Below are 125,560 nucleotides of genomic sequence, written 5' to 3' on the forward strand. Positions count from 1 at the left end.
CCACAATATCAAATTCCTTGACTTCAACTGGGGGCCATCGTATGATGTGGACACCCATCTTTCTTAACTCTTTTTGTCGTTAGTCGGACCACCTTTCGTTCATCAATTGTGTAGGTTTTGAAATGGTATGGTACACTGAAAGCAGGTTTGGTTTATCCTCATTCTCACTTTTTGTTTTAGCCATAACTTCCCTGGCCTCTCGTTCAGTTTTTGCCAAAGCTTTGTTTTGTTTTTAGCGCCCAGCTTAGGCGTTTCCGGTTCTTGAAGGATGACTTCCTCCCTATGTTTTCCTTCAAGTGATATCTTACTCAATTCTTCACCCCAATCCTTAGAAAACTCATCGTGTACCTTAGTGGCTTCGAGGTATCTCAGCAGCCACTGGGCATCCGTGGGTTTTCTTCATAGTAGGGAACTTTGTCGAGCAATATATCGTTTCTGCTTTCGCCATCTTCTAAGGCATTGGGTGCTGATACGGCCCTGTGATCCAATCCCCTGTATGCTCGAGACCTCCTCTTCTGATTCCTCATCAATGGTTTGCTAATTGACCATATAGACATAGGTAGTGGGAACAGTTCTAGATTTAACATATTGGGTTCCTTGGGGTTGCATCACATCTATGGTAGCTAGCACATGCATCCAGTTTTCACTGAAATCTAGAGAGGAGGAAGTGATGCATACATTTTTGTTTCCTCTTGCTCTTTGGAATTTTCCACCGTGGGCTGGCATATTTGTATGGATGTGGCTCGTTCAGTTGTGACTGAATCATTACCAAATAGTTGCCCTTCCATGGGGTGTGCTCTCCAGATCTATCTTTCAAATTTGTAAATCCCTGTGAACATACACATGGTCTAATTCCCAATCGTGCACCAATTTGGATTCCCTCATGAAAGGTCTCGCCAATATTATGTCATATGAGTCTAGTTGGCGTAGAAAGTCCATTACTATAAATGTATGATGATAGCGAAACATAAAGAGTTTGAGTTTCACATTCTCTAAGAGCCCAATAGGCTTGAAGATGTTCCGTCTGCCATTTTAACGATAAGATCTGCTCTTTTTAGCTCGGGTTTTTCCCAATTTTCCCAACATCGTTTTGTGATGATACTAGCCCCCGCCCCAACATCCAGGATAGCCAATGCCTAGTATCCGGTTATGAATTGGAATCGTAGCATTAGTGTCGTCACTTTCGTAATAACACCCCAATTGATTAACCGGTATATTGACAACTCTAGTTATTTTTTCCCTTGTGTGTTTTAAGGTTCTTTTTGCTGCTGCGCCAGAGGTGACGGAACATCCTCTGTAGTGTCGGCTGGCCTTAGTCATACCTTCTACCCATTCCTTTATGTCTACCCATAATGTTGGTGAACTGCGTAGCAGTTGTCCCAATGGCATTTGCACATAAGTGGATAGTACAGCCGCCTGTGAGGCTACCTATGTCTTGGGGTTCTCTGGAAATTGAGGGTTCCTTCCATGTGTGCGTCTCGTATCCATCCCTAGGGAAGGAATGGATGGACTCATCCTGTGCATCTTCCTCAAAAATTCTTGACATCGTGTTTCCTTGAGATCCCTCTTCCGTCTCTTCTGGAATTGGAGTAGGTACGTCCAATTCCCTTTCCCCTACTGGTTTGTTTCTTGGATACATTGTATCCCTGACCTGGTTAACCCTTAACTTATCTTTGTGAAGTCGTTGACACTCTTCTACTAGGGCCCTGGCTTCTTTAAGTTTCCTTATCGCCTCTTCGGCATTTGGGTATTCATTGACTCCTTTAGGGGTTGATGATCTTTCTCCTTGCATCTCTTGTTCAGGCTCTTTTTGTTTGACTGCTTGATCCCTTTCTTCTCTTGATTGGGTGGATCCGGTGTCGATTATATCTTCTTTAGATCCATCTTGGATTGTGACCCGTGGTGTCACCCTTACGCACTTTTTTCACCCTCCTTCTCCAACTAGTTCTAGAAGTGGTTGCATTTGTTGGGTTCTTCCCTTTGTCCCCCAATTGGGCCTGGGCTCGTGTTAGGACATTGAGTGGTGTGATGTTTCCATGCTACACACTAATGGTCCAGACAGTGGCCTAGCTAGAAGTTAAAGTTGAACCACTTGCGCGGTATAGACAATATTTGATCAAATGATCAACCCCACATTTAGTACAAGTAAGTACTGGCATGCCATTGGGTGGAGCAGTCAATTATTGGGGTTGGTGCGTATGAACCACAATCTTGTTTGGACATTCAGTGATTCGATGCAGTCCACCGCAGTAACGAAAACATTGTACCAGTCCTCTTCTCATGTTTGAGTTTATGTCCTTACCCTTCCACTGTATCGTGGTTTGAAACACAGTATTAGCATGTTATTTTACAAGACATAGAATTCTGGTGCAATCTCTACAGCTTCCTCATAGTACTCACCACCCAATGAGTTCTACTTCACGCACCATATCCATATCTTTTGATGGCTCTTCAATCAATACTTGGTTGATTTTAGCCTGTGGTGGTTGTGGTGGTAGAATAGGTGTGGTAGCAGAGGTGAAGTGTCCTTACCCGAAACATTCCCCTATAGGTAAATTGGAAGAGTTTGGCTGTCTTACAGCTGCAATGATTTGCATAGGTAGTGCAGGTAAGGCCAATGGAGCTCTAGGTGCCGCCAACTGTGTGCTACTATTTGCAACCTTGGATATCTACACATGGAGGTGTCATGATTCCCTAATTTTACACAGTGTGCATAATAGAGTAGTGGCCTTGCACTTAACTGTGGGCATTCAGTGGTAGTGGATTCAATCTTCACATAGAGCACCACACCAATTCTCTAGGGGGGTAAAGATGGGTATGCCCATGCCCAGATGTTTCTCTTCCATTCTTTACCTTTAATTTTTCCAATATTGCATTACTAAGTTCATCCACAGTCATATTCACGACTTGCTTTCTCCGAGTTCCAATCTCTTCATGACTCAAAACTCGCGAAGTCGCTACTGCCAAAGATATTTTGACATCTTCTGGTTGTGGCAATTCCAACATATTGTCTTCATATTCAATTTCTAGTTTACAACATGCATCCAAAGTAGCCGGTCAGGCTAATACAGATAATCATACATCTTGTGGTCTCTAACTCCTCTCTAGAAGCAAGGCAATAACTGATCATCAGTTATCCTTTCCCATAGTTTGCACCTTGAATTTAAGTGCTTTAGCCGAGACACATAGTCTCGCATCGACTCCATTTCCTTTTGCTTGTGATGTTGTGCAGCTGTGCCACAGGACTCCATATATCGCCACTTCTGGGGCAAAGCTAGCACAAACACATTCTTGATCCGTGTGAAATTAACCTTATCTTTGGGTTTAAGGATTCGGAACCATTGATGCACTTTTCCTTCTAGGGTCAGTGAGAAAGCATGAATCATTGTTACATCACTGACTGGCCCGCAGGTTTCGCATGTGGACTCAAATATCTCTACATGTTGAATAGGATCCCCATCCCCACAGAATTTTTGAATGAGCTTTGAAATGATGTGTGGCTTCATTGGGAGGGTCGGGATTCTAGAGTAGTGCCTAGTTTCCTGACCATTCCTCGGCCCATTTCCACAGCCATATTCAACAAATCCGTCCTTGTGGCCGCATGAAGCTCTATGGCTGGATTCATCCTCGTCCTCTTCCTATGTTGACTCTTATAGACATTTTCGGTCTATGGGACGGTTTGGCCACTTCATTCTGGAATGGCTCATCATTAGTCTCCTCTGTATGCCTTTGTAGAATTAAGAGTTCCATGTCTTGTAAGAACGTGGGATGATTGATCATCAGCTTAATGTCCTTTTTGGTGTACAAGCGGCCATCCGCTTCACTCACTTCTCTTGGTAAGGGTTACAAACCCTTCCTCTGCTCTTTGGGCTCTTCATTAATGGGTTCTATGTTTGGAATTTCTCCCTCACTCCTACCCATGACCATTTTCAGCTCTTTATCCTATGATTGAAGTAAGTTTACAATTCCCATCTCCTTTTGTTCGGCTCTAGCCCATCTCCTTTTATTCGGCTCTAGCCCTTTGAGTATCGAGCTCGTGTTTCCTTAAGCTCAATTCTCGTAGTAGCTGCCGTTCTACCTCAATCCTTTTTAGATCTAATTTTACTTCCTCTGAGGTTGGGAAGAATCCTTGACCAGTCCTGGCTACGCTTCCCATGTCCCTTCTCATTCGGGAGGTTAGACAACCTCAAATTTGAAGGTTCGATAGGTACTTCTTGCCTTGGATCAAGTCCAGTGCTGGTTGATGGACCCATGCCCGCAAATTGCACCTCTTTATCGTTATTGGTTTGGAGACCAAAAAATCCCCAGGCTATATCAATGATACTGCTGGATCTGGTAGGGGAGGGTGGTTTCTCCTCTTCCCCAAACCCAGAGTATCACAGCCCTTCTTCCATGGATTCTTCACTACTAGTTTTGACGGTGGTCAGATTCCTTAAGACACTCAATTGAGTGCTTACCTGAGTGGCCTGAACCCACACTCTTTTAATAGGAAGATCTTGGATGATTTGATGCACTATCGTCAGGAGTTGGGTCGTTCTCCGATGAGCTTTCTAGACATCAAGTGCATTTGAATATGATTTGATAAGCTATTTTGTTGCCCCAATTAAATTCTGGTCAAATACTATCGACTCATTTCTAAGCCGTGAGATTACAGAGAACAGTTCATGGCGTGAAATGTCAAAAAATTGTTCACATCGAGAACCATTTTTTGTACTTTCACGTGTTTAAATTTTTTGCTTTGGACTCAAAAATCCATGTTACCTTGTTATGATTTTCACTGGTCTCAAGAACTTCCTTAACCTCAATCCTAGAATACCAAGTTTGTGAGTGAGATTTGATTAAGGCGTGAAATTGCAGAAACAGTTCACGCCATAAAGGGAAAAGGTTTCACGTCATGAAATGAAAATGGTTTACGCCGTAGTGAAGGGCTCCGAAATAGTGCACGTCGTGAAATGAAAATGTTTCACGCCGTGAAATGCAATCAGTTCACGTCATGAATGTTTTCTGCTAACTCACGATTCTTAATTTTGTCAGACCCGTGGTATCAAAGGTGCTAGGATAAGGCTACGTATTTTTGACAAGGTAATCTCGTGAATTGTGACGCTAATCATGGCGATGATGTCGGGAGCATTTCACGCAGTGAAGTTGCAGAAAATATTTCACTCGTGAAATGGTCTCCTGCAGTTTCACATGGGAAATTCCCGCGTCGAGACTGAGATGAATTTGGGTGCAAAATCCTTATCCAAATTCTTCCAAGATGATTGTGCCATGCATAAGGAATGTAATATGAGTACAAGACACAATCAATGGCTCCTTATTTTTACAATTTTTGTAAATTTTTGAAAAGAAAGAAAAACAGAACATCACCCTCCTCGTTCACGTTAATGATTCTGGTGTGATGCAAACATCAAAATTAACTAGAAAAAATAGTGGAGCCCTCTTCCAAGACCACTCCACCACACAAATACACAACAAAAACAACCAATTTCTCACAATTTATCACTTCCATTCAAATCTTATCCATTCATTTCCTACACAATGCACTACCAAAATGCAAAGGCAATGATGAATCTTATGTATTGGGAGCTGAAACTCAAAGAGGATGGAAGAAAAAAAGGTGTTTCCACGAGGGACAGCGGCATCAAAAATGTTATGGGCTACCACACCTCCAAGAGGGAACTCAATGCATTCACCTTAGGGAAGAGCAATAGAACACAACTATTGTAGGGCACTTACCAATGCTTCAAACTTGTATCCCTTGAGGTCTCCAAGCTCAGTTGTTTGAGAAGCTCCACCTCCACGACGATGTCACCTCAGAGTCGCTCACAACACCACATAAGGCAATCACTCTCTCTCACTCCTCAACACATGCAACATACAAGTATAGAGGAGGCATAAGTCTTAGAATTCTCTCTCTTAATCTCTCTCTCAAGACAAAAGCAAGAGCTCTCAATAGCACAAATGGGGATTGTGTCCATTCATTTATAAGAAAATGCCTTATATACAATTGGTCCTTATTCACACTTGGGCACCCAAAACTTACTTAACTAAGGCCTTGGGTGGCCAATATCTCATAATGTACAACTTTTATAATAGTGCCTTTTTGGATGACACTTATTAATGTCCTCAAATGAAGGAGCATATTTGTTAATCCAAAATGGGATTAACAGTTGATCATATCACTTTTGAGTAAGTAACAATATCCTCATGTAGACCTTCTATCTTCTATGTTTCCATTCTAGTCAGCATTTATGTATGCAAACTTCATGGGAGAGTTAGCTTCATAAATCAATCCACGATCAAATATACTTGAGAATCCTCTTGGCTGCCAACCAGTGAGATTGCCTAGGTTCTTGCATGAATTGACTCACAACACTCACAAAGAATGAGAGATCTGGTCTTGTGATTGTGAGGTAAATCAAACTTCCAACTAGCTGTCTGTACATGTTTGCATCAATCATCTTTGAGCCATTGTCTTTCTCACGCTTCAAGTTTGCTTCCATAGGAGCGGTGGAAGGTTTGCATGAATCCATGCTGAATCTCTTCAAGATGTCATGAGCATACTTTTGTTATGAGAGGACAAGCTTGTATGTATCCCTAAAGATTTCAATTCCAAGGAAGGAGTGGAGTTTTCCAAGATCCTTTATCTCATACTCTTTTGCCAAAAGTTTCTTGAATACTTTCAAACTTTCTATGTTGCTACCTATCACATAATAAGATCATCAACATCTAGGATGATGAGAGTGATACATTACCTTCATGTTTGATGTAATGAGTAGGATTTGCAACACTGTTCTTGAACCCTTGAGCTTTGAGAAACCCTTTGATCTTGTTGTACCATGCCCTTGGGGCTTACTTCAACCCATACAGTGACTTTTTTATCCTGCATACTTTGTGTGGATAAGTGACATCAATATTGCTGCATGTAAACCTCTTCCTATAAATCTCCATTGAAGAATGTATTCTTGACATCCATTTGATGAAGTGGCCATCCATAGTGGGATACTAATGCCATGACCAATTTGATAGTTATCATCTTTGCAAATAGGGGAGAATGTTTCATCATAATCTTCTCTATAGCTTTGAGCAAATCCCTTAGCACATAACTTGGCTCTATACCTATCAATAGAACTATGTGAATTCACCTTTACCCCTGTAGACTCACTTGTATCCTATTGCTTTCTTGCCTTCTGGTAAGTTTGCTAGTAAGTCTACAAGCTCCGAAGTATCATTTCTCATATAAGCATTATGTTCTTCATCCACCATTGTTGAAATCCATCCTTGCTTTGTACATGAGTCTTTATATGTCTTTTCCTTGTAGATCTCCTTAGTAGTGAGGTTAAGGTTTCTTCATCTTCATGTATAGGGGTTGATTGTTCCTCCATATCTTGACATTGTTTTGGTAAAGAGGATGTGGAACTTTGAGAAGTGATTGATGACTTCATGTCAGAATCTTCTTGGTTGGAAATTTTTGAACCATTCCTTTGATCTTCACCTATGCCTTCATGTTATGTGCTTGGGGCTGCTTTAAACCATGACATGCTCATCAAACACAACATCTCTTGACATGCATAACTAATTGAAATCAAGATTATACACCCTGTAACATTTTGAATGTGAGTCGACATGGTCTTCATAGGACCCCATACATCTGAATGCACAACATCTAGTGCATTTCTGCTCACATATCTATTACGTGGAAATACATGATTTGTTTGCTTTCCAAAATTGGCATGCTTCACATATTTTCTGCATACCTTCAACTTTAAACTTTGGCAGCCCTGTCACAATTCCTTTAGTCTGCATAGACTTCATTCTCTGCACATTCACATGTCCAATTCTTTTATGCCAAATGTCTGTGTCTGCAACAATTCCTGAACCATTTGCAAACATCGCAGCACTCACTTCAGGCATGTTTACATTCAATGTAAACATTCTGCCCACTCTGTTGCCTTTTGCAACTAACCTGCACTTGTCTTTAAAGTTTTCAATATAACAACCATCAGGGTTAAACTGAACCTGTAAACCCTGCTCAATCGTCTGGCCAACCGAAACCAGATTCTTTGTTATGTTCGGAACATAAAGTACATCTGCAAGGTACTTCACTTTGCCATCCTGCATAGACAATGGCACATCTCCAACATGGGCAATTGGATGAGTAGTATCATCCCCTGTTTCCACAAAACCTGGTCTTTCAAGGTTTTTCATCTCCTTGAACCACTCCCCATGACTTGTCATGTGGTTCAAAGCACCTGAATCAACGTACCATACATCATCTTTATGTGCTGCTTCAACATTTTCAGACATGGCATTAATGACATGCTGCATTAATGACATGCTGCATAACAAACAACCTTTCATTATCCTCATTGTTTCTACTCGAGGATGTATAGTTATTTTGCTGCAATTTCCCATTTTGCATGTCAGCCTGCTTCTTATAACAATCTACCTGCACATGTCCAGGCTTACCACAATAAAAGCATCCACGTGTATCATTATATTGCCTTTGCCAATTTCCATGACCTCTTTGACTCTCCCTACCTCTGAATTGGCCTCTTCCACCTGCGTGTTGTTGTTGTTGTGAATTCTGGGACTGTTGTTGTTGTTGCTGCTGGTTGCCATAATTCTGATTACCTATTCAGCCACCTCCTTAGGGCCGCGTCCATGGCCTCCTCTACCTCGTCCTCTTCCTGAACTTGTGTAGGAGGATTGTTACTCTGAACTGTTTTTGTTTTGTGAAGGCTGTTGGTCTTCACCCAAGCTCTTCTCTTCGATAATCAACATAAACACCAAATATGTGAAATTGGGAATGTTTTCCCGAGTCTGAATAGACATCTTGAACGCTTTGTATTGTGGCCCGAGACCACGTAGACAGACTTCCACCTTATCATCATCATCTACTGAAACACCAATAGATGTAAGGGATTCCACAATACCTTGATCTTCAATGCATAGTCATTCAGAGACATACTCTTTTTCTCCACAATATGAAATTCATTCTTCAACTGTATCTTTCGTGCCTTGGTATTCATTTCATAGAGTTTTACCAAGGTGTCCCATGCCTCCTTAGGAGACTTGGCATCCTGAATGTGCCCAATCATGGTGTCTTGTATACTGATAGAGAGCCAATACATAACTTTTCTGGGTCCTTGGTTCCAATCCTTGAACTCTTTCATATATGTAGTAGCAGTCGGATTGATCTCCAGTATCTCCGGTGCCTCTTCATGCTGCTCACCTTCTATGTAGTTCCAATAACCCTTTCCCATCAGGAAATTCGTTAACCTGAACCTCCAAGCATGGAAGTTGTTCTTATCAAGCTTCTCAGCAACAATCTAGTTTATGCCATCATTTGACATCTTGACAGACACACAAATTTACCAAAAACAGCACTCTGGTTTGTCCTGCACAAACTGTTGTATTTTCTACAGTAGTATTATAGTACACTCAAATGTCACAACCAGTGACCTCAATCTGCATACATACACCCAATGGCCTTGCAGCACACACAGTGTCTGCACAACCAATATGTCTTCCTACAGTTCTTAAAACAGAGTTCTGTAGAGAATCGATGACTTACTCACAGTGCTCAAAATAGCCTGCTTTTTGAAAAACAGAGGTCGTAGCGCGCCCGAAACGTGTTTTCGGCCCAAAAAATTTAGTCCAATAGGACAGTTTAGTTGCCCTATAGCTCTACTCCCGTGAAGAAAACTCCTCAATCAGAGATCGTTTGCTGGTGCCTCCCGTAGAGCTTCCGACAAGGGTGTTGCCAACACAAATAGGGAAGAGTAGTTGAAGCTCTTACCACTTTCTGTGCTTCTCTTGCTTCTTGCAGCTCAGCCCTTAGCATGAACCAGGCTCTGATACCATGAAAAGATGCAGGGGAGAAGAGAGCTTGAGCTCTTGCAAGCACACACTCACAAAACCCTAAAAGAGAGAACACACAAGGTGAGAGGCTGAAAATCTTCTTCTTCTTCACTCCACACTCAACACACCATATACAAAGATAAGAGTACACACCATATGAAAGGTACTCAACCAAATACATACTAGGGTTCTCTATAGTGTGAACCCAACTAAATGAGCTTGCGCTATAACTATGCCAGTCTCTAGAATGGCTTTCACACAGCCTGTCATCCCACTGGCCGCATATCACCCATGATCTCACCAACCATGCCAGTGGTGTAAGTGTGGGGCCTATCCCCCAGGCGGGTCATCAGTGTCCACCGCCTCACTAGATGAGCTCGATATCTCAACAGTGCTTAAGTTCAAGGTGGTGGTTTTGGAAGCATGACTAAGAAGAGGAAAGTACCTAGTAGCAGCATCGCCTTTGTCTCTTGCTCATCACACAACGCGGTAGCAACAGACTAGTCAGTTTGGAATCACATCAAGCACATGGATTTCACACACACACACACACACATCATGAAAACTAGGTGCACTCCATGATCTGAAGCTTGCAAAACAAGATTGTTTTTTTTACGTTCTTTCAGTATTTGGCACGGCTTGGCAGACATATTTTGCTAGCTCAGTGGGCAGGCCATTCTAGCTGTTGCTGCTACTACAGAGCATTGGCGGCGTGAGGGCATTTTAGCAAAGTTCCTGACTGCATTCTGGCAGCGCATTTGGAGTAGTAGATAGCCCAAGCGTACGGTTACCTTTCAGTGGTTGGTTTCTCATAGAGCCATTGCTATGGGCACTTGGCTCAGTTTCGGTGTGGCAGGCGACCAGATTACTCTGGCTGTGGACACCCACAGGAGACACAGAGGCACTGCCTCTGGGATTGCACTCTTGCACAATAGATCTAGCAATGGATTTTGCGATTATACAGCCACCTGAGGGGGTGACCAGATCTTTACATGGGGTGCCATGGCTTGGAGCACTCTTTCAGGACCCGCGCTTGGATATGAGACGACAGCAGATAGTCTTGCTCTTCAAGCTTAGTGAGGTCACCTTCTTTGTAAGATTCCTCCCCAGTCTCTTAAAATGTCAGTATCTTCCCCTGTAATTAATCCCTCTTCAGAAATAAAAAAGACTTGTTTTTAACTGTTTTAACCTAGAGAGAGAAAATATTCTAGAGAGAGAATATTCAGATTTTTAATATTTTTGGATAGAAAATTATCTCATCTTATTAAAATAAGTTTCCCTGAAACAAAAATTCAAAAAGAACTTTCCAATGTGCAATTGGAATTAATTGGAAATGGGTATAAAGGACCTTAGCCTAAGGGTCTAGATTTTCAAAAAATTTTGGATTATGGTCCAATTAAGGTTCCTATGGGCCAATAGCATCAATCCATATGTAGGGAGGAGATAAATCCAATTTGTAAAAGAAGATACCCAAAAATGAGTAAATGCTCACATAAGATGAAGAGTTGAAAATGTACAAGGTTTATTAGTAAAAAAACTATAAGCAATATTAAAAATATGAGATATTTCGGGTATCCAAAAATGAGTAAATGCTCACATAAGATGAAGAGTTGAAAATGTACAAGGTTTATTAGTAAAAAACTATGAGCAATATTAAAAATATGAGATATTTCGGGTATCCAAAAATGAGTAAATGCTCACATAAGATGAAGAGTTGAAAATGTACAAGGTTTATTAGTAAAAAACTATGAGTAATATTAAAAATATGAGATATTTTGGATATAATGATTCCATTTTTACACATATGTAAGGAAGGGGAGTTCTTTAAAGGAGGTGCATATTTCACATAAGATGAAGAGTTGAAAATGTACAAGGTTCATTAGTAAAAAACTATGAGCAATATTAAAAATATGAGATATTTTAGGTATAATGATTCCATTTTGACACATATGTAAGGAAGGGGAGTTCTTTAAAGGAGGTGCATATTTCACATGCTTGAATGAGTTTTAAACTCATAAAAATTGAGATATTTCATCTCTCCTCTCTCCTAATTCAAGTCTAGTTCCAAAAAGTTAGCTTAACTGACCTAAAAATGGTCAAAAATTGACCAAACTGATTTGGAAAATTCTAGAATCAGTTTGTTTGGTTAGGACCTCAATTTTTCCTATAAATAGAAGCCTCTCCCTTGTTAAAAAAAAAATATAGTGTTTATGCATTGTTACTCTACTCCACCTAAGCCAAGAACTATGAATTCATTAATAATTCATTAGTTTTTGGCACTTCTCTCTTTCTTCAATCCCCATTGGTGGCTCCATCAACATACTTAACCAATTGATTGGTTGGGGGCCTCTACCGTGAACAAAGAATCAAGCAATTTGTAAGGTAATTAGTGAATTTTGATCATTTTCTATAATTTCTCAATGTTTCTCTCTTCTCAACCCCTCTCAAGCTTGAGAAGCTTAATTGGAATGGTTTTTGAATGCTATTGAAGTTAATTGATGAATGGTGGTGAAGAGTTACATAATTTGATGAATGCTATTGAAGTTAATTGATTAATGATAGTAAAGAATTACATAAATTTCCATTTATGCTTAATTCTAATGATTTTTATGTAATTTCTCTCTCTCACTCAAGAAATGGTCATTCTCATGACCCATTCTCAATCCAAATGAAGCTTTTCATAAAGCTTTTCCTTAATCCAAGATTAATCTATGCTTGAGGCCAAATTAATGGCTTTTTTCTATGCTTTTAGTTTATGTATTTCATGAATATTGATGATTCAATCCATTATGGATTAATGATCCAATTAGGTATCATTCTAATCATTCCCTTAATGATAAGCTTTATCCTTCAAAATAATTTGAGATTTATCAGTCATAGCAGCGGAGCTATGGTAAAATTTTTATAAAAATTACACATAAAATAAGTTCATTCAAAGCATGAAAAGAGGACTTCCTACCATATTCTAGGAATTATCATCCTAGATTAATTGAAAGATATTCATTGTAATCCTAGATTAATTGAAAGATATTCATTGTAATCATAGAGAAATTGATTTTTATATTATGGATAATTGATTTTCATGCATAGAGGTATGCATAAAAGATTATTATTTTAACATAAAAGTGTTACTTTATCATATTTGGATTTCATGCATAGAGGTATGCATAAAAGTTGATTATTTTATTATAAAAGTGTTACTTTTATCATATTCGGATTTCATGCATAGAGGTATGCATAAAAGTTGATTATTTTATTATAAAAGTGTGACTTTTATCATATTTGGATTTCATGCATAGAGGTATGCATAAAAGTTGATTATTTTATTATAAAAGTGTTACTTTTATCATATTTGGATTTCATGTATAGAGGTATGCATAAAAGATGATTATTTTATTGTAAAAGTGTTACTTTTATCATATTTGGATTTCATGCATAGAGGTATGCATAAAAGTTGATTATTTTATTATAAAAGTGTTACTTTTATCATATTTGGATTTTCATGCATAGAAGTATGCATAAAAGTTGATTACTTTATTATAAAAGTGTTACTTTTATCATATTGGATTTCATGCATAGAGGTATGCATAAAAGATATTCTTTTTATACTAAAAGTGTGATTTTCATCATAAATGGATTTTATGCATAACTTAGATGCATAAGAGAAATTCTTTTATTCTAAAAGTGTAATTCCTACCAAATTGAATTTATGCATAGGAAGATGCATAAAAGAATGGATTTTTAATTCAAAAGTGTTATTCTCATCCAAATTAAATTTATGCATAGGAAGATGCATAAAAGTTGGATTTTTAATTCAAAAGTGTCAATTCTTATCTAAATTGAGTTTATGCATAGGAAGATGCATAAAAGATTGAATTTTAATTCAAAAGTGTCATTTTCTTTTAAAATGAATTTATGCATAGGAAGGTGCATAAAAGATTGATTTTTATTTCGAAAGTGTTAGTCTCCTTTAAGTGGAATTTATGCATAAATAAATGTATAGAGAAATCTTATATCAAATATAAGAAATCTCTTGTATTTTATAAATAGATATGAGATGTGATAGGATGTGATAAGAGGTGTATGAGATGTGATAAGATGTGATAAGAATGCGTATGGAAAGTCATAAGATGTGATAAGAGGTGTATGAGATGTGATAAGATGTGTATGGGAAGTGATAGGATGTGATGAGGTGTATGAGATGTGATAGGATGTGATAAGATGTGTATGAGAAGTGATAGGGTATGATAAGAGTGTATGAGAGGAGTTAGGATGTGATAGATGAGTTAAGATGATGTGATAAGATGTGTATGGGATGAGGTAAGAAGTATATGTGATGGGATAAGATGTATATGGGTTGTGATAGGGATAAGAAGTATATGTGATGGGATAAGATGTATATGGGTTGTGATAGGGCGAGAATAGATGTGATATAAAAGAATAGATGTGAAGGCGTATGTGGTTATATGAATGGAAATGTAAAATGGATGTATGAATTTGAATGTGGATGTGGATGTATGAATGAATGTGGATATGGATGTAGATACGGATGTGGATGTATGTATGTGGATGTGGATGTATGAATGAGGATGTGAAAATGGATGTATGCATGTAGATGTGTATGTATGAATGTGAATGTGGATGTGGATGTGGATGTATGGATGTAGATACGGATGTGGATGTATGCATGTAGATGTGTATGTATGAATGTGAATGTGGATGTGGATGTGGATGTATGGATGTAGATACAGATGTGGATGTATGTATGTGGATGTGGATGTATGAATGAGGATGTGAAAATGGATGTATGCATGTAGATGTGGATGTATGGATGTGGATGTGGATGTATGGATGTGGTGAGAGACAATATACATATAAGAAGAATTCAAAGAAGCAGTTATAGTCTTCATTGAATACGGACCAAAAGAATTTCTTTATTCTCTAGGGGAGTATAAGTAGTTATCTCCCAGATATTGTGGACCAAAGAAAGTAAGTGACTTAGCCTACGAACTTCTTTTATCTCCTCATCTCAAAGTTCTTAATGCCTTCTATAGAAATATGTGCCAAACCCAAATCATGGAAAGACGGTAAAACTTCAGTAACAAGATACCGTTGGCTTCTAGGTTATGCTAACTCCTTCCTTTATATAAGTCGTAACTTTTACTTATCACTCACAGTAATCTTACTTCCATCGATCTCCCTTCTTCTTAATCTCCTTCATGGCTTGGCAACAGGAATTAGTTTTATCCATGATGATTTCTCACCTTCAAGATGTAAGCGAGTCTGTGAAGAAGGATTTTATAGAACAGTATAAACGCTCACTTTTTCCTCACTTGGGAACGTCTGTAGCTTAGACCAAATGGCGGACCTATCAAGACATAACTAGGGTAACACCCTGGGGTCAGCAGCACTTTCGTAACAATGTCCGCTTGGCCATGGTTATCGAAGCCTTGGGTTTGGGTCCCCGATACTACTGCGTCATGAGATCAAGACATCTTGGGTTTTCTGAGCGGGTCTTCTTACTGGCGTGTTTTCTTCCTCATCAGAAGATATGCCTTTACCCCGTTTTTGGCTTGCCTCTCAGAGGTCCTTTTGTTAGATCACCTCATACCACTGAGATAGGTGCGGCAATAACCAACAAAATTATTCCCATAGATGAGTTACCTTATACGTGTGCAGCTTGTGAGTGCTGCTTTTGTGATCATATGATGGACCGGCTTATGGAAGTGTAAAGAGTTCTTCTATCTTTACTGTATATGTTCCAAGAATGAATAAAGTTTAAATCTTATTCTTACCCTTACTCTCTTTGAGACTTTTTTAATTGGTGGTTAATCTTAATTTAAAATTTTCTCTCAGTCTCATACTTGTGCATACTTGTGCATCTTAATTAAAAAATTTCTCTCAGTCTCATACTTGTGCATCTTGCGAAATTACCCCCAGTTTGCGAGATGAGGGCATCTCGCGTTTTTCAAGTGGGAGAGAATGTAAGATTCTTCCCCAGCCTCTCAAAATGTCAGTATCTTTCCCTGTAATCAATCCCTCTTCAGAAATAAAAAAGACTTGTTTTTAACTGTTTTAACCTAGAGAGAGAAAATATTCTAGAGAGAGAATATTCAGATTTTTAATATTTTTGGATAGAAAATTATCTCATCTTATTAAAATAAGTTTCCCTGAAACAAAAATTCAAAAAGAACTTTCCGATGTGCAATTGGAATTAATTGGAAATGGGTATAAAGGACCTTAGCCTAAGGGTCTAGATTTTCAGAAATTTTGAGATTATGGTCCAATTAAGGTTCCTATGGGCCAATAGCGTCAATCCATGTGTAGGGAGGAGATAAATCCAATTTGTAAAAGAAGATACCCAAAAATGAGTAAATGCTCACATAAGATGAAGAGTTGAAAATGTACAAGGTTTATTAGTAAGTAAAAAACTATGAGCAATATTAAAAATATGAGATATTTTGGGTATCCAAAAATGAGTAAATGCTCACATAAGATGAAGAGTTGAAAATGTACAAGGTTTATTAGTAAAAAATCATGAGCAATATTAAAAATATGAGATATTTTGGGTATCCAAAAATGAGTAAATGCTGCTCACATAAGATGAAGAGTTGAAAATGTATAAGGTTTATTAGTAAAAAACTATGAGCAATATTAAAAATATGAGATATTTTGGGTATAATGATTCCATTTTGACACATATGTAAGGAAGGGGAGTTCTTTAAAGGAGGTGGATATTTCACATAAGATGAAGAGTTGAAAATGTACAAGGTTCATTAGTAAAAAACTATGAGCAATATTAAAAATATGAGATATTTTAGGTATAATGATTCCATTTTGACACATATATAAGGAAGGGGAGTTCTTTAAAGGAGGTGCATATTTCACATGCTTGAATGAGTTTTAAACTCATAAAAATTGAGATATTTTATCTCTCCTCTCTCCTAATTCAAGTCTAGTTCCAAAAAGTTAGCTTAACTGACCTAAAAATGGTCAAAAATTGACCAAACTGATTTGGAAAATTCTAGAATCAGTTTGTTTGGTTAGGACCTCAATTTTTCCTATAAATAGAAGCCTCCCCCTTGTTAAAAAAAAATATAGTGTTTATGCATTGTTACTCTACTCCACCTAAGCCAAGAACTATGAATTCATTAATAATTCATTAGTTTTTGGCACTTCTCTCTTTCTTCAATCCCCATTGGTGGCTCCATCAACATACTTAACCAATTGATTGGTTGGGGGCCTCTACCGTGAACAAAGAATCAAGCAATTTGTAAGGTAATTAGTGAATTTTGATCATTTTCTATAATTTCTCAATGTTTCTCTCTTCTCAACCCCTCTCAAGCTTGAGAAGCTTAATTGGAATGGTTTTTGAATGCTATTGAAGTTAATTGATGAATGGTGGTGAAGAGTTACATAATTTGATGAATGCTATTGAAGTTAATTGATTAATGATAGTAAAGAATTACATAAATTTCCATTTATGCTTAATTCTAATGATTTTTATGTAATTTCTCTCTCTCACTCAAGAAATGGTCATACTCATGACCCATTCTCAATCCAAATGAAGCTTTTCATAAAGCTTTTCCTTAATCCAAGATTAATCTGTGCTTGAGGCCAAATTAATGGCTTTTTTTTATGCTTTTAGTTTATGTATTTCATGAATATTGATGATTCAATGCATTATGGATTAATGATCCAATTAGGTATCATTCTAATCATTCTCTTAATGATAAGCTTTATCCTTCAAAATAATTTGAGATTTATCAGTCATAGCAGCGCAACTATGGCAAAATTTTTATAAAAATTACACATAAAATAATTTCATTCAAAGCATGAAAAGAGGACTTCCTACCATATTCTAGGAATTATCATCCTAGATTAATTGAAAGATATTCATTGTAATCCTAGATTAATTGAAAGATATTCATTGTAATCATAGAGAAATTGATTTTTATATTATGGATAATTGATTTTCATGCATAGAGGTATGCATAAAAGATTATTATTTTAACATAAAAGTGTTACTTTTATCATATTTGGATTTCATGCATAGAGGTATGCATAAAAGTTGATTATTTTATTATAAAAGTGTTACTTTTATCATATTTGGATTGTATGCATAGAGGTATGCATAAAAGTTGATTATTTTATTATAAAAGTGTGACTTTTATCATATTTGGATTTCATGCATAGAGGTATGCATAAAAGTTGATTATTTTATTATAAAAGTGTTACTTTTATCATATTTGGATTTCATGCATAGAGGTATGCATAAAAGATGATTATTTTATTGTAAAAGTGTTACTTTTATCATATTTGGATTTCATGCATAGAGGTATGCATAAAAGTTGATTATTTTATTATAAAAGTGTTACTTTTATCATATTTGGATTTTCATGCATAGAAGTATGCATAAAAGTTGATTACTTTATTGTAAAAGTGTTACTTTTATCATATTGGATTTCATGCATAGAGGTATGCATAAAAGATATTCTTTTTATACTAAAAGTGTGATTTTCATCATAAATGGATTTTATGCATAACTTAGATGCATAACGTCGTGGAAGATATTGGAACAAGGAGTAAGAGTTGTTTTCTGAAACCGGGCATGGATCTGGTTGACTGACCTTGCTGGTCCTCAAACGGATGAGTCCATGGCTCTCTTATATGGATCTGTTGATTGATCTTGCTGATCTTCAACAAGGATTCCATCTGGATTTTTATATGTGAAAATATGGTCGGGTACTATGAGCTAGGAACTATTGAAAAGGCCCCTGATGAGTGAACAGGTGGTGAGCGTTCTGGTTGCCAATGATGCCATAAGTACACCGATGAATGAATGACTGGAAATATGGATTCAACCAGAGATTTTGAGGATTGATATCAGTGACATAATGGTTTCATTAAAGGATTGTTTTAAAGTTAGTTGATGCTAAGAAAAAGGTAATTTCATATTGGGTGTGTAAGTGGTGTGACTAGTTTTATGTTTGCATGAAATTCCGGCTAGGGGGCCTGGGAACTCTTTTCCCTGGTACTACCCAGGACAAAAACCTAACCAAATTCCTAATTGGATCCCATCACTACAGTGGTTGGGAGGTTGGCTAACCCATGGGACTATATGGGGTTAGGCTGGACTGACACATGAAGTGCTACTTCCGCTGCTAGTACCCCGAATCCATTGTGCGGTGGAGACAGGGATCTCACATTCTTCCACTTTAGGTTCGAGACTTCAGCACTGCTTTATGGTTGGGAGAGGCCGATCCTCGTTGGGAGCTCATTATTAGCATTCTAGCACTTTGGTTTGTATGGCGGGCACGCTGATGCATCTTTGAGTAGAGGGTCATTCCACCAGCTGAGACTGTTTGGGACTTTTGGCTGGAGCTTATCCACACACTTCGAGATTGGTTTGACAGACTTCAGGGGACTTCAGACTCCATGATCCTTTGCAGGCTTGCCTTCCTTCGATTATGGAAGAGCGGCCCATTCTTTAGTGAGCAGCAGGGCATTGTGCATTGGAGCTATAGGCCACCTGTGTGGCTATTCCCCCCACCACCTCATACTTGAGATAGCTTCAGAGAGTTTGGGTGTGTGAGTGGGAGAGCCTCCCTTCATCTATACTATGATCCCGCCTGATCGGGAGTTTGTAGCCCACTGGGCAGTTCTGTTGATAACTAATGGAAGGATCTTTTTGTGGAAAAAAAGAGATTATTTTTTTAATAAAATTCTTTTACCGTGTTTGTGTGAGTGCTTGGGTAGCATACTTCATGTAGTGTATTTAAAATGCTTGAATGAATATGAATTTGAAAGCATACTTGGAAGCAATGCTAGACTGACATCCGCAATTGATGAGCTTGAAGCCTATTCTTATGTTGGATGGGGATTCAACAAAAGTACCTCGCAAATTAGAAAATTATAAATTCATTACCACATTCCAAAATGAGTTTTGTATCATGAATAAATACGTAGGACATGGCCACCTTCAACACTGAAGGTGTTTTGGTCCACTTTCCATATCAAAAGTGCTATTTGGGAAATGGGGGAAGGGCACGTTCTCCTATGTTTATAAAATTTTGGGGAGGCCGTTCATATAAACTTGAGAAAGATATGCATATGAAGCGGACGTGCTGCAGAATTGGTATGGATTGTAGTGTCCATATTCATTCAAGCGCTTTAAGATGTTTATACGTAAATAGAAGGACACACGTTCTTTCAAGGGTACCCAAGCATTCTAGTTGAACTTTTGTCCATCATCTCATCCATTTTGGGGAGTTGTAAGACCTTTTTCCATCTCACCAAATCCCTTCACCAATAACATTTGGTGAGCTAAATCCAAATCTAGGTAGTTTTCACCTTTGTCCATCATTAAATCATGCAGGATAGATTCTTTGGCCCTATTACTACCCTACTTATGCAGGAAAGCAAAACTCCTCAGGAGTTGAACACTACCCTACTTATGCAGGAAAGCAAAACTCCTCAGGAGTTGAACAGAGTTCAAAGGTACAGCCTGGATGAAGGAATTATGTATTATAATAGTAGGCTATGCATTCCCAATGATGAGGGAACTAAGGGTCAAATCCTAAATGAAGCCCATGATAGCCTTATAGCAGGACATTCAGGTTTCATCAAGACCTACATGATAGCCTTATAGCAGGACATTCAGGTTTCATCAAGACCTACATGTCTGTAAAGAAAAGCTTTTTTTGGCCTGGAATAAAAAAGGACGTACTTAATCATGTACGTCAATGCTTGATATGTCAAAAAGTCAAAGCAGAGAGAGTAAAAATGCCTGGAAAGTTACATCCATTAGACATCCCCCAGATGAAGTGGGAATGTATCAGTATGGATTTTATTACTGGACTATCTTCAATGCAATCAGGTTATAACTCCATCTTCGTGGTAGTTGACAGACTAACCAAAGTTGCTTATCTGATTCCAGTAAAAAAAACCTACACTCTAGTGGATGTGGCTAGAGTGTTCCTCAAGGAAATCTTCAGATTGCATGGCCTACCCACAGGAGAATAGTAAGTGATCAAGATCCTAAATTCACGTCAAGATTATGGACTGCATCCTTCGAAGCAGTAGGAACTTTCTTGGATCTCAGCATAGCTTACCACCCCGAGACCGATGGTCAAACAAAAAGGGTGAACCAAGTAATTGAAGATATACTTCGGTCATGCTATGGACAGGGAACCCAAGAAGTGGCTAAGCTATCTGCACCTAGTTGAATTTGCCTACAGTGCTTCTCATCACACCAAAGTTTTGGGATGAGCCCTTTCAAAGCTCTGTATGGACAAGACTGCCTAACACCATCAACTTGGTCTGACCCATTGATTAGGGTTGAGATGTCCAGACAGATGCTTGACGACATGGAACAGCAGATGCAGTCAATTCGCAAGGATATAAAAGCTGCCCAAGATAGACAGAAGCAGTATGCAGATAAGAAGAGGTTAGAGAGAAAATTCGAAGAAGCAGATATGTTCTTCAGATAAGAAGAGGTTAGAGAGAAAATTCGAGTAGTCCTCTATCTCTTGGGAAGTACAAGAAGTTATTTCCCAGATATTGTGGGCCATATCTAATTACAAAGAAAGTAGGTGACTTAGCCTATGAACTTCTTCTGCCTCCTCATCTCAAAGTACATAATGTATTTCATGTCAGCCTACTAAAGAAGTATGTACCAAGCTCGAATCATGTGCTTAATGAGATGAACTCTTAACTTCCTCAACCCAAGGGCAGATGGAATTCCAACCTAAAGAAATCCTTGATGTTCGAGAGAAGGCTCTCAAGAACAGAATTCTGAGAGAATTATTAGTCAAATAGAAGTTCTATCCTTTTGAAGACGCCACCTGGGAGAAAGAAGCCAAACTGATGCGGGATTACCCCCAGTTTGCAAGAAAGATGAGGACATCTCACGTTTTTCAAGTGGGAGAGGATGTAAGATTCCTTCCTAGCCCCTCAAGATGTCCAGTTTCTTTCCCTGTAATCAATCCCCTTTTCAAAATTTAAAAAAAAAGATCTTGTTTCTACTTGTTTTGGCCTAGAGAGAGAAAATATTCTAGAGAGAGATAATTTAATTTTTAGATATCTTTGGATGGAAAAATATCCCTTCTTATTAAAATAAATTTCCCTGAAACAAAAGTTTAAAAAGAAATTCCTAAGGTGCATTAGAAATAAATTATAATGTGCACAAAAGACCTTAGCTTGAGGGTCCAGATTTTTTGAAAATTTTAGATTAAGGTTCCTATGAACCAATAAGATTAATCCAAATGTAGGAAGGAGATAGATTGAAGAATAAAAGAAAAACCCCTCAAAAATAAGTAAATGCTCACATAAGATGAAGAGTGGACTAAGGACCAAAGAAAATAATGAAAAAACTGAATTTTTGACACCTCAGAGTGGGGATCTCCCCTCATGAAGGAGGCGCCTTTTTTCTCATCATTACCCCCAATTTTTAATCAATAAAATGAGATATTTTTATCTCTCCTGTCTCCTGTTTCAAAAATAGATCCACCAAAAAGTAAGCTGAACTGACCCAAAAATGGTCAAAAATTGACCAAACTGATTTGGAAAATTCTAGAATCAGTTTGCTTGGTTAGAGGCTCACTTTTTCCTATAAATAGAAGCCTCCCTCTTTGTAAAAGCTTAATGGTGTTTATGCACTGTGAATTTCTTAATAATTCAATTATTTTTTGCCTAATCCTCTCCAAAGTGAATTTGGAGAGGGTTAGAGGCTCACTTTTTCCTATAAATAGAAGCCTCCCTCTTTGTAAAAGCTTAATGGTGTTTATGCACTGTTACTCTACTCCTAACCTGAGCATTGAATTTCTTAATAATTCAATTATTTTTTGCCTAATCCTGGCCACTCTTGCTTCAAACAAGAGTAGAACCCTCAATCCCTAAAGCCAAAGGAGAGCTTACAAGCTTCATGTAAGCTAATTTTCTTACTTATTTATAAATTTTAAATCTATGATTTTCTTGATTTTTTTTTTGTTTTACAGTTGATTGAATTAAATTCAAATGCTATGCCTTTGAGGAAAAGGCCACCCCCTTCTCTTCTTTACATTCCAGCCTTTCTTAATCCTAGAAAGATTAACTAAGGGATTAATTGAACTCTTCTTATTGTTTACTCTCTTGATTTTAGAAAATTTTGTAGATTAAAGTTCTATAAGTCTAATTTGGGTTAATTTAAATTAAAAAAAGAATGAAAAAAATGAGAAATGGTTAGCCATACAAAGGAGGTTATGGCAAAATTTTTCAGAATTTTGTGGAAAAGGAAGTTTGTTTTTATGTTATTCCAAAGAGTAATTTCCACCATTTTTGCATCTAAAAGAAATATTCTAATTACTCCATGTATATATTCACCTATGAATATGCATGGATATCACTGATATTAATTATGAAATTGATTTCTATGCATATTGAAATTTTTTTATTATAAAAGTGTTATTCTCATTAAATTTAATTTCTATGCATAGAAAGATGCATAATGGAATTTTTTTATTATAAAAATGTTATTTTCATTAAATTTAATTTCTATGCATAGAAAGATATATAATGGAAATTTTTTTAATTATAAAAGTGTTATTCTCATTAAATTTAATTTCTATGCATAGAAAGATGCATAATGGAATTTTTTATTATTATAAAAGTGTTATTCTCATTAAATTTAATTTCTATGAATAGAAAGATGCATAATGGAAATTTTTTTAATTATAAAAGTGTTATTCTCATTCAATTTAATTTCTATGCATAGAAAGATGCATAAAGAAAATTTTTTATTATAAAAGTGTTATTCTTATTAAATTTGATTTTTATGCATAGAAAGATGCATAAAGGAATTATTATTATTATAAAAGTGTTATTGTTACTAAATTTGGTTTTTATGCATAAATAGATGCATAAAAGGATTTTTTTAATAAAAGTGTTCTTCCCATTGAAGTTGATTTTTATGCATAAATAGATGCATAAATAATTTTTATATCAAAGCTAGAAATCTCTTAAATTCTATGTTTAAATCCTATGAGTATTTGATAAATGAATAATTAAATACTCTAAGAGAGAAATTCTATCATTTTATATTCACATGGATTGTAAAAAGAAAATTTAAGAAATCTATCGAGATGGAAATATTCAAATAAATGATTATTTTATTCCTCATTAGAATTCGTAACTAATTTAGAAATCAGTTAAGTGAATATTCAAAGAAAGAAATTCAGTAAAATAGTAACTGAATTATCAAACCTTTTCGAGAAAGATAGTTCAAGAAAAATCTTATCAAACTCGAACTCTGAATCAGATTATGACCAAGGCTAAACTCTTTCGCTAGTTTTGAGTAAAGAAGGTGTGACCAATTTAGAAAAATACACTCAAAACTCCCACCAAATCTGAAACTAAGTTTGAGACCCTTCGAATTGATCTGTGAATCAAAGTTACAGAATTCAAGGAATTATGGTATGAAAATTCAGAATTCCGTTCAAGAAGTTTTGGGGATACTAATTCAAGAAATACTCATTGTATTCAAAGAAAATCAAATTGAAAACTTGCATAGAAACCCTATTTTCTTAAAGGACTGTCTTAAGCCAGAATGCTGGAGGGAGCATTTGGTATATGTTTTTTTAAGGAAAGTTCGGTTGCAACAGCTGGCAGGGAGTGTTCAAAGGACGGCTCACGCGGCAAAGCCTACCCCAGTCTTGACCAATCTCGATATGGTTGAAAAATGGTGTGCTTTCTGTACAATGGGTGAGGGTCGACGAAGCGGTCCCTGAGTGAAGTGCCAGGACACCTAAGGAGGATCCTGGAGGGTTCTAACTAGGCGATGCACAGGCTCGTGGTGCCTAGGACACCCATGCGTATGTCGTGGAAGATATGTAAGATATGTATGATGGATGAAATGATTATTGTAATCTATTACTGGATCTCGTTGCTAACCAGTGGGTCCCAACGAAGAGTCCAGAGTGATACTATTTTTTGAGAAACAAGGGACTGGATGGAAATTTTGAGTTATGATATCTATAACCAATAACTGTTTGTCAATGGATTGTTTTATAAGTTAAAGTTTTAAAGAGAGAAGTGTGTACGTATCTGTATTCGAAAGCAAAAGTTAAGAAAGGCATTCAATTATGGGTGGGTGAGTAATTGTCTGGTTCCACCAATTCCAGTGGTTGGATGGTGGCTAACCCATGGGCCTAGGCTGGAATCAGTGGAGTTTAATAATTAAATTGAAATAATAGGAATACTCTTAGAATTCGAGTAGTTAAATAAAACCCTGAAGAATTTCTCAAATGAGTAGATCAACGGCTGTGCTTGATTTCGATTAAGAAAAAAGCGTTGATTTCCTCATATGATTAGATCAACGACTGTGCCTGATTTTGGTTAGGAAAAAGCGTTGATTTCTTCAAATTAAGTCAGTGATAATTTTCCTTCTATCTAGTTTAATCAGGTGAAGGATAGTTTAATCTCATTGAACCCGTTAAAAAATTCGTTAAGAAAAATCAAAAGGTGGAATCGTCCTCGTTTTCCAGGCATGGGAAATTTTCCTAGTTTCGGTTTCGGAATGACCACGAGATTAGTCTCGTGTCATCCGGACATTCGAGGACGAGGCCCCAAGTGGGAAACCCTGCCCTGCGCAAGAGGAAGCTACTTCTGTAAGATTCCTCCCCAGTCTCTCAGGATGTCCAGTATCTTCCCCTGTAATCAATCCCCTCTTAAGAAATATAAAAGATCTTGTTTCTACCTGTTTTGGCCTAGAGAGAGAAAATATTCTAGAGAGAGATTATTCAGATTTTGAATATTTTTGGATGGAAAAATATCTCTTCTTATTAAAATAAGTTCCCCCGAAACAGAAGTTCAAATAGATTTTCAGAAGGTGCATTAGAAATCAAGTATAATCTGTTCAAGAGGCTTATCCTAGGGATCCAGATTTAAAAAAAAATTAAGGTTTTGAGTGGCCAATCAGATTCATCCAAATGTGTGGAGAAGATAAATAGAAGAAATAAAGAAAATCCCCCAAAAAATGAGTGAATACTCACATAAGATGAAGAGTGGACTAAGGACCAAAGGAATTACTAAAAAATAGTTTTTTGACACCTGGGAATTCCCCTCTCACATGAAGGAGGCGCCTACTTCACATGTGTGGTGGAGTTTAAAATTATCAAAAATTGAGATATTTCATCTCTCCTCTCTCCTAATTCAAGTCTAGTTCCAAAAAGTAAGCTAAACTGACCTAAAAATGGTCAAAAATTGACCAAACTGATCTGGAAAATTCTAGAATCAGTTTGCTTGGTTAGAAGCTCACTTTCTTCTTTAAATAGAAGCCTCCCCCTTTGTTGAAGCTTAATAGTGTTTTACGCAATGTTACTCTACTCCTCCCAAGAGCCAAGAACTGTGAATTTCTTAATAATTCACTAGTTTTTGACCATTCCCTCTTCTAAAGAATTACAAACAAGAGTAGTTCCCTAGTGAATTTCTTAATAATTCACTAGTTTTTGACCATTCCCTCTTCTAAAGAATTGGTGGGCCACTCTTGTTGCAAACAAGAGTAGATCCCTCAAACCATCAAGCCAAAGGAAAGCTCTCAAAAATTTCATGTAAGTAAGAAATCTTACTTTTTCTTATTCTTTTAATTTTCTAAATTGTTTGTTATCTTAAAATGATAAACAGATGCTATGCCTTCTTGGAAAGGCTTTCCCTCTCTCTCATTCTTAAAATCAGCCCTTCTTTATCCTAGTTAAGTGATCGAATTGTTGGAATTAAACTTTTCATATTGTTTGTCTCTTAAAAGTGAAAATTGATTAGTTTAGAATGCTTTAAACCAATTGGGGATAATTCCTAAGTAGATTAAGATTAGAAAAATTAAAAAAATGGTCAGCCATACAAAGGAGGTTATGGTAAAATTTTCTAAAAATTTGTGAAATAAATTTCATCTTTTATTAATCAAAAAGAGTAATCCCCATCGTTTGTGTATTCTAAAAGTGTCATTTTCATTCATGCATAGAAAGATGCATATTGATTATTTTTTTAATTACAAAAGAGTGATTTTTAATAGAATTAAATTCTATGCATAGAAAGATGCATATTGATTATTTTTATTATTAAAAAAGTGTTACTTTTATCAAAATGGATTTTTATGCATAGATAGATGCATAAAAGAATATTTTTATTATAAAAGTGTTACTTTAATTAAAAGTGTTACTTTCACTAAAATGGATTGTTATGCATAAAATGATGCATAAAAGAAATTTTTTATTGTAAAAGTCTTACTTTCACTAATATTGATTTTTATGCATAAAATGAGGCATAAAAGAATTTTTTTGGTTACAGAAGTGTTGCTTTCACCAATTTTGATTTTATGCATAAATAGATGCATAAAGAATTTATTTTTATTCCAAAAGAGTTATTCTCATCAATTTTGATTTTATGCATGAATAGATGCATAAGAATTTACTTTTATTTCAAAAGAGTTATTCTCATCAATTTTCATTTTATGCATAGAAAGCTACATAAAGAAATTTATTTTTATTTCAAAAGAGTTATTCTCATCAATTTTCATTTTATGCATAGAAAGATATGCATAAAGAAATTTATTTTTATTTCAAAAGAGTTATTCTCATCAAGTTTCATTTATGCATAAAAGATTTATTTTTATTTCAAAAGTGTTATTCTCATTAAAATTGAATTTATGCATAGGAAGATGCATAAAAGATTTATTTTTATTTCAAAAGTGTTATTCTCATTAAATTTGAATTTATGCATAGGAAGGATGCATAAAAGATTTATTTTTATTTCAAAAGGGTTATTCTCATTAGAATTGAATTGATGCATAGGAAGGATGCATAAAAGATTTATTTTTATTTCAAAAGTGTTATTCTCATTAGAATTGAATTTATGCATAGGAAGGATGCATAAAAGATTTATTTTTATTTCAAAAGTGTTATTCTCATTAAAATTGAATTTATGCATAGAAAGATGCATAAAGGATTTAATTTTATTTCAAAAGTGTTATTTTCCTTAAAATTGAACTATGCATAAATAGATGCGTAGAGAATCTTTATATCAAAAATTAGATTTCTCTTAAATTCTATGTTTAAATTCTATGAATAGATGTGATGACATGTGAGGTGAATAAATGTGAGATGTGATGTGAATCAGATAGATGGGAATGAATGGATGGATGGATGTGATGTGAATAGAGATGATGAGAATGTGAGGTGGATAGATGTGATGAGATAAGATGTGAATTAGATAGATGATGATTAAATGGATAGATGTGATGTGAATTAGATAGATGCGAATAGATGGATGTGATGTGAAATGAGGTGAATAGATGTGATGAGATAAGATGTGAATCAGATAGATGATGATTGGATAGACGGATGTGATGTGAATCAAATAGATGATGATTGGATGGACAGATGTGATGTGAATTAGATAGATGCGAATGGATGGATGGATGTGATGTGAATAGGATGATGAGAATGTGAGGTGGATAGATGTGATGAGATAAGATGTGAATTAGATAGATGATGATTAGATGGATAGATGTGATGTGAATTAGATAGATGCGAATGGATGGATGGATGTGATGTGAATAGAGGTGAATAGATGTGATGAGATAAGATGTGAATCAGATAGATGATGAATGAATAGATGAGATGTGATGTCATGTGAATCAGAATGTAATGAATGATATGGGATGTGAGTGAATGTAGGTGATGATAATGAATGTGAATGTGTATGTGAGGAATGGATGTGAATGAATATGTGAAAGAATGGATAAGGATGTGTATGAGAAGAATGGATGTGAATGTGTATGTGAGGAATGGATGTGAATGTGTATGTGAGGAATGGATATGAATGAGTATGTGAAAGAATGGATAAGGATGTGTATGAGAAGAATGGATGTGAATGTGTATGTAAAGAATGGATATAGATGTGTATGTGAAAGAATGTGATGTAAAGAGATGAGATGTGACATGAATATATGTGGATGTAAAGTGATAGATATGAATGTAGGGATAGATGCGAGTAGTCGTACATGAGAACGATTGGATGGATGTGGATGAATGAGATCAGATGTGTATGAATGAGATATGATGTGGATAGAAGTGATGTGATATAGGATGTGAATGAATGTGTTAGCATGTGAATCGAGATGTGAATGAATGATATAGGATGTGAATGAATGAGTTAGTATGAGAATCGGGATGTGAATGAATGATAAGGGATGTGAATGGATGTGATGTGATGTGAATCGGGATGTGAATGAACGATAAGGGGTGGAGTGATGAGATATATGGGTAGATGCAAGTAGATAGATCTGATGAGGATAAATGAGGAAATAAGTGATGAGTTAGAAAAAGATGTGATTAGATGAGAATGAGAATGCTTATGAAATGAATGTGGATTGATGTGCGGATAATATGGATTGATGTGGATGGATGTATGGATGATGTGGATTGGTGAGTGTATGATGAGTGAATGATGTGGATGATGTGGATTGATGTGGATTAGTGTATGCATGATGTGTGGATAATGTGGATTGATGTGGATGGATGTTTAGATGAAGTGGATTGATGTGGATGGATGTATGGATGATGTGTGGATGAAGTCGATTGATGTGGATGGATGTATGGATGATGTGGATTGATGTGAATGGATGTATGGATGATGTGGATCGATGTGGATAATGTGGATGGATGTATGGATGATGTGGATTGATGTGTGAATGATACGATTGGATGTGATTTGAAGTGGAAATGATGTGATGTGATAGGAATCGATGAAGAAAATAAAATTATGGTAAGATGAGGAAAGATGGGGACTAATGTGAAAGGATGCAAAGTTATGAGAAAAGATGGAAATATTGTTGGAACTGTATTTGTATGTGAAATCTATTTTTAAATGACTGTTTTATGTCAAGAATGCTGGGGAAGCATTTTGACCGTCTTGTGAATGAGGTCATAGAGACCTATCTGTTAAAGTTGCAACTGCTGAGACGGAGAGTCAACGGAGGACGTCTTGTGTAGCAAGGTCGGGTCTTGACCAGCCTCAGTTTGATTTATGGGACAAGAGGCCCACAAGGGCCAAGGTGGTTGGAGAGTGATCATTCAACCGCACGACATAGAGGGGACCTAGGCATCATTGACCTTGCTTATTTAGAGCCACGCCCCGCTGGGCAAGGTGATGGTTAGAGGATTCCTTCCTAGTGGTGAACCTTGGAAGGACTTCCTCTTGGCCCGGATTTTAGCCCACACCCCGAGTCTAGGGGGCCCTTGCCCCTTGCCCCATAGAGTACCAAATGGATCTTCACAGAGATGCAGGCCCATGGTTTTAGCCCTGCTTTTGAGGATAAATTTGCAGCCAGCTCATTCCAAGATTGGGATTAAGCCAACCCTTAGGTAGTTAGCTCTTGTTGCTTCTGAGGAGAGTCTTCAACAACCATTAATCTGGAACCCCTTGATCCATTTACCCAGTGGCCATGTGTTGGGGGCCTAACTTCATGTATCATGGGGTGCATTAAGCTTAGGACATGCCTGGTCCCTTGGAGATTGGCTTGCACACATGCAGTTACCCCCGAAGGTTTAGGAGAGAGGTCTCGCAGGGATCCGGGGTAGAGATAGGCTCAACATCGATATTGACTCTGCTATTCCTCAGAACTGGCTTGCACACATGCAGTTACCCCCGAAGGTTCAGGAGAGAGGTCTCGTAGGGATCCGAGGTAGAGATAGGCTCAACATCGATATTGACTCTGCTATTCCTCAGAAGTGGCTGGCACCTATCCCAGACCCATCCTCCCTCCACTGTGGTTAGGAGTGTTTACTCGGCATGATATTCGTCTGTAGAGCAGTCAATGGGGCGGATGAGGACAGTGGTCCGCTCAAATTTTCTATTAGTCCCCATGGCAGATTAGAAAGATCCGAGCCCCCCATTGGAGGATCTAAGTGGATGCACCTTATAGAGGGTGAGAGTGATTGAATTTCTGTCGTGTGAGTGGCACATAGGCCCCAGATACAGGAGATCCGACCTCTCACGTGCCTATAGTGTGGGACCCTGGAGATCCGACCTCTCATGTGCCTAAGGTGGGACCTGGGAGAGTGGAGTTGGCATGATCCCGCTCATCAGGAGGAGGAGACTCTAGATGCCCCCCTTTTTGCATATACAATGTAGCTAGCTTGCAAGATTCAGATGCCAGAGATCGACAACACCCCGGCATCACATTGGCAGTCACAAGGACTCTCCCCACAGTTCCTCTTAGATTTTTTGAAGAGGCTCAGGGACACTTTTTGGCCTCGAAAGATCACCTTCTTTCTTTGGTTGATGGCACACATGAGCTTGGTGGTTGGCACATGGTTGGCAGTTGGAGGTTAACCAACAACCTGCCCGAGGTGTGCCACCCTCAAGAGTCTCAGTGACATTGCCTTTGGGATTTCCCAAAGGCTCGACAGGTTTGGCTACAGATTCTCCACATCTCACGATGGATAGGGCCTCGACCTACATCATTACATGGGGCACCACCATTTGGGCCACAAAGGCTGAGGTGGTCAGGGCTTATGAGGAGGATGGTGGGGGGCTCTAGCCCTTCAAGTCTCTCACCTTTGCATTTCGATAGTACCAGTCATATGGCCCCATCTACGGACCACTGGTGTCCAGGCTCACGCCACAGATGGGAGATTTCAGTAGCATCGCAGCTTTGGCACATATGGCAAGCTAGATGTAGTGAAGCCATCGAGGGTATCCACACTCTGCCTGCGGAGTCCAACAGGAGAATTTGGCTTGACATCATTCATACCCTCCATGATTAGTGGGGGAAGTTGCAAGGAGGCTCTGACCACATGCAGAAGAAGTGGGGATGCTTTTTTGAGACTCTGGAAACCTAGCCCTTTTCTCACCAATAGAGGTGGTGATCCCACTTGGCATGGCTCCCCCCTCCCCCCCTTGTATGAGATAGCCTTCCCCTCATAAAGCAGCTAGTTGCGGAGGGGAAGTGCATATTTCTCCTTTTGATTATTTGATCCCCCCTGTACATGTGGCGAGTTTGTATCTAGCCCTTCATGGTTGTGTTTAGCCCTTCATGCTTGTATTAAGCCCCTTGTGGCTATTTTTCATTAACTAATAGAAGGATATTTTTCCTGGAAGAAAAAAACCCAATAGTGGTTTGAAAGATTTGCTTCATTTAACATGGCTGTGGTATGCTTAGTAATCACCTTGTTCTTCCTCTCTGCTACTCCATTTTGTTGAGGGCTATAGGAGCATGTGTGCTACCTCCTTATGCCTTTCTATGCCTGCAAAAGTCTTCAAATTCGTTGGACATGTATTCCCCTCCTTTATCTAACCTGAGCATTTTAATGTAGCTTCCACATTCTTTCTATACCATAGCTTTGCAATTACTGAAAATAGAGAAAAGCATCAAACTTTTGCTTTCGAAAATAGACCTATACCTTCCAAGACATATCATCCATAAATGTCATGAAGTAGTGTGCTTCTCCAATAGATGTTTGGCTTGGACCTCATAGATCTGTATTTACAATCTCGAATGTTTGCCTTGCTCTGTAAGTGCTTTTGTTGAAACTGGTTCTTTGTTGCTTTCCAAACATGCAAGATGGACATGTGATTTCTTACTCATTGAAGTGTAGCATGGGTAGCCCTTTCACAAGACCTTATCTTTTCAAACGCATGATAATTTTATGGTTTTCATGACCTAATATTTTATGCCAAAGAGTAAGTGAGCTAAATGGGGTTTCGGATGAGAAGTGAGCATGGTGATAATCATCTAATGTGAGCTTACAAAGCTCATCCATTTGTGATTTGGGGTCTTCCATTTGTTGCTAGCTTCTTCTTGCATTCTCTTTTCCAGTGGCCTATAATGCCATAGTAGTTGTATACACTTGGTCTTCTTTGTCCATAGCTTCTTCCTCTTGATCCTCTATAGTTACCTCTTCCTCTTTGATATTGTGGTTGCCACCATGAGTTTGTAGTTCAGTTTTAGTGAATTTGAGTCTTTATGTGGACCACTTGGGTTGTGGTGGTATTGTCCTCTTCCCCTTCCACTTCTATCTCTAAAGTTGGATCTTCCTCTTTGTTTATAGACTGTAAGTGCTTCTTGTTTGCTTAAGTTGGATGTGTCTTCCAATTACCTTTCTTCTTCTTGAAGTAGAAGGGATGTAAGATTTTCAAGTGAAGGAAACTTTTACCTTACATCAATAGAGGTAACAAAGTTCTTTTACTCCTCCTTAACTCCCTTGAGGATTATCATCTCTTCATCTTTGAGTGTTTTACCCATTGCTACAAGCTCATGTTGGATGTTCCTAAGCTTTAGCAGACAATTTTTATTTGAATTCTTTGGAGTGTTAGTAAGCTTAGCCCTTACATGCATAGCTTTGATGGTACTTTCACCTTTAAACATATTTGTTAGGATTCCCCATGCTTCCTTTACACTTGCAGCACTTCTAATGTATCCAACCATATTTTCATTCACATTAATGTTAATGAAGCCTTGAGCTTAAGTTTCTCTTCTATCCCAATAATTAAATCATTCCTTTGTTCTCCACCATGGATTGGTCTTGCTTCTTCACCTATCACAATCTTCCACATGTTCTTCATAATTAGTAGGGTTTGCATTTTAAACTTCCATTCAATGTAGTTGTTTTTATCAAGGTTTCTTGCATCACCAAGGAGAGAGATATCACTTGGAGCCATTATGAGATGAGAGAAGTAATACACTGAGATGAAATACTTCCTAGATTCACATAAGGATAGAGGGACATAAGGATAGAGGGTTTACCATAGGTTGTGCTCTGATACCAAGTTCAAGAAGTTGGCAAGGTGATGAAGTTGTGGATGCAGCGCACTGCACTATTCTCCACAGCAAAAGTGATCAAGAGGGAACACAATGGCAAAGGTGAACTGCAATGCCAACGGGAAAAGCAAGCACTATATGATGGGGAAGATGAGAAACCCCAATGTCATTGTGCTAAAGCTAGAGTACAGTAGTATATAAACGCATCACCTAAAATGCATGTTAAAGATTGTGTGGACATCAGCTGAATCAAATCAAGAGGCATCACATAAGCTGCAATAGGAGAAGGTGTGTTATAAAATCCTCTAGTGAGGAAAGTAAATATAATACCCCCCTCAAGGTAAGCATCAAAATGCCAAACTGAACTGCATGTAATCCACACATCAATGACAACAAGAGAGAAAAGCATAGCTCTGTAATGGCACCAGTGATAAGCATAAGAAGATGTAGCAGATATACGCATGTGTAAAGGCAACAGGATCCAAAAGTCATGCCTATGAGACATGCAATGTAAACTGCTAGAGATAAACTCATGAATGGAGGGTCCGATGAGGAAAAATCGACACTGGTAGGGCTGATAGAAATAAAAATTCAGCAATGGGGGAAAGCTGAAAATGGGAAGAAAAAGTGGGGGCTCGGGGCAAGCAGCATCAACCAATGGTATGAGAGGATGGGTAAACTCTCAGCGATGCCATGATCAGTGGCATGTATGGCAAGTGTAAAGATGCATAATCCCACTCCCACAATAAGTAATATACATGTGACATGTCAAAACCATGAGGGCAAGCCAACACTGGCCAAGTGTGTAGAAGGCACTCCCAGTAAACATCACATGTGAGAAAGTGACAATGTCAATACTGTAGAAACAATCCCGCTGCAAGGAAAAGCATCATAAAAGGCATCTCCAGTAGACATCACATATGAGAAAGTGTCTAGCATAGACAAGCATAAGGGTCAACAAGCATAAGTGACCATGAGACATCACCAATTACATGTGGGCAAGTAAAATCCCCCCGAAATGCATCTACCAGACAAAGCATACCAAGAAGTACTGACTATAGAGCATAGTCATCAAAAGAAACTGCATCAAAAGACATCTCTATAGGTGATGAAGATGAAATGGTCAAGGCTGATACATTTATAGCCAAATTGGCCTGATCTGCACCTGTTGAAGTTGATGCCAGCTTCTTCTTTTTTTCACTCTCAATATGCTTCTTGCATTCCTCTATGGTGTGCCCTATTTTCCTGCACTAATTATAGTGCTTTTTCTTTTCAGGTGCTTGTCCTCTTTCTTGGGAGGATCCGATGGGCTAGGTTTAGGCCTAGATCGATTCCCACAAAAGGGAGCAGTCGTTGTTGACTTAGTAGACATCATGTTGTTTCTATTAGAACAAGATTGCTCTTCATTGAGAAATAGAGTCACAAGGTTGTCAAAAGTGACCACATTAGGTGCATTGCCAGCCAACAACCCCCCAAAGTGGTGCCAAATGTCTGATAAGAGTCGAGAAAATTACGTAAGACTATCTGAACAAGGTAGCCATCTGTCACGACCTCATCAATGTTAATGAGCTACTCTCGAAGGCCTTTCACATGCGTAAGGTACTGATCAATAGAGTCACCTTCAAGCATATGGTCAGTTAAGCTTGCCTTGAAGGTAATCTACACGAGCCTCATTTGCGACCTGAATACAACTCCGCCAAGGTATCCAAAGCACCCTTAGCTATGGTGCAGGAATGAATATGTGGAATGATGTGCCTGCGATACAAGAGAGCAACTAATGCATGGGCTTGAGTATCCCTAGCATCCCAAGTACGCTGTTGTTGGGTATGAGGAGGACGAGAAGATTGACCTTCAGGAGGGTGAGCGGGAATCACTTCACCTTCCACTGGAGCAGGTGCGAGAGGATGCTCCTCAGTGCCATCTACATATAGCCATACATTCATGTCAACCAATACATGACACATCGTATAAGCCCACATAGGGTAGTTGTCCCCATTGAGCTTGTCCTCTTGAGATAGCATGCCAAAGAGATCATTTCTATTGTTGGCCATGATAGCACAGTAAAAATAACACTAAAGTAACTCTGCAAGGCAATAGAGTTAACTTTCCACAATGTCAATACATGCATTACAAATAGACCAGCAATGCATCAATGATCACCACAAAAATAAGAATAACCTAGCAAAAGTGTCACTAATCAAATATCAAGCATGTTCAATATGACCCACAGAGCAATACATACGCATGTGTATCAATTCTACAACCCACGGATATGCTAGTAAACCTGAAGGGATACGGGAGGGTAACCACAAGAAAAATACAGTGGACTGGAAGGGAACTCCTCCACAAATAGAATGCAAAACCTCGTCTCAAAACTGCAAAAGTACTGCACAAATCTGTCAAAGTGTGTTGCCTACAGTAAAAGACCTCCAAGAGGGAGCTGGTGCTCATGACAAACATGCAAATCGATAATATACATGAGAAGGAGTTGCGGGGGAGCATAGTTACTACCAAGTAGCTAGAAGAGAGAGCAAATGAAGAACAAGCACCCTGAACACGTATAGAAGACTTGGATAGATTAATCAAGGAGTTCAATGAGTAGCACGAAAAAGATAAAGAGGCCATCATAGAGTCAAGAAAGAAGTTGAAGGACAATTCACCTAGGCCATCCAAACTAGTGCTAAGGAAACGAAAGCTACAAAGAAGCAAATTTCTAAAGTCATGCATGTTCAAGATGAGCTGTGTTGGATAGAGAGCTATGGTGGGTGTGTGCACAAGAGAGCCATGTCTAGAGAGAGATAGTACAAGATAAGATATAGTAGCTTGGGCACAAAGTACACTAGTTGATAACTTGATTGATTAAATTTGTGAGTACATTGGTGCCCCTTTTATGGGCTGAAAGTACAACCTCTTCTTTGACCTTATTAAATAAGATGTGACATCACTGCTTACCTCAAGGAAAGCTTCCTAGGCTAAGGGACTATTCCCACACTTATGCTCTAAGAGGGTAGCACTAGAGATGGGATTTAGCATTATAGCATTGATGAGAGCACTCTAGACATTTGGTCAACCATGCTATACATTTAATATAGACTATATTGCAATTGATAACACTATGATTTGACCAAACTCTGATTTCCCTACTGGCCAAAAAAGAAGCTAAGATCCAATAGCTTAAGGATAAGCACAAGACAGAGTTACAAGTGAAAGAAGACCTAGAAAAATCAATTTCAGGAATGGTTCACCAAAGAGAAGGAAATGCGAAAGGGGCTCATGGAGGACAAAAAATAGACTACTCTCGTAGACTTGATCAAAACAAAAGACAAAGTAGAAGAAAAAAATTGGAAAGCATGCAAGCACATCAGAAATCTGGCACAACATGAAATGAGAGTTGGAAAACGACAACCCTAGACGATTGGGAAGAGATTAGAGAGTTCCTCGAGGAGAATGAAAAAGCTCAGACTACAAGAACAAGAACTGTGGGCCATCTAGAGGATCCATGAGAAGGAGGGATCAGGCCATCAACTCTAGCATAGTCTAGGGAATTGGCCCCAAGTGAGGTGGTAGAGTCTCATGCAGAGAGTAGCACAGTCAGGGCTCCTCACCAACTGACATTCCTGAATAACCCTCAAAGAGTGCCTGGGCCAGAATCTCACCATCTCCTAGAGATGCTAAGGGAGGAATATAATCATTGATAATTGATTAGGCTCCTAAAAGTCCCACCGTTGATAATCCAAGAATCGTGCACTAGTACATTAGCTATTTGTTTTGTGCACATACTCAATGGTGACTAATAGCTTTATATTTGTAGCATGACTAGGTAACTCTTCTTTAGTTTTGAAATTTGCATTCTTGGCATCTTCTTACTTGTTTTAGACTCTTAAGATTTATACTCTTTCATGCTCCAATATAATTACTTAACATTTTTCTTATTACCTAATGAGATATAATCCTTATCCTTGTTCTTATTAGTGCTAGAAAAAAAAGGCCTAATCACCAATACTATGGCCTTACAACCACATATTCTCATGTATATAGTTGAACTTGCAAAAGGTTTAGAGGAGTCAACTTGATATGAATGCTAAGAGGTATGACAAAAATATTAAGCTTAACTAGAAATATCTTGCAGCTATAGTGAGTCACCACATCCAGGGAGGCCACACTCTTGGCATCTTCTTACTTGTTATAGACTCTTAAGCTATATACTCTTTCATGTTCCAGTATAAGTGCTTAACATTTTTCTTATTATCTAATGAGATATAATCCTTATCCTTGTTCTTATTTTAGTGCTAGAAAGAAAAGGCATAATCACCACTACTATGGCCTTACAACCACATATTCTCATGTAGATAGTTGAACTTGGAAAAGGGCAACTTGACACCAATGCTAAGAGGTATGACAAAAATATTAGGCTTAACTAGAAATATCTTGAAGCTATAACGAATCACCATATTGAGAGAGGCCACACTTATGCAAATTGTAGCTAATTGGTCTTGAAGATCCTTAATTTTTGTTATAAATACCTTTCGTGGTGTTTTCTTTTATTCAACTTCCTATATTGAAGCCAATTCTCAAGATTGCTTAACAAAGTTATGACCTTACATTGACTCAGCAACATGGTCTACAACTATGGAGACATATTAAACCATGATTAGTACACTATCTTCCATGCTAGTATGGTGGTGTAAAGCATCTCCATACCTTTGTTTCCATAGTGTGGTGGTGTAAAGCATCTCCATACCTTTGTTTCCATGCCAAAACAAGGTTAGTAGAGCAATAGGTGGTTATAAGTGCATACAACCATTTTCCAAGTAAAAACATCTTAGCATTCAAGCGAAGGTATAGTAAAGGAATGGAAAGACGTAGTATAATATCCCTAAAACTATGATAGGGTTATTTTTATACTTTTTTGAAAATATAATTTCTCAAAGAAATACCAAAATTTAATCAAATATTTTTTAAATATTTTACATCTCATCATTTTAGAAACTTTTAGTGGGGTAGTTCTTGAAACATGTTTAATCAACCATCTTTATCCTTAAATTATTCTTATGGGCTCTTCCACTCTCCTTGAAACTATTTTTACAGGTAATGATAGGTGTGTAAAGACTCTTAAAAGTAGGAAAAAATCAAGTTTCATGCCAAGGTAGACTCTTAAAAGTAGGAAGAAAATAAGTTTTATGTCACAGCATAAAGGCTCTTATAGGAGGGAAAAAATAAGTTCTAGAGGGAAAAAATAAGTTCTATGTCAAGGTATAAAGAAAAATAAAAAATAGGTATAAAGCCTCTTAAAATTAGGAAATATTAAGTTTTATGTTAAGGTTTTAAGAACAAAACTTTACAATATCTTACTCTCAAGATATTATTTTAATAGTATAAATGTGTTGCGATTTAACTTCTATATAAAATGTAAAACCTTTAACCTCTCCCGCTTCTTTGTGTCAACAAAAATAGGTGAGACAACTATGCTACCCAAATAAAAGATAAAAGGCCATCCAAAATTATTAGTCATCTTGCTTGAAACTTTACAGTAAAAGTTGGTTTTGAAAATACTCATTTTATCATTTTTTATAAGTACCCATACCTTGACTTACTCCTCTTTTTTTTATCATTTTATCATTTTTTATAAGTACCCATACTCATTTTATCATTTTTATAGGCCCATACCTTGCCTTACTCCACCTTTTTATTAAATCTATGATATTTTTAGAATCTTCTAAGAACAAGTAATAGTCTCTTTCTTTTATAAAAAATTCAGCCATATCTTTTAAAAGAAGCAAATTATACATATATATATCTTCTTTATTTGAATAAGACGTGATTTTAGATTAAGTATTTATCTTCTCTTCTATAATTTGATGTTTCTTATTGTAATGTTCATGAAGTTGGAGAGCTTAATCACTTTTTGTTCACATTACTAGTACCACAACAAGCCAACTATGTGATAGTTAGAAATGGATTCTCTTGGTCTCAAGTTAGATTGTAGCTTGAATCATTTTAGAAAAGTAGGAAATAGTCTAGGTTCCAATGTGAATTAAGTTTTATCTTCTCCTAAATAAAAGGTTCCTTCACATTAATCTATCATTGATATTACATGGCAAATTGGATTATTGGATAGGTTTAGAGTACTTAATTTATCATAATACATTATGGTTAGTTTACAAATATTATGCATGGTAAATTGGATTATTGGATAGGCTTAGAGTAAATTTATCATAATAGATTATGGCGAGTTTACAAATATTAGACCAATTTCTTCAAAAAAAAAATCTTTAAAGCCATATTAGTGGTTTGCTTATTAATGCTTTATCCATACCCACTTATTGACCTCTTATCACTTATGCTTCTTGCAGGAAAAATCATACATAACTTAGAAATCACATTGGAAGGAATTAGAGTATGTAGAAATGGATAAGAGACATGGTTTAGGCATAAGTAAAGCTTAATAGCACTTAAGAAAATTATTAACAATAATGATAAGGTCATGATATGGCTCAACACACATAACTCTTGTATTAAAAATTGCTTAATCAAGCTACAATCCCATGCTTATATCGATCGGTCCATTTTCCCCTTGGACTCTTAAAAAACCATGACTCTTTACTAGCATGAAGGGGTATACCCCTTGCTTTTGCCAAGGGTCACCTTTGTCTTTTTCCCATACCTTTTTTACAAATTACCAACTCCCCAAATAGCATTTGGCTAATATAACCATACAATTTCCCTCTTATTTGCTAGTGCAAACACCCCCTCTCAAACAAGTACTTTTGTTGCTCATAACCTATTTTCCAACACCCCCTCTTAGGTGATGAATCCTCTACCCAACCATCAACATGTCTAGAGCCTATGCCCTTAGTCATTTGCTAGGATAGTCTACTCTAGTTGCTTTTCTCCCTTCTTTGGAAACTTCCTTATGGTTGCTCTTCTTTATCGTTGTTCTTCTTCTCTTCATCCTCAACCATGTAAGTTGACTCAACTCTATTTCGGTGTCAACACTATTTTCTTTATCGTTGCTCTTCTTCTCTTCATCCTCAACCATGTATTTCGACTTGACTCTATTTCAGTGTCAATAATATTTAGGTAAATGTCCCATTTTGCCATAATGGTGGTTACATTTGAGTGTTGGTGTACAAGGAAGTCTCTCCTCTGTGGTTAAAGTCAATACATCTTTTTCTTTAATTCTTTATTCCTCCCCCATAAGGGATGCCTCAATCTACAAGCGTCGGATCTAGGAGGTCCTTCAAAGTAGGCACAAGTGCCCCATAGTCTTCACTTGGCATACTTTTAAGGAATTGTATGCTCTTCATCTTGATGTGAGTTACAAGGGAATCATTAGGCTTCATTATTAACCCAAAGAATTGGATAATTAGGCTAATCTTGGAATTTTTACCCTTTGCCATAAACAATGTATCCAAGTCGTCCCATGCATCCTTAGATTTTGCCTTTGAAGCTACATGATGGATGAATGCATCTAATGTAATGATTACTAATGCCTTCTCATTACAAGTTTTCCATAGATTTAAATCATTCCCTGATGTGGGCTCAGCCTCTCTCGCACTCAAAATGCTCCACAAGGATTCTCGAATCAGCAAGTATTTAACTTTTAACTTGCCATGTATGGAATCCATCTCCCATAAACTTCTCAACCACCATTTTGAATGCCATGATGCAATATAAGGGGGTATTAACACTTGAGTACTACTTGAGGTTAGTGTCTACTCTATTTTACAAATAATGATTTATGCAATGACCAATGATTAAACACAATGAATCTAAAAAATCCAAAATCCCCAAATTTAACAAAAAGCTAAAAAACAACCTTGATTTGGATTAAAGATTTCAATCACCAAATGCATATTTGAATGGGGGCTACTGCCTCCTCAAAAATATCTATCCCTTCCATCGGAAGGCATCGGAAGAAACTATATCCACAGGCAATCCTAAGAACCTGGGGGGGGGCACTTGGGAACATTGGTGGGAGAGCCCTCATTGGGGACTCTCACGAGATATCCCTCACTGGGGAAGTGGCAATGGTCATTTCTACTGCTCAGAAAAATAATGAATCAAGCAGCGAACGGAACTCATCGATTGTCTCCACTCTGGGGGGTTAGGGGTTGCTGGAGGTCGATGGGAGTGTTCTAGGAGAGGTGGAGGGAGGGGGGAGAGCGGGCTTTGATGAGGAAGATGGGGCAGAGGGAACTATGGTGGGAAGAGTCGGGGGGATGAGGATGGACGAGGAGGGAGGAGGAGGGGGGTAGGTGAATGGAGAGGCAGGAGGAGGGCACGAAAGGGAGTGATCCATTAGGGAGGTAGGCTGTTAGGAGAGGCTCATCGGGGGCTCACTGGGGACTACTGGCCTCACTAGACACAAAGAGACGGAGGCAAAATCTCGATGGCGAAGCGACTGCCAAATCGGAGGGGCCGGAGGGACCCTCTCCATAACTAGAGGGGTCCCATCGCTAATGGGTGGGCTGTGATAAATTCTCGAAATGGTTCTCTAACAGAATCTAATGTTCTTGTACTCTGCCAGCTTGGCACATGTGGCTGGCGCTCAGCTCTGGTAGTCGGCTGACGGCCCGCGTGTGCGGGCCAACGGTCTGCCACTCTCCTATAGTTGGGTCATCCGTGATGCTTTGTTGCCTGAGAGCCTACCTCTCTCTCTACCCCTTGGTGAGGATCTGAATGGGAATCGGCGGGGACCACAGGAGGCGGTCTCCTAGATTCTCGCCTCGAGGGCAAGCTCTGGCGAGGTGGCCCATCTACCTGTAAATGAAGCATTGGCCCAAAAGCCTTGATGAGTACTCCACCTGCTGAATGATGGGGTTGCCTCAAAGGCATGGAATAGATATAGCATGAGGCATTGACTTGCAAGGTAACACAAATGCAAAGGGATGGAATTCTGGCTTCCCGTGCAAGGGATGAGGCACAGTAGGGATGGATTCCATCACTCTCCCGATGGCTCCACCAATCACCAAGAGAAGAGGAAGGTATTCCTTCCTTAGGCTTGGGAAGCAAACAGTCATTAGGAAGCCCAACATGCCAGCTAAAGGGTTGGATGCAAGGTCGAAGCCGTGCTACCACCATGCAAAGAAGGCCTGGGCCGTACACAATGCAAGGGGGCTCAGCTGCATGACTTAATTTGACAATGTTGGCAAGTCAAAATCAACGTGGTAGTAGCGACGCCCTAGAGGATGAATGTATATGATCTTTGCACACCCATAGATGAGGCTCGCTTGCAAAAGATCTCTGAGTTGTCCACACGTAGGGAATTGCAATCATCATCTATGCTTCATCCTACTAACACTTTGCCATATTCATCTCTCAGGTAGGAGCTCTAAGCTTTACTATGTGATTGCTCAGTCGTTGATGCTCATGCAATTATGCTTGCACAATCACTGAGTTGTCACGACCATCAAATTACATCTATTGCCGTTCGTGTCCCTTTTATTCTTTTGTCTTTCCTTGCATTGTTCAAACAATACTTCCTCTCACATTCCAAAAAGAATGTGGGATTTGAAACCATGAAACAGCAGCCTGTTGTTTCACGACATCAAATCCCCATTTACACTTTCACAAAAATACAAAGTTGTCATACACCCACCTCCTAATGATCGCTCATGATGCAATCAATACACTCACACTAACACACCACGGGGAAACAAATTGACTTATATGGGCCCTTATGCCAAGGATCTCAATGGGACCATGCTCCAAGAAGCCATCCAAATAGAATAGGGCAAGATTCTATTTTAGTACCACAACCGAGAGTGCTTGAAGATATTGGAAGATATAGACGTCTAGTATAAGCTAGAAAAGGTGGAGCTAGGCAAGATGGAAGAAGTACTACCCTACACATTCAACCAATCCCTATGTGCAAAATTTCTAAAATCTTACGACAAAAATACCAAAAGGGGAACGATCACAAATTCAGATGGCTCCACAACATAGGTACACACCTCCGAAGAAATGATACAAGAGGCATTTCAACTACCACCATCCATTCCCTTACATCTTCATCACATCGATCAGATGCCGATGAAAGATACGTTAAAGAAGATTGCCTACAATTGAAATGGTGCTGAATATGAGAACATCAAGGAAGAGGTAGTTGAAAGAGCCTACAATTCAAATGGTGTTGAATATGAGAACATCAAGGAAGAGGTAGTTGAATGAGCCTACAAGGTCATGTCCATGATCATGCAGGTAACGTTGGTGGACAGGTATAACAAGATACCTCTTCATAGAATAACAAAGGTGCACGAAGAGAAGGAAGAGGATTGGGCCTAGTTTATACATAAAGAAATGGAGCACTACCTCAAGTCCCAGGTCCACTCCAAGGTGTGCAACCCTTACCTCCTCACCAAGATACTTAGCCATGAAGGCATCATCCCAATACCCCAAGGAACTCAGGAACAAGAAGTATCACATGCCCAGACACACAACAAGAGATCATGGACCTCACCACACAGATTTGCAGCAACAAGGACAAGCTGTCCTTAAAGATACCAAAGAGATCCAAAAGGAAATAACCAAAGGAGTCAAGGAGGGCAAGAAGCCACACAAACCCAAAAAGATGAGGGGTAGTATGCAGCAAGTGGAAGTGGAAACCAAGCACTTAAAAGAGGAGGTTGCCAAGGACATTGCATCATATCAGGCAATGCTGGCAAAACAGCGAGCACCATTGAAGGTAACCACCACCCTTGACTCCAAATTGGGAATTGAAAGCATAAGCTTCACACAAAAATTGTCCTTGGAATCCATGGTTCCAGAGTCAGTACTCCCAACACCACCTCACAGCCCCGCCACCTAGTTTTTCAAAAACCTGTCACCTCTACATGATCCAGTACTCTCAAATCTGCCCACCTCAGCTAAAACAAGTGCACCCCAAGAACATGAAGAACAACAATTGTCAGAAGGGATTGTAACACAGGAGGACAAAGAAGCCTTTACACAACATCTAAAAACTTCTCGAAAAGAACAAGAACCAAACGACGCTAACAAGCACAAAAGGAATAAAGAAGGTCCCATCCCGCACAGTAAGAAAAGGAGTGGGTCTCTGTATGAGCTTCCCAACTATGAAGATGCGCTTAGCTCTACCTATCACCACTCTGAGGTGGTGGGATGAAACCTGTATCTGGCCAATCTCAATCCGCATGGCATGGGACATGTGAACACTCAAGTAGCCCCGCTGCTAGATGAATCCATCCTCATTTAGTGTGAGGGAGTGATCTTTGTAGAAGTGCATCTTCGTGGGGAGCTCCGAAGGTGTGATCCATGTGCAATGGGTGTAGAGGCTGAGAAGATCTATCCGGATAACCCGGTTGGTATCCTCGCATGAGAGCCGGAGAAAAGGGGAGTCCAAACTGTATGAAGGGGGAGTAGGCGACCGGTCCATGCGGAGCCCATATACTAAGAACCAAGTGGAGACTAGTGCATACCATACTCCAGAGTGGCCCTCAAGTGCTAGCTGTCTTGAGGACTCCAGGGAAAGCCTCAAGTACCTGTGGGGATCCATGTGACTGATGCGATGGAGGTACGTAACTGTCTAGAAGAGTATATCAACTACCATCGGGGCTGCAGCAAACTCTGCGTGGATAATCTGGTGTGGAACTGATGGTTTGCTATATGGATCATATAGGAGAACATCATGACTTGGGGCCTCTCAACTCGCTGCCAATCCTCATCGGATAAATCTTGCCCCCAGAAGGTTGCTCCATACATCAAGGCTAGTGTGACGAGGGTGTCAAAAAGCCAGCCCTTTGTCTTGAGCTCTTGGAAATGTGCCTAGAAGCACTGCCATTCAAGTAAGCTCAAGGCTGCATATCCCCATGTCACTCTGGCATGTGCTGTGAGAAGCATGCTGAAGCGTGGGCCGCTGATGAAAGTGACACCAAGGTAGACATAGGATGAGACAATCTCCACAGGATCCCCTCTATATGTGAAGCTCGATCCGGATGTGAAGGGGTGAGACGTATTGAAGACCATTACCTTGGTTTTACCAAGGTTAACAGAGAGGTCCCGCTAAGGGCAGAAGTCCTGTAAGGCATCCAACTGTCTCTGAAGCCCCTCAGCTGAGTCTAAGAAGAGGACGATGGCATCTGCATAAAGTAGTATGGGGATCAATATGGCTACCAGTGTGGGGCCATCCTCACCTAATCCGTTAATGAAGCTCGAGATCTCATCAATGTAGAGGCCGAAAAGAGTGGGTGATAGAGGACAACCATGTTTCACCGCAATAGTGCTAGAAATCTCCTGTGATGTACCTCCTAGGGCTCTCACTCATCCGGTGAAGGACTCATAGAGGGTGATGATGCTCCAAACCATGTCAAACGGGCCTCCTATCTCCTATAGATGGTATAGGAGGTGGGCTCGGGGTACAGTATCAAAAGCTTTGCAAAAATCCACAAAGCAGCAATAAATCCTCTAATGTCATGCTCTACCCTGCTCAATGATGGCACGGAGGGTGCAGATGTGGTCAAGGGTAGAGTAGCTCCTCCAAAAGCCAGCCTGTCCTGAGGCTCCGCATCCCCGTCTCTCTGCAAATGAACTGAGCTCTGCCTCTCTAGCACTGATACATAGAGTTTGGCCAATGTGTGGCCAATCATGATCATCTTGTAATTATTAGGATCAAGTGGATCTCCGGCTTTGAGGATGGCGGTGATGGTGTTGGTGGACCAAGAGGGTTGGGTTGAAATCCTTTACAAAGGGCTCTATTGAACATGTAGGCTAATAGGGGCGCTAGAGTATCATCGGCATGCGAGATGTACTCGGCAGTGAGTCCCTCCATTAGGAATTTTTTGGATCCAAAAAGGGCCTCCTAAGGATTCCTAATTTTAAGAAATTAGAGCTTAAAAAGCTAGACTTAAGAGAGACAAAGGCTATGATTATCCCTATTTTATGCCTTGCCACATCAGCCATACCCCCCTAGTTTCACTTTTTAAAGGAAATATTCTCATACTCTCTCTCTTACTTTTTGACTTTTCTCATACTTTCTCTCTTACTTTTTGAATTTTTTATCTTCACTCTCTACAAATTGAATCTACACTCTCTACAAATTGAATCTTTCCATCTTTCTTGTCAGTTTGAAATATCCTTTCTCATTAACTCCCACCATATCTCCCTTCCACATCAGCAAAACATTCTCATATTTAGGTGGGCCCCAAAAAGTGAATTTTTTTATTTTTTATTTTTTTATATTTTGAGGTGGAAAAAACACCACCCAACCAATATGTATAATGAAAATAATTTTTTCCCTCCAAAAAGCTTGTAATTCAAGGATCACGTCAGAAGCCTGTCAGGAGCCAGTACATCCATAACTAACTGTCAAGTCCCCACAACCCCATAAACATAACTAGCTGTCAACACCACTACATCCATGAGATCCCGAAATTGTGGGGACCCCAAAAATTATTATTTTTTAATTTTTCTCATAAATGTAATTTATTGATGAAAAACTCCATGTTAGTATATTTGTATATCAAAAATATCATTTTCTACTTAGAGAAACGGATTTGTGTTAAACCTGCAAAACAACAAAGTTTTAACAGTCTCTCTCACGCACTCCCCTCTCTCTCAAGATTCAAAGACTAGAGGAACTTATCAAACAACTCAAAGCAACGCCAAATGGTGCTCGTGAACACAAAAAGACATTGGCTGGTATAGAATCTCTTGTGTTTAAAGGTGGAGCACGGAAGAAAAGGATTCGTACAACAAAGTAAGTAACATAAACTTTCATTATGCACTCAGTGATTTAAACAAAATAGTCATGATTTGTGTTTTGCCAGGAATTTTCTGCAAGAGGTGTGGTTCTAATGAAGAGGGATGGAAGGATTTGGTCAAAGCCATTCTGAATACCAAGGATGTTCTCTCAATTATTACTGACCCTCATCATCCTAAAATATGCCAAGTTGTTGTCAGCAATGTGGTGAGCGAGATTACCACCTCCATCGATTCTTCATTAATTCAACATGCTTGTGATGCGACTGGAATCAGCATGAAAGGGTACCAAACAATCCATCAAGTTGTAGAAGATGCATTTCTAAGACAAGGAATCACTGGCACTTTATTTCCTACACTCAAGGTGATTCACAATATCAAGCGTATCAATAATGATGATGTGCAGCGAGCTATAGGAAGGTTTTATCATGTTGAGAGCACACCAACATTAGACACAGGGTTGAGCAGAAAGAAAATCAAGACAAGTATAGAATTTCACTATAATGTTTACAATAACATCTTTGTTCATATTAAGAGACTATAACAAGCTATGGTGAAGTTCTATGGTCTTTCACCAGAAGGTGAGAACTTGCAATTGCTACTATTCATGTCAATTGCTACTATTCATGTTTTTCAGTAAAAAATGAAGACGATTATTTTGTTTTGAATATTATAAATTACCGTTTATTTACAGTTTTGGGAAGCACACTTTCATTTGTGCTCAAGCTAGATGAGTGCCAAATTTTGAAAGGTCGAAAGCTGGAACGTATGAGCATTACCCTCATGAATGAGACCATGATCTATGCATGGGAAAAGACTACCAAACTAAGTTTTAGTGTGCAATCTGAGAAAGAGGTATGGTGGCTTGGTACATTCAAGGTACAGAAGGAGACACATGAGGTATTGACATGGATGTTTGAAAGAACTCCCTGGATAACAAATGTAATCAAAAAGCTGCAAAAAGTCATGCTTGGCTTGAATGGTTGTAGATGAATTCCCCCCATAGGCATGGTGCTGCGTGCAACAAATTGAGGAGACAAGGGAGGCGTTGGGTTGTGCACGCACTAGCATAAATCTAGATGTAATAAGGCTAAGAAAATAAGTTTAGTTAGGTTTTTTTTTCCTTTAAAAAAAACTATTAATAGTTCCTTCTCTCACTTCATTTTCATTTCACTTTTTTAGAGAGCTTGAGCTCAAGATCTACATAGACACCCACGTAAGGACACCAGCACATCACCACGTTAGCATAGTCGTACATGGATATGGCACGCACCAAGAACACCACACGTGTTACCATGCCTTCACAAAACACAGTGCAAGGCACTCAACGAACACATACTGGCGACACCACGGAAGAGAGTGACCCCTTGGATTCTAGGACACGCCCAATGGGATCACCAGAGTCCACCAACCCTCCTCCCACAGCAACACCAACGCACACACATGCAGGCCCTTCTAGTGGGAGCAAGCGTGTGAAGAAGACCCCACAATGCAACCATCCCAGAGATCAAGACAGAGAGGCCGATGATGAGCAGCTCGACTGGGTGGGTGAAAACATTCCTACATTGCGCAGCACCATAGGTGGCAAGACTCTACTACCAGGACAAGGTCCCCTACCTACACGAGAGGAACTTAATACACGGGTACCGCAGCAACACGAGGAGGAGGATTCAGACTATGAGAGAGACCAAGAGGAGGTTCCTGCTGCTGCAAGTGCGTGCAAGCGTAGAAAGGTCAAGCTCTTCAAGCCAAGGGTCCATGGACCTTGGCATGGTCTCTGCTGCCCGCCGCCGCCTCTCCCAGCAAATGCGTCAATTTCAACCACCCTCTGCAATCAAAGGAAAAATCAAAATATTTTCCTATACATAATTACAAATGTTTCTAGGTTGTAAAAGGTCGATTATTACCTCTTGCTCAATGTCTTCTTTTGCCAAAGTGCTGGTGGGGGCGAAGAGGTCAATCGAGGACTTAGTCTCATCCTTTTTTGGTGCTTTGGTCTCCTCCATCACTCCAGCAACAAGGGTATCCTTTTCAGCCTCTAGCTTGTCTTGTAAGGTTGTGAATTCCTCCTCTGGAACTAGGACTTGCTCCGCAGTCTCAACCACAGTTTCCTTGACCAAAGCAACTGTCTCTGCGCAATAATTCTCCAAGGGTTAATATAGCACTATCTAGGTGAGGACCGAGGTTGGACGTATCAAGGTCCACCTCACATCGCGTGCATATAATGCCCAAACATTCATCCATTCTGAAGCCAGCTGTCTTTTCAAGGTCATGAAGAAATAAGTATTCTTCACCTTCCACCACAATGTTGCTCAAGAGATTGATCTCAAGCTCTGGCAGCACCTTGCTCTCCTCGTGTGGGGAAGATGGCCTCGCATCTTCTACTACAGTGGGTTGTTCAGCTGCTGCAGATCGTGCACCCTCTAGAAAGTGCTCTAATACAAGCTAATCTTCCACACCAGCACTCGTTCCTACTGCCTTCACTTCCTTGTCATCCCTCAAATACCCTACCAACTGCAATGCAGGCATCTCTACCTTCTCATCTGAATCCTCATCACACTGATGAGGAGTGCAAAAGTGGCGAGCCACGATGAGGAACCTAGTTCCTAAATTGCCCTTTCCCAACCTCTTCACATCTCGTGCTTATTGAAGGCACAGTAAGCTCCTGCGGGGATGCAGATGTCGATGAAGCGTTCAAGGCGCTGGATGTAGGGGCGGACATATTGTTCAATGTACTTAAGCAGCTCAATAAGCACCCATCGATCATTGGGGCAATGGAAAAAGGAGATGGAGTGGGGATCCAAGTATTGCTCCATGTATGCAATCTGCGTCTCATAATGTTGGAACGCAAGGGCAAGCGACTTTTCAAAGTTGACTTCACGAGAGAACATGACAAAGAGCTCGCTCTTGCTCGCCCACGGGGTGGTGGAGAAGAACTCATAGAAGTCGTCAAAGTGGGTAGCCATGTGAATGCAAAAAAGAGATAGTGTGAGTTCGTGCTTGGTTTCTATCGGAGAAAGCACCTTTGGCTATTTATAGTTAAAATTTAAAGTTTGGCCTTTTCACACTAGGCCGCTAGATTTAAAAAATACAGTTTGCAAAATATTAAGATTTCAATTAAATAAAGATTGGTTAAAAGAGAGCCTGCTACAGAATTACAAGCATGTCATCTAATCTAAAATTCTTATAATGTTATTTGCCCCTCTTATGACATTTACTTCATGTTGATCTCCATCTCCTTGTTGACTTGAAAGCTTGTCATTGCCTTCACCTCGATCCTGAAACTCTTGCCCCTCACACGTGCATCAAAACAGAGGATATTTTTCCATATACCCAGTTCATCTTCAAGCTCTTCCACATGCTTACTATGTGTTGGTAAGGCTATGCACCTTACTGCTGAAAATCCAAGGTCCCCCTTTTGCCATAATTCTGAGACCATGCTTGTCCCCTCCTTACGCTTCCCAATCTGTAAAAATATAGAAAGTGGCACAATAACCATAAAGTTTAAGGGTTAATTCTAGACATGTAGTGGAATCAGATATACCTTTCTTCTCATCAACTTGAAACTTGACTCTTCCACATTGTCAAAGCCCATGATGCTAAAGTGTTGACGCAGGTCTGCTAGGCTCCAATGCTTGCTTGCTGCCACTCGCTCAATCCATCCATTTTGCATCATCACAGCTACCTCAATAGACATAATTTCTTCTTCTGAGGCTTGAAGTGGGATCCATGTCCCGTGCTGTTGCATCCATCTTTGGTAGTGCAGACGCATGTACAAAATAGAGCGTGCCTTCAAGAACCTGAAAGACACTGTAGAATCTACTACATTGCACTTGTACACATCACCTTGATGTGTACACATCACCTTAATGAGGGGTCACCTTGATGTGACCCCTCATTAACCTCCCAACCCTCTCCTAGTAATCCTTGAATGACGTCAGGCCATACCTCCTTACAAATATACATTGTTTTTGTTTGGTGCATTGGCATGGAATTGAACATGTGCACAAAAACATGTAAAGGACAAAACCAATTTAGCCCTATTGACCTAGATGCCTTTGAAAACTTGAGTGATGTCTTGATATCACTTACCATCTTAAACTTTAAGCGTAAGATGGTCCAAGCATCAGGTTTGGGCCATTCGAGATTGTTAAGAGGGAGGTTGGAGATCTCTTCTAGCTTGCCAAATAAACCTGGTCTACAAAATATGAGTGAGAAAAGAAAAAGATATTGTTCTGTACAAGATCACTTAGGCTTTGAGATACAAACATTGTCTCTCCAATGGATGCATGCATAGCATAGAAAACTCCAGTAAGGCTATGGAGTGGTTGTTCCTCAACATAATTAGAGGAAAAAATATCTGCAGAGAGACATAAGAAAATTTGAAACCAAAATTCCAATATTAGCATGTTGTTAAAGTTGTGTTTATGTTACACTGACAATTTGAAGGAAACCTTGGTCGTTGGCCTTGAATGTACAGGTCTCCAAGGGTATACATATGTTGCACTATGGCAACCAGTCCTTCCTTCTTAGTATGCTTGAAGCCTTGTAGCTGCCCCTCCAATGATGTAGCATATTCCCCAGTTGACGCACTCGATGTGGTCCCTTAGAGCTTGGCTGTATGTAGACCCAAGCCCCAACCCTGAATCTTGTTGGAGCCCAAACTCCATTCTCATCTCTTGTGTTATGCAGCACAAGCTCTTCCACCTTCTCCCTAGGTCTTCTCACATTACTGGAAGAGGCCATGGTGGTAAGAAAAGAGAAGAAGGGAAAAGAAAAGCTTGTTTTACAACAGAGGAGTGGAGAGGAGAGAAAGTTCAGGGTTTTCAGTGCAGGAATGGAAAGCGTAAAAGAGGGTTAGAGTTTGAGAATAGGCTTCCTAAACCTAGAGTAGACTAAAGAGGGATAGAGTTTCTGCAGCAATGGAGAGAGAGGAAGCTTGAGAGAGAGAGAGAGAGAGGGAGATTGAGAGGGAGGGAGCTTGAGAAGGAGGGAGAGCTTGAGAGGGATGGAGTTTCTACAGCAATGGAGAGCATAGAAAAGGAAGAAAGAGGGAGAGGGAGCTTGAGACTGAGGGAGCTTGACAAGGAGGGAGAGCTTGAGAGCTATGGAGTTTCTGCACAGCAATGGAGAGCTTAGAAGAGGAAGAAAGAGGTTCAAAATGAGCTTTCCAAACCTAGAGTATGTTGGGGGGAAGTTTGAGAGGGAAAACACACTTTTGGAAAAAAAAATTAAAAATTTTTAATTTTTAGGGTTTTTAATTTGCGCGATTCTAGGTGGGGGGACCTCTAAGTTTGGGCCCAAGAGGTAGGGGGACAAGAGTAGTAATTAGGCCCCATTAGCAAACCAAAGCCTAGGCCCCCTAGGGTCAAAGAAGTCAAAAATGTGCACCCAGCCCTCTTCCTATTGGTCCATTCCTAATCAAAAGTTAATCCAAGAGACCCTATTTGGGTCCTAAAAATTCCTAATGCATGATCCTAGACTCGCCCATTGCATAGTCTACAAATGGCCTTGAGGACCATGCCCTTTGTGAAGAAGGTGGAGGTGGTGGGACGGGGATCTGATGGTGGGGGTAGGGGGCAGCTTATGGGGGATATGATAGAGGAAGCGTGCATAGGAGTGCCATGTGTCCAAGTAGGTGATAAGTGTCGGAGGGCGATGTTCTCAAAGTTTTCTCCAGGCCTCTTTGCAATTCGACCCTTAAAAAAGTCAGTATAAACCATCCTCTTTTTGAGCGTAGAACTCCCGTTTCTTGCGTTAGGTGAGCAGTTGAGAAATCCGTTACATTTGGCGCTTCGTGATTTGCCCAATCCGTACCTCATGCTTAAGAGACGGGAGTGTGTGGCCCTACATTCGTCATCATACCAACAGTTCTGGGGCATGGAACCGCAAGGTGGCTCCGCCATGTGTAGATGAAAGAAGTGGTGCAGGATATGTGGAGTATGGTGGTGAGCTATGATGTGAGGATGGATAGAGGGGTTAGTAGGTTCCACATCTTGGAGTTGGTAGTAGATGTGGTTGGAGTAAACAAGGTCAAGCTTGTGATCAAAAAGGAGCTGAGTGTAATGTGAGATGGGGGGTGGTGGCGGAGGGGCACGTGGTGTGTAGGTAAGAGTGAAAGAGAGGTAGGCATGGTCAGCCTCAAAGGGGGCTTGTGGGATGGAGAATTCGGGGAGAAGGTGTGCCAAAGCCGGAGATCACATAAGGTAGTCCATTGTGCTAGTACCTCCTAAGTGAGGAAAGGAGGTGAGGGCGTCGGAGGAGGGCCATCGAGACATCCCGTTATAGATAACGAGACCATATGTGCAGCTCCCAACTTTAAGAAATATCTCCCATACACAATCCTGTGATGATCTCTGTAGCTCTGTGTCAGTGATGTCTAGCTCTTGTAGTTTGATAGGGTCATCCAGATGGAGTAGTGGGACCTGCTGACTTCTCGTCCTAGCGTTGAAATTCCTGAGCAGCTAGACTTCCCCCAGATGTGAGAGCTTCCTATGAGACCAAAGTGATACAATATTGTCCATGGCATATCTCATCATGGAATGGAAAATGAAATAGAAAGAAAACATGAACATAGCTATCTCACTAGGGTGACACAAAACTGTCCATGGAAACTCATCATGGAATACTAAGAACATAGAAATATGAGAGCAACATCAGCTCCAAGTAGATGGTATACCACTCTCCAAAATATCAAGCATGGGGCTAATGAGTATGGCCGAGAGGTCTCCCTCAGCTATGTCACATGGAAGGGTAGCTCGATGGCGGTGGAGCATGTCCTGGATCTGGAGTTGATGAGGTGATCGTGGCCAACGAGGGGGGGGGTCGGGGACACTGGAGTGCAGAGGCTCAGTCCAAGGTAACTCCTCTCGAGAACTGGTAATGGTTGGCTGGCGAGGGAGGCGGCAGGGTGGCTAGGATCGAAGCTCTCTCAAGAAGGTGTCCATATCGCTGGTCCTGGAAGTCAATGATCCTAGAGAGAGAGAGAGAGAGAGAGAGAGAGAGAGAGAGAGAGAGAGAGTTATATTAAATGTCTTCCAAATACCCATTGGGTCTATGTATGAGACCAAAAGTGATACAATAGTGTACATGTTATACCATCATGGTACAAAAGAAAACAAAGACTAAAGCTATGAGCTGAGAATAACAAATCCGAGCCGCATGATACAAAGTGGGACCATCATCATACAACCTATGGAGCTAACCCCCTGCCGGTAGGGGGAGGGGGCCACCAAGGATATGAAGCATGGGCTTAGCCTGTAGAGAAGGCTCTGCAGATCCGCCGGGCGTGGGAAGGTGGCTTTGTGCCTCTTCAAGATCTCCTCAAGCTGGGGCTGATGTTTGTGTTGCTGGCAAGGTCCAGGGAGTCTGGGGCGTCAAGCTCACTGTAGTGTCGTGGCCCGATCTAGAGTCATGCTAGAGTGGGGTCTGAAGGGGGGTCGGGCACTCAAGAATGTGTGGCTCGATGAGGTTGTGGGTATGTCATCCATAGCTGGTGGAGCATCGTCTCGTGGTCGAAAGAACTGAGTGATGGTCTCCGGGGGCCAGGGTGGGCGTCTTCCATGGAGTCTCGACTCCCTAATCAGTGAGTCTCTATGGCGGTGAAGCTCTAGTAGGAAGAGGCCTAGGCACCACTGATCTGGGTAATCCATGATCCTAGATAAGGGTCCAAAGCCCTCTTTGAAGACATAGTGGAACCTCCCTCGAATCTCATAATATACAGTGCATCTGCATATGAAGTGCTCCTCTAATTCGACCTCCTGTTTGCATATCCTCTCCTCACGAGGTATCTGCATAGCTCTCCTGTCTCTGCATATCCTCTCCTCACGAAGTATCTGCATAGCTCTCCTGTCTCTATCCTTAGGCGGTGCGATGACACCCGCAACAACTGGCCCACTGAAATCCACATGGCATGTGACATGTATGTGTCAAGATATCTGGCCCTTAGTATGAAACTATCCTCTATAAGCCTCATGAAAGTATCCATGTAGTACTGTCGTTTGTGTGAGAGTGGCTCATGTGTTGTGAGCCAAGTATCATGTATGTATAGTCCCAATAAATCATATCTGATCACCCAGTTCCTGTCATCCGGAGAGAGCCTCATAAATGGGGAGTTCGGGTCATACTGGAGTGGCGGGAGGCGATCCATCTAGAGTCCCTGCCTCGTGAACCAGCTGCATACTCGGATATACCATGACTCGTGCCCATCTACTGCTGCTAGCTGCTTGGAGGACTATAGGGCGAGCCTCGGGAGTCTCCAAGGAGGCATGGCACTAATCCTGTGAATGTATGTAACTGTCTGGAAGAGTGCCTCGTCTACCATGGGTGCTACAACAAACTCTACCCAGGATAATATCATGTGGGACTGATGGTTTGCTACGTATCATACATGAGAGCATCATGACCTGAGGCCTCTCTATCCTTGGCAATTTGGCCGTTGTAAGATCAAGTGCCCAGAAGGGTGCTCCGTACATCAATGCCAGAGTGACCAAGGTGTAAAATAGTCACATCTTAGTCCTCGGCTCCCGGAAGTGGGCCTAGAAGCATTGTCTCTCCATGAGAGCAAGAGAAGCATACCCTCATATCAGTCTAGCTTCGTCAGCATGGCTCGTCGAGAAGACCAGTCCTCTAAAAGTGACTCCCAAGTACACATATGAGTATGCAATCTCCATTGGGCTGCCCATGTAGGTGAAACTCAGTCGAGATGTGAAAAGAGGGGTTGTGTTGAAGACCATAACCTTGGTTTTCCCAAGGTTTACTGTGAGATCCCGTTGTACACAAAAGTCCTGTAACGTATCAAGATGCCTCTAGAGAGCCTCTAGAGAATCTGCAATAAGCACAATGTCATCAGCATAAAATAGTATGGAAACAAGGATGCTTGCAAGTGATATGCCTCCTCCACCTCCTCTATCAATGAAGGCCAAAATCTTGTCGATGTAGAGGCCAAAGAGAATGGGAGACAGTGGGTAGCCTTGCTTCACTCCAATGGTATTGGAGATCTCCTCTGATAATCATCCTAGGTTTCTCACCCACCCTATGACCAACTCATATAATGCCCTGATCCCCCAATTCATGTCTGATGCTACTCCTAAATCATGGAGTCTCTGCAGTTAGTGGAGGCACTATATCAAATGCTTTGTGAAAATCCACAAAGCAACAATAAACCCATTGGTGTTGTGCTCTGGCCTCCTCTATGATGGCTCGGCGGGTGAAGATGTGATCCAAAGTAGAGAATGACCTACAGAATCCTCCTTGCCCTGATGCTCTGTGCCCATGTCTCTCTGCTAGGGTGTTGAGCTCAAGCTCAAGTACTGACCCATAAAGTTTGCCCAATGTGTGGCTAATAATAATAGTCATGTAGTTGGTGGGGTCCATGGGATCTTCGGCTTTATGGATGGGTGTGATGATATGGGCTGTCCAGGTGGGTGGGAAGCCTTTCGAAAGAGCCCAATTGAACATATGGGCTAGGAGGGGTGCCAGAGTCTCCCCCGCATGGGAGATGTGCTCTGTCAAGAGGATCTCGTGGTTCTGCGATCCACCGTTTTTTAGTCTTCGGATGGCTCCGACTACCATGTCGGATGTGAAGAAGGTGGATGTGATGGGATGTGGATGTGATGGTGGTGGGATGGGGGGCTGATCTGGTACTTGGTATAGGAATCCTGCATATGTGTGTGCCATATGGATGGAGATGTGATGGGTGTGTGGGCGTTTCTCGTGGATTTTCTTTCATCCCTCAGTACAATTCACACCTTTGAGAGATTGGTATAAGTCCTTGTATTGGCCCTTAACATGTGATCGTTTCTTACATTTGGTTGTGTATTGGTTAATCCTTTGAGCATCTCACTCTCGGATTTGGCCAATTGCAACCTCGCGTATGAGACGCTCATGTGTTGTGCCGCATTCCTCATCATGCCTAACATTCTGGGCATGGTGCCAATGGAGGGTTTGGCAGTAGATCGGTTGGTGTATGGGAAAGCGACTATGGCAGAGGTGTGTAAGATCGTGGTTAGTTGAGAGGTGAGGTCGGCTAGCGGGAGATTGGGGTCTACATATGTTAGATGTCGGTAGAGATGGTCGGAGTAAGTGGAGTCCCATCATGGTGGAAGTGAATCTGGGTGGAGTGGGAGATGGGCAATGGTGGTGAGGATGGTTGGGAAAAGCTAAGGTTGAAGGAGAGAGAGGCATGGTCAGCTCCAAGTGGGCACGTGGGAATGGTGAAGGTATGTATGAATGCGACTAAAGCCCGAGATCCCATTAGGTGATCCACTGTACTCGAGCCTCCTCCATGTCGGAATCATGTGAGACCTCCGGAAGAAGGCCAACGGGTCATCCTGTTGAAGATGGCTGAGCCATGTGTGGTCCCCAGCATGAGGAACTCTCTCTCGGATGTTATAATGTCCCCTCTGTCTTGTGATGCTCGTTAAGTGCAAATATCCTCCAAGTCTCTCTTGCATGGCCGACGACTCCTTGTCATATACAGATGCCTACTCTCTCCGAGTCCTAGCGTTGAAATCCCCTAAAAGGAGAACTTCACCCAAGCATGAAAACTCAATGATGTCTACATGGAGGGGATAAAACTGCTCTCCCTCCTCCAGAATAGCATATGAGGACTTCCTAGGTGGGAAGTAACATATTTGCAATGTGTATACATCTCTCCAGTGTGACCTGTAACCTCACCCACATGAAGCGTGACTCTACGTCCTTGCGGACTATGGTGATCATGGATTGTAGATGTGTCCTGAATAGTACCGCCACTCCGCCAAACCCGCGTACCCCACCACATGGGCGTGTCTCCTCTTGGTAGGCAAATGCCCACTCAGCTTAAAATGCGTGGCAACTCTCTCTCCGGACTGTGGTGGGTCTCCATGAATAAATGTCTGACCATAGTGTCCCATTGCTGTTGAAGAGCACCTCTTCTCCTCTCCCAGCATATCATGTATGATGGGCATGGGCATGAGGTGTTGTCTCACCACTTCTATCCATTTTTTCTCTATTTCGTGCTTAACCACTGCGACCCACCCTTTCTCCATCTCCTCCTTTGTGGCTACTAAACCTTCCTGCAATTTGTTTTTTAGGCTTTCAACCTCCGAGGCAAGGGACGGATTCATTTCCCCTTCTTTCATATGTGCTTTGCACACATGTAGCTCCTCCTTGAGGTCTTCAACCTATGCCTTCCACTTCAGTCGCATGGGCTTTCAACCTCCGAGGCAAGGGAGGGATTAATTTCCCCTTCTTTCATCTGTGTTTTGCACACATGTAGCTCCTCCTTGAGGTCTTCAACCTATGCATTCCACTTCGGTCGCATGGGCTTCCTTGAGCTCTTTAATTTCCATATCATATGTATCTTCCTGGCATATCAGGATGTCCCTAATAACTTTCAGCCCATCTTTTGCCCATCCGCCTAAGGAGTGCTTCTCTGGCTTCTCCGAGCTTGCAAGCACTTGTTTCTCCATCCAGTCAATGATTGCATTTAGTTCTGAATGCAGGGCATCCCATTTCAGAGATCTCTTCATCTTGGTGCAAGCGAGAGAGGGGAAGAGAGAGAGAAGATTATGTTGCTGCCTCCTTGGGAGCCTAAGAAGAAAATTATGTTGCTGCCTTGGGGACTTGAGCAAGGGTGGGTGCGTGGGTGGGATAAGGGAGGCGAGGGAGCCTGAGGAAGCGCAGCACAGCGTACAAGCAGCAAAGGTGGAAGGACCCTGAGGAAGCGCAGCACAACGTACAGGCAGCAAAGCTGGGCTGGGGTTGCGGGCAGCGAGACAACGCACAGGTCGAGCAGAGGTGGCGTGGGTAGCAAAGCGGTGCCAGGCACAGCGGGGCTGCCAGAGAGAGAGAGAGAGATATATATATATATATATATATTAACGTCTACGAGAGGCCAAAGTCAGCCTATGAGACAAAAATTAATACAACTGTGTTCTTCCGGTCATCGGAAGAAAAGAAACAAAAGAAAAAGTGTGCATGTGTCTGGATACAACTGTGAATTTGAGAGAGAGACTTGCTCCACCATCATAAAGCATTCACATGAGTTGTGCAATTGAATTTGAGTTTAGAAACTAGCTTGAAGTTTTGGAAGGCAAGCTTAGCAATCAAGCTGCTATTAACCTTACAACCATATCATGTCTAGCAAGAAACTCTAAAATTTGAATCTGGACATCAATGGTAACTGCAAAATTTGGAAATATAGAAAGAGGATCCAATGTTTTTCAAACAGCCATTTCTGAGTTCAGCCGACAAGACTTCGGCATATACCTCTCTGTTTGCACTCAACACACAACATTGCTGAGAGAGAGAGAAATGAAATGAAATGAAATGAAATGAAATATTAACGTCTTCAAAAGACCAAAATGACCTATGAGACCAAAAAGGTTACAACAATTGGTGGATCTGATACAATGTCTGTGTAAGGAAAGCTAAAAACAACTAAACAACTAACTGAAACTGAAACAACTACGAGGAAAAGTACGGTACTAGGAGGTCCTAATGGATAACATCTGGGAGGAACACTCCAGCAACAAAGGTAAGCATCATACACATCACTATCCAAAGATGTCTCTCATCGGTCGATGGCGGATATCCGCGAGAGAGAGAGAGAGAGAGAGAGAGAGAGAGAGAGAGAGAGAGAGACCCCAACACTTGCTCCACCATCATAAAGCATTCACATGAGTAGTGCAGTTGAAATTGATTTTAGAAACTATCTTGAAGTTTTGGAAGTCAAGCTTAGCAATCAAGCTGTTATTAAATTTACAACCATATCATGTCTAGCAAGAAATTCTAAAATTTGAATCTGGACATCAATGTTAACCGCAAATTTTGGAAATATAGAAAGAGGATCCAATGTTTTTCAAACAGCCATTTCTGAGTTCAGCCGACAAGACTTCGGCATATACTTCTCTGTTTGCACTGGCCACACCCACATTGCTCAGAGGAGGATAAACAACCCACGATGGGCATCCATCTCTTAAAAATTCCCTAAAGAACATCCTTCTAACAGTCCTAGATCCAAAAACAAAAAGCAGCACCAAGTAGGCTCCAATTTTGAGAATGAGAAAGTACAAGAGGGCATATCAGCATAACTAAACTATCATGATGACATGATTGAAGGGAACGATGCACTAGTGCTGTTTTGAGCTTATGACATCCATGGAATTCCATACTTGAGGCATTCTTTGTATGAGGGTGTATTAGGAATGTCAACAATGGGCCCAATGAGGAGACGCCAAATATCAAGAATAATAGTTACCAACATTGCAGCTGCTAATGAATCAATCGCTGTGCGCGATAAGCTCCATGGATCTTTTGGGTTCTCATCCAACCTACCACACAAACAGAGCATGATTGAGACCATAATTATTATGGACACCATAGCTGAAATGCATAATGATAAGCCACACAAGAAAATGAGAGAGGTTATTAAGTGCACACAGATATGACTGCATCTCCCTTTCAGCTGGTCAGAGCCACTACTTTACTCCAAGAACTCAATATGGATCCTCCCAGCTCCCTCTCCACCTTCATGAGAGTCTACTTAATGCTTCATATCATTAACACATCATACATAGCATGGCCTAATATGGTGACCCAACTTATAAGAAGCCTTCAACTTTGCCCCTTTTCCGCTATTGTGTATATATGCCTTCCATCTTATCCCTTCTGCATCTACCATGTGGCGTAAAATTAGAAGCACTTCCGTTTATTTCCCTTCGGTATTAAAGATGAGAAACTCTAAAAGCGCCTTCTATTACTAGAGACCATCAATCCAACGACCAAGTCCCAAGTCCTCTACTCTTCCTAGACATTTTAGTGCAAGATAAAGAAGTCACCTGGGAATACGTAGGGTTTCAGGGACAGCTTTCAACTAGTTAACTAGTCTGGGGTACAATTTTTTCCACAAAACGTGCATCCATGACGACTGCATTTATTGGAATTTTGTCATTCTACAAATGCTTTCTGACCCTAAGAGAAGCAAGGGCTGTTTGAAGATATACACCTCTTGCCCTACCATCATTCCTTCCTTTATGCAGCTATACTGTTAATTCTATGATACAGGAGTCTGCACAGAGATTACAGTTGTCCTGATCCAATTAACAAGGAATATTAATAGGATCTATGCAAGGTAGAACTGATGTTACATTGAGAGTGGGTATTAGGTAGACCGGGCACTATTTGTACAATTTGCTAACCACCAATGCAGATTCTCTTAAAGTAGTCTCTGCTACTCTTCCTTTTAAACAACAAGGGCCTGCTTGCACCAGCTTGACACCTTGCTTGAAGATTTAATGGAGTACAAGCTACGAAGATGGGAGATTGTCCATTTTTCGGCATTGTTTTTCCGGTCTCTGGCTTCACCCCTTCAGAGGACTCCATGGCGGCCGCTCCACCTTCCCGTACTGAGACCATCCTTCATTGCCAGTTATCTGAAGCGGTGTCCAACTCTTGTCAACCAATGTTGCCTCTTTGCAAACCTCTTCAATGGTCTGCAAGCTCATAGCCAACCTGCTACGGGCCTGATTTGATGTCTCTTGCAAGCCACTTTGATCAGCGAGCAGGGATGGATCTCCAATATCCAGTTCCTGGGAACGGCTACATCCAAGTGGAGTTTGACTCTTCCGCCTTGGTGGACCTGCTGCAGAGCCCCATCGTGTTATGCAATGCTCATGCGTACTTCACTAAATGGCACCACGCCTTCTTGCCCGACTTTAATTTCATGGCATCTGCACCAAGCTTCCCGTTCCTTGTCAAAGAGTAGTGCAACCTCCACGCGCTCGGCAGCATCCTTGGACAGGTCATTGAGACCCCCCAGACGACAGCTTCAACAGTCACCACAGCAGCGGGTCTCCCATGATCCATCCATCAGGGTGCTCATAGCCTCGACAGAGAACCTTCCCCAGTTCCCCTCAATTCCTCGCCTCAACGCCTCTCGTTTTTGCTACACTCCCTGGACAGTGTTTCATTTGTCGTCAGATGGGGCATCTCGCGAGCGGCCCACCCCAGGCAGCTCCATCTTGGACTGCCCCTAGAGCCAGGGCAACCAGCGAGGAGACCACCCTCACCCTCATGACACTGGGCATGACATTGCCCCCCACCCCAGCAGGTGTTTGAGGACACACCTCACCCCCCTCCGACAGCGGATGAGAGACCTCCCCCCAGTAAGCTTTCGCTTCTAGCAGCCCTCCTCCAGGCCACAGTGACAGCCCGCTGGCCGGCCTCAATGACAGCGCCGCCATACAGAACATGGCCAGCAATCACCTAGCACAAGTCCCAACGTGGACCCTGAGACCGGTCCCCACTAAGAACCTTACTCGCATCTACTTCAGGATCCAGATGCAGAATTGTTAGGAGATTCGGCAGGCCAGTCAGCTTCTAATTCTGTCTTAATGGGGCCCTCCTCTTCAGATCCTTCTCCCTGTCACAAAGAAGACCCGCAATCTCAGGTGCCTCTCCCTGTTGGCCCTGGTTCTGCCCACCTCATCTCTCCCCATCTTTCCCTCATCATCAGCTTCTCACTCACAGACCCCTGCCCCGCCCTGCCTTCCCGCCTCCCTCACCCCTCCATCCTCTCCACCTTCAACAAACACCACACAGCAACACTCCCCTGTGCCCCCCCCTCCTTTTCAGCCGCCGCTTCTACCCCCCACCTCGCCTCTTCGTCCCCGCCGGCTGATCTATCACGCTTTGCTCAGGACTCAGGTCCGACAAATAGTTCAACGTTCTTTGACCCAGTAGCCATGATCATCACTGCATCTCAGACAGCAGCCCTCCCACCAGAGTCTGTTGGAGTCCCCCCTCAGATCATGGGGCATTCCGTGGATCTCTCTTTTTCCTGGTGCCTGCCGATGGAGTCCAGCTACTTCTCCGAGATGGTGATCCCTATCCGCATTTGTGTGATCCTTCACCAATCTCACTCCACGCCCTCGGATGCGAGAGCCGCAGTCCTCTCCTTCCATTGATCATCGCCCTTGACCACGACTAGGACTGTGACTCGGTTGCCTCACGAGTCACCACCCAGGATCAATGTCGACTTCTGTAACGGGAGGCGGACGCGTGTATTGGAATCGTATAAATGTGAACAAGATTTTGAGCACTTAACACTTGAGCATTACAACCACAAAGCTGAAAATGACAGTACACCACATAAAGGGGCCGATGATAGGCTGACCCCCCCCCTTTAGGTTATATTACCAAAAGAGTCTGGAAAGTACAAGATTACGCGTGCCCTGGGATTCACCACCAGCCTGCACCTGATTCTTCCAAATACATTATGAATGAATAAATTTCAAACAAGAGAAATCTGTAGGCACATCCGCCCTACACACAGGTACATCCGCCCTGCACAAGCCTCTTCACAGGTACATCCGCCCTGCACAAGAGTATCACAATCCTCACAGGTACTCCGCCCTGCACAAGATGTAAATGGATCTTTAGGCCCTGTTTCCACGCGAAAAACTGATCCAGAAACCTGTGTTCTCCGCGAGCAAGTGTCCCCAATGCTTGCCCTAAGCACCTGCTATACCAAGAATCCTTGAGACACATTCATGCTCCCATATTCCATTGCTGTCCGGCCTGTTTTGTGCAATAACCAATCCAAAACAGCAACTTTCTATCGCGAGAAATCCACCTGTAAAGGGTCCTACAGCCCTGTGGAGGTCCCTAGAGCTGTCCTGTACTGTCCAAGTTGACTTTGGACACCTGTAACCAGCCCAAAACTCGCAATAACCAGAAATTGCAGGCCTGAAATTTACCAACCAACCCTTTAGAAGAGTGTGGGGATCGTTGTCCAAGCTTGTGTGAGTCCGGGAAGCAAGCAACCAGCCCTGTAGCAACTCCCAAAACTCCAACCAGCTCTCCAATGTGTTGAATAATGAATAAAACAGCCCAAAAGGGCCTCTTGAGGGAGACGCCTTTTTCCAGTGCCACCTAACGGGCCTGGTGGGTACACATACTGGCTGACATGTGTCCCCATAAGGTGTCCAGGTAGGTGTCCAGCCCATAGTGCTCCATTTGTCCTGTTTCTATAAGTTTAGGTCCAAACAAATGGGAAATGGCCATAAGCTGTCCGGACTTCATTAATTTTGGTCCAACCAAATGCGAACGCATTATAAGTTATCCGGCCACTTATTAATGAGTGTGGACCTGCAAACCAATAAACCTTAGTAGAAAATGAAGTAAGCTGTAAATTGAGTGTGGACGCACTTACCACCTGCAAAACCCATAAGCCCACAGTTTTAGGCCCAAACAGGAGTGCACACACGTGTCCACAAGGTACCCGGGCGTCCCCGGTCCCTCGGACTTCACAAGCCAAAATAACAAGCATTGTCCACGCAGCAAGACAATGTCACACAAAGTAAAATAAAGTTATGGCATGCATCATTTATGCATCGTGCACATGTAAACTTGGAGAACCACCTATCATCATTCTTGTACTTGAAAATATTCCGCCTGCCATCATAACACACCATGTGTGCATGGCCGGAATCCACACGGGCACCGCCCGAAAGTCCACAAATGTCCTGCCATGTCCTTGGACTCATATGCATCCACTCATATGATCCATACACATGCCTAGGTATAATACATACATGCATCCGCATGTTTCTAGGCCTGACACGCATCCGCATGTCCCTAGAATATAGGGGTTTGTGACATCCCCCCGGCTTCTAATCAGTTGACCGCAACCGAAAAGCCTCCAGATAGGCCTTCAAAAGATCTGGGTAATCCTCGAAGTAGGCCTCATCCATCCATTTCGCATCCAAAGCTGAATAATTCTTGAACTTCACAAGGTACCTACGAACAAGTTTGCCTCCCGCAAGCTTTCGTTCCTTGTGAAAAACAATCTGTTCAGGTTGAAGAATCTCTTCCAGCTCATCCACCTCGGGTGGGTCTTCCAAAACCGGCTCAAACGGTGTCGGTCCCACATAAGGCCTCAATAGGCTCACATGAAAAGCATTATGCATGTTCCAATGATCTGGGAGTACAAGCCGAAATACAACATCATTGATCTTCTCCAAGATCTGAAAAGGTCCATAGTACTTGTTGGAAAGCTTAAGGTACTTTCCCTCTTTCCCTGGCCTCTTCCGAAGTCGTGCCTTTTCAAATTTCAGCAAGACCCAATCACCTTGTTTGAATTGTACATCCCTTCTATGCTTATCAGCGACCATAAAATCGGCCCCTAAAAGATAGTGTTTCCAAATAGTAAGGGCATGAATTACAGCCAACACCTCCTTCTCATAAACCTGTAAGTGAAGCTCTGCATGTTGCAAGCGTCTGCTCTCATAGGCAATGGCATGTCCTTCTTGGTTCAAAACAGCCCCTATGCAGTCCCCACATGCATCACATTCCACCACAAAAGGTTTGTGCAAATCCGGAATAATGAGTACCGGTCCCGAGATGATTGCATTCTTCAACTTTTGAAAGGCATCTCTCTTCTTGTGTCCATTTAAAAATTGCTTTCTTCTTCGTTAACTCATGTAACGGAGCGGCAATGAAAGCAAAATGCTTGACGAACCTCCTGTAGTAAGCACATAAACCAAGGAAGCTCCTCACTTCATGGAGTGATTTCAGCTCTGGCCATTCTTGCATGGCTTGTATCTTTGTGGGATCCATGCGCACACCATCCTTTGATACAATGTGACCAAGATAGTGAATCTCTGGGAGGAAGAATTCACTCTTTTTTGCATTTATGTAGAGCTGATTTTCCTTAAGCTCTTTAAACACAATAGCCAGGTGCTCACGATGTTGGGCTTCATTCTTTGAGAATACAATAATGTCATCAAAGAATATACCCGTGAACTTTCTATGCTTTCTGAACACCCTGTCCATCATCCTGTTGAAGGTAGCGGATGCATTTGTAAGGCCAAAAGGCACCACCAAAAACTCATAAAGACCAAATGCAGTCTTGTGTACATCTTGAGGTGCCACTCTCACTTGATGATACCCACTCTTGAGGTCTATTCGGCTGAAATATGCCGAACCTTCAAGCTTGTCCAAGATGTCATCAATGCGCGGAATGGGAAACCGATTCTTGATGGTTATCTTATTGAGGGCACGGTAATCAACACACATCCTGTAAGTACCATCCTTCTTTTGAACAAGAAGTACCGGCGAGTAATATGGCGAGGAACTAGGTCGAATCAAACCCTTTTCCAAAAGTTCATTCACCTGTGCCATAATCTCGTCTTGTTGACTAGCACTCACCATGTATGGTGGCCTATTAGGTGGAGAGCTACCGGGAATTAGATCTATGCAATGATCTTCCGGCCTCTCTGGTGGCAACCTTGCTGGCAAAGCATTCGCAAAACAATCTTTGAACTCATTCAAAAAGTTAAGCTTGTCTTGATCTAATGTACTAACATCAACACTAGAATGTTCAATGGTATCACGTACAAAAACCAAGTAAGAACAAGCTGATTTCTTTATTGCCTTATTAATTTGTACATGGCTTACAAGAGGTATGGTACTTCCAATAGTACCAGCATCTATAGAGTGCTCACGGCCTCTATGTACAAAGCTGATTTTCTTCTCTTTGTAAGCCTTAACAGGCTCTAAACGGTGATGCCAGGGCATCCCCAACAAAACATCACAACCTGTAAGAGGAGCCACTAAAAAGCTCTCATGGTCGAGGTAGTCCTGTATTTGTACACGGAGCTTACCAATGACCGGAGTTACATCAACCTGTTTGCCCTCAAAGGCGGCATCTGCATTCATTTGCATTCCCATGTCTTCCACATTGAGACCTATGGCGGCAGCCATTTTTACGGATATAAAGTTATCTGTGGAAGCATCATCAAAAAGAAACAAAGCAGGCTGATCCTTCAATTTGCCCCAAGCCTTGCATATGACTCTACTTTTGGGCTCATGCCCTGTATTACCCTGCACATCGGGTACAACATTCACAAGAGGCTTTTCCACATTAGGCTCAGCATTCTTAGGATTCTGTGGGCATTTAGGATATATATGATCTTTACTGCCACACTTAAAGCATTTTCCAGCCTTCCCGTACTCTTCCAATTGCTGTTTTGAGAGCCCAAAATTGTGGCGTTTACCCCCCGGCTTCTTTTCGGAGTCATCCTTTGCATCTCGGCCATCTTTGGGAGCATTCTTAGGTGGCTGTCCACCCTTTTTCTGGTCATAACCAGCCCTGAATTTGCTCTTGTTTTGACCTGCAAATGGCTTATTTGTGGGTGCTTTTATGTGTAAGTTCTCCGCAATCATGGCTGAGTGTATAAGCTCTTGTATGGTCTTATTTGGGTACACTCCCAAGCTTTGTTGAATGATGTGATGGAGCCCCGATTCAAACTTTCTCTTCTTCTCGTCCTCTCCAATATTCATGAAGGGAGTAACCTTGAGAAGGACTTTCCAAAACTTTGCTATGTATGAAGCAACGGACTCTCCCTCATCTTAAGACAGCCAATCCCACTCCTTGCGTACATCCTTTGCAAAGTTTGGTGGTAAGAATTAATCATAAAACTGAATTTTGAAAGAAGACCAAGTTGGGGCAGCACTTCCATCAAGTATTTTTGCAAGCCACCAATCACTTGCCGTATCCTTGAGATGCATTCCCACATGCCTGAGCATAGACTTTTCCGAAAAGTCTTCATTGCAAAAAGCTATCTCAAATTGTCTAATGAAAGCAAGTGCTTTGGTAGAGTCCATCCGTCCTTGAAAGTTTTCAAACTTTACATCCTTGTCACCTGACTTGAACTCTCGAGGCTTCTTCCTTCTATATGCATCCCTATGTACATCCTGTTCATCTGCATGATGATGATGCCGCGATGAAGATTCACGATCCCTCTTCGTTCTCTCTTGAGCCACACTCTCCAAATGAGTGGAAAGCTCAACACGAGAACGGATGTCTTCTTGGAGCAAAGTGGGAATGAGTAGACGATCCCTCATCCTTACTCTTCTCTTGACCTGCATCAAGCCTAGCATCAGGGACTCTTGTCCTTTCAGCATTTGGCACTTGCTGTGCTCTTCCTGCTTGTTGTGCATCATGTGCACCACCACGGGCAGCCATGAGGGGTGGCTTCTTGAAAGCCAAACTACCATCTGCTTCAGTGTATACATCACCCTTAACCATTAGGTATGCAAGTGCAAGCTCTCGGGGTTTCTCAACATCCATTTCCTTTGCAATTGCTTCAAAAGTGACTTCATGGACCGAAGCTTTTGCCTTCACAGCCAACACCCTTTGTACATCCGGGTCATTTTTCAATGACCTAAGCTCTTCGGTTTCAGCCCTATAGCGTCGTACTTGATGCCTCAAAGATTCCAAATCAGAATGCATAGTGTCACGAGTACCTGCATCTCCATAGACATCATTGCGTGTAGCATCTTTTGCATCCCTTGTACCAAGAAATTCACGGTCCTGTGTGTTCTCCACACTGTCAGAAATGTGGCTGTCCATGACACTCAAATCAGGTCACCAGTAATGATTCCAAGCCTCAGACCGTTTTCCAATGAGGGAAAAAACTGAGCTCTGATACCAATGTAACGGGAGGCGGACGCGTGTATTGGAATCGTATAAATGTGAACAAGATTTTGAGCACTTAACACTTGAGCATTACAACCACAAAGCTGAAAATGACAGTACACCACATAAAGGGGCCGATGATAGGCTGACCCCCCCCCCCCCCCCCCTTTAGGTTATATTACCAAAAGAGTCTGGAAAGTACAAGATTACGGGTGCCCTGGGATTCACCACCAACCTGCACCTGATTCTTCCAAATACATTATGAATGAATACATTTCAAACAAGGAAATCTGTAGGTACATCCGCCCTACACACAGGTACATCCGCCCTGCACAAGCCTCTTCACAGGTACATCCGCCTTGCACAAGAGTATCACAATCCTCACAGGTACTCCGCCCTGCACAAGATGTAAATGGATCTTTAGGCCCTGTTTCCACGCGAGAAACTGATCCAGAAACCTGTGTTCTCCGCGAGCAAGTGTCCCCAATGCTTGCCCTAAGCACCTGCTATACCAAGAATCCTTGAGACACATCCATGCTCCCATATTCCATTGCTGTCCGGCCTGTTTTGTGCAATAACCAGTCCAAAACAGCAACTTTCTATCGCGAGAAATCCACCTGTAAAGGGTCCTACAGCCCTGTGGAGGTCCCTAGAGCTGTCCTGTACTGTCCAAGTTGACTTTGGACACCTGTAACCAGCCCAAAACTCGCAATAACCAGAAATTGCAGGCCTGAAATTTACCAACCAGCCCTTTAGAAGAGTGTGGGGATCGTTGTCCAAGCTTGTGTGAGTTCGGGAAGCAAGCAACCAGCCCTGTAGCAACTCCCAAAACTCCAACCAGCTCTCCAATGTGTTGAATAATGAATAAAACAGCCCAAAAGGGCCTCTTGAGGGAGGCGCCTTTTTCCAGTGGGCCTGGTGGGTACACATACTGGCTGACATGTGTCCCCATAAGGTGTCCAGGTAGGTGTCCAGCCCATAGTGCTCCATTTGTCATGTTTCTATAAGTTTAGGTCCAACCAAATGGGAAATGGCCATAAGCTGTCCGGACTTCATTAATTTTGGTCCAACCAAATGCGAACGCATTATAAGTTGTCCGGCCACTTATTAATGAGTGTGGACCTGCAAACCAATAAACCTTAGTAGTAAATGAAGTAAGCTGTAAATTGAGTGTGGACGCACTTACCACCTGCAAAACCCATAAGCCCACAGTTTTAGGCCCAAACAGGAGTGCACACACGTGTCCACAAGGTGCCCGGGCGTCCCCGGTCCCTCGGACTTCACAAGCCAAAATAAATCATCATTCTTGTACTTGAAAATATTCCGCCTGCCATCATAACACACCATGTGTGCATGGCCGGAATCCACACGGGCACCGCCCGAAAGTCCACAAATGTCCTGCCATGTCCTTGGACTCATATGCATCCACTCATATGATCCATACACATGCCTAGGTATAATACATGCATGCATCCGCATGTTTCTAGGCCTGACACGCATCCGCATGTCCCTAGAATATAGGGGTTTGTGACATCCCCCCGGCTTCTAATCAGTTGACCGCAACCGAAAAGCCTCCAGATAGGCCTTCAAAAGATCTGGGTAATCCTCGAAGTAGGCCTCATCCATCCATTTCGCATCCAAAGCTGAATAATTCTTGAACTTCACAAGGTACCTACGAACAAGTTTGCCTCCCGCAAGCTTTTGTTCCTTGTGAAAAACAATCTGTTCAGGTTGAAGAATCTCTTCCAGCTCATCCACCTCGGGTGGGTCTTCCAAAACCGGCTCAAACGGTGTCGGTCCCACATAAGGCCTCGATAGGCTCACATGAAAAGCATTATGCATGTTCCAATGATCTGGGAGTACAAGCCGAAATACAACATCATTGATCTTCTCCAAGATCTGAAAAGGTCCATAGTACCTGTTGGAAAGCTTAAGGTACTTTCCCTCTTTCCCTGGCCTCTTCCGAAGTCGTGCCTTTTCAAATTTCAGCAAGACCCAATCACCTTGTTTGAATTGTACATCCCTTCTATGCTTATCAGCTGCCTTTTTATTCTTGGTTTGAGACCTCTCTATGGCTGTCCGTACCTGTGCAAATGCAGTATCCAAGTCTCTGACATACTCATCTGCTGCAAAAATCTCATCCTTTGTACGAAGGATGGGTGGTAGTACCACCTTGCCATAGATAATCTCAAAGGGCGCCTTGCCCGTAGAAGTAAATGTACCGTATTGTTGTAGGCAAACTCCACAAGTGGTAAATACTTCTCCCAATCCGATTTGCGGTCGGATACATAAGATTTCAGCAAGTCGAGGACGGCTGAATTTGCTATTTCACTTTGCCCATCTGTCTGTGGATGGTAAGCTGATGAGAAGTTCAGCTTTGTACCCATATTGTCAAACAATGCGCGCAAAATAAACTTGTGGTTCTAGGATCTCTATCCCCCACAATAGATTTAGGCGTGCCATGGTGTTTGAATATCTGTGCCAAAAACATCCCAGCCATATGATCTGGCTTTATTGTCTTGCGCACGGGAATGAAATGTACCTGCTTGCTAAACCTGTCAATGATGGTCCAAATAGCATCATTTCCCTGTGGCGTCCTTGGCAAATCCATAATGAAATCCATAGCAATGCTTTCCCATGGTATGCAACTGTAATAGCATAAACCTGTGGTCGTCTAGATAAGGCATCTGCCACCACATTCTTTTTCCTTGGAGTGTGTAAAATCTGAAAATGAAACATTGAGAGGAAATTTACCCATCTCATATGCTTCTCTGAGAGCTTACTTTGAGTCAAAAAGTTATCTCAAACTTTGATGATCAGTTTTGACCATAAAATCGGCCCCTAAAAGATAGTGTTTCCAAATAGTAAGGGCATGAATTACAGCCAACAACTCCTTCTCATAAACCTGTAAGTGAAGCTCTGCATGTTGCAAGCGTCTGCTCTCATAGGCAATGGCATGTCCTTCTTGGTTCAAAACAGCCCCTATGCAGTCCCCACATGCATCACTTTCCACCACAAAAGGTTTGTGCAAATCCGGAATAATGAGTACCGGTCCCGAGATGATTGCACTCTTCAACTTTTGAAAGGCATCTCTCTTCTTGTGTCCATTTAAAAATTGCTTTCTTCTTCGTTAACTCATGTAACGGAGCGGCAATGAAAGCAAAATGCTTGACGAACCTCCTGTAGTAAGCACATAAACCAAGGAAGCTCCTCACTTCATGGAGTGATTTCAGCTCTGGCCATTCTTGCATGGCTTGTATCTTTGCGGGATCCATGCGCACACCATCCTTTGATACAATGTGACCAAGATAGTGAATCTCTGGGAGGAAGAATTCACTCTTTTTTGCATTTATGTAGAGCTGATTTTCCTTAAGCTCTTTAAACACAATAGCCAGGTGCTCACGATGTTGGGCTTCATTCTTTGAGAATACAATAATGTCATCAAAGAATATACCCGTGAACTTTCTATGCTTTCTGAACACCCTGTCCATCATCCTGTTGAAGGTAGCGGATGCATTTGTAAGGCCAAAAGGCACCACCAAAAACTCATAAAGACCAAAGGCTGTCCTAAATGCAGTCTTGTGTACATCTTGAGGTGCCACTCTCACTTCATGATACCCACTCTTAAGGTCTATTCGGCTGAAATATGCCGAACCTTCAAGCTTGTCCAAGATGTCATCAATGCGCGGAATGGGAAACCGATTCTTGATGGTTATCTTATTGAAATGTAACGGGAGGCGGACGCGTGTATTGGAATCGTATAAATGTGAACAAGATTTTGAGCACTTAACACTTGAGCATTACAACCACAAAGCTGAAAATGACAGTACACCACATAAAGGGGCCGATGATAGGCTGACCCCCCCCCCTTTAGGTTATATTACCAAAAGAGTCTGGAAAGTACAAGATTACGGGTGCCCTGGGATTCACCACCAGCCTGCACCTGATTCTTCCAAATACATTATGAATGAATACATTTCAAACAAGGAAATCTGTAGGTACATCCGCCCTACACACAGGTACATCCGCCCTGCACAAGCCTCTTCACAGGTACATCCGCCCTGCACAAGAGTATCACAATCCTCACACGTACTCCGCCCTGCACAAGATGTAAATGGATCTTTAGGCCCTGTTTCCACGCGAGAAACTGATCTAGAAACCTGTGTTCTCCGCGAGCAAGTGTCCCCAATGCTTGCCCTAAGCACCTGCTATACCAAGAATCCTTGAGACACATCCATGCTCCCATATTCCATTGCTGTCCGGCCTGTTTTGTGCAATAACCAGTCCAAAACAGCAACTTTCTATCGCGAGAAATCCACCTGTAAAGGGTCCTACAGCCCTGTGGAGGTCCCTAGAGCTGTCCTGTACTGTCCAAGTTGACTTTGGACACCTGTAACCAGCCCAAAACTCGCAATAACCAGAAATTGCAGGCCTGAAATTTACCAACCAGCCCTTTAGAAGAGTGTGGGGATCGTTGTCCAAGCTTGTGTGAGTTCGGGAAGCAAGCAACCAGCCCTGTAGCAACTCCCAAAACTCCAACCAGCTCTCCAATGTGTTGAATAATGAATAAAACAGCCCAAAAGGGCCTCTTGAGGGAGGCGCCTTTTTCCAGTGGGCCTGGTGGGTACACATACTGGCTGACATGTGTCCCCATAAGGTGTCCAGGTAGGTGTCCAGCCCATAGTGCTCCATTTGTCATGTTTCTATAAGTTTAGGTCCAACCAAATGGGAAATGGCCATAAGCTGTCCGGACTTCATTAATTTTGGTCCAACCAAATGCGAACGCATTATAAGTTGTCCGGCCACTTATTAATGAGTGTGGACCTGCAAACCAATAAACCTTAGTAGTAAATGAAGTAAGCTGTAAATTGAGTGTGGACGCACTTACCACCTGCAAAACCCATAAGCCCACAGTTTTAGGCCCAAACAGGAGTGCACACACGTGTCCACAAGGTGCCCGGGCGTCCCCGGTCCCTCGGACTTCACAAGCCAAAATAAATCATCATTCTTGTACTTGAAAATATTCCGCCTGCCATCATAACACACCATGTGTGCATGGCCGGAATCCACACGGGCACCGCCCGAAAGTCCACAAATGTCCTGCCATGTCCTTGGACTCATATGCATCCACTCATATGATCCATACACATGCCTAGGTATAATACATGCATGCATCCGCATGTTTCTAGGCCTGACACGCATCCGCATGTCCCTAGAATATAGGGGTTTGTGACATCCCCCCGGCTTCTAATCAGTTGACCGCAACCGAAAAGCCTCCAGATAGGCCTTCAAAAGATCTGGGTAATCCTCGAAGTAGGCCTCATCCATCCATTTCGCATCCAAAGCTGAATAATTCTTGAACTTCACAAGGTACCTACGAACAAGTTTGCCTCCCGCAAGCTTTTGTTCCTTGTGAAAAACAATCTGTTCAGGTTGAAGAATCTCTTCCAGCTCATCCACCTCGGGTGGGTCTTCCAAAACCGGCTCAAACGGTGTCGGTCCCACATAAGGCCTCGATAGGCTCACATGAAAAGCATTATGCATGTTCCAATGATCTGGGAGTACAAGCCGAAATACAACATCATTGATCTTCTCCAAGATCTGAAAAGGTCCATAGTACCTGTTGGAAAGCTTAAGGTACTTTCCCTCTTTCCCTGGCCTCTTCCGAAGTCGTGCCTTTTCAAATTTCAGCAAGACCCAATCACCTTGTTTGAATTGTACATCCCTTCTATGCTTATCAGCTGCCTTTTTATTCTTGGTTTGAGACCTCTCTATGGCTGTCCGTACCTGTGCAAATGCAGTATCCAAGTCTCTGACATACTCATCTGCTGCAAAAATCTCATCCTTTGTACGAAGGATGGGTGGTAGTACCACCTTGCCATAGATAATCTCAAAGGGCGCCTTGCCCGTAGAAGTAAATGTACCGTATTGTTGTAGGCAAACTCCACAAGTGGTAAATACTTCTCCCAATCCGATTTGCGGTCGGATACATAAGATTTCAGCAAGTCGAGGACGGCTGAATTTGCTATTTCACTTTGCCCATCTGTCTGTGGATGGTAAGCTGATGAGAAGTTCAGCTTTGTACTCATATTGTCAAACAATGCGCGCAAAATAAACTTGTGGTTCTAGGATCTCTATCCCCCACAATAGATTTAGGCGTGCCATGGTGTTTGAATATCTGTGCCAAAAACATCCCAGCCATATGATCTGGCTTTATTGTCTTGCGCACGGGAATGAAATGTACCTGCTTGCTAAACCTGTCAATGATGGTCCAAATAGCATCATTTCCCTGTGGCGTCCTTGGCAAATCCATAATGAAATCCATAGCAATGCTTTCCCATGATATGCAACTGTAATAGCATCAACCTGTGGTCGTCTAGATAAGGCATCTGCCACCACATTCTTTTTCCTTGGAGTGTGTAAAATCTGAAAATGAAACATTGAGAGGAAATTTGCCCATCTCATATGCTTCTCTGAGAGCTTACTTTGAGTCAAAAAGTTATCTCAAACTTTGATGATCAGTTTTGACCATAAAATCGGCCCCTAAAAGATAGTGTTTCCAAATAGTAAGGGCATGAATTACAACCAACAACTCCTTCTCATAAACCTGTAAGTGAAGCTCTGCATGTTGCAAGCGTCTGCTCTCATAGGCAATGGCATGTCCTTCTTGGTTCAAAACAGCCCCTATGCAGTCCCCACATGCATCACTTTCCACCACAAAAGGTTTGTGCAAATCCGGAATAATGAGTACCGGTCCCGAGATGATTGCACTCTTCAACTTTTGAAAGGCATCTCTCTTCTTGTGTCCATTTAAAAATTGCTTTCTTCTTCGTTAACTCATGTAACGGAGCGGCAATGAAAGCAAAATGCTTGACGAACCTCCTGTAGTAAGCACATAAACCAAGGAAGCTCCTCACTTCATGGAGTGATTTCAGCTCTGGCCATTCTTGCATGGCTTGTATCTTTGCGGGATCCATGCGCACACCATCCTTTGATACAATGTGACCAAGATAGTGAATCTCTGGGAGGAAGAATTCACTCTTTTTTGCATTTATGTAGAGCTGATTTTCCTTAAGCTCTTTAAACACAATAGCCAGGTGCTCACGATGTTGGGCTTCATTCTTTGAGAATACAATAATGTCATCAAAGAATATACCCATGAACTTTCTATGCTTTCTGAACACCCTGTCCATCATCCTGTTGAAGGTAGCGGGTGCATTTGTAAGGCCAAAAGGCACCACCAAAAACTCATAAAGACCAAAGGCTGTCCTAAATGCAGTCTTGTGTACATCTTGAGGTGCCACTCTCACTTGATGATACCCACTCTTGAGGTCTATTCGGCTGAAATATGCCGAACCTTCAAGCTTGTCCAAGATGTCATCAATGCGCGGAATGGGAAACCGATTCTTGATGGTTATCTTATTGAGGGCACGGTAATCAACACACATCCTGTAAGTACCATCCTTCTTTTGAACAAGAAGTACCGGCGAGTAATATGGCGAGGAACTAGGTCGAATCAAACCCTTTTCCAAAAGTTCATTCACCTGTGCCATAATCTCGTCTTGTTGACTAGCACTCACCCTGTATGGTGGCCTATTAGGTGGAGAGCTACCGGGAATTAGATCTATGCAATGATCTTCCGGCCTCTCTGGTGGCAACCTTGCTGGCAAAGCATTTGCAAAACAATCTTTGAACTCATTCAAAAAGTTAAGCTTGTCTTGATCTAATGTACTAACATCAACACTAGAATGTTCAATGGTATCACGTACAAAAACCAAGTAAGAACAAGCTGATTTCTTTATTGCCTTATTAATTTGTACATGGCTTACAAGAGGTATGGTACTTCCAATAGTACCAGCATCTATAGAGTGCTCACGGCCTCTATGTACAAAGCTGATTTTCTTCTCTTTGTAAGCCTTAACAGGCTCTAAACGGTGATGCCAGGGCATCCCCAACAAAACATCACAACCTGTAAGAGGAGCCACTAAAAAGCTCTCATGGTCGAGGTAGTCCTGTATTTGTACACGGAGCTTACCAATGACCGGAGTTACATCAACCTGTTTGCCCTCAAAGGCGGCATCTGCATTCATTTGCATTCCCATGTCTTCCACATTGAGACCTATGGCGGCAGCCATCTGTACGGATATAAAGTTATCTGTGGAAGCATCATCAAAAAGAAACAAAGCGGGCTGATCCTTCAATTTGCCCCAAGCCTTGCATATGACTCTACTCTTGGGCTCATGCCCTGTATTACCCTGCACATCGGGTACAACATTCACAAGAGGCTTTTCCACATTAGGCTCAGCATTCTTAGGATTCTGTGGGCATTTAGGATATATATGATCTTTACTGCCACACTTAAAGCATTTTCCAGCCTTCCCGTACTCTTCCAATTGCTGTTTTGAGAGCCCAAAATTGTGGCGTTTACCCCCCGGCTTCTTTTCGGAGTCATCCTTTGCATCTCGGCCATCTTTGGGAGCATTCTTAGGTGGCTGTCCACCCTTTTTCTGGTCATAACCAGCCCTGAATTTGCTCTTGTTTTGACCTGCAAATGGCTTATTTGTGGGTGCTTTTATGTGTAAGTTCTCCGCAATTATGGCTGAGTGTATAAGCTCTTGTATGGTCTTATTTGGGTACACTCCCAAGCTTTGTTGAATGATGTGATGGAGCCCCGATTCAAACTTTCTCTTCTTCTCGTCCTCTCCAATATTCATGAAGGGAGTAACCTTGAGAAGGACTTTCCAAAACTTTGCTATGTATGAAGCAACGGACTCGCAAAGTTTGGTGGTAAGAATTAATCATAAAACTGAATTTTGAAAGAAGACCAAGTTGGGGCAGCACTTCCATCAAGTATTTTTGCAAGCCACCAATCACTTGCCGTATCCTTGAGATGCATTCCCACATGCCTGAGCATAGACTTTTCCGAAAAGTCTTCATTGCAAAAAGCTATCTCAAATTGTCTAATGAAAGCAAGTGCTTTGGTAGAGTCCATCCGTCCTTGAAAGTTTTCAAACTTTTTTTTCCGAGAAAAGATCCTTTCATTAGTTATATAAAAACGCCCGTAGGGCTACAAAAGATCTCTCCTGCTCATAAGAGAGAAAGAGCAGTGAATCCAGCAAGGCAGCCCGGGAGACTCTCCCTAGGTGCTGCAAAATACAAGCATCAGTACTAAGGACTGAAGGGCTAAATCATACAATAGGGGGGGGAATAGCCAAACACGTGGCCTGTAATGCCAACGGGGGGATCCCGTGTGTAAGGTGTAGAAGGGGCCGCTGCGCCAGGTGGTGTGAAAAGCCTGGCGCCGCAAGATCGCCTCGTCCGAGTCGCCCCAGATGCGGTCATACTGTCCTCGCAGGGTGTGGATCAACTCCTGCCAAATCCCCCGTACAATCTCTGCTGGTGGCTCCAGTCTCCCCTCAAAGGCCGTGAAACACCGGGCCCTCCAGGTGAACCAGATGGTAAGGCTGCTGAGGAGCTCCCATCGTAAATCCCTCTCCTGTGTCCAGCTGGCGGACGAGAAATCCGGTGCCGGAACCAGGCGAGGCTGGCCCCTAATAAATCTGATGGCCTGACTGCCCTGCTCCATCTCATAGCCCATAGCAGGCCCTGACGAAGTCGACCAAGCAGCGGCGCCCCACGTAAACATACCCTCTGGAGAGAGGGGGGCCAGAATACGCAGCACCCGCAGCCAAATCTGCTGTGCCTGAGGGCAGTCCCAAAGGCAATGTCTCTGTGTCTCCATAGGGTGGCCGCATCGAACGCAGGCCGCCGGAAGACCGCTGTAAACTAGCCGGGTGCCAACTGCTGAGCCCCTATGGGCGACCAGCCACTGAAAAGCCGAGATCCTGCGGGCCTGCCGACTAGCCCAGAGCCGAGCCCAGAAGTCCTCCAGGAACTCCTGTGAGAGTCCCTGCAATCGCCAATGCCCCGCTGCCGCTGGAGAAACCGTCCTCCTCGCCGTCAAAATATGCCGTCCCAGCCGAACAGTATACTGGAAAAAGGTGATCTCTGTGGCCTCAAGGGATGCATAAGGATCATGCCACTCGTACTCCCCGGGGTCCCACTGTAGCCGGGCCAAGGGGCGCGCTGCATATGCCCATATGCGCCAATCCGGAAGCACATCAGCAGGGTCGGGGTCAATATGCCACTTCCGAGAAGCGGCTGCCACTACCCGAATCCTTTGAAAGGTGCACTCTGCAACCAAAGGCGACTCCACCTCCACTCTTTGGAGTCTACCCTCATCCTGAATCTCATAGTAGAGGCATCTGCCATCCTCAGTGCTAGCTCTGACAGCAATCAGGATCTCCAACTGTGTAAAGGCTCCCATCCACCGTGGGGCCACTGGCTCGAGAGGCGTGAACCACTCCTCTGTGAGAGCCTCCTGTATATCATCCCTCATAATCAACCCCCCTCTGAAGTGACTCAGCCTCTCCACCTGGATCTCCTCTGGTAGACTGCAGAAAGCCTGCCAGTCTCCAAAACTACGAGCTGGGCCTGCCGCTAAAGGTCCCCAAGCTAGACGAGGCCGAGAACCCAGCATATGACCCTGCTCCGTGCGAACCGCTGGGCTCCAGATGAGCGGCTGCCTGGCCCGCTCCTCAACACAAGAAGGAGGCCACTGAGAGAGCCCCGGTCTCAGCAGCTCCCAAGCTCTCAGGATACTCAAGGCAAATCTGTCCTCCCATCCTCTACTAAGGCCTGTCCTCCTCATCTCTATGAAGATCCAGCGAATCTCTGGTGCCCAAGTACCCCCTGCAGGGGGCGCCCGAGCCTGCAGTCGCTGCAAGAGGAGCTCTTTCCACGGCTCAGCGCCTGGAAGCAACCCCCGAACAATAAGCTTCCCCAATAAGGCTCTGCTCTGATCGACTGGATCTATAATGCCCAAACCGCCCTGAGCCAGCGGAAGTGTAATAACTGCCCATGCAACCTTTGCCCGAGCTGGCTGACCGTCCCGCCCAGACCACAGAAAGTTCCTGATCAGCCTCTGTACCTGGCTGATGCAAGAGCTCGAGAAAATCCAGCAAGACGTAATGTACCACATGGTCGCTAACAGCATCTGATTTGCCACCACCACCCTCCCAGCCAAGGATAGTCGAGCTGTACTCCAATACAATAGCTTCTTCCGAATGCTCAGAAGAAGCGGGGCAATCTGCTCCTCAGGTGACAAATCGAGGCCAATCTGGCATCCCAAATACCGCACTGCTGTGCCTGGAGGAATCCATCTAAAACCGGGGTCCGGGCTCCATGCCGGAGTGGGAGCACTACTGATCCAAAAGGCCACTGTCTTGCGCCAATTGATCAATGCTCCCGAAGCTGCACTAAAAACCTGGAGCGACTGCTCAGCCCGAATAAGATTGGCCTCTTGGCCATGCAAAAATAAGCCCGTGTCGTCTGCAAACTCAGCATCAAGCAAATCTTCCCCCCGGACTGGGAGCTGAAGTCCTCTCAAACCAACCTCCTCTGCCGTCAAATACATACTCATAGCCTCCGCAAAGAAGAGAAAAAGGAAAGGGGCGAGAGGACACCCCTGACGGACTGATCTGGTCAGCTCAAAACTCGGCCCCCGTCCTCCTGCAATCAGCACCTGGCTGCGAGCTGTGGAATACAGAGCTGCCACCCCTCTGATCCATCCTGGCTCAAAGCCCAGGTGAAGCATAGTGCCCTCTAAGAATCCCCAATCAACTCTATCGTATGCCTTCTCAAAATCGAGAAGCATCACGACCAAGTCCTCGCCCAGAAATCTAGCTCGGGCCGTCGCCTCCCAGAAAGTAAAGATGTTGTCAAGGATACTGCGCTCCTTGACAAATCCTGTCTGAGTAGCATGAATCAACTCCCCCAGGAAGGACTGGATCCTCAACCTCAAGGCCTTTGCTAAGACCTTGTAGACAGTATTGAGGATCGTAATAGGTCTCCAATGCCGAATGTCATCTAATACTCCCTCCCCGTTGGGGATAAGATAGATCAAGCCCTCTGAAAAGCTCTGCGGCATCACCCCAGTGTCCAAAACATGCTGAAAGCCCCTGCGGAGGCCTGGTCCCAAGAGGTGCCAATAGCGCATAAAAAAGGCCGGCGTCAGTCCGTCCTCCCCTGGGCAACTATGTCGCGGCAGGACCCTCAAGGCCTCGGCAATCTCAATCTCTGACAAAGGCGCACCTAGAACTGTACGCATATGGTCTGTGACCCTCCTCTGCACATGGGCCCACACAGTCTGTCTGCAAACATCTCGATCCTCAGTGGCTGGCTCCGCTGAAAGCAGGTCACTATAAAATGCAGTGGCAATGGCTCTGATCTCCCCGAGCTCAGTAGCAACCGATCCATCCGGTCTACTAAGCTGGCGGACTCCTGCTCGCGCATGACGGGGTCCAGCCCAGCTGCTCTGGCCACCACTGAAGCTGCTGAGGGGCCCGTCTCTAGTACCGAGCCCACCAATGCTCCGAGCCTGGAGAGGAGCGGAAGATACTCCCGGCGGAGACCAGGGAAACAAACTGTAACATGGAAGAGGCGCTCTCCCTACTCCGCCGCTGCTGGGTCAAATCCATGCTGCCAAGGTCTGAAAAAAGCCCGAGCACCCCTGATGTCAAGGGGACTCATGGCAAAGACCTTGGCAACGCTCTGGGCGGCCTCGACCTAGATCTGATAATGTCCCCAGCCCAGAAGCTGTACATCCAGGATCTTGCCCACATCTGCAAGAAGGCGGGCCTGAAGAAGATCCCTGATCTCCCCTCTGCTGGGGCGAGTGCCGACTATACGGCAGATGGTGGAATGAGCCTGGAGGCGTTCCACCTCTGCGGTGAGGCTCGCTTCCTCTTCCGGCGAAAGAGAAAGCCTGATGGGGGTGACCTCAGGGGCGGGCGAGGGGGCTGCTGATGAGTCCCTTTGAGGCGGGGCGGGAGGAGCCTCCATCAGAGTCTGAAGCTGCGGCGAAGGCGAGGCGAAGGCGGGAACCTGCTGGAAACGAGTTGCACACAGAGAGGCGGAATACGGAGCGAAAAATGAAATCAAAACCCCCAGGGGGCGGAAGCAAGAAAAGGAGGGAGGGGGGGGGAGAGGCGAAAGAGATAAAATCTAAAAAAAAAGGGCGGGGCGGGGAGGGGGGGAGGGCAGGGGGCTGCGCGCAAGAGGGATGGGCGGAAAAAAAACCAACGAACTGACGGAAAAAAAAAACAAAACAAAACAAAACAAAAACAAAAAAACAACAACAACTGGCGGAGGGGGGGGAATAAGCCGCTGCAGAGAGGAGGGGGGCGCGAAGACAAGGGGGGGGAGGCGTAAGGGAGAGGAGGGCGGCGAGCAAAGCTATGGGCAGCAGCGAAGGCAGGCGGAATGGGGGGGCGCAGCAGCGGATGTAGACGGGGGGGCTAAACGACAGGCGGCGGGGGTCAAAGAAGGCGGGGGACAATGCTCGCGGCGGGCAATGCAGGGAAGGCGGAGAAGGAGGAAGCGAGCAGGGAACGAGGGGGCGAACAGGCCGGGAAGGTGAAAGCGCAGTGCAACAGCGCGAGCAGGGAGAGGTGGGCGGGAGCTTCAGCGAGCGCTTGGATATCTGCTGATGAAGAGACCGAAAGTTTTCAAACTTTACATCCTTGTCACCTGACTTGAACTCTCGAGGCTTCTTCCTTCTATATGCATCCCTATGTACATCCTGTTCATCTGCATGATGATGATGCCGCGATGAAGATTCACGATCCCTCTTCGTTCTCTCTTGAGCCACACTCTCCAAATGAGTGGAAAGCTCAACACGAGAACGGATGTCTTCTTGGAGCAAAGCGGGAATGAGTAGACGATCCCTCATCCTTACTCTTCTCTTGACCTGCATCAAGCCTAGCATCAGGGACTCTTGTCCTTTCAGCATTTGGCACTTGCTGTGCTCTTCCTGCTTGTTGTGCATCATGTGCACCACCACGGGCAGCCATGAGGGGTGGCTTCTTGAAAGCCAAACTACCATCTGCTTCAGTGTATACATCACCCTTAACCATTAGGTATGCAAGTGCAAGCTCTCGGGGTTTCTCAACATCCATTTCCTTTGCAATTGCTTCAAAAGTGACTTCATGGACCGAAGCTTTTGCCTTCACAGCCAACACCCTTTGTACATCCGGGTCATTTTTCAATGACCTAAGCTCTTCAGTTTCAGCCCTATAGCGTCGTACTTGATGCCTCAAAGATTCCAAATCAGAATGCATAGTGTCACCAGTACCTGCATCTCCATAGACATCATTGCGTGTAGCATCTTTTGCATCCCTTGTACCAAGAAATTCACGGTCCTGTGTGTTCTCCACACTGTCAGAAATGTGGCTGTCCATGACACTCAAATCAGGTCACCAGTAATGATTCCAAGCCTCAGACCGTTTTCCAATGAGGGAAAAAGCTCAGCTCTGATACCAATGTAACGGGAGGCGGACGCGTGTATTGGAATCGTATAAATGTGAACAAGATTTTGAACACTTAACACTTGAGCATTACAACCACAAAGCTGAAAATGACAGTACACCACATAAAGGGGCCGATGATAGGCTGACCCCCCCCCTTTAGGTTATATTACCAAAAGAGTCTGGAAAGTACAAGATTACGGGTGCCCTGGGATTCACCACCAACCTGCACCTGATTCTTCCAAATACATTATGAATGAATACATTTCAAACAAGGAAATCTGTAGGTACATCCGCCCTACACACAGGTACATCCGCCCTGCACAAGCCTCTTCACAGGTACATCCGCCCTGCACAAGAGTATCACAATCCTCACAGGTACTCCGCCCTGCACAAGATGTAAATGGATCTTTAGGCCCTGTTTCCACGCGAGAAACTGATCCAGAAACCTGTGTTCTCCGCGAGCAAGTGTCCCCAATGCTTTCCCTAAGCACCTGCTATACCAAGAATCCTTGAGACACATCCATGCTCCCATATTCCATTGCTGTCCGGCCTGTTTTGTGCAATAACCAGTCCAAAACAGCAACTTTCTATCGCGAGAAATCCACCTGTAAAGGGTCCTACAGCCCTGTGGAGGTCCCTAGAGCTGTCCTGTACTGTCCAAGTTGACTTTGGACACCTGTAACCAGCCCAAAACTCGCAATAACCAGAAATTGCAGGCCTGAAATTTACCAACCAGCCCTTTAGAAGAGTGTGGGGATTGTTGTCCAAGCTTGTGTGAGTTCGGGAAGCAAGCAACCAGCCCTGTAGCAACTCCCAAAACTCCAACCAGCTCTCCAATGTGTTGAATAATGAATAAAACAGCCCAAAAGGGCCTCTTGAGGGAGGCGCCTTTTTCCAGTGGGCCTGGTGGGTACACATACTGGCTGACATGTGTCCCCATAAGGTGTCCAGGTAGGTGTCCAGCCCATAGTGCTCCATTTGTCATGTTTCTATAAGTTTAGGTCCAACCAAATGGGAAATGGCCATAAGCTGTCCGGACTTCATTAATTTTGGTCCAACCAAATGCGTACGCATTATAAGTTGTCCGGCCACTTATTAATGAGTGTGGACCTGCAAACCAATAAACCTTAGTAGTAAATGAAGTAAGCTGTAAATTGAGTGTGGACGCACTTACCACCTGCAAAACCCATAAGCCCACAGTTTTAGGCCCAAACAGGAGTGCACACACGTGTCCACAAGGTGCCCGGGCGTCCCGGTCCCTCGGACTTCACAAGCCAAAATAACAAGCATTGTCCACGCAGCAAGACAATGTCACACAAAGTAAAATAAAGTTATGGCATGCATCATTTATGCATTGTGCACATGTAAACTTGGAGAACCACCTATCATCATTCTTGTACTTGAAAATATTCCGCCTGCCATCATAACACACCATGTGTGCATGGCCGGAATCCACACGGGCACCGCCCGAAAGTCCACAAATGTCCTGCCATGTCCTTGGACTCATATGCATCCACTCATATGATCCATACACATGCCCAGGTATAATACATACACGCATCCGCATGTTTCTAGGCCTGACACGCATCCGCATGTCCCTAGAATATAGGGGTTTGTGACACTTCTCTCACCATTTTCCTCATTCATCGCAAATTATTGGAGAATTCTTCTCAAGGTTACTACATTTATGCAGCTTTCAAAGGAGGAAGTTCAAGTCGCAACAGCAAACTATGATACAGCAGGGTCTAGAAGTGTACCCCTAATCAGACTATTCAGCAGTGAACACATTCTACTGTGGTAGCAGAGAACCTACACATAAAATGGCCAGAAAAATAGCCATTCTCAGGTCAAAATAAGGGGAAAAAAAGGGCTGGTTATGACCAGAAAAGGGTGGACAGCCACCAAAAAATGTGCCCAAGCATGCCCGAGATGCGGAGGATGACACAGCTATGAAGCCAAGGGGGGTAATCACCCTAACTTTGGGCTGCCCAAACAACAAAAACAGGCTTACATACATGATGGGAAATGTTCTAAATGTGCCAGCAAAGAGCACATGGTTGCAAAGTGCCCTGAGATCCCAAGAATGCTGAGGCTAATGTGGAAAAGCCTAATGTAAAGATGGTGCCTGATGTGCAAGATGAAACGAAGCACCCGCCCAATCATAGGATGATATGTAAGGCATGGGGGCAATTGCACGATAAGCCCGCCTTATTCCTTTTTGATGATGCATCAACATATAATTTTATCTCCGTACAAATGGCTACCACCTCCATATTTATCCACATGGTTACATCAATCATGAGAGCTTTTTGGTGGCTCCTCCACTCGATCATTGTGGTATTGGGTATGCCTTGGCACACCCATTTGGAGCCAAAGAAAGATTACAAGAACAAGAGAATCACTTTTGTACATAGAAGCCGTGAGCACTCTGTAGTTGATAGTTGTGCTTAGCTTTTTGCATATTTACTAGTATTGCTTTGTGGAGGCAATTATGAATTATCGGAACATATCATTCTCTTATGAATGACTTTTTGGGACATGATACATGTATTTGACATTTTGTCATGAAATAATTACTTTGTTACAACCATTAGACTTGTGATGTCTGGAGCTGTCTCACACCAGTTTTGGTCAAAATGTTGTGTAGACAGCCTATGATTATTGTGAGCATTGTGAGAATTCTCTATAGTCAAAAGCATGTGATGCTCAAGGCACAAAGGTTGTTAAAAAAAGCATGGAATACATGTATACATCTGAAGATCAAAATGCTATGTTTAGCATCTGAGAACGACACGTATGTCATGTGAATCCTTTAGAAAGCTTTGGAGACCTGCCATGGTGGTGGCTCAATAAAGCAAGCTTTGGAACTTGCTTTGGAAAGCTTACCATGCAACTCGTTTGAGGCAGAAGTTGAATATGTAACATGAACAGGTACAATGAGGCATGGCAATCGGCCATGTGGGCTATATGGATGATAGCCATAGAGTGGTAGATGGCAAATGCTATCAAGAACTTATGACCATGAGTCATGGATATTATATACGCTTTGGAAGCATTGGAGGGTGATAGCGGAATGCCACACACCATTAGTGGGCATGCATACAGTATGGCTGGTGGCCAACTGTTCGTAAGGCTCCATGCCTCATGGACATGCAAACATTGTGGCAAGATCCTACATATTTGTGTCTTTTGGCTTAGCGATCAATTTGTCCTTTGCAGGACTTGGATCACTTTCGGCTTCGGACAACTAATTAGAAGCCGTGAGATATCACAACTCGTTCCCTTCTAGACATGTGGTGCAGGTCTAACCTGGGTATGTGTATGGATCATATGGGTTGTGCCCATATGGAGTCCAAGGACATTACACGATGGCCTCAGCATGCGTATGGATCCTATGGGAAGAGTCATATGGAGTCCAAGGGCATGACAGGATGTTCTCAATTTATGGACAGTGCTCATATGGATTTCAAACGGTGCCAATATGCATATCAAATCTTGTGCAGGCGGTGTACTTTGAAGGCTAGGCGATATCCATGGTGCTTGTATGGATTCCGGCTATGTACACCATTGGTAACAAGAAACGGCCGTTTCCTAGAAAAAATTGCAAAAACACAATTCTTCTAAAGACGACGTTTCCATTTCCTATTTCCTTATCTCATCTAACGATTTTTCCACTCCCCCCCCCCCAAAAAAAAATTTTCCTTGTTATCTCTTTTCAATTATAATCTATCCCAACTTTCTTCTCTATTTCTCTCAATGAAGTATGGACTTGCCATCATAAACCTTAGTAATAAATAACATAGGCTATAAAAAAGATTATGTGGACACTACCACCTGCAAAACCCATAAGACACCACTTTAGGCCCAAATAGATGGTGCACATACGTGCCCACATGTTGCGTAGGTGTCCCTGGCCCCATGAACACTCATAGGTAGAAGTCCACACATGAAAACAATTCACACAAAGTAAAAGAAAGGTAAAAGCATACAACAGGTATGCATTATGCAATTGTAAACTTGAAGAATCACCCATTAGCTTATGGATATCACTGCCATCACAGTACACCAAGTGTATATCATAGTTGCATATAATGGAAACGGCAACGGAAACGGATGATGTCTGTTAAAGAGAGATCTTATATAACAGGTTCACACAGTTGGGACCATATTTTCAAAACACGGAACTATCTACGACCTAGACGCCTAATAATCAAACACACACTACATCACGGCCACCTCGACACCTTGTTTTAGCATGGAGCAAGCCGACCTGCTACTATCGGTCAAAAAAGAGACCAAATAATCATCATTTAATGCTACTGACTTTCACATGTGTGGATTGTCCTCGGTAATAAGACACCAATCATTCTTTCTTGGCACCAATCTTATCAGTCCCTCGTGTGGGCATTTAGGGTGACTTAAAAAAATGCTAGATGGGAATTGTTCACCAATAGAAGCCGTTTAGTGGGTATAAGGAAGACTCATGACTCATCAAGAGGCATATCAAAGTACAAACCCAACCAAATGAGCGCATGATCAGAAAGGTTCAAAGAATAATCAATCCACGTACGACACGGAAAAGTGTCAACATGATCTATATGCAAGAGGTACCAGTGATCCAATCTTGCACGATAATCCGAGTGCACATTATGGTGAAAAGTAAAACCTCTCTTATCAGGAGAAGTGGTTGTCCATAAATCTCTCAATCCAAGATCAACCACAACATTTATCCAGGCCACTTTTTCACAAGCAAGCATATGTGAATGACCCCAAGTATTGTCCTGAGGAGAAGGGGAGTTATTAAAATCCCCACAAATAAGCGCATTCGACAACCAAGGATATCGACTCATAAAATGCCACAAAAGAGTTCGGCAGGCTGAAATTGTAGGGGCATATACAGCGCCAAACTCATAGAGCTCCCCATTCAGCATGCACTGCAAAATAATCAGTCTACCATCTGGATCATTATAAGCCACTACTGCAGGCTGTAAAATCTGCTAGATCAACACACAAACGCCACAAAAAGAACTCGAGGTTGTAAGAGTGATTAGAGGTCCCTTGCCTTAGTTTCCTAGATCACTGGCATGCACATTTCTACACACGTGTCAAGAGCAGAACATTTCTAGCTCATTTCTACACACGTGTCAAGAGCAGAACATTTCTAACTGTCTTTCTTCCACACTAGTCCCTGTATCCCAATTCATGATCCAACCCCTGGCTGCATCACTTGTACCCATTTCAACAAGCCCCTTCAATAAATGTGCCACAGCCTCCCAGCACAGAGGGTTTGTGCACACAATATAATATATCCATCCACAAGGCAGATGACCAACTGAATCCTGAAACTGAAGGATTAACATGGTTGGTTATGAAATGATAGCCAAGATTCATACAGCCACAGAGGAGGTATATGGCTAAGGGCAGAGGGGTCCTTGCCACATACCAAGAAAACTTTTGGCAAACATAGAGCAATAATGCTGCTTCTAAGCACACTCCCAGCCCTCCTCTTTTTTATTGTCTGGAGCTCCTTTGTGGGTATGCTTCAGGCCATGGTGCTTCCAATTACACTTACAGCACAGCCACACTAAGCCCTTTCACTTTGACTCATAAATTAGGGCACACATCATATATGGAGCACCTTTTTGGGCAGTTAAGCTTCGATCTCTAGTGGGGGAGCCTGGTGGAGAGACTTCATGAAAGCCCTATCTCATCCACAGCAAGCTCTTCCTCTAACATCACAAATTAAGTTTGCAGCACGCCCTCACCACATAGATGAATTGTTTCAGCTGGTCACGTATCGGTGTTGGGGAAATCTACATTGATCTCAATTGCACCCTTCCTCCACTTGACAAAGATATCTTCTGACACTAAAGGCCACCAGAATCCCCCATTCTTACATGTACATGGCTGTGAGCTGGTTTTAATAAAGCATCATTTATTCTATGGTGCTGAATGGCAAAAAAGTTGAGCAATCAAATGCAATACATACACCACCATTTTCAATGGAAACTCTGCCAGAACAGTCATCTTTTCTCAAAAACAAAGAACAGGTCAATTTTATATGTAAAATCCAACTTTAGACTTGATCTTTGCACCGTAGGTATGCCTTTAGTCATGAACTTGGTTGTATACAGGCCAGAAAATGACTAACCTGAAGAACATTGGGTAGCTGACAATAAAGTACATTGCATAAAACAGAGATCCCACTTTGTACATGGCCTCTCTATCAACAAAATCGTAATATGGAAACTGCAAGAATACATCAGTATGTCAACATGAGAGAAAACCATAAAACAAGCTTCAGAGCCTGAACAGTCATATTTTGATCAACAATTCTACAGGAAAGTGCTAGGGATGTCACTTAGATAAGATTTAAATCTAGCCATTTTAGGAGCAAAAAAAACCAGCTTGAATGTTGAATATAGTAATAAACACCATAAACTTGGCAGGGTATTCCGCTTGGGACACTTTCTCCAATAGTGGCCTTTCTCGCCACAATCGTTACAGGTCCGCTCGGCCTTCTGTTTCTCACGGTCTGAATTGGGCTTCTTCTGAGAACACTTCTCCAATGAAAACTTCCCTTTGCCCTTGTTGTTGTTACGGCCTTTCGACCCCAGGCCAGTCAAGGCCTCAAAACCTCCACCGTCTGGAGGGTTCGTAAAAAGCTCTTCCTGGTACAAGACCATAGGCACAAGCTCCTCCCACGTGATGGTGCTGAGCCTGCCACTGGTGATCAAAGAGGAGTAAAATGCTAAGTACTGAAAGGGCAAATAGGACAGTAACGTTACGGCCATGTCCTCTGAAGATATCTCTTTCCCTGCCTGAAGAACCTCCTACTACTAAAGAGCCTGCAACTTGTTGATGTGCTCCCGCATCGTCCATGACTTTGCAGGATTCATCACCCGCATCTGCACTTCCAAGGAGATCCGCTTCATGGGTGATACCCTGTTATACAAAGAAGCCAAATGCTGCCAAATCCCTCTAGCAAGCATCATATACTTTATATGATTAATCACATATGGTGTGAAATTTAGGAAGATGAAAGAACGAACGCGGGCATTGACACGAACCCATAACTGTGCTGCCTGAGAAAGATAATGATCAATTCCATTTTAATATAAATATATACAATGAAGAGGGCTAGAGGTACTATCCCTCCCTCTTAAATCTGTCTTGTTCGCAAGACATCTATGCATGTACTTCAAATACATCTGGACCAACTGCTTCCTCATAAGCTCGAAGTATATCTGAGATAGTCCTTGAAGTACTCTTCTAGCATCCATTTCACATCCAAAGGCGAGTAATTCTTAAAACTTCAAGAGGAACCTTTTGACCACCGTCTTTCCTCTTTTTCTCACGGAATGGAATACAATCTATTCCGGTTGCAAAATTTCTTCTTGTTCTTCCACCTCCAGTGGATCTCCCAATACGGACTCCTCTGGGGATAGTCCCGTAGATGGTTTCAATAGGCTGACATGGAAGGTATTATGTATCTTCCACTGATCTGGAATACCCAGATCAGGGATGCCCAGGCCACTTCCTACTAGAGCTTCATCACAGACACTCACTGATTAGGGATCGAGACCTCGTGGGAGACATCCACCCCAGCCCCAAGCGACCATCACTCAATTCTTCCGACCATGAGAGGACACCACACCAACCATAGATGGCATATCCACAGCCTCATCGAGCCACACATTCTCAAGTGCCCGACCCCCCGTCGGACCCCACTCTGGTGCGACTCTAGATCGGGCCACAACACTACAACGAGCCTAACGTCCCGGACTCCCTGGACCTCGCCAGCAACACAGACCCGCTTGAGGAGATCTTGGAAAGGCACAAAACCACATTCCCATGCCTAGCGGATCGCCATAGCCTTCTACAAGCTAAACCCATGCTTGATATCCTTGATGGCCTCCTCCTACCAGGAGGGGGGAGGGGGAGGGGGGGGTAGCTCCATCGGCTGAATGATGATGGTCCCATTTTGTATCATATGGCTCGGATTTGACATTCCCAACTCATAGCTCTTGTCTTTGTCTTCTTTTGTACCCTGATGAGATTACATGGACACTATTGTATCACTTTTGGCCTCATAGACCCATTGGGTCTTTTGAAGATGTTTAATATAATTTTCTTTCTTTCTTTCTTTCCCTCAATCGACTTTCTTCCATTGTGTGTGTGAGCTTCCATTGCCCCACAAAGCCTAACACTAGCTTCTTGTGAGCCAACGTTTGGTAACAAGACAAAGAGTTTCTTCTGTCTTAGGGTTTCTGTTGTTTTAGGGTTTCTCCTCATTTTAGGGTTTTTGCTCAAAATCTGTCCAAACCTTCTATACGGGGTACAAAACAACACAACCCAAATCTCCCGTTGTAGTCAAAACCAACATACCCTATTTTCAAAACTGCACGACCTGCTCGTACAACCGTACAACCAACATACCCTATTTTCAAAACTGCACGACCTGCTCGTACAACCGTACAACCAAACCCTAGTCAACTTTTGTTTACACCCTTGTGTTCGCTCTGCTTTGTACATCACCTTTGCAAAATCTCAACTTATTTCGAGGTGGCCGTATAGTGCCGATGTACCATTTTGTACCTACAAACACAAAATCAGAGATGCAAAAGTTACCAGAATTTGGGGCTTTTTTGATTTTGGGGTTCTTGAGCTTCTTGGCATTCACTATTTACACACAGCACAATTCCAATGTCAATGAATTACATCTCTGAGGTCTTTTCCCACTCTTTCCTTCAGTTTCTTACAGTAGGTTTGCGCACATTTCTTGCAACAAATTTGCGCAGGACAAGTATATGTGACTGCATTTGTTGGCCTTGTGCTCATCGTGCCTAGCACTGCACATAAGTGCATATTTGGGTTGCATACAAGATATTTGTTCCTCTTGTCAGATCTTGTTAGTCAAATATATTTGGTGATTCGTCTCAATATGTATTTGGTGTTTTGTTCCAAGAGGACAAGCTTGATATGAGAGAAAATTACTTATATACAACGCCATAAGTGTTCACGCACACTTAAATTGTAGTCAGCCATGCCCCCAAGGCTCCTGAGTGACCTATTGCTTATACAATGCTTAATCTCATAATACTTGTGTGAAGTACATCCATAGAAAATCTATTCTAGCTTGTTGCCACACGCTCTTGGAGCGGGAATCGCCATAAACATTCCATCAAACCATTTCCGGCAAGTTGTAGACTTGGGACATCGTTGCTTCATAGATTGATCATACATGCTTTTGGTGTCTCCGTCTTTACTATTTGATGTAGAATTATACTGGAAACTCCTATTAATCCCAAAATGGGATAATATTTCCCCCTTCCTGTTATCAATCACGTCCTCGTGAGACGTGATCGAGTAGAAGACTTTGTTGGGAAGATTTAAGAAGTTGTTTGTTAATGCTCATGATATTGCATGAATGTTCAATGGTCATTGTTCCTCCGGAAGAAATGGGGAAGACTACTTAGTGAATGATGAAGTTAGTAAACGGAATAGGGATTTCTACGAGTGATTGCAAATTTTTTTCTTTTCTTTTTTTGGGAATCCCAAGCAAGTTCACGTTTTTTAATCCGAAGTTGGCAGTGATACGAAGGCTTGTTAGAAATGGAGAAGAGGAGGGTCCGGAGAAACGTAGGATCCAGAGGAACGTTGAAGCAATCATCAAATGGGAGAGTGAATCTCAGTTCCTCAATTGATACATTGAAACGATATAAATGTAGCTTCTTGGATATTACTTTCCTTGTTTTGCAGGACTTTGTCAAATTATCTTGAAGTGATCTTGAATTGGACTTGGCCCTGCATTCTTCATTCCATGTGCTTTTTCTGTTTAGATCTATTTTATACTCTTACAAGCAAATATATAATGAAGTGCAGTAAAGTGAGTCAAGAATACTCTTGATGTAGCTACTGTTGAAGTCAAAATCATTGGAGAGGCCTGAAAGAATTCTTTTGACTTGCGAGAATAATAGAAAAGTTCTTCACCTTCTTGAGATAATTGTGGGATTATATGGTGAAGATAGTATTGTTGAAGGGGTTTGTTGTTGGTGAGGTTTGAATGCCTGCAGGCTGCCACTAAGGACAACCTATTGTGCTTGCACCTTTTTAAGGGAAATCCAAGCGACGGATCATGCCATTGACCACGCATTCGCCTACCATGTCTCCCCCCCCCCCCACCCCCCATCCAGAGATGTACCAGGAAGGATATTGATGACGAGACTATGGTGCATACAGACTTCAGATAATTGTGGGATTTTATGGTGAAGATAGTATTGTTGAAGGGGTTTCTTGCTGGCAAGGTTTGAATGGGTGCCAATAAGAACAACCTATTGTGCTTGCACCTTTTTAAAGGGCATCCAAGCAATGGGTCATGCCATTGACCAGGCATTCGCCCACCATGGCCCCCCATCCAGTGTCACATGCGGAAGCTCTGGGAGTCTTCTTTCAGCCCAAAACACCCTGTAGGAACATGTAGATGCAAAACACATGCTGAAGATGGAGAGAGGAGAGAGAGTTGAGTTTCAGTATATTCATAATGTACAAAAAGGTGTACAATTGTGGCAAGCCATAAGCTGCCTCTTGAAAAGGTGAACTTGACTCAAAAGAGTCCTACGTCTATGATCCAATCCCTATAGGATTGAATGACTAACTATGAGCCTTGCCTTGCTATTTATAGGCCTTTGAAGCACAATTCGACTAGCCGACCTGCTGTCGGCCAGGCCCCTGGACACATAGTATCTTGCTGCAACCAACTCAAGATAACCTCTTTATCTGCTAGCCAACAGCCCTGGACACAGTCCCTATAGGATTGAATGACTAACTACGAGCCTTGCCTTGCTATTTATAGGCCTTTGAAGCACAATTGTCGACCAGGTCCCTGGACACACATAATATCTTGCTGCAGCCGACTCAAGATAACCTCTTTATCTGCTGGCCAACAGCCTCCTAGTGCATTCAAAAGTAGCTCCTGAATTCGGTTCAAAGTCTAATCTTTATGTGTTGCCCTTCAAGGATTAGCTGTGGATTAGCATGTACATGACATCCCCTTTTGCTAAACTTGATGATGGGATTCCAACTTCTGACCCTCGATAACTATCGTCATCCCCTTGTCTCCTCATGGACTTCCAAATCTGTCATCCTTCCCTTCCTGGCAAGCTTTTCATTGAAAAGACTACCTGGTCTCCAAATCTGATGAAGATGTGTATATGTTCCACTTTGTCCCCTTGCCTTCTTGCCCTATCCCTGAACACTTTCTTTGGTCTTTTTTTCCTGAGTATTGAGTATGGCACTCTCACTCCACCCCTTGGATGATCATCCTCGCTTGGAACAGTTGCCTGAAAACCTTTCTTGGTATGCCCCAAATGGCATCCAACTCACAGGACTGCCAATTCCCTTGGGTCTTGTGGAACACCACCAACCAACCTCCTCGGAACTTCTTTCATGTCTTGCGTTACTCTCCTTGGACTGTGCACCTTCATTTGGGACATCATCAATGTTTAGCATTGCTGAACCTGATATTAATACAATGTTGCGTAGACACCACACCACCAAAAGATCAAGACACGGGCGATGGTTTCATCCATGCGCGATGAAGTAAGGATGGGTGGGACATGGGCAGCAACAATATCTCAAAATCAGCCTGAAGCTCTGACACCAATGTCACATGCGCAAGCTCTGGGAATCTTCTTTCAGCCCTAAACATCTTGCAAGATGTCACCATTTGGTCCATCTCCATTTCTAGAGCCACTTCTATGGGACTGTCACTCCATAGAGCGACCAAATTTGTACCATGTTCACATGTGGCCAGGCTAGTGTCCCATGTGAAAGGATCAGTCATCTTGTGTCACAAGGACGGAACCAGTTTGTTGCCACCTGTGTATGACCAGAATTGTGTCTTATCCATGAGACTGTCACTCCATGGTAGGGCTAATATTTGTGTCGAGCTTTGTCTATGGGATTGTCACTCCATAGAAAGGCCCGTGTCAAGATTTGTGTTTTGCCTATGGGACTGTCACTCCGTAGAAAAACCAAGACTTCACATTTCTATTGCGCCAGTTTTGTGTCCAACAAGAAATTCTTGTACAAGTTTCATAAAAGGGAGATTTCGTCTATTACATGTACACATGCATTCATGTTTGCATGCATAAACTTGTTTTTGCACGACTTGTTTTCGTGTGTTTGCCTGCTATGACGTGCCAGTACACTGGACAGGGACACCCGCAGTGTACCATGGGTGTGTTGTCTACTGATGAGTTGGTGTGGCGTGTGAACAGGTTGTAAGTATTGCCTTATTGGCCTTTTTCAAATGTAAAATCTATAAAGTAATGTAAACCTTAATATTTATAAGGTTGGGTATTCACACACATTTAAATTTATGACTGGACACCTTTCAATGTGGGTGCCCAAGGATTAACCATTGAGGCCTAATAATATTTAGACTAAGGATTGCATGGGAAAAAATTCCCTCCACATCGATGGTGGTATGGGGGTGGTTGATGGAAAGAGGGCACTGACTGGATTGGAGGGGAGCGAATGGTTTTTTCCTGCTATCGGCTGCTGCTCTTGAACCCCTCCGCCACCAGCCCTGTTGTGGACTGCTGCTCCTGTATCCGCCCTATACCCGCCACCAGTCCTGTTGTCGGCTGCTGCTGCTCCTATATCCGCCACCAGCCCAGCTGCCGACTGCTGCTCTTGTACCCGTCACCAGCCCAGCTGTCGGCTGCTGCTCCTCCTGTACCCGCCACCAACCCAGCTGTCGGCTGCTGCTGTTCCTGTACCCGCCGACTTCTGGCCTTGGGACCCTTGAACACTTGTACATATAAATACTCCAAGAAATACAAACTATATTGAGGGGGGGCCAGCCCATTCCGGCCCCAGTGATGGTGTCGAGTGTTCTTTGTCATTTCCAGTTTTAATGTTGCAAGTATTGCTCCATTGTTTGTATTGGTTAAGTAATCTAATAGTGTGTATTTTATCTTTCGATTTGTAGGCCTCCGGTAGGGAGCGGTTACATTGGTATCAAAGCCAGGTGGTCTCTCTTTCTCAAGAGGAGACACGGTGTTTTGAGATCGGAAGCAAACACAGACACTTGACTCTATGGACAGCCAAGGCAACCCTTTGGAAGTGCCAAATTCAAGAGGTCAATCAAGTGCCTCTCGCGATTCTAATATATTGCATCGAAGGCACAAGCCTCTTGAGAGAGTTTATGACAATGCTTTAATGGGACGGCCATCTCCTATGAACGAGGATGAGCCCAATGCATTGAGGGCTGAATTGAAGCACATAAAGAAGCTTTTGCAGGCAAAGGAGCAAGAGCTGAAATTTTTGCATGAAGATCCCCATGTACAAAGTGTCATTGAAGCAAGGAAAGCTGATGCTATGGTGGATATGACCTTTGAGTCTATGGCTCGTGAAGTGGGCAAGAAGCCACGGGAGTTGGCACTCTCCTATCTCATCCAAAAGGGTGATCTCAAATAAGGAGAGGATGGGGACTTACTATTCAAGAATCCACCTCGTTTGAAGCCTAATGACCCAGCATCTCAACGATTGAGGTCTTTTGTGCACAAGGAAGAGGTATCAGTCACTTCCCGCCATGCATCTACTCCTCATGGGACAGGAAGAAACAGATATGTGCATGTTGGAGCTAGTGGGCAACATGATGGCCTTGTGGATTCAAAGCATGTTTATCATGGAGAGAGTGGTCGGCATGCAAGCCGAAAGATTTTGCCCATTGAGTTATCTCGTGGTGAGACATTGCATCATTCAGGGAGGTCACATGCATCTGGGCCACAGATTCATAATGCACATGCCACTGTGCCTCATGAAACATCTTTGGTTGCTCCTGAAGCCCGAGTAGAGAGGGCTGTTCCGTCGGATAAAGGGAAGAGAAAGAGGCAAGAACATGAGTCACATGCCAAAAAGCTCAGGGAGTTTAAGGCAAGAGACAAGTCCGTGAAGTTTGATGACTTTCATGGAGAGTATGATGCCTCCAAAGTGCTTGCTTTCATGGCTCAGTTTGACATTGCTTTTAGTGATGAGGACTTCACTCAGAAGTCTAAAGTTTGTCATGCAAGCATGTTCTTGAAGGGGACAGCTGCCCATTGGTGGATCAATGAAAAGACGACCAAAGATCCCATTTGTACTTGGAAAGAGTTCAAGGACAGATTTTATGCCCAATTTTCGCCTCCAAATGCAGAGCAAACTCTCACACAAAAGTGGGATACATTTGAGCAAAAAGACAATGAGAGTGTGCAACAATATGTAAATAAATTTTGGAAAGTCTTGCTTCAAGTTACTCCCTTAATGCAACTTTCCGAAGATGAAAAGAAAAGGAAGTTTCACTCCGGGTTGCAACCAGCTTACCATTCGGGCATCGAATTGCACCCGAAACACACCCTTCAACAACTCATAGCATCTGCTCTTGCTACGGAGCAATTGGTGCTTAAAATTAAGCAAGATCATGGAGGTTCTAAGGGTAAAGAGAGGGCTACCCCAAACCTGCATAAAGGTGGACAAGCTCCTAAAAAGAACTTTCGGGAAGCCCAAAAGGGAAGTAAAGCTGAAAATACCCCATCCAACGACATTGGACCAAAGAAGAAGAAGTTTGGCGTGACTCCCGAGCAAAGGGAGCAATATGCAAAAGAGGGGAAATGCTTTTCGTGTGGTAGTAAAGAGCATATGTTTAGGCAATGTCCTCCCCGCAAGAAAAAGCAAGAGGATAAACAACCTAAGGCTAAGGTGCATGCCATTCCCGATATACAAGGTAGCATTGAGCATGATGGCAAAGAAAGGGTGGTATGCAAAGCTTGGAGGCAAATCAAGGATCAGCCTGCCTTGTTTATGTTTGATGAGTGTGCGACAAATAACTTCATCTCTACACAGATGCCAGCCACCTTGGGCATAGAGATTGGGGACATGGGACCCCAAATTGAGGCAGAGGCCACTTTTGTTGGCAAAGAGGTGCAGGTGACTCCTCTTATTGGGAAGTTGCGCATACATATACAGTGCTATTTGGATCATGAGCATTTCTTGATTGCTCCTCTGAATGGATGTGATGTATTGCTTGGTAAGCCTTAGCATCATAGGCTTGAGCCCCGCAAAGAGTACAAGACAAACAAGATTACCTTTATGCATAAAGGTCGCATGCATGTCATTGATGCTAGCAAAGAGGGAGATTCCATCCCAGTTGTATCACACATCCAAATTAATAAGGCAATCAAAACGAGTCTTTCCGCGTACTTGGTTTTTGTTTGTGATAAAATTGAGCAAAGTAATGTGAATGTGGATGTATTGACTCAAGAAAGGCTGAATTTTCTTAATACATATAAAGATTGTTTTGCCGATGCCTTGCCAGGAGAACTACCTCCTGAGAGACCGAAATAGAAAAAGACTCCAAAACAACCCCCATTGCCAAAATCTTTGGATCTCACCCGTCCCGTCTCCAGGCTCGGGACTGGGTCCTGGCGGCTCTGCCCTCCGACCTCGCTCTACACTTTCGAGATGTCAGGTTGCTTGGAAGAGGTTTCTTCCAAGTGGATTTTGATTCTGAGGACGCAACCTCAGAGGTTTTGAAAGGCAGCCCTTTGCCATTGGGCCCGAGGAAGATATTCTTTCTTCCCTACTCCAGCCATTTTGACCCTGTTGAGGAAGACCGAAACCGTTTCCCGATTACTCTCAGATTCCCAGGTCTTCCTCGCGCATATTGGCCTATGTTAGAGGCCATCGGGTCTGCCTTTGGGCTTGTTCTTCAAGTGCCCCCCCTTCACGCCTTGCCGACATCTTCTGCCCAGGTGGTCACTACCTCGGCGGATGTTGTCCCCAGGGTCATGGTTCTTACCCGTGACATTGAGCTCTTTGAGGACTATGTTTTGCTTCCGGGTCCTTGTGGCCCTTTGAAGCAACGTATGGAGATTGCAGGTAAACCCGATCAATGCCGGGTTTGTCACCAACAGGGTCACTTTGCTCGAGATTGTCCTCGCGCTCGAGGTCACAGGAGGCCTCGTGAGCGGGCCTCTCAAGCGCCACCACCATTGGTTCCTTCTGGTCCTTCAGTCCGCCAGGTGTGGCGAGCTCTCTCTCGCCCGCCTCCCTAGTGCGATTGATGGGAAGGCTTCCTCGGATCATGTACAGATATATGATGTTTCTGGTCAGAGGGATGTGTCAGCTTATGCATCTTTGCAGAGAGATGATATCTCAAATCAAGATGACTTTGTGGAGTCCTCTCTACTTGGAGGAAGCGATATGCAGAATGTTCAGCACAGTGGGGATCATGTATTGCAAGATTTTGAGCATGATGCCATTGCCCTTGATGCCCCGCAAGGCGAACAGGTTTCTCGTACATATGCAGGCACGGTGCAAGGCCTCGGACAAGGGCATGTCAGTGGACTTTGCCCCGTGGATTTTCTCGTCCTCCAACATTATGAGAGGCGTCCTCAGGCTGCCCATCGTCTTCTTAGATCGGGGGTCAAACCCTCCTCTCTTCCATGAGAATCGTCTCATGGAATGTTCAGGGCCTTGGAGCGCTTCCCACCCATGGTAAGAAGCGCTTTCTGAAGGACCAGCTTCACCCTGCTGTTACAGGAGGGCCTATGGATGTGCTTTTGTTGCAGAAAAAAATTGGATAGATCTCAGTGTGGCAAAGCTGGTAAGATGCTTTCTGGCCACACGTTCTGGTCCTCGGCAGTTGGGACTAGAGGGGGTGTTTGTATTTCAGTGTGGCAGCATCTATTATACCTCATGTTATTGGGCACGGTGTTATCATCCCTGCTAGAGCGCAGTGGATCTTGATCATGCATGAGGGTCAAAAATTGGGAATCTTGAATATCTATGCACCTAACGTGAGAGGTGAAAGGGTGGCCTTTTGGGACACCATTACAAATGTCATTCCCCAAGTTGATCATTGGATAGTGGGAGGAGATTTTAATATGGTTGAGCAACCTTCTGACAAGAAGGGTGGACGCGAAGGGGGTTTACACCCTTTGGAGTGAGCCTCATGGGAGAGGTTCACGCTTTCCTTTTTTGGCAGGGATTGCTGGACTGAGGATGACTTCCAGAGAAGGCCAAATTCCTTATTTTCTCTTGGCACAACCGCAGGAGCGGGGATAAGAGCATCTTTGCACGTCTCGACAGGTTTTATGTCGATGATTGGTCCTTGGACAGAGGAGGCACCATTGCTATTATGCCTGGCACCACCAAATCCGATCATTGCCCCGTCGTTTTGTGTCTCAGGGAGCCTCGGGCTCACTCGGCCTCTACTCTCTTTATCTAGATGCTGACATTTCTCTTGAGATCAGAGAGAGATGGAGATCTTGTGACGGTCCTGATCCTCATCGTAATATTGCGCTAGCTCTTGAGAGGACCAGCCATCATTATCATAGCATTGCCTTGTCTAAGAAGGAGGCTCTGGACAAGGAGAGAGCTATTAGGCGTAGGATTACTCCTCTTCAGAGGGAACATGAAAAGCATCCACATGCGACTTGGATTACAGACCTCTTGACCACAGTTAGAGCAGAGCTGTAGTTGGCCATGGACAGGAGGGCTGAGTTCACCTTTCATGCGAACGAGGCCTTTTGGACTCAGATGGGTGGCAGATGCAACAAGAGTTTTTTTCAACACACAGGCCTTCCCAAAGTAGGGATTCTATGAGGTACTTGCAGGATTCACAAGGTGAGGTTCAGATTGAGCCTGATAAGGTGAGGGGTATTGCTTCAGAATTTTATCGGTCTTTGTTGACTACAGAGGTGCCCTCCCCTCAGAGAGATGTGGCACGGCAGAAAGTTTGGGAGTGCATGCATAGGCTCATCTCAGATGCTATGTGTTCTTCCCTGGATGCCCCTTTCTCGAAGGATGAATTCCTTCACGCACTGCATGCTCTTTCCAGTGGTTCTTCACGCCCAGGGGATGATGGTCTTTCTCCCGCCTTCTTTATTCTTTTTTGGGATCATATTGGAGATGTTATCACTGTCGCCCTTCAGGAAATGTGGTTGTCGGGTATGATGCCTCCATACCTCACGCAGGGGCTGATTCACCTTATACCCAAGAGTGGGGACAAGACTGACATCAAGCAATGGAGGCCCATCACCCTCCTTGGATCTGCATATAAATTCTTAGCTAAAGCCTTGAGTATAAGGTTGCAACCGATTCTCCAAACGACTATCCATGATACCCAGAATGGGTTCCCCCAAGGAAGGAGTATATTTGATAACATCTTTTCTTTCTAGGAAGCTATCGAGTGGGCACCCGGCAAAGTCTAGTCAGCAGCCTCTTGCCATTCTTTTGCTTGATTTTGAAAAAGCTTATGATAGAGTGGATTGGGATTTTTTGGAGGGCACTATGGCACACATGGGGTTTTCCCAAAACTGGATCAGAGGTGTGTCTTGCCTATACAGGGAGGCTCATAGCACTGTTTTAGACTGTGGGGGCGCGGTGAGCGTTTTCAGATTTCCCGTTCAGTGAGGCAGGGCTGTCCCCTCGCCCCTTTACTGTACCTCATTGTAGCTGAGGCTATGAGCAGGTTTCTTCGGGCTGCCCCTGGTGTTGTGGGTCTTAGGCTGCCTTTATGTACGAAGGAAGAGTTTTTGGACTCTGAGTTAGCAGATGATACGGTGTTGTTCCTTGAGGCTTCACATGCTTGTTTATGTGTTTTCCGGACAGCCTTGGAGGCCTTTTGTTTGGCAGCACGAACTACCATCAATTGGCATAAGTCTGATGGTTTTTGGATCAGTGATTCTCCTCTTGCAGATTGGGGTACAGATCGTGGTTTTACTTGGATTGAGAGAGGATGCTCTGCCACATACCTTGCTTGTCAGGTGGGCGTTGACATCTCCCCTACACAACAGTTTGCTCCAGTGCTCTTAAGCATTAAAAGCAAACTTCATCACTGGAGTAGGAGGAAGCTCGACTTGGCCTCTAGAGCTTTGGTGGTTAACCAAGTTTTGCTAGCCACGACTTGGTTTATCGCTTCGTGCTGGATTTTTCATAAGGGCTGCATTGGCCAGCTTCGTCGCCTTATTCGAAACTTTCATTGGTCAGGGCTTGATGGAAATGCACACACCAGGGCTAGAGTTGCTTGGAAACCATTATCAAGCCTAAGCAGGAAGGGGGATTGAATATCATTGACCCTGAGGTGCAATGTAAGGCTTTGCTGTGTAAGCTGGTTGTTAGGGGCTTTCTTCCAGGCACTGAGCCGTGGAAGGACTTTCTCATGCAGCAGATCACGAAGTGTGTCCCTGTTCGCAGAGGTGACTGGACTCTCAGCTCACGCTTTATTTTTTCGGATGCAGTTCACCGCTCCCCTTCATCCCCCCTGGTTAGGTCCCTCCTACGGGCCTCGGACTGCCTGAGGAGTTTTTTGGTACACATCCCCCTGTGTTCAGTGGAGGAAGTTAACCGACAGCCCATTCTGTGGAATGCCTTGATCTTAGATGTGCATGGTAGGCCTCTTGGGGCAGCTATGCATATTCTTTGGGCTGGTTGGGAGGCCCTTTGCCCTACAGTGTTGGCTTGGAAGAGGTTTCAGAGCCTCACAGAGGTACGAAGATTGGATCTCACGCAACATTTGAGAGGCTCTAGTCGGAGGATTGCACAGATTGATGCAGCCATTCCCAACCACTGGATTACTGGATCTTTCTTGGAAGACTGTCATCATTCTTGGTTTGGGGTTTTTTCTCGGATAGGTGTTCCTCTTCAGGTTATGGGTCTCCCCTTGCCTGAGAGTATATTTTGTCCCGGCGGGTACCGAGGGAAAAGAGTTCCTAGGTCTCCTAGCCGGTGCTTCAAGCAAAATTCAAGGTAGACACACCACTTACACAGCCAATATGAAATTGCCTTTTTAACAGATTCAGTTATCTTTAAAACAATCTTTCAATGAAACCATAGTATTACTAATTATAATCCTCCAAAATATCTAGTCCATTGTTTTACAAAAATTATCATCCGGACTCTCCGTTGAAGACCAGCTGGTCAACCAACGAGATCCAATATCAAAATCCAATTCACAAAAATAATTCCTTTCCAGTTCATCCATATCTTCCTCAACATACGCATAGGTATCCTAGAAACTGTGAGCCCATGCATCACCTAGTCAGAACCCTCTAGGATCCTACTTAGGTGTCCTAGAACTTCACTCAGGGACCGCTTCGTCGGTCCTCGCCCATCGTATCGAAAGCCCACCATTTTAAGCATACCAAGGCTGGTCAAGACCTCGGCAGGCTTTGCCACACGCGAGAGACGTCCCTCGATGACTCCCCTCTAGCTGTTTTGCAACGAATCTCTCCTTAGTTAAATCACGGCCAAACGCTCTCCAGCATTCTAGCGTAAAACAGTCCTTTTTTAAAAAAACTAGAGTTTCTATGCAAGCAGAATTCCCGATTTTGATTCCACAAAACCGTTTTTGCCACAATCTAGATTTTCTTAATGAGAATCACTAGTCTCATCAAGATAATCTACCCATCAATTTCGTTGAATTTCTAACTTAATTCTTGGTGATTTAGGTTAAAGGAAAGCTTCTCTAATTCAGCGGTAGTCTATTCTTTGTATCGAAGATTTGAAATTGATTCACGAGGTTTTTGCTTGATTCAGATTCGAGAGATGGGCAAGTAATTTACTGGGTTCCATTCTCACGGTCATGGTCTAACAAAAAATTATTCGGTTTACTTCTAACTTTGATTCCTAAGGATTTTCTTTAGATAAGTTAACGGTAACTTCTAACCGTAAGGAAAATTCTAACTTTATGAAATTCGTTCCTTCCTAGCCACAATAGAATTAAAGAAATAGTTCTATATGAGAATAATGAGATTTTATAAAAATACTCTTCTTCCAATAATCCAATTTTGAGTATATATCATTTTGTTGATTTATCCACATATAAATATCTTAAAATATTATTTCCATCAATTTGATGTTCAAAATTACTATACCCTAATTTCCTACATGAAATTATGGTGAAAACTCTTATTTTAATATCAAAATTAATTTAGGTCTTTTTCTACTTAAATACAATGAAAATTCCTCTTAAATAAGTAAAAATATCCATATTTCAGAATATGCCAAAAATTCCTCCTTTAACATTTAAATGTTTGAATCCCGAATGTCATGGGAACTCCTCTTTTTACATCTAAATTCTTATGCATAAAAATAAATTTATCAAAAGTTTTCTCTTTTCTCTTAATTACATAATTATTCATTAAATACTAAAAAGTATTTTTCATGAATATGATAAAAATCATTCTTTTTGTATAAAATATCTAAACCTAGAATATGAAAGGAATTCCTCTTTTTCTTTTATTCAAAATATGCATAAAGTTAAGATTTATTGTTTTTTTCTGAAAATTTTTGCCATAGCTTCGCTGCAATTACTAATAATATTCAATTTTCTAATTGAATGCAAATATGATAGAAACTCTTCTTTTATACTTGAAATTAAATTATGTATACTTAGCATAAATATAATCATATTTATAAGCATAATTATGATTATTTTCCTTGATTAAACTAAATTAACCATTCCTCATTTCTAAAATTGTTAGTATATTCCTCTATCAATTTAGAATGAGTTAATGTGATTTTTCCTACTCATAATCAAGCTAAAAAGAATTAACCATTATTTTTACTAAATAAAAATCATGAAAATATCAATCCTCATTCTCTAGCTCATCAAGCCATGAGATTAGATTAAAATAAGAGATTATTATTGAACAATGAATGTGAAAACATGTGAATCGGGATGTGAATGAACGATAAGGGACGTGAATGAATGTGTTAGAATGTGAATCGGGATGTGAATGAATGAGATGTGATGTGAAATGGATGTGATAAGATGCGATGTAAACTGGATAGATGTTAATATATGTGAAGTGATGAGATGTATGGGTAGATGCAAGTAGATATAATCTGATGAGGATAAATGAGGAAATAAGTGATGAGTTAGAAAAAGATGTGATTAGATAAGAATGGGAATACTTATGAAATGAATGCGGATTGGTGTGTGGGTAATGTGGATTGACGTGAATGGATGTATGGATGATGTGGATTGATGTGTGCGTGAAGTGAATTGACGTGCGGATTGATGTGGATGGATGGATGAGTGGATAATGTGGATTGATGTGGATGATGTGGATGGATGTATGGAATTTCGTGCCTAAGGGCTCAAGGGGACTAGTCCATGTCCTCTCTGTGTCCACTTTGACGACATGGTTAGTTAGTACGAAAGGTACGATACGGTACGGTACGATAAAATACGGTACTAATTGGTACCTTAAAATTTTTTGAGGTACGGTACGATATTAGTACGTTTTTTAAAAAAAATACTTCCTAAACTTAAAAATTATAGACAAGAAGTTACAAAATAGTAGAACCATGAACATAATGTCATTATGCCATTAGAGTACAAAATTGCTACAAAAGGATAGGCCAAAAACTCATGGCATGGGCGACCGCCAACATGCGTACATACATGATACTACATACTACAATACATCATCGATGGGCTAGAAGGAGATAGATGCCCAATGCCTAGAGAGCTATATAACATATCAAAAGTCTACATCATCACCAACATCTGCATGATCATCAACATGATCACTACTGGAGTGTCCATCAAGAGAGTTCTCTGAAGAGGACTCTTCGAAGGTGGACGAGACACTCTGGGGATCATTCTCGCTAAGTAGGTTGCCATCATCATCAAACAAGGGCTCTCTAGGCAGTGGGGTATCATCATGAGGGGGCAATGGAATATCATCATGAAGGCGGGGATTGGAGCTCGAGGATCCCCGCCTCACATATGTGAGGAGGCCACCCTTTGCCGATGTCGAGGGCGGAGGCCTATGAACTCCAACTGCTCGGCCCCGTCCATGCTGACTCCTGGTGCTGCGAGTATCTGCTGCCACAAGCTCACTATAGAGCTCCATGAAGATTGCCTCCTCCTCCTCATCAGGTTGTTGATTGACACTTGCAAAGTTTTCACTCGTCAAGGTGAAAGTGTCAACATTGACCTACACATTAAGGCACAAAAGTTAGAGTCTGTACAGTGTACACAAAACTTAAAAGTTATGAGTCATGACAAGTTAGAGTCTAGACTTGTCACTTACTTGCTTGGGACTACCCATACTAAGAATGCCCTGCATCATGCGCAAGTTAGTGCGGCAGTAGAACAACCGCTCCAACTGTCGTGTGCTCAGTCGATTGCGTATCCTCGTGTGTATGAGAGAATAGGAACTCCAGTTCCTCTCACATGAACCCGAAGAACAACCTTAAGGCTATGGGTTGGAGATGCTCTAGTCCATACCCAAAATTGTCCCACCAAAAAAGGGGCTTCACAAGTGACTCCCTCCTCCAGCAAGTGGAAGACGAAAAGGAGGTTTGACCTCTCTGATCAACATAGCAGCCCAACTCCTCTAGAAAGGCATTGTGCTCATCAACCGGCACAGCTCGAAGCATATATGCATCCCGATCTTGCCGAAGCTCCCTATCGGTGCAAACTACTGGAGACTTGTAGGCTGGATGTACCAATGCTGCAAACCCGTGGATTGGTTTGTGCATCCACCTCCATCTCTTCTGTGCAATCTCCATGATTTGTGCTCGCTCCTCAGATGTAATGTCTGTGCAAGCCTCCAACTCCACAAGGGCAGCTCTAAAGAAGTGGACAAGAAGGCCCATGGTGGACCCCTCGCAATCTGTCATCCGCAAGAGCCTATAGAATGGAGTCATAGCAATGACAATTGCTCGGACTCTAGCCCAAAATCTCTCCTCTAGGCAAAAGCGTTGCATGGCTTTGGCCTCTTCAGTGACGTGCTCATCCCAATCGTTCCACATGGTGGAAACAACTGTCTGGCGAAGGGCGGGCCTCACATCGTATAGACACTCCAAAACCAGCCACATGTAGGCAAAGCGGGTGGCCGATGGCTTCTTCAAGTCAAGCTTGCTATGCTCACGAAACATAGCAAGCACCTTCACCTTTAGCATGAAGAAGTTGACAATAGATGTAGCTTGTTGCACAATCCTCTTCACCCAGCCGAGCTTCGCCACATCCTCCATGAGTAAGTCAATGCAATGACTCGCACATGGAGTCCACACAATGGTGGGGAATTCCTCCTCAAGCAAGCGGCCCATGCGTCGACAATTTGATGCATTGTCGGTGATGACTTGCACCACGTTTTGAGCCCTAACCTACATGGTAGATAAATCATATGAGTTGAGGGCTTTGCACAAATGACAAAATCAACCACACTTAAGTAAAATAATGCTTACCTCTATGATCGCTTGCCTAATATGGCGGTAGATGAAACTCCCGGTTGTCTTTCTCCCCCTTCTCCCGGTGTCAACCGCACGCAAGAAGTATGTGCCAAGCGGGCAAGACACAAGGATGTTGATAATGCCACGCTTCCTTTGATCACTCCATCCATCTGTGAGAATAGAACATCCATACTTCGTCCATGCGGCTCGAATCGGGTCAAGGGCTCGATCAATTCTCTCCTTCTCTTCATCAATCTTCCTTGTGCGCATAGCCGTGTAAGAGACCCCCGTCCACCCCTCACATGGGCCCACATTTGCAATCGCCGTCACCATCTTCTTCCATTGCTCCTTTTGGAGTACATTGAAGGCAAGATTGCATTCAATAATGGTGCGAGCAATCTCTATCTCCGCAAGGCGTTGCCGCTCCTTAAGGAATGCAACCGAACCTCTCACACTACCCGTGACTTGGTGGAGAGAGGGTTGCACCCCTTCACGCTCCACCACCCTTTTGCCTTTTGCCCGGTGCGGAGGCGGACCGTGCATCCGTGGAAGTGGCAGTGGAGGATACACCAATGAAAGAGCCGGTGGCCGCTTCATCATGTGCCGATGGTGGTGCCGGTGGTGGTGCCGGTGCGCGTGTTGATGATGCTCCTCTACTTGAATTTGAGCTGCGGCTCATCTTCCACGAAATGTCATCGGCAATGCTTTGCGGAATCTCCTTGCATGGGGCAACTTGTCCCCCAATCTTCGAAAGGTGTTGGAGAAGCCTTGTTGTTCCACTAGTGTATGACTTGCCGCAATATCGGCATGTCCAATGATGGGAGTTGGACTTCTTGGTGTCCTTCTCCACATTGAGGCAATGCAAATCAAAAGCCTCATGCTTCTCCCGAGGCATGATGGATAAGAGAAGGCCTGAAGCGTGGAGTAGAGGAGAGAGCGTAGAGAAGATGAAGTATGGGAAGAGCTTGGAGGAAGAGAACTTGGAGTAGAGGCTCAAGTGGGATGGAAGGAGCTTGGAGGAGGGTGGAGGAGGGTGGAGGAGAGGCTTGGAGTAGGGCTTGGTGCTTGAGGCTTGCTTGGAGTAGATGGAGGAGAGGCTTGGTCCTTGAGGCTTTTATAGAAGGACTCAAGAGAGATGAAGGCAAACAACCAAAAAAAACGGGCAGAAAACGGCTAGAAAAACGGGCAGAAAACGGCTACTTCCAACGGACAGAAACGGCTACTTCCAACGGACAGAAACGGCTACTTCCAACGGGCAGAAACAGGCGATTTTCGTACCTAATCGTACGGATACGTACGGTACCGTACGGTACGATTCGTACGTACGAATCTGTCCGTACGACGTACGGAACTAAGCTTGTTTGACGATATCCATCATAATCACGCGGTTCTGCTCTGAGCGGGTGAGATCCAAAAATGGACAATCCAAGCTATGATCAAAGGGTGGGAGTGCCTCTAGGCCAGCAGAGTCTGAGAGTAGCATTGTACGTCCATGGTCAGGATGCTTGAGGCATGAGAGTGTGAGCACTGGGAGTAGTGCTATGGATAAAGGGAAAAACAAAGTTGAAGGAATTAGAATTACAGGTTATGAGTCGTCAAGTTCAAAAAGTTTAGATGAGGAACTTGGCATACCCATTTTACGCACACCTGGTGCAAGGCAGGATAGATATGTGCACCACATGCTAGAGTGACAGGTGTTCAGAGTGATCCGCATGCATTGCGGAGATCCCAAAGGGTTAAGTTTACAGGTTGACATATCGTGATTTTGCTATGCATTACGCATATATGACTTCTTTGGTGAAGCATGTGGAACCTACATGCTATACACAAGCTATTGGAAAGCAAGTATGGGAGAAGGCAATGGATGTTGAGATGGACGCATTGGTTCATAATGAAACATGGGATTTGGTTGCATTACCACAAGATAAAAATGTTATTGGTTACAAATGGGTTTACAAAGTGAAATGCAAGTCAGATGGTTCCATTGAGCAACATAAAGCGAGATTGGTAGCTAAGGGCTTTCATGCATAAGCTGTAATCCTGTATGGTTTTCCCGGGTGTTCACTCTACTATGTACAGCTTCGTTGCAACACTCCACCTATGACCTTGTCTCGAGAACCGTCGCAGCATCAAAGAGTCATGCAGCTAAGCCCCGTCGCACTACGCACGGCCCATGCCTTCTTTGCGAGGTCACAGCAGAGCATCAACCCAATGTCCGACCCTCTGGCTGTGGCATCTCAAGCTTTCCCGTGAATCTACAAGGTGGCATCCAACTTGACCCCTACATACCCCAACGAGCATCCACCTAACCCATTGTTCCACCTCTCCTCACTGTGTGGTCGAAGAGAGAGAGAGACGTCAATTGTACAATGGTTTGTCGAACAAAAAGAATGGGTGCTTTAGGTCGAAAAAAGAAATAGTGGCAGACAAGGAGAAAGAAGAGCCCAACGAGCACACCAAGAGGGGGATTGTTGACGCCAAGGAGAAGTGGGGACGCCACCTTATGGTGGGGAAGGAAGATGGTGTCAAGGAGAGAAGAGAGAATCAGTGAGGAGTGAGGACTCCACCCTATGGTGGAAAAGGAAAGAAGATGGTGTCAAGGAGAGAGAAGAGGGAATTGGTGAGGAGAGAGGATAATGAAAAAAAATGTTATGATTGGATGGTGTGTGTACAAGTAAAGAAAAAAGAGGACAAGATGTGCGGTTGGTAAAGAGAGGACGAGAGAAAGAAGATGTGCCTCTGCCTGCCAAGACATTTTTCAAGCGGAAGGTGTTTTTTTTTTCCCTTTTTTCTCTTTTATTTTGTTCATTCAACATTTGGGTCTGTCAGGAGATGGTGTTCAGGCTTATGTTGAAGGTGTTGGAAATCGACACGTACTCGTACCTTGAACTTCTTCTTGGGAGTGATGACCATGGGGGATGGCCAATCACAGTGCTGGATGGGCGAAATGATGTTGGCAGCCTCCATCTTTTCTCTGATACCAACTGTAGAACACTCGTGCCTATGTGCTAGAGACAGAGGGAGAAAGAAAGAAAGAAAGAAAAATTTTATTAACGTCTTCCAAAAGACCGAACTCGGCCTATGAGACAAATCAGTGTACCTGTGTGGGGTATCCTCTGTCATCCCAACAAAATGAAAAAGTACTGAACTAAAAAGCTGAATCTGGGTGGGTGTGCAATAAGTACAATGAGTGGGGGAGGGGATGGAGCTCTACTACTAGGAGAATGCAAAGCTATATGCATGGAGAGAGAGAGAGAAATGAAATGAAATGTTATATTAACGTCTTCAAAAGGCCATAATGACCTATGAGACCAAAAGTTACATCATGGTGGATCTGATATAATGTCTGGATAAAAAAACCCAGAAAATGAAAAATAAAGATGATACTACTAGCACCTAGAAAATGAAACTGGAACTGGAAGGTAAACAGAAACCCTTATGGGGTGTGAATATAGTGAGGGGGGGTACGCTATGGAGGTGAGTGGAATATAGTGAGGGGATACAATATCATGCGGGACGGAGGGGTACACTATGGAGGTGCCTCCATCTCATAATATGTGCCGCATCAGACGCTGGCGGATCTCCTCAATATCCACTGTGGTCAGCACCCTGACTGGGTGTCCCGCATGCCTCGCAAGAATAATCCGAATCCGCCGCTGCAACCTCCGTCTATGCTGGGATGCCCTCCTCCGTAGTCGTGGGCGTCTGGACCACCCAAGCTCAATCGCACGATCAATCAGTGTACCTCTGGTGTGGGCGGTATCCATGTCCTGCTGCTGCTGTGGTCCATCTGGCGCAGTGATGGCTGGACTAAAGAAGTCTGTAATGTGCCTCTGAGTCTGACTCTCTGTGCGCCTAAGCAGGCTATCTTTATGTCTCCGCAGCTCAAGCAAGAACAATCCCAAACACCTCTCGTCCTGGTACCCCATGACTCTGGAAAGTGGTCCAAAACCCTCTCTGAATAAACAGTGGAAACGACCACGTATCTCATAGTATGCGGTACAATGGCATATATAATGCAGCTCTGTCTCTGGCTCCTCATGGCATACTCGGCATATCCTGGCCTCAGCTGATATACCTCTATATCGGCCAATCTCAATCTCAAGCTGGTGTGAGGATGTGCGAATCTAACCAATAGCACATCGTACGGCATGAGACAAGTGTACATCCATGTAACTGGGTCTGATCACAAAACCATCTGCTGTGAGCTGAAGAAAATGCTCTCTGTAGAAAGCCATCTTCGTACCCAGCTCCTCGGTCGGCTGTATCCATGTCCTCCTAATGTCCAGCTGAACTAAATCCTGACAGATGAGTCTGGTAATCTCTGTCCGTGTGAGAGTGAGAGAGGGTGCCTCCAGAGAATACTGGAAGGGAGGCAATCTGTCCATGCTAAAACCATGTGCCTGGAACCAAGATGTCATCTGTCCATACCAACAAGCCGTGTCTCCCTGTAAAGCTAACTGTCGGGAGGACTCCAGGGCGAGGCGTGGATATCTGTCTCGGGGGAGATCCCACAAGCCATGTTAAGAGCCTCAATCACCAGAGGGGCAGCCGCCAGCTCTGCTCGAATAATCTCATGAGGTACCACGGCCTTGGCTCTAATAATCCTAGCAATCATAGATACCAAAGGCCTCTCCATACCTCTCCACCCGCTTGCGTTGTGATGGCCCACTGAAGGTCCCCATATTTGCACTCCATAAAGCATAGCTGATGTCACTAGAGTGTCAAAAAGCCAAAGTTTCGTTCGAGGTTCCTGAAACTGAACCTGCGAACACATCCTCTCCAAACCACCCAGGGCTGCATGTGCTCTAGTCAATCTAGTCTCTGCTGCTCTCCTCATTGAAAACACTGGCCCACTGAATACTACCCCAAGAAATGTATATGCATCTGTATACTCCACAATCTCCTGCCCATATGTGGAAGCTCGTCACCTAACCCACTGTGGCGTGGTGTTAAACACCATAACCTTGGTTTTGCCAAGGTTGACAGACAATCCACTATCATGTGCAAACTCATGTAAAGCATCCAGATGATGCTGCATACCCTCAAGGGAGTCAGAGATCAACACAATATCATCAGCATATAACAATAGTGGGATCCATGTACCTGCTAGCTGGGCTCCTCTGTCCCCCAATCTCTCAATGTAGTCAGAAGCCTCATCCACATACATACCAAACAATGAAGGAGATAACGGGCAACCTTGCTTCACTCCTATAGTGGAGTGAACCAAAGTAGAGACCCCCTCTGGGGTGCGTACCTGTCCTGCAACTGATCTATATAAACCGTAATCCCCCATATGAGAGAGAGAGAGAGGGAGAGAGGGGGGGGGGGGGGGGGGAATCAAACATACACAGTACACACAAGAGTCCTAAAACTACTTTTCTGTATTATGAACGAGAATGAAGTATTACAACTCGAATTCAAGTAAAAGAGATGACTGAAAATGAAGATATCAATTCTCAGCCCCCACTCTGCTGTAGATCTCCTTGACCAGCCTGTACTTCAGAGCCTCTGTAGGCTCTAATCGCTGCGAGTTTGCAGATGGAAATGACGAATTTCATATGCACATATATATAATACATACTGATGCTGGTTGGGCCTGCTGATGTGCTGTCAGCCAGCTCAGAGGACTCTGCATGACCTGGTCCACTGGCAGACTGCCCTGTAGCACTCCGACTGCCACATGGAACCTGTGGCTGTCCTACACCTGTGCATGCTGCCAACAGGCTTTTGCACCTCTCATGTATATAGTGGTATTGTGTAGCACAATAGGGGTATAGTATAGGACACTGATCAAAAAATCCACTCGAATTAGCCCCATCCTACTTCTGTAATACCAACTGCTCGCCAATGAGACTGGCCTGCAGATTGTCTTGAAGACAGCCTACGGCTGCAAGTCCAATCAGCATAAAGGTAGGATATTCTTGAATGGTTACATTTCTATGTACGTTTATTTGTTGCACACCTTTATATTCCCATTTTCCTCTCTTTTTTGTCATACTAATTTTCTAAATTAAAAAAATGCAAGGATGGTAATACAGTTAATCATAATCACAAATATGGATTCACCTTAAATATTTTAATCGATGTTTAAGCTTACCTCAGAGATTGCCCATGATTCAGCAAACGCAGTGGCATAGGATAAAGCAAGTATCCACAAAGCTTCGACCGTCCATCGGACCAACCTCATCGAATCACTCCCAAATGCATGCCTTAGACGCCTGAGGGTAAGGTTGGAGGCTACGTGATAAAATAGAAAGCAGCAGTGTGCCAGGAAAAAAGTGGTCCAAGGCACCTGTAAACATTGTTACCTGTAAGCACAACAATCCCGTAACCTAGCATATCATGACCCTTCAAAGCACAACAGGATTAAGCCAATCATGCCCAAGACAGACTGACTGTGTGTTCAAAAATGAAGTGTAAATGTGCAGCCACAGTTAAAGAGACAAGAGCGAGCAAACTTCAGCTCAATCTTTAGGGCTCTACCCTAAGGCCCCAGCTTAAGGCCTTACCATGATGGCTGTATAATAACATAATGGCATGCATGCATGCATATGTTCCCGGACCACGTGGCCACGTAAGAACTTGTATCCTGGCACACAGGGAAGCACCTCCACAACGATTAATAAAGGCATTTAATATTAGTGATGAGCTGAAAACCCGCACCCCCACTGGACGTACAGCACCTCCGCCTCCCCTCCACATCATCCTCAAAACCTAACCCCCCACATGCTGCTTCTTTGTTCTCTACTTCTTGCCTTACAAGTTGCAATAGGTTGGTGAATATTATGTGGCTTATAGGTTAGTCCCTTCTGTGCTATACTACACAACTACGATGATTATGTTCCCCCAAGTGAGATTTCTAGACCACTCCGTCAAAGCCATTTTTCTATAATTTAAAAACAACTTCAAAGGTGAAGCACCCAAAGTCATGGGTTGGGAATGCCCCGGCGACTTCATTATGCCACTTGGCTGGTGAAGAGGTTGATAAATCTCTATAAGAATGAGAGGATCAAAATGGCCTAGAGGATGTTGAACAGGCATCAAGATCAAGGAATTCACAAATGTGGGTCAAGAGATGCAGGGCACCGCCCTCTCTAAGTGTTGATTGTGAATCCCATCAAAGAGTTGTCATCTTCAAAAACTACCTCTTTTTTTTCCATATATATAGCATTTCTCTTTAATATATATACCTAGATGAATCCGAGAACATGCCCAAATTCACCTTATAAGAATGTGCAATTTATAACCTCGTGGCAGTCATCCACAAGACAATAAACCATCAACTCCATCATGCATAGTATGGACTGGATACTATGACATCCCCACTAACATCATCAGTGCCCAATAGTGGGTGTAGAACTTGTTATCAATATATGCTCCCACACACACACACACACACACACACAAGAGCATACATTCATACAAAGGTCTATGTACTGAGTTTTTGTCAGAGCTCCGGAGATACAAGGCAGACTCAAACATAAGGAAGCCTAGCGATAAGGATCATAACAAATAGAAAGAATTATTACAACAAAAAGGTACTTGATACGGCATATGCACCACTAAAGATAGAAAGAATTAACACAATATCAACTGGCTGCAAGTTGGACGAAAACTTCACAATGTGAAATTTGCATGTCCACTAATACGGCATAAAGATATACCCAAATGAATCCAGGAACATGCCCAAATTTCTCTTTAATGCCCAAATTAATGTGGGTCATGTCGCACTCCTCTCTTAAGTGTTGATTGTGAAGCCCATCAAAGAGTTGTCATCTTCAGACACTACCTCTCCTTTTTTTCATATATATAGCATTTATCTTTAATGTTCTTGAAAAAAAGGTATTCCATCCTACCATAACACTCCGAGCATTTTCTTTGCTTTAACTTGTAAATTATCATCTTCCCGTTAAAAAACACTCCCCTTAAAGATAGATTCATCGCATGATCAGAATTTGAAAACTATTTTAAAAGCCTAGCAAATAATGCCAATCCCTTTTGTGCAGCTCAAATGAAGTTTAGGACTCTACATTGTTAAACCTCCAAGATGGAAATGTATAAGAAGCACCCAGGACTGTGAAGAAATAGTGTGTCCAGAAGAAATTCCCAACGTAGCTAAAGATTGCAATCCACAAGGAAGCCTGCCAATGCATCATGGTAAACCTGCTGGTTAAAAACAGCAGAATCAAAAAGTTCATTGCAGCATACTTTCCATCAGAAGGAAAGATTTAAGTTCCACTGACCTTAAACCAATAGCGATTCCACAAGGGCTTTCCAAGATCCCCCTGATAAACAGACCCACACACAAAAGTTCCAGAAATGAAAGCATCAATATCACATAATACAAACCACATATACTTACACACAGAGATACACCTTACGGCTTATTTTCAGCTCTAGCCTGCGCCTTTTACCATGCATACTTACAAATAGAGCACAACTATCTATATATGCAGGATCTGAACTATATATTGCACTTGGTTCATTCATGTAGCTACCAACCTAGCATGGAACAAAAACAGAAACGGTCGCAGCTGATTGCTAAGCAGCGGAAATGACCTAAAACTAGAAAACAAAAACAGGTAGGAAATGGCAAGTCTTTAACATATTAAATTATACATGGAAAGTAAGAAATTTAAATCAAATAGATACAAGGGAAAAAGCTGAGGAAAAGATATATTAATGTCTATGAAGGCCAAAATGACCTATGAGACCAAATACATTACATGAAGACCATGATAGTATTGAACCAAATCTGTGGTCCAGCATAAGAAAACATTCAATCCGCTAGTAGAATTATGATGCCAAGCCTAAGATACATTCACGTCAAAAATCTGGTTTTATTTTGGATACCGATTTTGGTTTTGATTTTGGTTTTGGATTTGCGAAAATCCTCAATGAGGACTCTACCGTCCTGATAGACTGCCCATTTGCCGTCTTTGTGAGCTGCCTAAACTTTGGCTGCTTCTGCATTCTTCTGCTTGAGTTGCGTTGGAGGGAAGAAACTTGAAGTGAATCTTCACTTGGAAGAGATAGCAAGGAAATTAGAGAAAATCAAAACTTGGCATGAATCTTAATTTGGAGGAGATAGCAAGGAGATTTGGGGGGAAACAAAACTTAGTAGGGAAAATTTGCAGGAAAATCTTGAGAGGAAATTTGAGAATGGGAAAATATGGCAATTGTGACTAGGAAACAGCCATAGCTAGGCTGACAAATTGAATATGATTAATAAGATATTGTGAGGTGACCTTGAGCTATGAAATGTCGTGGACAGGTAGGAGAGTATAATAATGTGATAATGTTTGGTTTCAGCAACAAAGAGGATGTCACCACAAAGAGTACGGCTCAACGGGCTCAGCACTCTACTCCAATCATTCTTGGTGAAGACACACAAGTGGAGCTTACAGCACTATCAAGAAAGACACTGGCATCCCCCACACATGTAGATTCTATTGCAAGCCCACTTGAAGGCAAATGTTACAGAGATCGTATTAAATTCTTTTTTTTGCGATAGAGATCAACCACAAAGCACTCATCCCAAAAGCAAGCATGAAAGTGCACAGCTGAACAATTCCCCATAAAATCCATAGTTGACATGCAATACTTTCTTTGTCCAAGCACAAACTTTACTTTCTTTGTCCAAGCACAACCTTTCATGACAAGGAGCGTACTTCAACTTCATCTGCAAGATGCACAGAACTATACATGCACAAAAAGCCAATAGGAGCTGCTTGTGAGATACAAAACGATACATGCACAAAAAACCAACAGGAGCTGCTCATGAGACACAATTAAGTAAAAAGTACACGTTTGGGTCCATAAGAGTGGATTAATCACCTTTCCAGTAAATAGAACTGGCACAAGGACAGATGGCAATGCCGCTACAAGACCCAGAAGAAAGTATTCTAGCTCTGCAAATTTCTGAAAGTTAACACAATCAAGTGAGTAATCTCGTTTCAAATAGCTTACACTCAACAAGAAAATACATACATGCAGGCATGTATATGTGTGGGTGTGGGTGTGGGTGTGGGTGTGGGTGTGTTCTCTCTCTCTCTCTCTCTCTCTCTCTCTCTCTCTCTCTCTCTCTCCTTTTGGCCTCATAGACGCATTGGGTCTTTTGAAGACGTTTAATATCCTGCTCCCCCCCCCCTCTCTCTCTCTCTCTCACAAAAGACATGGAAGTTTCTCTGCATGATACAAACCTCATATAACCGGTATGGTACAACGATGCCAAGGCATAATGTTAGCCAAAAGGGAGTATAACCTAGAAAGAAGAGTTCCCCCCATCTTTTACTAGGAGTTGGAGCAAGCCACAAACTTTCCGATTTCTTCAAGTCTGCACGAAACAAAGCAGCAACATAGAACTGGAGGGTCAGGCAAGCCCTGCAAACTTAACCAATCATATCAAAAACTTTTCTGTCATTCAGGTTTACTCTCAAAGCAAAAGAAGCTACTGCATATTGAGGATTCCTATGGGCTAGTTTCCTTTGGCACACCCCCACTTTTTTCCCTTGATTTTAAGATTATACTATCAGCATGCTAGAGGGTAAAATCCAGCATGGACACCATGGGCAGCAAAGAGAGGAGTTTGGACAGCTTTTAGGCAAGTCGCCCATGACTTCTCAAGCTAATGGGTCCAATTGGAGATCTACACAGAAATTCTGCAATGGCTGTCATGACAAAAAAGTTTGAGCAATGTAAAGAAGGGGTGATGCATGTACCTGGCAGAGAATCCGAGTTCTGGTCTACAGAAGGCTTTCGTTTTCTGTGATGGGAACCAGATGTTTGGTGTGAGCTGTGGACAGTCATGTCTGGCATCAGATGGCGAGGAGGAAGCCTTTTGCGAGGTCCAAAGGAAGCGCTGCAGCAAGGGGATCTGCATCAATAAACTGTTTGGGTGAGGGAAGACGAGATTTTTTGTTTTCCTCCACCATTTTTTCCTTTGAGAGTGTGTGTGTGTGTGTCTCTCTCTCTCTCTCTCTGCGTTCTGTCAACAAAATGCATCGCAACAGAGGAGAGCTTACCCTCACCGTGACGAGAACAAAACAAGCGAAACGATCCGCTTTCTGATAAGCTTTGCGTGTCACGTGCCCGCTTTTTAAAGGTACTTTTAAATAATATATAACATATATACGTGCCTTGAGGCTTTAAGGCCAGCCGCAAAATCTAGACAAAAGTTCGTCATAAATTGACCAATATTTTTCATTGATTAAAATTCTCCAAGTTACAAGCCACCCCCTTTAACCACTAGAACAACAAGCGCCCAATGTTGCCCTCGCTTTGTAGAGGATATGAGGGGTCCTCACGGAGTACTTTGCTCCCTCTAGTAGTCGCCAAATTTTTTAAAAAAAATTCTTCTTTGTCCCTTGGTGGGTCTCTTCTCTCTCTCTCTCTCTCTCCTAGGTGTGTGTGTAAAAGAGGACACTCTTACGACCTTTCTGCCACCCATCGTGGAGTAGAAATGGCTAGTGCAATTGCCCTTGGGATGACATAGACCCACCCAGGTTCATGCCTCTCCCTCGATTGGTCTCTCTAGATCAACAAAGTCGACATTACACACTAATTCTTCTAGATATCTATGGCATCAAAAGACCTCCCTCCTCGAGATTTACTGTCTTTTTTCTTAGCTAATTTCAAAAATATATTTTGTCTTTAAGGTGAGGCCTTTTGGCTGTTATTCAAAAGTAAAATGGGCTACCTTCTATTTTATATGGTTGGTTGAATTTAACATTAAGCCATGGCCCTCGTACTGGAGGCTTTGAATGCCTTTTTATCCAATCTTATAAAGTTTTTAATAGCAAAAACATAGAGGATAAAGGTTTCACATAAGAGTTTTTTTTAGAGAGGTTCTTTTCTTATGTGTTCGACATGAACCAAGGGCCTTCAGAGGGATGATGCTGTATTACCACCGCTTAAGATGTCTTCCAGCTTATATGCATCTGACATTTGAAGACATGATCGACACTGGATTCTGGAAGTCCCATTCAGCATTTCGTCGAACACTCCGGAAACTCCAGTCCAGACGCAACTTCTACCGATATGAATTCGGTGACCAAGTCTTCCGACCTCGGTAAAGGTTCTGAGGACAGAACCTACATCAAGAAGGGGGGAATGTTAATCCCATTCGGATTAACAACACAATCCTCAATTGAGGACATTAATAAGTGTCATACAAAGGCACTATAAAGGTTATACATTATGAGATATTGGCCACCTAAGGCCTAGTTAGTAAGTTTGTGAACGTCCAAGTGTGAATAAGGGCCAATTGTATATAAGGTATTTTCTCATAATGAAAAGGACACAATCCCCTTTGTGCTATTGAGAGCTCTCCCCTTATGCTTTGTGAGAGAGTGAGAGCATTCTATCATTGTGCCTCCTTCATGCTTGTATGTTTATGCTTATATAAGAGAGTGAGAGAGAGTGTGATTGGTCTATGTGATGGTGTGAGTGACTCCATGGTGACAATGTGGAGGTGGAGCTTAGAGTTTAGAGCTTAGAGGCCTCAAGGGACTCGAGATCGAAGCATTGGTAAGTACCCCACGACGGTTGTGTTCTATTGCTCATCCATTAGGTGAATGGTTTGCAAATTCCAATTTTTATCTAGTTACATTACCAAGAAGAGGAATTTGTTTGACCATTTAACATTGGGAATTTTGCAATTAGAAACTTGTTTAAACATTGTGTGCTTCCTTTGAAGGGGAAAATCAAATTTACCTTTCTTATGAAGATTAAACGCTCTTTATATGGGACAACCTTTAGTTTCGAGGAGTCTAAGTCTTGACTTCCATTTATTGCACCCTTTACACAATGATTCTAGCTTGCTTATGCCCTCCCCCCCCCCTCTCTCTCTCTCTCTCTCTCTCTCTCTCATTTCAAGGAGTCTAAGTCTTGAATTCCATTCATTGCACCCTTTACACAATGATTCTAGCTTGCTTATGCTCTCTCTCTCTCTCTCTCTCTCTCTCTCTCTCTCTCTCTCTCTCTCTCTCTCTCCTTGACTTCCATTTATTGCACCCTTTACACAATGATTCTAGTTTGCTTATGCCTCTCTCTCTCTCTCTCTCTCTCTCTCTCTCTCTCTCTCTCTCTAATTTCAAGGAGTCTAAGTCTTGACTTTCATTTATTGCACCCTTTACACAATGATTCTAGCTTGCTTATGCTCTCTCTCTCTCTCTCTCTCTCTCTCTCTCTCTCTCTCTCTCTCTCTCTCTCTCTCTCTCTCTCTCTCTCTCTCACACACACACACACACACACACACGTGTGTGCATGTGGTTGTACTACGAAGTAATTAGGCCTTCGATATTGAGTGTCCAAAATGCCATATTTTAGCATGGAGCCCATCCACTAAAAGGCAATGATCACCGCTTTAGAACCCAACATTTATTTTTTTTCTATAGGATAAAGAAATCTTAAATCAAATCAAATCTCATCTTTATTTAAATTAAAAAATTTGTTCATAAGTTAGTCATAATCCTGGAATACATTATTTGGTTGTAGTTCAACATCGAGACCATGTGATGGCAAACATGTTGTCAAGCTTGTTTAATATTTCACCTAAGTCAACCATTTCTTTCTAGATAAATCATTCTTGTGTGTTTTATTTATATTAAAGCTATAAAGTTAATGTGGGTCATTTGAACTTTTATGGTTGGTGGTTGATAATGAGTGTACATCCTTATACACTCCTTAAATAAACATATGTCCTACAAAAGTAGACATTGTGTTCACTTCACTTTCTCTAACTTTAAAGTCCTAAAAGTCAAAAAGGCTTTTAACATGTTCATTTATTATAGTGTCATAGCACTAATAGGGGTACTCATTACCTTTGTCATAACATTGTGACAAGTATATTTAAGTGCATAATATATAAAAGAAGCTTTTTGTAGATATAGTCCATTTTCCTTCTATATGTAATATATTTTTAAAAAAACAATAATAATAATCTTATTAGAGAGACGGTATACATGAAACTTTGCTTCCAAATATGTTTAAACATGACTAGAATCTACTAGTATCTTGAAAAGTCTTCATTCATTATAACCTAAAGAGCTCCACTTCACAAAGTAGTCTCCTACTTAATTTTGCCAAATAAACATAATCACACCAAAAAAATAAAATTGCATGAAAGAGTTTGTACCATATGACATATTAATGTATAAAGTAAGAATCCATGTACATTTCAACCTAGCCAAACACTCAAAAAGGGAGTGCATTTCTTTTTTGTAGGAAAAGTATAACAATTACAAGGCATTGCTTTCCTTTTCATCTAGTGCCTATCATCTTTATATATACAAATGTAGGCAATGCATCACCAACCCTCGACTCAAACAAGTTACAAAAACCCATTTACAAAATCATGTCCTATCATCTTTATTTATACGAATGTAGACAATGCATCACCAACCCGAAACTTAAACAAGTTACAAAGACCCATTTGCAAAAGCACGTCCTACCACTCATTTCTTTTTTATAGGAAAAGTACAACAAGTACAAGGCGTTACTTTCCTTTTCAAGTAGTGCCTATCAAATTTATTCATACTAATGTAGGCAATGCATCACCAACCAACCCTCAAGTCAAACAAGCTACAAAAACCCACTTGCAAAAGCATGTCCTATCGTCTTTATTTATACGAATATCGACAATGCATCACCAACCCGAAACTCAAACAAGTTGTAAAAGCTCTCTCTCTCTCTCTCTCTCTCTCTCTCTCTCTCTCTCTCTCTCTCCTTGACTTCCATTTATTGCACCCTTTACACAATGATTCTAGTTTGCTTATGCCTCTCTCTCTCTCTCTCTCTCTCTCTCTCTCTCTCTCTCTCTCTCTAATTTCAAGGAGTCTAAGTCTTGACTTTCATTTATTGCACCCTTTACACAATGATTCTAGCTTGCTTATGCTCTCTCTCTCTCTCTCTCTCTCTCTCTCTCTCTCTCTCTCTCTCTCTCTCTCTCTCTCTCTCTCTCTCTCTCACACACACACACACACACACACACGTGTGTGCATGTGGTTGTACTACGAAGTAATTAGGCCTTCGATATTGAGTGTCCAAAATGCCATATTTTAGCATGGAGCCCATCCACTAAAAGGCAATGATCACCGCTTTAGAACCCAACATTTATTTTTTTTCTATAGGATAAAGAAATCTTAAATCAAATCAAATCTCATCTTTATTTAAATTAAAAAATTTGTTCATAAGTTAGTCATAATCCTGGAATACATTATTTGGTTGTAGTTCAACATCGAGACCATGTGATGGCAAACATGTTGTCAAGCTTGTTTAATATTTCACCTAAGTCAACCATTTCTTTCTAGATAAATCATTCTTGTGTGTTTTATTTATATTAAAGCTATAAAGTTAATGTGGGTCATTTGAACTTTTATGGTTGGTGGTTGATAATGAGTGTACATCCTTATACACTCCTTAAATAAACATATGTCCTACAAAAGTAGACATTGTGTTCACTTCACTTTCTCTAACTTTAAAGTCCTAAAAGTCAAAAAGGCTTTTAACATGTTCATTTATTATAGTGTCATAGCACTAATAGGGGTACTCATTACCTTTGTCATAACATTGTGACAAGTATATTTAAGTGCATAATATATAAAAGAAGCTTTTTGTAGATATAGTCCATTTTCCTTCTATATGTAATATATTTTTAAAAAAACAATAATAATAATCTTATTAGAGAGACGGTATACATGAAACTTTGCTTCCAAATATGTTTAAACATGACTAGAATCTACTAGTATCTTGAAAAGTCTTCATTCATTATAACCTAAAGAGCTCCACTTCACAAAGTAGTCTCCTACTTAATTTTGCCAAATAAACATAATCACACCAAAAAAATAAAATTGCATGAAAGAGTTTGTACCATATGACATATTAATGTATAAAGTAAGAATCCATGTACATTTCAACCTAGCCAAACACTCAAAAAGGGAGTGCATTTCTTTTTTGTAGGAAAAGTATAACAATTACAAGGCATTGCTTTCCTTTTCATCTAGTGCCTATCATCTTTATATATACAAATGTAGGCAATGCATCACCAACCCTCGACTCAAACAAGTTACAAAAACCCATTTACAAAATCATGTCCTATCATCTTTATTTATACGAATGTAGACAATGCATCACCAACCCGAAACTTAAACAAGTTACAAAGACCCATTTGCAAAAGCACGTCCTACCACTCATTTCTTTTTTATAGGAAAAGTACAACAAGTACAAGGCGTTACTTTCCTTTTCAAGTAGTGCCTATCAAATTTATTCATACTAATGTAGGCAATGCATCACCAACCAACCCTCAAGTCAAACAAGCTACAAAAACCCACTTGCAAAAGCATGTCCTATCGTCTTTATTTATACGAATATCGACAATGCATCACCAACCCGAAACTCAAACAAGTTGTAAAAGCTCTCTCTCTCTCTCTCTCTCTCTCTCTCTCTCTCTCTCTCTCTCTCCTTGACTTCCATTTATTGCACCCTTTACACAATGATTCTAGTTTGCTTATGCCTCTCTCTCTCTCTCTCTCTCTCTCTCTCTCTCTCTCTCTCTCTCTCTAATTTCAAGGAGTCTAAGTCTTGACTTTCATTTATTGCACCCTTTACACAATGATTCTAGCTTGCTTATGCTCTCTCTCTCTCTCTCTCTCTCTCTCTCTCTCTCTCTCTCTCTCTCTCTCTCTCTCTCACACACACACACACACACGTGTGTGCATGTGGTTGTACTACGAAGTAATTAGGCCTTCGATATTGAGTGTCCAAAATGCCATATTTTAGCATGGAGCCCATCCACTAAAAGGCAATGATCACCGCTTTAGAACCCAACATTTATTTTTTTTCTATAGGATAAAGAAATCTTAAATCAAATCAAATCTCATCTTTATTTAAATTAAAAAATTTGTTCATAAGTTAGTCATAATCCTGGAATACATTATTTGGTTGTAGTTCAACATCGAGACCATGTGATGGCAAACATGTTGTCAAGCTTGTTTAATATTTCACCTAAGTCAACCATTTCTTTCTAGATAAATCATTCTTGTGTGTTTTATTTATATTAAAGCTATAAAGTTAATGTGGGTCATTTGAACTTTTATGGTTGGTGGTTGATAATGAGTGTACATCCTTATACACTCCTTAAATAAACATATGTCCTACAAAAGTAGACATTGTGTTCACTTCACTTTCTCTAACTTTAAAGTCCTAAAAGTCAAAAAGGCTTTTAACATGTTCATTTATTATAGTGTCATAGCACTAATAGGGGTACTCATTACCTTTGTCATAACATTGTGACAAGTATATTTAAGTGCATAATATATAAAAGAAGCTTTTTGTAGATATAGTCCATTTTCCTTCTATATGTAATATATTTTTAAAAAAACAATAATAATAATCTTATTAGAGAGACGGTATACATGAAACTTTGCTTCCAAATATGTTTAAACATGACTAGAATCTACTAGTATCTTGAAAAGTCTTCATTCATTATAACCTAAAGAGCTCCACTTCACAAAGTAGTCTCCTACTTAATTTTGCCAAATAAACATAATCACACCAAAAAAATAAAATTGCATGAAAGAGTTTGTACCATATGACATATTAATGTATAAAGTAAGAATCCATGTACATTTCAACCTAGCCAAACACTCAAAAAGGGAGTGCATTTCTTTTTTGTAGGAAAAGTATAACAATTACAAGGCATTGCTTTCCTTTTCATCTAGTGCCTATCATCTTTATATATACAAATGTAGGCAATGCATCACCAACCCTCGACTCAAACAAGTTACAAAAACCCATTTACAAAATCATGTCCTATCATCTTTATTTATACGAATGTAGACAATGCATCACCAACCCGAAACTTAAACAAGTTACAAAGACCCATTTGCAAAAGCACGTCCTACCACTCATTTCTTTTTTATAGGAAAAGTACAACAAGTACAAGGCGTTACTTTCCTTTTCAAGTAGTGCCTATCAAATTTATTCATACTAATGTAGGCAATGCATCACCAACCAACCCTCAAGTCAAACAAGCTACAAAAACCCACTTGCAAAAGCATGTCCTATCGTCTTTATTTATACGAATATCGACAATGCATCACCAACCCGAAA

General features: G+C 42.5%; 1 protein-coding gene across 1 annotated transcript; it reads right to left on the reverse strand.

Annotated features, from left to right (window-relative positions):
• Nucleotides 1-60,198: 60,198 nt before the first annotated feature.
• Nucleotides 60,199-118,584, reverse strand: LOC147632700 (cycloeucalenol cycloisomerase-like). Its single transcript, XM_086807528.1, has 9 exons — nt 118,474-118,584; nt 118,171-118,325; nt 117,652-117,785; nt 117,287-117,370; nt 115,693-115,734; nt 115,480-115,590; nt 113,547-113,741; nt 89,361-89,458; nt 60,199-60,690 (listed from the first exon to the last, which is right to left on the reverse strand). The coding sequence occupies exons 2-9, from the start codon at nt 118,265-118,267 to the stop codon at nt 60,507-60,509; spliced, it is 945 nt and encodes a 314-aa protein (XP_086663654.1). The 5' UTR covers nt 118,268-118,325; nt 118,474-118,584; the 3' UTR covers nt 60,199-60,506.
• Between the last annotated feature and the right edge of the window lie 6,976 nt (nt 118,585-125,560).

The sequence above is a fragment of the Cibotium barometz genome, chromosome 13 (assembly GCF_041138505.1).
Source record: "Cibotium barometz isolate CiBa-2024 chromosome 13, ASM4113850v1, whole genome shotgun sequence".
Lineage (NCBI taxonomy): Eukaryota > Viridiplantae > Streptophyta > Polypodiopsida > Cyatheales > Cibotiaceae > Cibotium > Cibotium barometz.

Bases quoted from the DNA above. Each gene is read 5' to 3' on its own strand.
- LOC147632700 (XM_086807528.1), bottom strand. From the start codon at position 118,267: ATGCCAGACATGACTGTCCACAGCTCACACCAAACATCTGGTTCCCAT. The intron at 117,786-118,170 runs GTACATGCATCA...TGTTTCGTGCAG, and splicing joins GAACTCGGATTCTCTGCCAG to ACTTGAAGAAATCGGAAAGT. The intron at 115,735-117,286 runs GTGATTAATCCA...TCTGTTTATCAG, and splicing joins CAGTTCTATTTACTGGAAAG to GGGGATCTTGGAAAGCCCTT.